The sequence below is a fragment of the Peromyscus maniculatus genome, chromosome 4, assembly GCF_049852395.1.
Source record: "Peromyscus maniculatus bairdii isolate BWxNUB_F1_BW_parent chromosome 4, HU_Pman_BW_mat_3.1, whole genome shotgun sequence".
Classification (NCBI taxonomy): Eukaryota; Metazoa; Chordata; class Mammalia; order Rodentia; family Cricetidae; genus Peromyscus; species Peromyscus maniculatus.
Genome location: NC_134855.1, coordinates 109,967,186 through 110,109,075, shown reverse-complemented (window position 1 = coordinate 110,109,075; position 141,890 = coordinate 109,967,186). Strand labels below are relative to the sequence as shown.

The 141,890-nt window shown below is 48.7% G+C and overlaps 4 protein-coding genes across 8 annotated transcripts in view; 2 read left to right on the top strand and 2 right to left on the bottom strand.

The window, feature by feature from the left end:
* Positions 1-626, top strand: part of Slc23a2 (solute carrier family 23 member 2) — a 98,492-nt gene extending 97,866 nt beyond the window's left edge. For all 3 annotated transcript variants that reach the window (XR_013050774.1, XM_076570686.1, XM_006983989.4), the window contains one exon: positions 1-626. This exon is cut by the window's left edge and continues 3,739 nt beyond it. The gene's annotated coding sequence lies outside the window, so the exon portion shown is untranslated.
* Positions 627-29,521: 28,895 nt separating this feature from the next.
* Rassf2 (Ras association domain family member 2) lies at positions 29,522-69,149 on the top strand. 2 transcript variants are annotated; one of them, XM_016002512.3, is made up of 11 exons: positions 29,522-29,705; positions 48,754-48,844; positions 51,602-51,677; positions 53,610-53,761; positions 55,964-56,052; positions 56,873-57,033; positions 58,458-58,559; positions 60,355-60,406; positions 61,023-61,144; positions 63,432-63,529; positions 65,206-69,149. In XM_016002512.3, the coding sequence occupies exons 2-11, from the start codon at positions 48,786-48,788 to the stop codon at positions 65,273-65,275; spliced, it is 981 nt and encodes a 326-aa protein (XP_015857998.1). In that variant the 5' UTR covers positions 29,522-29,705; positions 48,754-48,785; the 3' UTR covers positions 65,276-69,149. The 2 variants fall into 2 exon arrangements, with proteins under 2 accessions (XP_015857998.1, XP_006984052.1); XM_006983990.4 differs by having other exon boundaries at positions 29,528-29,764.
* Positions 69,150-102,341: 33,192 nt separating this feature from the next.
* Positions 102,342-110,522, bottom strand: Prnd (prion like protein doppel). Its single transcript, XM_016002516.3, has 4 exons — positions 110,150-110,522; positions 107,437-108,274; positions 104,812-105,386; positions 102,342-104,048 (listed from the first exon to the last, which is right to left on the bottom strand). The coding sequence occupies exon 3, from the start codon at positions 105,373-105,375 to the stop codon at positions 104,839-104,841; it is 537 nt and encodes a 178-aa protein (XP_015858002.1). The 5' UTR covers positions 105,376-105,386; positions 107,437-108,274; positions 110,150-110,522; the 3' UTR covers positions 102,342-104,048; positions 104,812-104,838.
* A 17,282-nt stretch (positions 110,523-127,804) lies between these two features.
* On the bottom strand, positions 127,805-141,630 carry Prnp (prion protein (Kanno blood group)). 2 transcript variants are annotated; one of them, XM_006983992.4, is made up of 3 exons: positions 141,516-141,630; positions 139,014-139,112; positions 127,805-129,835 (listed from the first exon to the last, which is right to left on the bottom strand). In XM_006983992.4, exon 3 carries the CDS (start codon positions 129,823-129,825, stop codon positions 129,061-129,063), a length of 765 nt encoding a protein of 254 aa, XP_006984054.1. In that variant the 5' UTR covers positions 129,826-129,835; positions 139,014-139,112; positions 141,516-141,630; the 3' UTR covers positions 127,805-129,060. The 2 variants fall into 2 exon arrangements, with proteins under 2 accessions (XP_006984054.1, XP_076426799.1); XM_076570684.1 differs by lacking the exon at positions 141,516-141,630 and adding an exon at positions 140,785-141,375.
* Positions 141,631-141,890: the final 260 nt, after the last annotated feature.

The window sequence follows — 141,890 nt, the reverse complement described above, 5'->3', positions numbered from 1 at the left end:
TCAGAACTCCAGTAGTGCAAGAAGGTCCCCTATGTGCCAGCATCCACTCTCACCCATGGAACCCGAAGCACAGTAGTGCTGGGGTCCCTTTTCAGCAGCCTCACGACCCCATCCTTCCAGGATGTTGACTGCCTTGTCACCTCTCAGACACCCAGCATTCTCAGGTTGCTGTATGTTTCCTGGTGTTTAGAACACTCATACCAACATTGCTGTCCGACTCCATCTGACAGTTCAGTGAACATCCTTTTCTGTCCGTTCCTAACAACTTATTTGACACATTAATAAGTTCCTGACTGTCCTTAAAACAGTAGAGATGCCTCTATTTTATTTGAGTTTTGTGACTGACTTTACCTATATATCTTTCTGGGATTTTGTTTGTTTTTAATTTTTATTTTGCATACTGAGGGTATTTGGGGTGGGGGTTGTTTTTTGAGATGTGTAATTCTTTTATGGAGTTTTTAAAAAGAATTTTCATATTGTTTTTCTAACATGGCTTCATTAAACGTTTAAGTATTTTAAAAATATGTAATATTTGGACCAGATGTTGTGAATAATAGTAGAGATAAAGCTATTTTATTCTGTATTTTTAAAACTGTTCCGTACGAATAAAAGCTCTCCTGGATGTAGTTCTGCTGTTGTGTGCCTCTTTCTTCAGCTGGAATTCAATTAAGAGCCACATGTTTTAAGATTCTTAAGGAACAGAACCAATGGGATGAAAAAAAAAACTGTGTGAATTTATTATATATAATAGTTCATATATATGAAATATATATGTGTGAATTTATTAAGTCAGCTTACATTAAAATAATAACAGCTGAATCACACCTGAGAGTCTGAGAACCAGACTCAGCTGCTCTGGGCTGGAGGCCGGGGGCCTCCGTAGTTAGAGTGCTGCTGTGGCTGCCTCTCACTGGCCAACAACCCAGCTGTTGCTCAGCCCGCAAGGGGGAGCCTCAGCAGTCCCAGTCTGGTACCATAGACCTGGAAGGATGCTGGTGCTTAGTCCGGGACGGAAGCCTGGAAACAGTGGTTTTGGTATCAGTGGAGGAATTGGCGGTAGCAGCAGGTGAATCTAGAGAAGACCCAGCCAAGCAAGCAAGAGGACAGCAACCTTCCTTCTTTGAAATCTTCATGCCCCCCTTTTTAAAAAATATGGGCTGTGTCGAGAAGGTCCAATCAGGGCAATGAAGACAGTTCTTCAGGTGAGGCCCCTGCTCAGGTGAATCTAATCTGTGATAAGGTGACATTAAAGCCCTAGTCCTGTCACCTAAACAGACCAGTAAGGAGGTAAGTTCAACAGCTTCCCAGGAGCCCATGTCAGCAAGTGGGTGGGGGTGGGGGGACCCTGAATCAGTGAGCGAGGCAGGAGCCTTGGGAGGATTTGGAGTGGCAGGCCTCAGGTGTCAGAGACAAGCAATCATGCTGGATTTGGTGGCAGTTTGGGGTGGATTTCAAGCCCATTATAAACAGTATCCACCCCAAGAGGTCACAGTGTGGATGGCAAAAAAGGCCAAGGTCAGCTACTTGTGTGGCCAGGCCCCATTCGGTAATGGTGTGCTAGGAAGGCCAAGGGTGGAAACTGAGGAGCTGGGGAGGGGACAGGGGTGGACACTGAGGAACTGGGGAGGGGACAAGAGTGGACATTGAGGAGCTAGGAAGGCCAAGGGTGGACATTGAGGAGCTAGGAAGGCCAAGGGTGGAAACTGAGGAGCTGGGGAGGGGACAGGGTGGACACTGAGGAGCTAGGAAGGCCAAGGGTGGAAACTGAGGAGCTGGGGAGGGGACAGGGTGGACACTGAGGAGCTAGGAAGGCCAAGGGTGGAAACTGAGGAGCTGGGGAGCGGACAGGGGTGGACACTGAGGAGCTGGGGAGCGGACAGGGGTGGACACTGAGGAACTGGGGAGGGGACAAGGGTGGACACTGAGGAGCTGGGGAGGCCAAGGGTGGACACTGAGGAGCTGGGGAGGGGACAGGGGTGGACACTGAGGAGCTGGGGAGGGGACAGGGGTGGACACTGAGGAGCTGGGGAGGGGACAGGGGTGGACACTGAGGAGCTGGGGAGGGGACAGGGGTGGACACTGAGGAGCTGGTATATTTTTCAAGTTGGAGCAAACAGAATGACCCAATCTCCATCCTTGATTCATCCCTGGCAGCTTAGGACATAGTGACATTATAGCTGCTCTGCAGGCCATACATTCTGCTGCTGCGATCATTCTCAGTGTCCAAGGAGTGATAGGAGGTTGTCCTCTGCCTCTGAGCACACACAGAATCCATAAAAACAATCTAGATGCTTCCAGAAAGAATTAGCTGGTCTAAAACCCAAGTAGCTAGGACCCAATGGACTTGAGTATTCTTGGTGAAGTCTCTCCACTTGCCCTCCCCATCCCTATCCTTATCCCATTCCCCCCCCACTCCCTTCCCCTTCCTTTCTTCCCTCCCTCACGTTTTAGAGATGTCTCTGTGCAATTCAGAGTGGTTTCGAACTTAAAATCCTTGGCTCCATCTCCCAAGTGTGAGGATGACAAGTGTGTACCGCTGTGTGGGGCAGGAAGAGATCTGAACTGAGCTACCAAAGGCTCACATTTAGATGCTTTAGAGAAGCACTCCCCCCCCCCCTTAAATACCAGTGTAGAGGTTTTATTTATTCCTTTAATGAGCATTGGTGTTTTGCCATTGGTGTCAGATCGCCTGGAGCTGGAATTACACAGTTGTGAGCTGCCATGTGGGAGCTGGGAATTGAACCCAGGTCTTCTGGAGGAGCAGTCAGTGCTCTTTACCACCAAGCCAAATCTCCGGCCCCTTGGATAAGTTCTTACACCCAAGAGAAACAACCTCAAGCACCGTGTATGATAACTGGGGTAGGTCAGCGATAAGCTCAGTGAGTCTCCCCATAGAAAGCAAACAGCCCAAAGGAGGGGAAAATGTCCACAGTGATACCAAATTAAGGTCACACGTATCATCGTGGTGGGGAAAAGAAAAGGCTGAGAGGAAGACACAAGCCTAAATGGACTAGTAGTTACAAATGACCCAAACTGCCAGGCAAACATCCCAGCACATGCTGCAAAGCACTGGTGTTCAGAAACAGGGCTGCGATTGTTGGAGGCCCCAGCGTTGTATTCTGAAACTGATAGTGTCTTAGCAATCAATATAAAGAAAAAAAATTAACCATCTTTGTTGAATCTAAAAACAACTGGGCTTATGTCTTAAATACATTCAATTTTGTTATTTTCTTTATAAAAGTCGGGCTGCGTAGGTTAGGCGATTGGAGGGGGATTGACCAAGTTTAAATGACGTCTACCATAGATACATTGAGAAGCTGCTTATGCTATGGTGCTGGTTTACAAAAGGATATGCAAAATTACAAGGAAAGAGTTGTGAAAATCACCCTGGGCAATTACCAACCATCTCATCAAAGCTGTCCCCAAAGGGAGAGACCGCCAGGGCCACACCTTTCCTCTGGCAGCTGAAGCATTTCTTGAGGGTTTCTTTTTGACTGCGTGTATTGGAGGTCTGAGCTTGGTTAGTGCCAGGATTTGCAGTAAGTTTGGTTGGTAATTTTTCTCCCAAGCTCATCTCACGAGCTGGATATCAACTTTGCTTTTCTATTCTGAGTAATACAGCAAAGCAATAGAAAGTATAAAATCACAACTATTTGGTAATATCACAGGTTAAGGGGAAAGCCCCCACGTGCCTTGCACATTACTAACAGAACTCCTTACACGTCCTCCAGTTGTACTTGACATTAAAATGACAGTTTGTAGCCAAAATCTTTCTCAGCCAAAGTCACAGGTCTTAGTGGTGCAGGCATGCAATTCCAACTATACAGCAGGCTGAATCAGGAGGATCAGAAGTTCAAAGCCAACCTGTGCTTCAGAGCCACTTGAAGGCCAGCCTAATAAGACCTTGTCCCAAAAACAAATAGTACAAAAAGGCCTGGGGATGCAGCTGTGTGATGGAGTGCTTGCCTAGGAGGCAGGCCCTGGGTTTAAAATCCCAAATATTGTACAGAAAACAACCCAAAGCTACCCTCATCTGCACTTGTTTCTGTGGGTGGCCATGTCAGAGGCGCAGCAAGAGACATTCTGGGGCCGAGGCTCCCACGGGACCTTGCCTACTGAGAGGTTCACCCATCAGAGCTTCGCTTCCTGGTGAATGGATCCCCTGGAGTCAGTTGCCACCTCCTTTCCTATGACATGGCTACCGGCTGTTCCTATATCAGTTACTTCTCATTACTATGAGAAAACATCTGGCCGGGCGGTGGTGGTGCACGCCTTTAATTCCAGCACTCGGGAGGCAGAGCCAGGCGGATCTCTGTGAGTTCGAGGCCAGCCTGGTCTACAGAGCGAGAGCCAAGACAGGTTCCAAAGCTACAGAGAAACCCTGTCTTGAAAAACTGAAAAGAGAGAGAGAGACAGAGAGAGAGAGAGAGAGAGAGAGAGAGAGAGAGAGAGAGAGAGAGAGAGAGAGAGAGAATCTGGTAGGAAGCCACATAGGGGCGTATTTTGGCTCAGGTTAGAAGGGATCCCTTCCACCATAACACCTCAAGGCCCACCCCAGTGACCCACTTCTCCAGCAAGACTGCATATCCTCAAAGGTTCCACGACTTTCCCAAACACGAGCCCACGGAGGGTGTTACACACTCAGAGCCCAACACCCCACCTTTGCCTATAACTGGCCTTGCTTAATGGTTGCAGTCTTCGAGAATATGCCGTCCTCGTGAGGGAATAAGCAGACTCAAACTAGAAGAATGACTCTGGTGGCTAGATTTGGTCATCAGTCCCAAGCTTGTCCAGAAGTATATAGTGACCACCCTTGTGTGCCCCTCACCACCACCACACACACATATTCCAAGATGGGCCTTGCCTTAATGTCTGAGGACATCTTCCTAGGCAGAGCAAGAAAGCTCTCCTATCAAAGCCCAAACTTCAGCCCCCACCTCCCAGGACAGCGAACCTCAAACTCCTGATTCGTTTTACCTATGAGGAAATGGTGAGAAAGATGCCTGTAGACTCTGAGCTCCAAGGCTAGACACCCAGAACGCCCTTTTCCCGGAGGATGGCCAGCTAGTGTCCCTGGATCCTTTTCCCTGTTCCTCCGTGGTCCTGGAGTTTCAGGATGCAAGGACTCCCCAGCCTTGCTTGTGGCTGTGGTATGTGTCCGAGCTCTGGACATGAAGTCGAAGGAAGCTTAGAGATGCAGCTTCTGGTCTTACCCCGATCTTTGTCTTTGCCCCATTGATGAGAAGCAGGGGTGGTAGCCAACCAGGGGAGCCCATCCAGAGGCCATCCCCAGAGAGACAGGACACAAAAGACCCTGGTCTGATGTTTCTCATGGTCTTGGCATGAAAGAGAAATCTTAGAAGCCTTAGCAGTAACTGTTAGAGCTGTTAAAGCTGTGCTCTAAATACAGGGAATTTCTGAATCAGGAAGCATCTACAAACTACACTGGCAGCTCCTAGGGTCTGAAAGAACAGTTGACCAGGTAGATGCTTTGCTCAGGTCAGCTTGCATGCTAGTTCACCACGTGCTTCACAGCAACACCTCGCTGCAGGAAAGATTTGAGGGCTTAAGACTGACTAGATTCAGGCCTGGAGAGGTGGCTCAGCTGCTCTCCCGGAGGACAGGGTTTGTTCCCAGCTCTCACATGGCAGCTCCTGATCATCTGTAACTCCAGTCCCAGGGGATCTGAAGCCCTCTTCTGGCCTCCTTGGGCACCAGGCAGGCATGTGGTGCACAGATAGACATGTAGGCAAAACATTCATACACATAAAAATAAATAAAATGTTTAAAAAAGATTGCTAGATTATGTTAGTCTTCAGTTCTTTTCCAGGTCTGGAGGCACACACAGGTATTTTTATAGAGCCATAATTGCTATATATGTGTTTTAAATGAATCAGGCAGGCAGAACTCATATCTGGGTATACCAGTCTAAAATGGTAGGGGCCATTTCTACTTCATCTGCATTTTCTAGACCAACCAAATCCTTTATCAAGTGGCCAGAACTGTGAGACAGACACCCAGAATTTGACCGGCACTTGGGCTATCTGTGGGATGTAACTACAACCTCCTCCCCAGGTGACACTCAGATGTCTGCACACATGGACGAGCCCCAGTGGGTCAGGTGGGGCCACTCTCAGTTCCAGATTCACCCAGAGGAACAAAGAGAGAGAAGGAAAGCTGCTATTTCAGGAGCTTTTCTTACTGGTGTCTTGAGACATTCCATGCCACACGTGCTGGCTGTGATGAATGCATCGGTATAAAGACACAAAGAGTGAAAAATATCCCACTGTACCAGGCAGGGACCCACTGCTTCCACCTGGTGTGCCCTTTGACAGTGATCACAGAATATGTTCAGAAATACGCAAGGGTTATGCTTGTGAACATGTATCCAGCAACTTGCCCTTTCTCTCATTATGGTATAGCACAGGCACCTCTCCAATGGGAAGTTAAAGACATTTGTGTGTGTGTTGAGGCACAGTGCAAACAAGATGCTACTGACGTTAACTTGATTTGCTGGGGTTTGTTTGGCTTTGTTTTAATTTATTTATTTTATGTGCATGGGTACATAGCCTGCATGTCTCTGTCTGTGTACCATATGCATGCCTCCTGCCCATAGGCCAAAAGAGGGGGTGTTGGATCCCCTGGAACTGGCGTTATAGACAGTTGTGAGCTGTCATATGGGTTCTAGGAATTGGACCTGGGTCCTTTGGAAGAGCAGCCAGTGCTCTTAAGCATTGAACCATCTCTCCAGGCCCTTGTTTTGTTTTGAAACAGGGTCACGTGTAGCCCAGGCTGGCCTGGAACTTGATATGTAGCAATTTCCGCTCACTCTGCCTCCACCTCCCTAGAAGTAGGTTCCAGGTGTGTTGCCCTCATCCAAGTTGTACCGATTTCTTCTCAATGCAGCGTTTCCGCCACATTTTCTCTGTGTGCTTCCCTGCTTCTCTCTCTCTCTCTCTCTCTCTCTCTCTCTCTCTCTCTCTCTCTCTCTCTCTCTCTCTCTCTCTCCCCCTCTCCCTCTCCCTCTCCCTCTCCCTCTCTCTGCCCTGAGTTCTGATTGCCAAGTAATTTATGTTAACAACCTTCTTTGTATCATTCATACATTTCTCCACGTTCCTATAACTAGTAGACATCTTGCTAGCTCTGCGTCTTGTCTACACACACATACACTGTGCTCATACAGCCACTCATGACTGGTCACTTTTTACAGGGAGTTTTATGCACACTTCTGCATCTCACATGATCTTTTCAGCAATGTCTTGTGGAAACCCTACAGTGGAGTTGGTATCACTTAAATTCACTTTTTTCATGGTGGTTTTACAATATTCTTTGCTATGGATTCACTGTTCTTTATTCAAAGTTGTGTGATATTTGTATTTGGTCTTCGGTCATAACAGAAAACCACAATAAACACTGTTGAAAAGAGATTTAAACAAGTGCTGAAATACATTCCCAGGAATGGGGCTGCTGGGCTGACAAGTATGGGGATTTTAAATTTTAAGTTATGTTGCTAGACTGCTTTTTTTTTTTTTTTTTTTTTCCCTTAAAGTAAAGTTTTAATCTGTTGCCCTCGAATTCACTATGTAGCTAGGCTGTCTTTGAACTCTCTATGTAGCCAGGCTGGCCTCGAACTTGCAGCAATTCTCCTGTCTCTCCATCCCCAGTCCCAGGATCACAGGTGTGTACCACCATGCCTGGCTTCTAATCTACATCTTGACACAGAAATAAAATGACAAAGAAATAAACTATTCCCTGTCAAGTTGATGGGATGTGGGATGGATCATATTGATTGTCACCTTGACTGGGATTAAAGACTTGTGACATACACCCAGCTCCCTTCTGATGCCTGCCTGTGGATACAATGTGACCAGCTGCCTCTGGCTCTTGCCACCACGGCCCTCATCATGATGGGCTGTACCCCGGAACTCTGGGCCAAAACAAATCCTTCCTTCTTTCCTCTGCATTCACCAGATTTTACTACATCAGAGAGACCAGTGACTAACACAGTAACCTCAGTTAAACCCAACCTACGGGGCCTTGAACTGCGTCACAGGTTTACGAAAAAGCCTGGGAAGGGTGACCGAGAAACCTGCTCCCTCCCCTGAGTGTGGACTTTGGTCTATAATGAAACTTTGCCCTCCTTCCTTACTTCATCTCTGAACTTTCCGTCCTAGGGCAGCAAGAACCTGGAACCCCTGAGTGCAGGTGAGAACGACCCCCACCCCCACCCCCTTCACTAGCTTTGCTCTCACTTTCGCTCTGTGACTCTTACAGCTGAATTACAAACTCACGTGACACTTGACCGGCCCGCTTTCCTGCTGGGTGGGCATAAAAGCTCCAGCACTGGGTAGGTGCCTCGCACGCATGTAAGTAGCAAGGAAAAATGTTTGTAGAAGCAGGGCCTGGGAGCCCTGGCCTGCAGTCCTAGCTACTCCAGAGGCTGAGGCAGGAGGATAGAAAACTCAAGGCCTGCCCGGGGCAGCTTGGTGAAACCCTGTCTCAGAATAAATAATAACAATAGAAGAGATTGGGGAGAGCTCCTCTTAGCACTCTTGCCTAGCGTGTGCCAGGCCCTCCCTGCCTTCCCAGCTCTTCTCTCTCTCTCTCTCTCTCTCTCTCTCTCTCTCTCTCTCTCTCTCTCTCTCTCTCTCTCTCTCTCTCTCCCTCCCTCCCTCTCTCTCTGCCCTGAGTTCTGATTGCCAAGTAATTTATGTTAACAACCTTCTTTGTATCATTCATACATTTCTTTCCAGCACTGCAGAAAATGTTTGTGGAGATGCAGAGACAAAAAGACGGACCACAGGTGGATAGAAAGGCTCAGCAGGTGAAGGCGTTTGCTACCAAACCTAGTAATTCGAGATTGATCTTCAGATCCCACGTGGTAGGAGGAGAGAATTAACTCCTGTAAGCTGTTCTCTGACCTCCACATGCATGACCTGTCACCACCCCCAAGTAAGTAAGTAAATAAATAAATAAATAAATAATAAATAAATAAATAAATAAATAAATAAATAAATGTCATGGGCAGGGAGAGAGAGATTGAACGGTTGCTTTGGGTTATGGTGATGGTTGTTGTGAATTTAAGATCTTAGAAAAACAAAAATAAAAAAAGGCTGCATCTATATTAAACATCCTACAAGGCCAATTGACTGTATGTGGAGAGCTGGGACATTTTGGATCCAGATCCAAATTTTCTTGCACTGTCTTAGCCCCTAAATAGCCTGTTATTGTGTGTGGTGTAGCATCCTTGTGACTATTAGGTCATTCCTTTTGGTATATACTGATTCCTAGCTTTCACTAACCCACAGGGCTAAGAACGTCATCAGATAACGTCTAAGGCCTACCTATAGCAGGGGTGTCCAGGTTTTGCTCCCACCCTCCTGTCTGAGTTTGCTCTCTTCTGTGCTGTGATAAATGCCAGGACAAAAAGCAACCTGGGGAGGAAAGGGTTTACTTTACATACAGTCCATCATCAAGAGGAGTCAGGGCTTTTAACCACTGAGCAATCCTCTCTCCAGTCTCCTCCACTCATATATTTCCCCCAGCGTTTTGTTTGTTTGTTTGTGTTTTTTGTTTTGTTTTGTTTTTCCCAAGACAGGGTTTCTCTGTGTAGTTTGGTGCCTGTCCTGGATCTCACTCTGTAGCCCAGGCTGACCTCAAACTCACAGAGATCCACCTGGCTCTGCCTCCTGAGTTCTAGGATTAAAGGCGTGCGCCACCACTGCCCGGCTCCACCAGCGTTTTTTTTTTATACTATCTTTTATTTTATGAGAGATCTCTTAGATACTGTATATATTTAAGTTACTCTGTATTTCAATCCCCCCCCCCCCAGTTATGAATCTATTGCTATTTCTTGCCAAGAAATAACCAACAAAGTAAATAAGTTTCTGGAAAATGTTTGCAAGAGAGAGAGTTAAATACTCTTGATCCATAGAGTTATTTTTTTTTTTTAAGATTTATTTATTTAATATGTATACAGCATGTTTGACTGCAGGCCAGAAGAGGGCACCAGATCTCATTGCAGATGGTTGTAAGCCACCATGTGGTTGCTGGGAATTGAACTCAGAACCTCTGAAGAGCAGTCAGTGCTCTTAACCTCTAAGCCATCTCTCCAGCCTCCATATAATTCTTTTAAGCACTCACATAGCTAATGATGCTGCTGTGTCCACAGCAAGTGAGGTTCCTATTTTAGTAAAGACCATATGTCCACCCCCCAGGTTGGATGGGGACATACATGTCAAACAATCACCTCAAGGCACCTAAAATATATCGGTGTGGTGATATTGTGTTCCCCAAAATATCGTGTACCTTAATAAACTTATCTGGGTCAGAGAACAGAAAAGCCACTAGTTAGGCAGTGATAGCACACACCTTTAATCCTAGCATTCCAGAGATAGAAATCCCTCTGGATCTCTGTGAGTTCAAAGCCACATTAGAAAAAGCCAAGCATAGTGACACACGCCTTTAATCCCAGAAAGCCAGCCTTTAATCCCAGAGAGTGGTGGTAGAAAGCAGAAAGATATATAAGGCGTGAGGACCAGAAACTAGCAGCATTTGGCTGGTTAAGCATTTGGCTGGTTAAGCATTCAGGCTTTTAAGCAGCAGTTCAGGTGAGAGCCATTGGGATGAAGACACAGAAGCTTCCAGCTGAGGAATTGGCAAGGTGAGATAGCTGTGGCTTGTTCTGTCTCTCTGATCTACCAGCATTGACCCCAATAACTGGCCTTATGTTTGATTTTATTAATAAGAACTTTTAAGATTCCTGCTACATATCGGTGTTGAATTAAGGAAAAGAAATTGAAAAGCACTTCCCCTTAGTGTCATTGAACCAACAGCAAGCCCAGATTCGAATTCTCTATTCTCTATATCTCCTGTCATTTCCGTCTGTCTGTTTGTTGTGTGAGTCTGCATCTGGGCCTGCCTGAATGCTGTCTTGTGACTCAATCCCTGTGTCTGTGTCTGTCTGTTCTATGTGTGTGTGTCCCTAACAAAGGGCTTTTGCTCTGTAGCTTTTGAACATCACAGAAAGCATCATAGGAAAGGAATGAGGGATTAAGCCATGGACTCTAACTGATCCAGATAACAAGCACACACTGTCAAGCAATATCTATATATTGTCTTCAATATTCATGGCAGATATTCATTTTGTAAGGTTACTTTCAACCTATTTGCTGTTTCCAGCATTTATTACCATAACATACACACACATGCACATGCATGCATTACTCTGGGGTCAAGGGCATGTTAGAGTACATAACTTAAAATTTCAGCTACGCCTTAGTTTAGGTTGTAAAAGTTGATCACATGGGAAATCCAAGGCAAGTAAGGTTATTGTCACATTATTCTCTTAAAGGCAGGTTGAACAAATAGGCTGAGCACACAGTAAGATAGCAGTCTTACTTCTTTTTTTAAAAGATTGATTTATTTATTATATATACAGTATTCGGCCTGCATATATCCCTGCAGGCCAGAAGAGGGCACCAGATCTCATTACGGATGGTTGTGAACCACCATGTGGTCGCTGGGAATTGAGCTCAGGACCTCTGGAAGAGCAGTCAGTGCTCTTAACCCCTGAGCCATCTCTCCAGCCCGCAGTCTTATTTCTTAAGTGACCTGACAGTATATTATTAACTCTGGCTGTGAGGCCAGTCTCTTAGAGTGTAAGAGATACTTGTGTATTCCACAAATATTGCACTCTCACTTAGGTAGTCTAGAATTTCATTCTTGATTTTTATTATTTATTCATTTAAAAAATATTGTATGGTCTGGAGAGATGGTTCAGGGGTTAAGAGTGCTTACTGCTCTCCCAGTGGTCCTGAGTTCAATTTCCAGCAACCACATGGTGGCTCACAACCATCTGTAATGAGATCTGGTGCCCTCTTCTGGCCTGCAGGGATACATATAGGCAGAACACTGTATATATAATAAATAAATACATCTTTAAAAAATATACTGTAGTTTTGTTTCATGTATACAAGTATTTTGTGCATATATGTATGTGTGCCATATGTGTGCCTGGTGCCTAGAAGAGGGAGTCAGATCTGCTGGAACGGGAATTACAGGTGGTTGTGAGCTGCCCTGTGTGTCTGGAAATTGAACCTTGGTCCTCTGCAAGAGCATCCAGTGTTCTTAACTGCTGAGCCATCTCTCTAGTCCCTATATTCAGCACTTTAATTAATAGCAGTTGTTAATATTTGATTAGATGTTCTTTCAGCACTAAATGTTTTTATTGTATGGTTTTGCGTTTTAAGTTATTGTAGTGAATTAAGTTACCTATGATAGTTTCTGGTTTTAAACCAGATTTTTTTTTTCTTGAGACAGGATTTCTATGTGTAGCCCTGGCTGTCTTGGAACTCACTTTATAGACCAGGCTGGCCTTGAACACACAGAAAGCCTGCCTCTGCCTCCTGAGTGCTGGGGTTAAAGCTGTGTGCCACCACCACCTGGCTCAAACCAGATTTTTATCACTAAAGTACAGCAAACACATCAGTGTCCTGGTCTTAGGGCATGGCTGTGTCTATTTGCTAACACTCATTAAGGACTTCTACAGTTGTGTTCCTAAATGCAGCTGTCTATAATCTTCCGGTTTCACTTTCTGTATTCAATGTGAGCATTCAAATTAGTGCAGCTTCAAAAACCCATTAGGAAGCTTTTAATTACTTACCTATGATCTAAAATCAGTATCAATCATTATGGTTTCTGCAGAGGGGATTCCCCAGGCCCCAGAGGCCCATGCTGGAATGTTAACTGGCTTGCTCTTGTGCAGGTTTTGTGCAGGCGGCCAGAGCTGCTCTTCATTCATGAGTGCAGTGGTCTTTGCCGCGTCCAGAAGACATTACTTAGCTACAGTCCTTCTTGACATCTGCCTCTTACAATCTCTCCACCCACTCTTCTTTAATGTTCTCTGAAGCCTTAAGGCTCAGCCTTGTGCCTAAACACTCCATGGCTACTCTCTGTCTGCACTTTGGTGGTGAATCTCTTATTATCTATTAACCACTGTCTGCTGCACAAAAACAGTTCTCTGATGAGGACTGAGAGCTGCACTAATCTATGGGTACAGAGATATGTATTTCGAAGGCAGTTCGATGCTATGTCATGTCGCAAAAGAATAGTGGCCGATTCACCACTGGGGCCCATGAGCTCCCCAGACATGGGCTCTTTGACAGACCTCCAGTGCCAGGCTCGAGCTTCCTCCTGTGAAGTTGGTCTTAAATCCAACCAGAAGTGGTTGGTTACTCCCCTGTAATATTCCCAGTGCTTTAATGATTCAAGCATTAAAGGATTTAAGTATGTAGATCTGTTCGTGAAAAATAGAAGGCAAATACACTTATTATGTAAAAGAGTGAGTGAAAGGGAATGGAAGCGAAGCCCTACGCTACCATTCCTCAGAAGCACTGGGAGGCTGATCTATGAGCCTTCGTTATGGTAAACACAACCAGAATCTGAGAACGTGCTCAACTTACGATACACTCAGTCCTCCGCTTCCTACTCCGTGGGAGCTCCTACTGCATCAACCAAAGTAAGCTACACATTTCCCAGAATTCTCTTCCCTACACACACTCGGGTCCGGGTTGGCCATGAGAGAAATGTGTGCATGTTCTAGAGAGAAGCGTAAGATGGCAGCCGCTGCAGTTCTGTTTGGGAGATGGGCGGCCGCATCCTAACCTGCAGCACAGCGTTGTCGGTGTGCAGCCAGGCTGCAGCTCACCCTCCTCCCCCGGGTCTGTGCAGCTCACCCTCCTCCCCCGGGGTCTGTGCAGCTCACCCTCCTCCCCCGGGGTCTGTGCAGCTCACCCTCCTCCCCCTGGATCTGTGCAGCTCACCCTCCTCCCCCTGGATCTGTGCAGCTCACCCTCCTCCCCCTGGGTCTGTGCAGCTCACCCTTGCTCCCCCAGATCTGTGCAGCTCACCCTCCTCCCCTGGAGTCTGTGCAGCTCACCCTCCTCCCCCTGGGTCTGTGCAGCTCACCCTCCTCCCCCGGGTCTGTGCAGCTCACCCTCCTCCCCCAGATCTGTGCAGCTCACCCTCCTCCCCCTGGGGTCTGTGCAGCTCACCCTCCTCCCCCGAGTCTGTGCAGCTCACCCTCCTCCCCCTGGGTCTGTGCAGCTCACCCTCCTCCCCCTGGGTCTGTGCAGCTCACCCTCCTCCCCCGGGTCTGTGCAGCTCACCCTCCTCCCCCGGGTCTGTGCAGCTCACCCTCCTCCCCCTGGGTCTGTGCAGCTCACCCTCCTCCCCCTGGGGTCTGTGCAGCTCACCCTCCTCCCCCGGGTCTGTGCAGCTCACCCTCCTCCCCCTGGGTCTGTGCAGCTCACCCTCCTCCCCCTGGGGTCTGTGCAGCTCACCCTCCTCCCCCGGGTCTGTGCAGCTCACCCTCCTCCCCCGGGGTCTGTGCAGCTCACCCTCCTCCCCCGGGGTCTGTGCAGCTCACCCTCCTCCCCCGGGTCTATGTAGCTCCGAGATCTGGGCTCTGCTGTCTTCTGCAGGTCACCCCTTGATGTGTGGGAAGAAGAAACGGGTGCCCGTGTCTCCTGAGGTGTCTCCCTGGGTTCAAGTTTGCCCTTACTTTCCTCTCTTTGGGTCCAAACGTGTAGCTCTAGCTGCCCTGATTTACTGCTGCACGCAGAGGCAGCAGCCTTCCGTCCAGAGTTCTTCCTCAATTCCCTGCAGGTTTCCTGAGCTCTCATTGGTCTTCTTAAGATGTTCCCTGGGGGCTGGGGATACGGCTTAGCTGATGAAGTACTTGGCACACAAGCATAAAGACCTGAGTTTGGATCCCCAGTACCCATATGAAGAGCTGGGCGCTGCAGCACATACCTGAAATCCCAATGCTGGAGAAGCACCCTGGGACTTGATGGCTAGGCAGTCTAGCTGAAGCAATGAGCTCCAGGTTTGGAGAGAGACCTTACCTCAAAAAACTAGATTGAAAGTGAATGAAGCGTATGCCCAGGTGCACGGCTGTGTATCTATGTGTGTGTATACATATGTGTATACACATATGTAGGTATGTGTATCTAGACACACACATCTATCCACATCATATAACTTGTATGCACGCAAAGGATGCTACCACACCAGCTTCTGCTTCAAGTAAATTCAAAGAGCATCCCATTTATTATGAAGGCAATCCCACACTCCTCACCACGACCCACAACACAAGAGTGATCTGACTTCCTCCTCCTCCTCCTTCCCCTGTGTCTTCCTCTGACCCTCTTCCTGCACACCTGGATCCTAGCTTATCGTTCCTGAAGAACATGGCCAACAGATTGGATAGTGGCAATTGCATTTTCTGTGCAGAGTCCCTTATCTGCTTTAGAAGCCTCTGTCCCTGGCAACGGGGGCCTGGGGAGGAATTGGTTAAGCTTGTTGGAAGGGCTGGACAGCTCAGGCCTGTTCTCAATCAGGGCACAGTAGGAAGGCTTGGGGAGGTCTCCATAACGAAGCGATTAGGTCCAGGAGGTTGAGCGTGGGAGAGAACACGCTGATAGTTCATCTCTGTACTGAGGAGGGTGGAGGGCCAGGACAAGGAGGAAAGCAAGCAAGGTCTCACAGCGCTGAAACCTTGAGAGCTGGCGTTCACCACTGCAGGGAGCAGGCCCGTTCTGGCAGAGGGTCAGCATCCCAGGGCCGGCTGGAAGGGGCCCATGGACTATCCTGCTGGCTGCGCTGTCCTGTCCGCCCCTGTTTGGCTTCTTCCCAAGGTTTCTTGGCCCACAAAGCATGCCTTTCCTCCAGGCAACTCCCCCCAGCTGGCTCCTCTCTATAACCCCACAAGAGAGGGAGGTGGTGTTGTCGGCTCCCTGGCCAGCCCGTAGTCTGAAGCACATTTACACACAGAGAAAGACATTCGGGGTTGCTGAAACGCCACGGGAAACAGGCAGCTCAGCTCAGCTCGGGTTCCGACTCCTGGCCGTGTAAGTGAAACATAAAACATCTCTCGTTCCCACCCTTTGCTCCGGGCACACAGGGCCACACGCTGCTTTCCCAATGAGCTAGCATCTTCATGGCTTTGAACTTGCTACTCTTGCCCCAGCCTAGAATGTTTCTCCCCATCTCAGGAACTCCTGCCAACCCTTATGCCTGGAACCAGATGTTAGCAGTTCCACAAGGTTGCCCCTTATACACCTTGTTGTTCTTCTAGACACTTCCATGTCGTACCTGACACTAAAATCATAGAGATCATCATCTTCAACCTGAGGAATACCTGTTCATCTTATGATAGATACTTCAACAGAAGCTGAAGCCTGGTTTTGGGTTTTTTTGTTTCTTGTTTGTTTGTGAGAGAGTCCCACGTAGTTAGGCTGGCCTTTAACTTACTATGTAGCTGAGGCTGATTTTGAACTCCCGATCTTCAGCCTCAGCCTTATAAGTGCTGGGATTTTAGGCATATGCCCAACCTGGTTCTGAGTTCATCACAATGCCCAGGGGATGGCTGCTACCTGTCCACAGACTAATCAGGAAAGAGTTAAAACATTTATGTTGCTCTATTACTTGAATTTCCACGCTAAATATTCTGGTGTGCTGCACACAAAGCTTAAAAATCACCATTTGTTCTCTCCTTTGAAACCCCGTGCAGCTAGTAACCAAAACCATGGCGATGGAATTCGGGTAAACCTGGCCATTTAAGTTAGTTCTGTAGTGCATCTGTTTGCTACACACCAAGGTCCCATCTCTGTTTTAATGGCGGTGGTGAGCTTACGTCACATTTTGGCCATGGGGGGAGAAGGAGCTTCTGGTCTTGAGTGAATGGCATGCTTATTCTAGACACAGCATCCTTCCCCCACAGTCCCTACCAGGATGTCTAAGTTTCCATGTGATCTCCAGAATGGCTCAGATATCATCTTTCTGTGATTCTCTCATCCAGATTGTAGGATACTTGTGGGTTCCCCGGCTTTCTCTTCTAGGCTTATCTATGGAGTAAGTATGCCTGCCCCTCAAGAACTTCCTGAAGCTTCAGAGGCTGTCTGGTTCTACCATGACTGAGGATGCCCAAGGAAGCTCCACGCTACAGGAGAAGTCTTGCCATTGAAATCCTCACTGGACTAAATATGAGGATCTTATTGTCCACAGGCCCCCTTCTGAAACGACCCTCGAGAGAAGGTTGCTGGTTGCCTTCTTAGGATCCTCAGGATCCCAGCATGCTTCACTCCACGGTGCAATGACCAAACCAGTTTGCTTCCACTTCCTCTCTCTCTTTTTTCTCCTCTTCAAGTACTTGTGGTTGGCTGTTGCTATTACTCATCCTGTCGCTTTGTTTCCCTGTAAGGACAGCGTGAGAGCCGCATATGAGATGAATCGTTGTCCGAGGCATCTTAGCACAGCTCTGTTTCTGTTTTCCTCTCATCCAGCACAGCTCCGTTGAAGCCCTTAGCCACAGAGAAGTGCTGCTGCCCTGGCTGAAGCTCCCTAGCCATCTCTTGTGTTCCCTTAAACCCAATGCTAGCTCTAGGGGCGGGGCCAGTCTCTCTACATAGACCTTTATACTCCCTTCTTATGCCAAATGCCTCCTTGGCATTTTGGCTCGCCGGTAACATCCATGCTTGGTTCTGGTAACTATAAATCTAAGCGCTGTTTAACGGAAGTTCAGCCGCGCTCACTGTGGGCACTGGCTGGCTCCTTCATCTCCTTAGCCAGCTCGGCCTTTGAGTGTTGTTTTCCTGCCCCAAGGCATCATGGGAGCTGTGAAGGAACAGGAGAATCACACTGTTCTCCGCTATCTCACCAGGCTGACTTTAACAACTGGACATGTTGACCTCTGTCCTGGGCAACCAAAGAATTTTTGTTCCTAAAGTAGTGTAACAGAACAGGGCCGGCTGCTTTGAGTTGACCCGATCCTTCAACAGCTCAGTCACCTCTTGTTTCTTGAGGATGTAAGGGGAAAATTCAAAAGGACCAAGGTCACTGTCCTCATTTGCTATAGTTTGGATCTGTAGTGTATCCCAAGGGCCACCATGTTAAAGACACTACTGGGAGGCGGTGGAATGTTACAGGGGTGAGGTCACCGGGGAGGAAGCTAGGTCATGGTCGCTGGGCCCTCAAGAGGAATGGTGCCCTCCATGTTCCTCTTGTTCCTGGTGATTTGTGGCTATCATGGTGTGAACAGCCTGTTCCTCCGTGCGCTCCCTGCCGTGAGGAGCTACCTGACCACAAACTCAACGCCAAGGGGCCAAGTGGATCCTCTGAAGCTGCAGCCAGGAAAGCTTCTTATAACCCGCTTGTCTCCCGTGGCTGTCACCGGGACCGAAACCGACAGATATCATGCCTCCGGCAGCGTATGCTATGCGAGAAACTGAGCAGAAACCCCACATCTGCTTCCTCAGGACAGAGTATGTAACTTCAATCACGAAAGCAACCTTTGCCTTAGGAAAGTTCTGACTTGCTGTTGGATGCCAGGGATGCGTTTGCTGGGTTTCCTTTCCTGTGTTTTGATCCTCCCTCTTGTCTTTGGGGGCCATGTTGTTCTTGGTGGCCACATTCAGTGTCCTGAGCCTGTTGCTCACAGTCGGTGCTCTGAGGCTCGCTGCTCATGGGCCTCACTGGACCGTCACTGAGGCTTCGTTCTTTCATCGACTCCTTAAAGGTTCTGTTTCTCCCCACACTTCCCCCTGAATGCTGGCAGCTTACAGCTCCCCTCTTTCCCTGTATTTATACATACACGGTATCTCGTTGTTTATATGTTCTGTGTACATGTAACTTTTATTTGAATTATTGGCTATGGTGGGTTTTTTTTGTTATATTATTTAATTAATAAAAAAAATCTTTGGTCACCATTTTTTCCACTCAAGACCAAGTTATTTCCTTTCTTTCTTTCCGTTTTTGTTTTTGTTTTTTGTTTTTGAGACAGGGTTTCTCTGTATAGCTCTGGCTGTCCTAGAACTCACTTTATAGACCAGACTGGCCTGGAGTTCACAGAGGTCTGACTGCCTCTGCCTCCTGAGTGCTGGGATTAAAGGCGTGCACCATCGCCTGGCTGACCAAGTTATTCTCAAGTGCTAGCAAGAGGTCTCTCAATGGTGTGTAGGGAAGAGCTGAATAATGAGGTGTGTGTGTATGTGTGGGGTGTGTGTGTATATGGTGTGTATGGTGTGGGTGTGGGTGTGTGTGCATGTGGTATGTATGGCGTGTGTGAGGTGGTGTGTGTGTGTATAAGGTGTGTGTATGTGGTGTGTATGGTATGTATGTGGGGTGGGGGTGGTATGTGTGTGGGGTATGTGTGTGTGGGTATGTGGGGTGTGTGTGTGTGGAGTGTGTGTGGGGGTATGGGTTGTGTTGTGGGATGTGTGTATATGTGGTATGTATGGTGTGTGTGTGTGTGTGTGTGTGTGTGGAGTGTGTGTGTGTGTGTGTGTGGAGTGTGGGTGTGGGTGTGTGTATGGGGTGTATAGGGGTGTGTGAGGCGTGTAGGGGTGTGTGGTGTGTGTGTGTATGTGGTGTGTATTGTGTGTGTGGTGTGTGTGTGTATTTGTGGAGTATGTGTGGTGTATATGTGCATATGGTGTGTGGTGTGTGTGTGTATGTGTGGGGAGTATACGCATGTAGAAGGGGGCATGTGTGTGGTAGGTGGGATGTTTGGGCTTTTCTCCATCAAATATAGACTGTAGAACACTGGTCCCCACTTATCTCCCACCCCCCATCCTATGGCTTTGTCCTCTGTTATTACAGTTCTTAAAATCAGCACTCATCTCTCGGCCTCTTCATTGTAGTATATGGGGCTCAAAAGAGCTCTTTCCTGTAGCCAAAATGCTCAAGTGCGTATGTCACCTGCTAATTCTTCAGCGCCTTGTCTCAACAGGAATACACACTCACTGTTTTGTTACACGCCTTAATGATATTACCTCTTGAGTGCTGAGGACAATTCTGGCATGACAGGTGTCAATTACATGCTTGTTGAGTGAATCAGCAAGTGTCAGAGGCTTCCACATCAGAGTCAAACTTCAAATCGGGTGAGAGCTTGGAGGGAAAGACGTGGGAGCGGGCGCTTCTGCCAACCTCACAGCGTGGCCTAGGATAGCTGTGCATTGTTCTTTCACCCAGGCCCTAAGACCAAGGTTGGGGAGGCTGCAAGGATGGGATAAACCTGACTCTACCCAACGCCGGGACATATGCCACCCTCAGCCTCAGCCTCAGCTCAGGTTCATCACCTGGTTTCAGGTGTCGGTCGAAGGAAGCTAGAGTCTAGGTGAGGGTCAGCGGGCATCACCTCTCTGCTGGGCCGGGCTGCTCCGGAGGAAGAAAGCAGATGTGCCGAGAGACCATTCTCCTGCCTGGGATCTTGAAGGAGACACTTACCCCCTTGGGGCAGGAATAGACTTTGTGAGGACTGAAGGTGCTCCTGCTTGTAGCACTTAGAGGTCTGAATGGCCACTGTACACATGCTGTGCGACCCACATATCGCCTTCATAAACACTCACTTATTCCACTCTGTGAGTGTTCCTCACTGCCAAATGCATTTCTTCCCTTGTTACATGTGTGCTGAGTACCCCCCGACAGGCAGGTGGATGAGGACTAGGAAGGCAGATAGTGCTTGTTCTCAGCATGGCGGGATGCTCCCTCAATATGGTAGATGCATCTGGGAATGGTGTGTAGGGCCACTGAGGAAGCAGGGCCAACGGTGGTGCTAGTGTTGTGGAATATTATTTTTACATTTGTCTATGCTGTGGAATATTAGTTTAATGAGGCAAAGAGGTGTTGCATAACCTTTTATGTTGCATTTGTTTAACTCTATGAAGCTGTGTTACTTTCTTTGCCTGCCTAAAACACCTGGCTGGTCTAATAAAGAGCTGAACAGCCAATACTAGGCAGGAGAAAGGACAGGTGGGGCTGGCAGGCAGAGAGAATAAATAGGAGGAGAGGTCTGGGAAGAGAAGATAGAGGAGCAAGGGGGAAGGAGAGGAGAACTCCAGGAGCCAGCCACCCAGCTACACAGCTAGCCACAGAGTAAGAAGTAAAGAAAAGTATAAAGAATAGAGAAAGGTAAAAGCCCAGAGGCAAAAGGCAGATGGGATCATTTAAGCTAAGAAAAGCTGGCTAGAAATAAGGCAAGCTAAGGCTGGGCATTCATAAGAAAGAATAAGACTCTGTGTGTTTACTTGGGAGCTGGGTGGCGGGTCCTCAACAAGCAAAGAGTAAAGACTGAAAAACAACCAACAACACACTAGTGATGAAGAAAGGTGGTAGGAGTACTCCCCACGGAGGGTGGCACTTGAGCCAGGTTTGGAAGGCTAAGAAGTCCCTGTGTGTGTCACTGTAGGAGATGGGAGGTGGCTCAACAGTTGAGAGCATGACTGCTCTTCCAGAGGACCCAGGTTCAATTCCCAGCACTCACATGGCAGCTCACAACTATCTGTAACTCCAATTTCAGGGGATCCAATGTCTTCTTTCAGCTTCCATGGCCACTAGGCATGCATATGGTACACAGAGACACATTCAGGCAAAGTACTCATACATAAAATAAATAAAAATTAGTAAAACTTTAAAGAAACATATGTATAAAAATGGCTTAGGTTGTGTGTTTGATGTCAGAGGCCAAAGAACAGGAGGCACTTATGGGGGTTACGCCACCAGGCAAAGCCTTCCCAGATCACTGTTGACAATGCCGTGGAAGAGAGCGGTAAGGGAGTCATACAAGAAGACAGCTCCTGGGAAGACCTGTGGAATACGAGAAAGCATGACTCCAGGAACCCACCATCCAGGATCTCTCAAGGATGGTCAGGGCACCAGGCCAGTAGAAAGGGGACCTGGAACCTGGCCACAAACCTGGGTAGAAAGGGCGAACAGGTGAGAGTTCAGCCAGCCCCATGCACACTCAGCTACTCGTAGGCCAGGCACGGTAGTACAGACCTGTAATCCCAGCACTCAGGAGGATCAGGAATTTAAGACCAACCTCAGCTACACAGCAACCTAGAGGCCAGCCTATGCTACCTGAGACCCTGTTTCAAAAAAACCTAAACAGAAAACAAACTTGCCAGAGATTCAAAATTATTTTCCCTTCTGCTTACCCCTCATCCTCGTGGGAACACTGGCCTATCTCATGTCTAGGGTTCCACCCACCCTGCTGGTCACACTGATGGGCTCCTCGAGTCTCAGTGAGCTGACCGTGGATACAGGATCTCTAATCCTATAGATACTGGGGTGAAGGTTACTATTACTTATAAACTGGAGCAGAGTGGAGAGAAGACAGGGTAAGAAGCAGGGCGGAAGTGAGGGAGGGCCAGGGAGGCAGCATCCTGTAAGAGAGAGTCCTCTGGACCTGTTTCATGTCCTTCACTCAAGAGACCCTGGCTCTTGGAAATCACTCTTCACTTGGGCTGGCTCACACACCGTTTGCTTTTATAAGCAAATAGAAAGATGACTTGATTTCTCCAAGTCTCTAAGTTCCCACAATCATTATTGTACATGCTGCTCCTTAGCATGGCTCTTGGCTTTATAACACTAGCATTTCCTGTCTTCCACCTGCCTGATGTAGTGGCCTGCACACTGCTGGTGTCTTACCAATACACTTTGGTACAATTGTGAGTGCTCCTTCCATGTGTATGGACTACACCAAAGAATACTGTTCCAAGTAGAAGAGAAACTTTAGTGGGATGTAACCTTGGGTCAAGAAAATTTGAAGTGATTCCCAGAAAAATTCTATGGAGTATTCTCTCTGCTTCGAGACAGTTTGGGTAATGTGTGCATAATAAGCATGTTGTTTAGCAGGGTGACTTGTGAGTTTAGTCTTGAGGCTTACTCCCAAATACTTCCTGTGAAAAGAGACATATTTTGGGGGCATGAGCAATTCCAGGTGATCTACCCATGATCCTTTGCCTTCTTTGCTCCTTACCAGATCCGTTTGTGTTTCAAGTGAGACGGGAATGTCTGGTTAAGAAGAGTCTGCTGTGTGGGGATGTGCAGGAGCTCTGAGCTCCTCTGCTCTTGCATCTCCAAGGACGATGCCAGATACCGTGCCGCATAAATATTTTAGACACCTGTGGATGAAGTGGACTCTTAATTAAGATAGCCCTTCCCCGTGAAAGCCACACTGGAAGAGTTCACTGACAAAATCTTTACTTCTCAGATTTCTCTGGGTCTCTCCAGCTCATGAGAACAAATGGGGTCATGGTAACAGCTGTTAATCTAAATTTGGCCAGCTCATTCAGACTTGAGCCGTGTGAAAACGCCACTGTGTCACGTGGGTGGGGTTCTGGGGGCACAGCGAAGGTTGGGTGGGAGAATCCCGGGTCCCTTGGACAAGTTCATCAACAAATCCGGGGATCTGAACTTGGGCCCTGTGCTTACAACAGTCAACACTTTACACGGGGAACCATCTCCCTGGCCCCCGGGTTGGCATCTCACCCCAGTTCCTGTTTGCTATAACAGAGTACCCGAGACTGGATAATTTGTAAACAAAAAAGATTTCCTTGTCTCATAGTTTGAGGTCCAGTGGCTACACCCAGTTGACCAAAAGTGGCAGGATAAGCAGGTCATTCCGAGAAATGATTGAGGCTGACCTCTGTCTTAGTTACTTTTCATCACTGTGACCCAAATACCTGGCCCAAGCAGCCTTAGGGAGGAGCCATCTGAGGCAAGAAAACATGGCAGTGACGGTGTGTGACAAAGGAAATTCTGTGGTTCCTCTAAGACAGGAAGCGGATAGAAAAGCAGACAAGGTCCTTGTAACCTTCAAAAGCACTCCCTCAATGGCCTACTTCCTGTAGCTAGTCCCTACCTTAAAACTTCCTCAAAATAGTTTCCTCAGCTGGAGACCAAAGGTTCAAAATAGGAGTCCACATGAGGCACTTTAAATCACTAACCCCTGCTTTTTAAGAGGCTTGTGAAGTTCAGGCCCACTGAGGACAAGAACTCAGCCATGAAAGACAGGAGTCTATTTGGGAGGGCCTCCTGGAAGAATGGCAGCTAGCTTCAGAGCTTGTCTGGGGGGAGGTCACTGTACAGTCCACCTTCCTCTTCTTGGGAACATCAAGCCGGATGGTGGCCTGTTGTCCCTTCAGTGTTACTCAGCAGTGAGTCCACAAAGTAAGGCTATGGGGCTCAGACCATTCACCTCCTTCTGTCAACTAAGGCTCTGCTTCTGGGCCTAACTTGTTTTGTTCTTTTCTTAGCATGAGAATAATCTCCCAGAGAGCCCTTTTCATCTCTCAAACAGATTTCCAGCCAGCTTCCTCTGCCAGAGTTCCAGGCGTGTCCAGATGTGGTTGGGTCCTCAGGGTAGACCTTGTTTGACTTCCTTATTTCTCTGTACCTCATTGTATCTCCTTATAGATTTTATTTCCAGTATAAAGGGGTGGAGGTGGTGGTGGTGGTGGTGGTGGTGATGGTGGAGGTACTGGTGGTGATGGTGATGGTGGAGGTGGTGGTGGTGATGGTGGAGGTGATGGTGGAGGTGGTGGTGGTAGTGGTGGTGGTGGTGGTGGTGGTGGTGGTGGAGGTGGTGATGGTGGTGGAGGTGGTGGTGGTGGTGGAGGTGGTGGTGGTGGTGGTGGTGGAGGTGGTGGTGGTGGTGGAGGTGGTGGTGGTGGAGGTGGTGGAGGTGGTGGTGGTGGTGAAGGTGGTGGTGATGATGGTGATGGTGGAGGTGGTGAATGCAGTTATGCAGTCATTTACATAATCCTTTTGGTCTCTGTTGGTTAAAATCCTCTTGGAGTTCTCTTTTCATTTCCAGCTGTCTTCAAGGGGGTCCTGGGGAGAGTATGTCTTCCTTTCTTTTGTGGAAGCGTGCAGACATAAAGGCACCAGAATGTCCCTATCCCCTCAAGACTCCCAGAGGTCCTGCTTTGACAGATATCTTGAAAGCAGATACCAAGGAATGGAAGATCCAACCCTGATGGGTTAGTTGACATTTGCTGCTTATGTCTATGGCTGTGGAACTCATGGTCTGGGTACCCCACACCTCTTCAGGGCTCAGTATCACTGACTATCTCTTGGTCACCAAGAGACCATCCTGCCTTCCTGCCAGCCCCAACCAGTCTCTAAAGCCCACTTGCCCCTCTCTGGGTGAGGTCTTAAAGCAGATGATGTGTGTGTTCTGTATCACATCTTCTGGGTCCTTCGGGCACAGTGACTTGTCCTGTTAGTGTGACAGGGAAACATGGCCCACACTGGTGCCTCTGCTCAGGTAAAGTGAGACCTCTGGCTATGTCTTGAAATCGAGTTTCAGAAGGAGTCAGAGGAAGCAAAGTCAGTGAGTTTTTAAGACAGGAGAGAATGTGCTTGGAATTCACACAGGTGTTTGGAGAGAAGTGTGTCCTTAGGCGCTCCGCAGTGGCCGTATGTGTGATTCTATGACTTAGGTGGCAAAGCTCTGAAGATATGATTTACAATAAGGTTAAAGATTAAGAAAAGCAGAGGGGCATAGGGGCGCATGCCTTTAATCCCAGCACTTGGGAGGCAGAGGCAGGAGGATCTCTGGGAGTTCCAGCCTGGTCTACAGAGTGAGTTCCAGGACAGCTAGGGCTATACAGAGAAACCCTGTCTCAAAAGGAAAAAAAAAAAAATCACCTGACTGAGATTCCAGGTGGTCTTAGGAGGTGTGCTGTTTAGACTTGGGCATGAGAGAGCGGTGCAGACCGAGATGATGACTCAAGCCGCAAGCGCTCCGGCTCTCACTTGAAATGTCCTCAGGAAGGAAACCCAGGCTCTGGAGGCCGTTTTGCTTTTATTAATGGTGCTGAGAGTTTCCGACTCCCTGCCAGATCCCAAGGGAAGGTGCTTTGTCCCCCTCCCGGGTCCTCTTAGTTTCCCACCTCTCTATCCTGCCCCTGTCACAGAGACGGCAGCCTCCAGCTCCCTGCTTTTCTCTCTCAGATGTTCCCTTGAGGCCAACGAAGGCCACACAGGTCAGGAGGTCTGAGGAGGTAAGCTAGGCTGGAAGCAATACTCAAATGGTCAGCTTTCCAGAAACCGCCCAGTCCCCGGCCTCCGAGTGGACAGCTCCGAGGAGTATTCACCCTGAGGACTTGAGCCCTCGAAGCCCACAGCAATCGTAACTTGTCTATTCATGCACCCCCGGCAGCTCCTCTCCTGTCAATACTCCCACTGTCCAATCCTCATCCTTGCTTTCTGGGTCCTAAGTAAGTGACCTGCACCCAGGTCTAACCTGCACCTCACAATCTACCTTTGCTCCAACTTTGGCACGTCTGCGGTACCCTGGGATTTATGGTGACCCCAGGAAGCTAAACCCAGGCCCTCCCCCGCGTAATCTTGGGGAGCATGTCCTCCTATCTCCCGGCACACCAACTCTCCAGATGCTAGAGCGAGAGCTATAGGACACTGGAAAAACGATTTTCTTTCTGTGGGTGTTCTACATCTCTGCCTGGGTTTTGCTAATGACATCAGAGGGCCTCCTCACCCGCTATGGAAGCCACCAGCCCTGTGCCATCCTGCTGTGGAGGCTTCTGAAAGTCACATGTAGCTATTGAGTTGGCTTATGTTCTCTTTCTTTCTTTCTTTTTTCTATTTTCTTTTCTTTTTGGAGACAGAGTCTCACACTGTAGCCTTGACCGGCTTGGAACTCACTATGTGGAACAGGCTGCCCTTGAACACAGATCGCCCTGCCTCTGCTGGGGTTAAAGGTGTGCATCCGCCACAGCTGACTGGCTCACATTCTTAAGGAACTGAATTCTTATTTACTCAAAACTCATATATTAAAATTTAGATATTGTTTCTCAGTGCAGTTGCTAGGTATGTTGTAAGTATATTTGACCTACTTAGGTATGTGAGCTACTTTTCCAACTAGAAATTTTAGAAAATGTAACTACAGATTGAGAATTTTTTCTTCTTTTATTCTTTGAGATTATAAAGTTACATCATCTCCTCCTTCCCTTTTCTCCATACTAACCCTCCCATATAATTTCTTACTCTCTTTCAAATTCATGACCTCTTTTTTATTAATTCTTGTATATGTATATATGTATATATATATGTATACATATACATATATATATATATATATATATATATATATTCCTAAATACATACATCCAAATGAGAATTTTTGTTTGTTTGTTTGAGACAGGATTTATCTGTGCAGCCCTGGCTGTCCTGGAACTCACTTTGTAGACCAGGCTGGTCTCGAACTCACAGAGATCTGTCTGCCTCTGCCTCCCGAGTGCTGAAATTAAAGGCCTGTGCCACCACCACCCAGCGAGAAATTTTTAATGAAAATTTAGCATCTAAATTATGATGTACTGAAGTGTAAACATACTCATTTTATCCTTACTATAAAAATCAAATGTAAAATATTTCATGAATAATTTCTTTATGTGTCTATGACTTATTTATTTATATTGTGTATTTATGGCTATTAGAAATTTTAAACTCATACCATGGCTTTTGTGAGGAACCCAGGGCCTTAACCATGATAGGCACATGATTTCCTTCTGAGTTACATCCCTAGTATTTGGTTCCTTCCTTCCTTCCTTCCTTCCTTCCTTCCTTCCTTCCTTCCTTCCTTCCTTCCTTCCTTCCTCCCTTCCTCCCTCCCTCCCTCCTCTCTCTCTCTCTCTCTCTCTCTCTCTCTCTCTCTCTCTCTCTCTCTCTCTCTTGTTTTTTGTTTTTTTGAGACAGAGTTTCTCTGTGAAACAGTCCTGGTTGTCCTGGAACTCACTCTGTAGACCAGGCTAGCCTCAGACTCACAGAGATCCTCCTGCCTCTGCCTCCCGAGTGCTGGGATTAAAGGCGAGGGCCACCACTGCCCAGTTTAGTACCATTTTTATTGGGCAGTTTCTTTTAGACAATGTTCCTCTGCTGCTTTCACAGGCAGTAAACCTCCCGTCTTAGCATGTGAAAATCTGCAATGTTGAAAGGTAAAATCCAATGCATGTTTCCTATTGAGAAATAGTACCTCCAGCCCAGATGCAACACTTCTGTCTTCTATGGAAGGATGAGGAACCATTCTTCTCTCCTGTGGCTTCAATACGGGAAAAGACCATTAGAACGGGGTTTCCAGTGACTTAGAAAAAGCTGAGGTGCTTTTTAAAGGTCTCGCTATGCAGCACAGGATGATCTCAAATTCATAGTCCTGTCTCAGCCTCCCAAGCACTGGGATTATAGGTGTGTGCCACCAGGCCTGGCAGATTTGGATTTAAATAGGGCCGAGGATCAGTATTTCTGGTATTAGGAGTGTACCCCTAACTGGTGGGAAGCCCAATGATTGGTTATAAGATGGCTACTCGACTCAGTGGGGTTCTAGCACTGCCTTGCAATCGTCTTGAAGAGCAAAGCCAGAGCCCTACTGTTAGGAGTCATGGGTACCCTTTGTCCCGTTTCTGAGGTCATGGAAGGCCAGGTTAGAAGAGAAGAAGAGCCCTCGGAGAAGGCTTCCTGGAGATTTACTCAGTTCTCGCAGCAGTTCTAACCCAAGAAACGCCTATATCCTCAGGGTACATTCCTCTTGGGGTCCTGACACCTGCAAAGGAAAGCACTTACCTAATACACAGTAATGGCTCCAGGGAGAGAAATTAGTGGAGCAGGTTTGTGTTCATAGCTCAAGGGGAAGGAACTAGATGCATTTATCCATTTTTTTTTTTTTTCACAGTAGAAAAGCTGATCAGTAGCCTTCTTGTTCAGTATAGTGGGCCGTTTCCAGCACCACCCCACAGCTGCGCTTTGGGTTCAGCAAATTTGTGGCTGGCCTGGGAAAGGATCGCCGTTTATAACATTGTTTCTATGGGAGACACATTCCAAGATCCAAACAATGAGTTTAGCAGAGAATATCTGGCTTCCAGGCTTCCAGGATGCGCTAGTCGGCACTTGGGGATTTGGCTACCCTTTCTTTAACTGCGAGGTTATCTTCACCTTCCCCTTCGGTTTGGGGACCCACTGCAAGGTTGAGGATGTATAGAATTTTGGTGAGAGGTCACAGAATCCGCAGCTGGGTGCTTCCTCCTATGCACTAGGTTCCCCCGAGGTCTAAAGATGGAGAAGAGGAGGAGGCGGGGGATGGACAAAGAAACTTGACTTCCTTCACATTGCTGTCACGTCTGCCGGCCTGCGAAGTCGAAGGGGGCCCACTTAGCCCTTTAGCCGCTCAAACCCTTTTGGTGACGAGCCCGGGTGTTAGAAAAGAAACACCACCCCACCCCACCAACTGCACAACCTCTGCTAGGAAATCTGCATTCTCTAGGCGGCCTGCTCCCTGGAACTGACTGTCACTGTGCCAGGCGAGCCTAAGGGTCTGGGCCAAATCTCCATGCCGCTTGGAGAGGGCCGGCGCAGTGGGGTGAGAGGAGCCACCTTATCCTCTTCACTCACGCCCTCCGCCCCCTCCTCATTCACTCCAGCCGGTCCGGTGGAAAGGCGGGCAGCCCGCGCGAGCTGGAGTGGAGGGAGGGGGGCGCTGGGGGGCGCGGCAACGAGAAGCCACAGCATTGTCTGTCTTGCTGGGAGGGGAGAAGCCCCGCCCCCTAGAGGGGAGGGAGAGGAGGGAAGAAAGGCGAGAGAAGAGGGGTGGGTAGAGGAGAGCTGCAAGGGTGACGAGTGGGTTGGTCAAGGATCGGCAGATAAAGGCAGAGCTTGGGGAGGCGGGGCGGAGGGACCAGGAGGGCGGGGCGCCCGCCCCCAGCCGCGCTGTCGCCGCCCAGCCCGGCCCGAGCGAGCGGGTCTCGCGGATCGCTGGCCAAGCACGCTGGAACACCCCCTATCCCCGCAGCGGCGCCCCCACTTTCCAACCCCTGCGGCGCGCGCGCGGATGCAGCTGGCCCGGGACGCAGGCAAGACACCAGGCGTGGGGCGCGAGGAGCCGGGTATTGGCGCGGGATGCGGACGCAAGGTGCGGGCGCCGGGGGTCCTGTCTCCCCCTACCCAGCCCAAAGTTTTCCCACATAGGCCCTTGGTCGGCCCGGCCCGGCCACTGAGCCTCTCCTGTCCCGGCTCGCCAACCCTCCCCGGAGCCACAAGGTGGTCCTAGGCATGCGGTCTGTCCCAGGAGCAGAGCAGACGGGCGCCCCAGCCCACTCGCTTTCCCCGGGTAGAAAGTTGTGGCTTGGAGTTCATCCTGCCCCTCTGACCCCTTGAGGTCTTTTCTGGGGTCGACACCAAGTGCAGTGGCAGGAGAGTGCCCCCTTCCCGGAGCAGGGTGTCCCGAACTCCCTGTTGAAGTGGAGCTGGACAGCAGGTGCAGGCCTGGGTAGCTTAGGGGAGGGTCGGACTGTAATGCGCCCCCTGGCTCCTAGGGCGAGGGCCGTGTGGTCGGCCGGGACCGGTCGGGACCAGCCCGGTCCGCCTTGGCCTTCAGAGTTTCAAAGCGCGCAGTGCTTAGGCTCACTTCCCGCTCCCGGGTTTCATGTCCCCTCCAGAGCTGGTGCCTGAGGTCGCTGGAGGCCGAGCTAGGCAGGTGCTTTCAAAAGGCGGCCTCGCCACTTGTGCATCTAGAGTGCTTACTCTGCACCCAGCTCTACCCCGAGAGCGTCCTAGAGACAGCAGAGTGGGGGTGTCCTGACAGACACGGATCTGGACCGGCCACAGCACCCCTGTGCTTCAGTGGCAAGCTCAGAGCCAGGCTTCATTACGCTGCGCGCGCTTTAGTCCCAAACGTCTGGAAACCAGGGGATTAGAGCCACTTTTCCCTGAGGGCAGAGGCCAGGGTTATGGTAAGCAAGCACCCTCCAAGGGGAGGATTCCTACGTGAGGAAGCGGTGGACAAATGACAACTAGTGAGAGCAGTCTCTGTTCTGCGGTATTGGTCCTGGGGCGGTGGGAGAAAAGAATTCGAATCACGGTTCTTATAGCACAGCTGCCAGATGCAGCCAGGGGACCCTTTCTGAAGAGCGTGTGAACGAGGAATCTGAGGTTGATTTGTCATACTTTCGATCCACATTTATTAAGCGGAAACTTTTCCTACAGGTGGTCTGAGGGTTAATCCTCCGTGGCTAAGCTATACTGAGTTTGAGAAGAGTGCCCCCCTTCTCTTCCTTGTTCCCTTCCTTTCTTCTTTTCCGTCCTAGGGGACTGACTGTGGTGTCTTCCCGAGCGGTGCCCATTTGAGCTCAGAGGCCTAGAGTGGGGCTGTTGAGTGTGGACAGTTTTCTCCTTTGGACAAAAGCCTGACTGATGCTTGGGACCTGCTGCAGTCTAACGGGTCTCCGGAAGGCAGAGGGGAGCATCAAACGATGGCTGAGCTTGGAGAGATGGCCTTAGTCTGCAAAGAAACCTGTTTCTGGCGCTAGTACAAGTGTGTGGTCTGCCTGGCCACCTGGGGGTATGGACCGGTAGTATTTGAGATTGCCTGTGCAATGGTGGGAAGTCGTGGGAAGCCACACCCATCCCCTCGTTAACAAATAGAAGCGTGCTGCAGGAACACAACAAAATATGGGGTTCAAACACAAATGTGGAGAAGTAGCCTCGCAAAATCCAACTGGAAGACTAGGGTATCCGAGATCCCCATGCCAGCACCTGTGGGGTGGCCCCGGGTGGCCAGGGCATGCTCTCTCTGTACTTGCCCCTGTGGTTTCTGCTGCCAGCATCATCCCCACTTTGCCCAGGGCGATGTCGCTGAGCCCCTGACCTCGGAAGCACACCTCTCTCCATCTCAGTGTGGCTTCTCTTTAGAGGTGCCCGCTGTGACTCTATTTTGTGGTATTTTGGGGGGAGGGCAGCGGATGCCACACCTTGTTTTCCGTTTTCTTCCTCACTCTGATGTTTGGGTCGGTCTGCAGCATCTCAGAGGCCCGCTGGTTTCACTTTGGCTTCTTTCCTGGTGCCTCAGAGTCAGGCTCCTTGTCTGGTTCTGTGCACAAGTTCCTTAGGAATGGCTAAGGATCCCGGCTAGAGATGCCCAGGGGGTACTTTGGCATCTCTCCGCTACTTCTCATTCGGGCTGGACTCTGGGACTTGCCAGGAGGAGACCCTCTGTCCAATCACAAAAGAACCTCAGCTGACTGCTGCTTTTAGTCCTCTTTGGGATTCTTAGGCAGGAAGTGTCCTCCCAGCCTGGGAGGAGATGGAGGTGGATCGTGCAGAGCGAGGCTGCCAGAGTCCTAAGGAGAGGCAGAGAGGGAAGAGAGTGGGTTGTCCTAAGAACAGCTTTAGGGCCTGCCCAAGTCTCCTTTCCTCTCCTCCAGTGAAAACCTGGGCTTGTCCTGTGCTTGGAACTGAAAATGTCCTGTCTCTGATCTCCAGTCTCAGCTGCGGAGAGCTGCCCCAGCTGTGTGTATGATGCCAAGGCAGCAAGCAGTCCTTCATGCTGTTTCCTGATGCCCTTCACAGTGCACTCCATTTATTTACCCCAGTGACAGACACACTCACATATCAACACCTCCCTGACTCCTCAAAGTTTTTATTTTAGTTGTTTGGTTTTTGTTTTAATTTGTTTCTCTGTGTAGCACTGGCTGTCCTGGAAACTCACTGTGCAGACCAGGGTGGCCTTGAATTCCCAGAGATCCTCCTGCCTCTGCCTCATAAATGTGGGGACTAAAAGCTAAAATCACATGCCATTACTGCCCAGCTAACTCCCAGAAGAATTTTTTTTTTTTTTTTTTTGGTTTTTCGAGACAGGGTTTCTCTGTGTAGCTTTGCGCCTTTCCTGGAACTCACTTGGTAGCCCAGGCTGGCCTCGAACTCACAGAGATCCACCTGGCTCTGCCTCCCGAGTGCTGGGATTAAAGGCGTGCGCCACCACCGCCCGGCACCAGAAGAATTTTTTAAAGACCTTAAGGCAAAGTAAGCTCACCCCTGTGACTTAAGCCTGTGACTGCCAGTTTGTGTATCCTTAGGGGACATGGCTGTGGGGGGGAGTAGCAGATGGAGCATGGGTACAGTAAACATGGACATGCTTAGACTCCACAGAGTGGGTCACTGCTGATCATCTCTGGATGAAGACACCAGAGCCTATAAGCACAACTTGATGCAGTTTCTTGGGTTAGTAGGCTGTGTGGACTCCTGCTCAAGGCAACTGTGGCTGAACCAGAGAGTGAAGGACATTTTTCTAATGATTTCCAAGTCCCCCCTTCCCCACTGAACGGCTGACAGAAAGATACTGCGTGTTCTCTTTGGCTGTGTCAACCCAAAGTGTTGGGCGAAGTATTCCATCCCTGTGTGGTTTTACCAGTGGTTGGCACTCAGGTGTGTTGGTTAGTTAACTGCTCCTTGCTTTAGGTATATAATGCTTTTACTTCCTAGCTGGAGGATGTGGATCATGTCGTAGATCTGGTCAGTGTAGCTAGAGTTTTCCTGCCTTGCCCACAGTCAGGACAAATCTCTGTCACCCGCCAGTCCCACAGCCGCTCAGACCCAACCAAGTAAACACAGAGACTTATATTGCTTACAAACTGTATGGCCGTGGCAGGCTTCTTGCTAACTGTGCTTATAGCTTAAATTAGTCCATTTCCATAAATCTATACCTTGCCACGTGGCTGGTGGCTTACTGGCGTCTTCACATGCTGCTGGTCATGGCGGTGGCTTGCAGTGTCTCTCTGCCTCAGCCTTCCACTTCCCAGAATTCTCCTTCTGTGTCCTGGGCTTCTACCAGTGACCGATGGGAGGGGATTTGTAAGTACACCCCAGTCCCCGCACTCTGATGGGATTACTTTGGGACGTGTCCTGTGCTATCTCTAAAGTTCCTTCCTGGGACACTTTTCCAACTGCTCCCAGGAATAACTCTTTCTCTTTTTTCTTTCTTTTGAAGACTTTTTATTCTCTGAGTATAGGTGAATTCCTGCATTGTATGTGTGTGCGCCATGTGAGTGCTTAGTGTCCGAAGAGATCAGCTAGGGGCATTGGATTTCCTGGAACTGGAGCTACACATGGTTGTGAACTGCCGTGTAGGGGGTAGGAATTGAACCTGGCCCAAACAGCAGCCAGTGCTCTTAACCACTGAGCCATCCATCACTGTGTCCCCTTTCTTGTCTCATATACCCATCCTCCTTACACTTGAACTTGAATTCTTGTCTCTGCTTCTGGGGGAACTCCACCTAAAATAGACTTTAGAATTTAGTTTAAAATTCATAAGACGGAAATTCTGATAGCTATCCCCTGGTGATATTCTGAAGACAATGAACTGTCACCTGCCTTCAGAGAAGGGCCTGGCACACCCCAAGCTTCAGGAAAACGTTTCCTGGTTCTTTGATGAATACGAAGGAGGCTGTGATGGGCCTGAGAGTGTGTACAATGGTGGAACACGAGGGATTAGGTTCAGAGAGAGAAGCTGTTAGGTGTGAAAATGGAGGCCAGCATCTCGGGGGTGCACAGCTAGGTTGTGATCAGTGATACACCATAGCATTGTAATGGCTAGCTCTCGGAAGCAGGGTGTGGGGAAGCCCTGCTTTGGGGTGCTCGCCGGTTTCTGTAGTGTAAATATTCCTGTTATGGCTGGTTCTTAGCTATCAGCATGGCATCATTGGACACTGAGTTGGCAAGACATGAGTTGTGTGACCCCTTTGGCCACAGCTGAGCTGGGATATACCAGTCATCTCACTTTCAATTGTACGCACTGAGACGGGGAGGATTATGACTGTCCTGGGTGTCCAAAATTTGCTCTGACTTGGTTGAATCACCGTGAGAGACAGTTCTGGGGCCCTAAGTTGGTCATTGAGACATTTACACGGAGTCTTTCTGGGCCTTTCTTCCACATCTCAAAGGCAAGGGATTAGGTGGTTCCCTTCTAGCCCTGGGTTTCCTTAGGAAGGGTCCATTGCATTTTAAGGAGAGGTTTAAACATTTACTCAAAACTGAAATCTTGAACAACAGAAAGCTTTTCCAAAAGCATGTGTCCATCCTCACAGGTGTGCATCCCTGGGCACCCTCAAGAGGTGCTAGGGCCTCCTGCTGGATAAGAAGTTCAGTGGACATTGACCCAGGATAACCCCGCCTGCCCTTCATGGCCCACGAAATATGTGAGGCCAGGGAAGGCCTGGGAGGGGAGGTTAGGACGGCTTCTGTGGAAAGGACAGTCTAACTTCCTGAACACTATGCAGTTTCTTAGGAACCCAAGAAGAGTTGAAGAAAGAGCCATGTGGAGAGCAGAGTTTTTGTAAGACAGTTTTTCACATCCTTGGAGTGGCTCACTCTCTCTGCTTGGACAGCCTTCCTGATGGAGCCCCTGACTGAGCACTCGACTAAGGCTATAATTGGACAAGTGCTTGGGGACATCCCTTGAGTCATTGTTTACAATGCCTACAATCCCGAGTTAGTTAATTATGGTATGGAATATCATGTGGCTTCCAAACTAAAGGTTACGGATGTGCATCTGTAAACATGGACAGATACTATATATTTCTCAGAAAGAAGCTACCAGGCAGGGTACTACTTTTGTGAAACATGCCATCCATTCAGATTTGTGTCTGCAAGGATGGACGGCAATGTGCCGATGGCAGGTCTCTCTATGTGGCCGAACTTTGGGAGAATTTGCTTTCCAATCTTCTTTTTTCCAGATGGAATAACTTTGCATTTTTAATGCCCCATTGAAAACCATAAAAATTATCCCTTGGATGGTTTTTATGTGTACAATTCAGTGTCAGCAAATCCATTTGTAATCTTGTAGGCCATTTGCCACTCTAAACAGGTACTGTAGAAACCTTCAATAGTCATTCCCTTCCCACTCTCCTCAGTGCCTGGTTACCGCTGTTCTACATGCTGTCTTTATGAATTTAATTTGCCTGTTCTAGGTAGACCCTGTATAAGCGGGATCTTCTGATATTTGTCCCCTTGTGATTATTATTCCATATTAAGCTTTCTGCTTATCTACATTTTAAAAAAATACAAGCAAAATATGCATATTATTTATATAATAGTAAGGAAAGCCCCGGGAGAGAGGTGTGGTATTTGGTGTTTGTGGTTCATTGCATGCAGGGCCACAGGGCCCTGGCCGTTCTCCCTGACCTGGGACAGGTGTCATGCTCCACCTCTATCTCAGCCTAGAAGGACAGAAGTAGATGGTTGGAGCTGAGGTGTACAGCTCTTGGTTGGGAGCTGGAGATAGCTGGGTTTGATGGTTGTGAGCTGCTGTACCTCAGGCCCTTGCAGTCTTACCCCAGGATTATCTGTGTGGGTGGTGAGTTGGGAAAGCGGGTCAGTAGATGTCTTCTCGTGAGTGAGATTCAGTGATGGGGTTGTTGAGACCAACTTCATTAAATATGGACTCTCAACTTTTCTATGTTAAGCATCTTTTGTGTGTCCCAAACCCTGTGGCTGACCTGGACTTGCTGACTGCCTCTCATGGTGACCATGAGTATGCCTGCTGATGCTTTGATTACAAGGTCTGGGCCACAAGGGGGACTTTAGTTGGTGGGGTCCATGAAGCTTCAGGTATTCTGAGGGATTAAGTAATAGCTGCAGATAATAGGTACCCTGTTTATGAAGTTCTATGCAGGATCACCTTGACCAGGGGGACATTTAGGGTGAGAGTCACTCTGCTGCGCCAAGTGAAGGGACAGCTGTGGTATAGGGGCAGTTCCAGGAAACATGTGTGTACTTTGAACTGGAATTGAGGTGAAGGTGGTCAGGAGGCTGTGGTGCCGAGGACTGGGAAGCCTCGGGTACTCCAGGGTCACCGAATGGGTCAGGATGCTTTTCTAGGAGGAAAGCCTTAAGATCCTTGCTAAGGGAGGTCCTGTTGGGCCCATGAGCCTTCACTGCATTGATCAAAGGTAGGTCTGGGAAGCCTCTTGGGAAGTCTCTGGACCTGGTTCTGCCTTTCCATCTGCCTGGTGGGAAGCTGCTTTTACATCCCAGGCACTTAGGGAACTGTGAAGCTGATTCTATAGAGGTAGCCGTTGAGGACCCAGAAGAGGCTCTGTTTCTCATGGTGCTGATTTTCCTTGTAGGGCTAGCCAGCTGATAACAGGGCAAGCAGAGCAGGTGTGACTATGATGCTGTGGAGGATTTCCCTTGGAATGCAATGGAAACCCCAGATGTGAAGTTTCTTCCGGTGCTGGGAGATCGGCTGTATGATGCTGAATTTTCCTGTGTTCATGGTCGGTCCTTATGTTTGTGAAGAGGTGGGTTAGATATTCTGCTGTGGCTGGCTGCCTGGAGGCTCTTCCCTTAGTCCAGGGAACCTGTGGGCTCTGGGAACAAAGGGAGTCAGCCATCCTGGCTTTTGACTTTCAACCCTGACCCCAGGTAAAAAGTAGAGGAAAACCCCAAGTTTCGCGTATACAAAGTTCAGATTCTCAGCTTCTAGCACCAAAAAAGGAAGCCGTGTAGGGTTCCCTTTCAGGAAGGGGATGTGAAGTCAGAGGTGAGTTTCAGTGTGGCCAGTGACTTGGAAACCACGCTGTAAACAGGACGTGTGGTCCTCACAGAAACCTATCATGGGAGGAAACCAGAGGCAGCCCTCTCCTACCTGCTCGGGTCAGTTGGCGGGTCTGCTGAGCTGGGGGCCAGCTCCATGGGCAGGAAGGACCAAAGACTGGGCCAGAAGGAAGTTCAGTTGACCTTCTAGGGAAGACTTTTAAATTACCCTATAAAATAGCCTTTGCTTTTGAGAAATGCAGGTCAGGAGTGTTTCCTCTGAGGCACTCAACTGGGGTCAATGTCGTCTCCCCAGTAGCCCCGAACCACTTTGAGACAAACCAATCCCAGGAAATTTCTATCACGGTTGAGTTTTAGTTCATGGGGGGGTGGGATGGGGGGTGGGAGGAGTGGGGTGGGAGGGGTGGGGGGGCTGAAATACGCACACTGTGCACTGTGACAGGCCCCGCTGCATGTCGACAGAGGGACTGCCCCATGGGCTTGTGATGAAGCTCTTCCCTCCAGGGTCTGTATGTACTGGGGGGTGAGGACCAGCAGCCTAAGACTCTGCTCTCCTTGAGCCAGTCTGGATTCTCTCATCTACCTCGTCTACAGTGGGTGACACAGTTTCTAAGGAGAGTCCAGAGTGGTCTTGCCCATACGCGGGGAGGGGGGCTGCTGAACAGAGAGGCCATGATGCATGGGGCCTTGTTTGCTTTCCTCACCCAGGGCTCAAACCCTGGATCACACCCTTTTCGTCCAATCATGTTTCAGTACAGCTGTGATGCTTCAGGCATCTCTGTGTAGGGAGGTCTCCACACTCAAAGGGATTGAGAGCACTACTGTGCCTTGCACCAGACCTCACACTGGGCTCCTCACCTACAGCCTCTGTGATAGGCCTCTTCACAGTCAGCCTGCCAGGATAAGCCCTTCCCTGAGTTCTGCGAGCTGCCTGCCTAGCAAATCAGCCAAACCGGAGGAGGGGTTGTGGGATCCTGATGGGTAGCTGCCCAGTTGGCCAGAAGCACGGGTTCTGGGTCTTGTGACTGGTATATGAAGAGAGGGCATGGTCTAGGGCATTGAGTCCCCAACCTGTGAGAGCCAGTGCTGCCTCCAAGATAGCCAGTGTCAGGACTTAACTGGACTAGGGGACACTAGATGTCCAGAACAGATTGCCACTTGCTGGTGGGAGAAATCCCACTATCTCAGGGCTTCTGTGTTGAATGGGGTGTGGCAAGGAAAAACACTGACGTGTTACCCTGGACCCCCCATAAACACACACCCATACATACACACCACGCTCAGCTCTCTCACCCTCATTTCACATCCCATAACACTCTACACACTCACACTGCCGTGCCTATCTTTACACACACCCTCTCTTACACACCTATACCCGTACCTTCATATCCACTCACACACGGCCTTTTCTGACAGAGTTTTTACTTCCTTCCTGGTCTTTTTTTTTTTAGTATGCACCACGGCTGTTGTTTCCTCATAAGAGATGAAGGGCCTCTTGAGTTTTCCTTCCATAAACATCCATTGAGAAGGCCAAGAAGCCTTCGGATGCCCGAGGGATGTCCCTCTATAAACAGCCTGCTGTTCTTCTGGCCAGGCTGATTGTCTAGGTGTCTCAGGGTGGCTCCAGTCACTCGCTTGGCCAGCCCCTGCTGGTGTGGAGCAGGAAGCAGGTGTTTGGGGGCCTCAGCTTCACTTCCTGAGATCTCCTGCAGTAGCTGTGCTGGGGGAATTCAGACCTGATTGTGCGGGCAGGGCCTGAGTCAGAGGCCCAGGTGGTGTGGAAGGAGCTGGCCTCTGCAGCCCCAACTGCTAGGGGAATCCCAGCCCAGCGCCCTGGGGTGGCTCAGTTCTGCGTCTGCCCAGGGGCCCATGGGAGTGAGGTGGCCTGGATAGGAGCTGTGCCTTTGCTAGTAGTGGAGGCTTCTTTCTGAGGGCAGGGGTGCGAGTGAGGGACTGAATGTGGGGCCTGTGATGGAGAAAAGTAGTTTATTCTCTTGACAGTTGCTATGGTTGAGGGTCGGTGGCTGTGACTGCCAGGCCCACGGTCCTGGACAAGGGTCTTTATGCTCTGCCCTGGGCCTGGCTCTTACGGGTCTGCCTCTCCTACAGCCTGTTTGCTGGACCACTCCCTTCCATCTTCCCTTATCCCAACACTCCCAACCTCTGCTGGCTGGTGCCAGACCCAGCCTCTACTGTCTCACTTGCTGAGACCGTCTCAGCCAGGCACTGCACCAGGAACACTGGGCTCCGTGTGACCTTTCATTTCTTCTCTGATGCTTCTTTTGTGGTGTGCGGGGTTAACGCATTTTCCTCCTAGTCAGAATCTCGCCTTCTCGCCCACCTCCCCCATTTGCGCACCCCCCCCCCCAATGCGGTCCTTGGTGACTAACTCCTCTGCTTTCCCCCTTTAATCTCTCTCTCGTAGCATTCACAATGCTTCCGATGCTCTCCTCCTCAGGACCGGATGTGGTCGGAAGATGTACTGTACTTCCCAATGTGCTCCCACCTCAGGGTCTAATCATGACTGCCGAGGTCTCAAGGCTCTCTCCTAATGAAGTGCAGTCTGGAATGTTTAAAGAGTAAAGCTTTGTGTGGGATGCTTTTACCACTGCTCAGCTCCAGCCCTCCCTGTGGTGCCGTGCGCTGCCAGGGAACTCAGGTGCCAAGGATGGAGGTCAGCTGAGGAAGGTGGAGAGTAAGCAAGTCTCAGAAAGGACACGGCCTGGCCAGGACGTGGGCCCCGCATCGGTCAAGGCGTTTAGGCGAAGGCGAAGTGTTGAAAACCTGAATTTGCTCGTGCAAAGTTGTGAAGCGCTGTGTGGAAGGAATCCCTTGTCATCTGTAGATCTTGGCAGGGCCTCAGCCCGCAGCTCAAGTCTCCTTCCTTGAGTGGTGCAAGACGGCTGGGGCTTCCTGTTTGCCATCCGCCCTTCTTCCTGCCTTGTGTGAGGGTGCTGAAGTACAGACGGTCTGGCATGGTCCCCTCTCTGCTCCAGCTCCTCCATAAAGCCTTTATTCTCTTGGGTGACCTGACTGACTAGTTAGTCTTTAGCTCTGTGGTCTGAAGCACTGTGCGGTTGCTCTCAGGGAGGGCCGGCGGGGACAGGGGGTACACAGGAGGGGTAAAGACCAGCCCCCAAAGGGGAAGCTGGGGCCTCTAGCAAGCATTTCCTTTGCATCAGGCCGGAGCCTGGGGCAGATTTCCTCCCTTCTGGTTTGCAAGAAGAGGTGTTTGCACCAGCTCTGGGCCTCCACATCACAATCTCTAGAGATGTTCTGTCGTCTTCTTTCTCTCTGGAAGCACAAGTCACAGGGAGGGATGCTAAATACCAGCTCAGTTCTCTTTCAGACAGTCCTACTCCTTCCTGTTTGAAATACATTTGGTGTTGTCCTGGGTCTACACAGCTCTTTGTCAGATTTCACAGAGGCCCTTCCCCGGATCTATGCTGGTCTGACCTGGAGAGGCTCCCAAAGACGCTGCTAATCATCAGTTTTCGTTGTGGCCTGGACATCATGGTTTTTGGAAATAATCCCTTCACTGTCCTGTTCCCTGATCCATGGGTGCTGGGCACTGAGTGCTACCTTACCCTGTCCCCTCATGGTAGCTGAGGTGGGGATAGGGTGGGGCCTGGTTCCTGCCACACATCCAGGAAGACAGGTTAGGAAAGGAAAAGAGCAACAGCCACCAACGGGACTCTCCATCTGCCTCCCTGTGGGCTGTCCCACCGGGGTCCTGCCTTTCTGTCCTGTATCTGCTTTTCTTCTCCTGGGTCTTTCCAGTGGACAAATAGGAGAGACAGTCTCGGGGCCGAGACAGAACCATAGTGGACTTCTGGGCTCCCTGACCGCAGGGAGTAAGGGCGCCAGCATTGGAAGGAAACAGGACTCAGAAGAGAAGGATCTCGCTGTCTTTGGAGGGAGCTGTGACCTTTCTCAGCTCCGGGGGTTTCTTGAGGCCTGGCCTCTGCCCTTCTCATGGGAAGCTGGGCCTGTGAGTTTCTCAGGCCTGAGCAGCCCCTCACTGATTCTGTGGAGCCTGGTGAGAGAGGCTGGAAATGCCTGTGCGCGAGCCTTGAGGAAGGGAAGAGGGAAGCTTCTTGGAAGGTCAACGATAATGTCATCGCTGGCGGGTCTGTCCCCAACCTCCCACCTGGCTGCTCAGAGCACCAGGCCTGCCTTGGGGGAACAGCTGTTTTACCACAGCCAAGCCAGGAATATTTAATTCCAGACATGGATTGGTGTCATAACCAGAGTTTTAGGGCAAAAACCTGGCTCTGCAGCCATGACTGGCTGGGCTCGGTCACCATCCCACCACGCCACTTAAAGAGAAGACCAGTAATGGCAAAAGTCTGCATCATCAAGCAGTCTGTTGTGAGGTTGACCACTGTCTGGGTTCTGGTCCTTGTGGTGGTCATGACTTGAGGGGTTCAGAGTGGTTGCTTTAGGATACATCTCCTACGGATGGCTGTCACCCTCCCAGGGTGGCCCATCCGGTGAGGCTTTTGCTATTCCTAGAATCCACAGTGACTGCAGGTTTCGGACAGCGATTTGTTTCTGTGCCTTCAGCCTTGAAGAGGGGTGGGCTAGGTGGTCAGACACTCCTTGAGTGGCTAGCAGGCTCGTGCAGAGTCTAGAGTGAGTTTGACCCAAAGTCAAGCACAATGAAGGCAGAAACGCCAGCTTTTATACAGTATCTAGTTACTGATCTCAAACAAGGAGTGCGTGCCTTTTAGACAAAGCTGTTTCTAAAAGTGCCTGTTGGGGTGTGGTGGATATTGCTGGTACCATCCAACCCCTTTTAATATTGCATGCTGAGGGTATTACCCACGTATGTCTTAGCTTGTCCCTATCCTGAGACTGGCTCATGCATGGGATGCCTGGGAGGTCGCTCTTCCTCCCTGGAGGGGGCGGGGCTTTGGGCTAGTGATAGCACTGATGTCCCTGGACAATTCCGTGCTGTTCTTCACACTCCAGGGCCCCTGTGGGAGCAGGCAACTGCTTGCCTCCAAGGGAATCGGCATCATCCCTTAGCTTCCTCCCCTGCCAGCCCAGTCACACGTTTCTCTGGAAGAAACCCCAAGGGAATCCATCCCTCACCCTGAGAACAAGTTCTCCTTCACGGCTGCAGTTGAGTCCAGGCTCTCCGTTGCAGGGGTGATCATTCCTGGGAACCTGGGCAAGGGAGGGCTCAGGATGGGAGCAGCTGGCCTAAGAGGGTGAAGAAGGCCCCACCAGGTTGTATCATAGCTGTTAAGTACGTAAGGAAGGGCAAGCTGAGGGTGAGGGCCTGTTCCTCCAGCACTGTCCTGGCCAGAGGTGGCTGGGTTAGCTCAGAAGGTGAGGGAAATTTGGATTAGGATTTAGAGAACACAGGAGCTTGCCTGGGTCCGAGTTGAAGATGAAAAGCAGACCCAGAAGCTTCTCTGTGGTTGAGCTGTGATCATGGTGAATGACCAAAGAAATATCTTTTGGAGGGACATTCTCTTGGGTTTAGGGAGGGAAGGTGTGGTGTGACCTTGATGTATTTTTAAAGCAAGCAGGCAAGAGGTCATGATTGTTCTCCATTTGGGACAAACTAGGCCCCTCTGACAACTGGGTGGCATGATAGGGGAGTTTGATAGTGCTAAGGAGAATCCAGAACAGTCTGCTAATATATGAAACCAGTACCAGAGGGAAATCTGACTGGTTGGTAGTCTCACGGTGAGTTCAGTGTGGGGCCTGGGCGGCCTGTGTCCAACTGTAGTCACATTTCCAAATATCTTAGCAGACATGCTCTGTATTTAGGGGACATTCAGTCTTCACCTTAGTTTCTGACTTAGAAGTCCTGTGTGGTGATATCCCTGTTCACAGAGGGTTAGTAGAGGCAAAGGTTTAGACTGCCAAGGAGCAGCTCCATATTAGTAATTGTTTGAGTGAATTCTGTTCTCTCTCTCTCCCTCCCTCTTCCCCCCACCTCTCTCTTTCTCTCCAGGGCTTCTCTATGAAGTCCTGGCTGACCTGAACTCTCTACATAGACCAGGCTGGCCTTGAACTCACAGAGATCTTCCTGCCTCTGCCTCCCATGTGCCAGGATTAAAGGCGTGTGCCTCTGCACCCTGATTGCCCTTTCTTTCTTGTCCCTTCTCCTTCCCTCTTTTTCTCTTTTCTTCTCTCTCTTTTTCCCTCTCTTCCATCTTTTCTCACTGTGGAAAGTCAGAGGGAGTTTCTGCCCTGTACCTAGGATGTGATGCGCCTAGCTGATGTGACCTCTGTCTTTCTTCTTGTCTTTCCTACAAAGACATGGCAACCCCCAGTTTGGTCCCAAGGCATTGTGGGACATGATGCTTGTAAATGATTCCTCCAAGGCATTTGGAGTACAGCAACCTACAAATTCTAGATAATAACAGGGAAGACAGGAGCTGCCATGTCCCTCTTTCAAAGGCCTAGAAACTGTGGGTAACCCTTGGAGGAAGTCTCCAATGGAACCCACATTTCAACTCTACCAGCCATCTTCCTTTGGCCCTCCTCCTCCTGTCAGGAACTTAACTCTAAACTTCATTCCACTGTTACGATGCCTCTGGGGCTTGCCCTGCAGTGTCTGTGTCTGTGTGTGTGTGTGTGTGTGTGTGTGTGTGTGTGTGTGTGTGTGTGTGTGTGTGAACTTAGCTTTATCTTTCCAGCTGATTGGGAGTAGTTGGGGATCTGGAGAGATGGTTGGAAACTCTGTGGAGAGAGATGCAGATCCCGGAAACATGGTAAGGAGACGCTGGGTCCTGCAACAGCATGGTAACCTGCAGGAGTATTCTCTTTACACTCCACGAAGTGTAAAAACAAGAAAAAGAAATGTGAGGAGGAGAAGGCGGGCCAGAGGAAACAGGGTGGCCTAGCGTGAGTCTGAAGGGCGGACTTCTTACCCAGAGAGAACAGCAGACCATTTCTGGCTGTGCCGTGGTGAGCTTGCCATGTAGCCAGAAAGAGTGTGAGGCCCTGGAGAGTCTCTACAATTGGGGCTGCCAGGTGACTTGATTCTGTTAATCTGGCAGGTAAAAATGGTCACAAGAGGGGTGGAAGATTTTTCAAAGATTTATTAATAACTTGAATTGATAAAGTCCCTCGTCTGTCGTATGCATTGGGAATATTACCCCCTATTGCCTTTTGACTTCCTATGGGGTTAAATTTTTTTTTTTTTTCCAAACGGAAGTTGAAAACCTTGATAGTTTTTTTTTTTTTTTAATTATTATGTTTCTGGATTTTGAGTCTTGACTGAGAAAGGTTTTTTTTCCTCCTCATATCTAGTTTAACACACACATATCATTCGTTCACCATTTTATGATTTTAATATTTAAATTCCTGTGCATGTATAATCTTTCGGTGGAAGGCATAAGAGAGAATTCATTTCCCATCTCCACCTCTTCCCTCTCCAAAGGCCAGCCAGCCCTCTAGTGACACTTTTGGCTACTGTGTCTTTCTCTGTTATTTAAAGATGCTGCTCACATTCTGTGTTTCCAGATCTATTTGGGTCTAATTCTGGATGTGTATTGTTTGGTTGATCTGCCTATTTTGCCTCTAGTATCAAGTAGATTTTAATAACTACATGGAAACCTTCTATTCTCTAATTGGTATTCCCAGTAGGTTTAAGAGGATGTGGTATCAAAAGGGAACTGTCTGAAGAGCAGGGTAGATTGCTTTCAGATGCAAAACAAAATTACTAAATTATAGGTTATGATGGAGGCAATGAACAAAGAGAGCTTTATAGAAGATACACTTGGTGAGTTAGAGACCAGCTAAATAATTCCAAAGAAAATAAGGGATGGAAATTATGGGTGAAAATAGTATGAAGCTTGGAAGATGGATGAATTGATGGATGGATGGATGGATGGGGGGATGGATGGATGGATGGGAGGATGGATAGATAGATAGATAGATAGATAGATAGATAGATAGATGATAGATAGAGAAGGATGATAGGTAGAGACAGATAGGAGGATAGGAGGGTGGGTGGGGAGATGATGGGTGGTTGGGGGGATGAATAGATCAGAGGATGGATGAATGGTACTGGATAGAGGGGATAAGCATTTTCAGAAGAACCAATAATGGAAAGAAGAGCAGAATTGGGCAAAGAAAAGAATAAAATATTACTTCCTCTGTGTTTGAGGTGAGAAAAGAGCTGGTGACCAGTCTCATTCTTTACCATTAATCTGATTGTCACTGGAACCTGCCTATAGAGTGACTCTGACCGAGGTCCCCTACGACTCCCATGTAGCTCCAGTCAGGCTCCAAGTGTCTGTCTGTTCCCTGGACTTCACCACCAGCTCCTGGCTCCACTATCACCCTGTTAGACACCCTGTTCTAAAGGCTTTCAGAACACCACATCTCTTGTTTCCCCTCTGTCCTCAAGGGGCTCCTCTCCCTCTGCCCACTCTCTTGGCTGGGCTCCCTGGAAGCTTGCCCTAACCCTCTCCATTCTCGTGATGTTATCTGTTCTAACTCAGAGGCTCACACTCCCCTCTTGTACAAAGGGTGTGTGTTGTTGGTTGTTTTTTACTCTTTGGCTCTTTGGGGAGCCCACCGCCCAGCTCCCAGATGAATCACCTGGAGTCTCACTCTTTCTTATGAACACCTGGCCTTAGCTTGGCTTGTTTCTTGCCAGCTTTTCTTAACTTAAATTATCCCATCTATCTTTTGTCTTCGTGCTTTTACCTTTCTCTATTTCTGTATACCTTTTCCTTCCTTCTTACGCCCCCCCCCCCCCAGTATCAGAGCTTTATTTAGGAGGAAGGGCAGAGGACAAAAGAACCAGGCCTGAAGGGAAGCATGTGCAGAGAGCAGAGAGAGGGAAAGAGAGATAGTTTGGACAGGAGAGAGAACAGAGAAGGTCCTTTTCCTTCCTTCTTATTCCGTGTCTGGTTCTGTGGCTGGGTGGCTGCCCCACCCCTCTCCACCCCCACCCCCACCCCTGCATCCTCCTCTCCTTTTCTCACTCCTCCATCTCTTCCCAGATTTCTCCCCCCATTTATTCTCTCTTTCTGCCAGCCCCGCCCATTCTTTCTCCTGCCTCGCTATTAGCCATTCAGCTCTTTATTAGACCCATCGGTGTTTTAGGCAGGCAAAGTAACACAGCTTCACAGAGTTAAACAAATGCAACATAAAAGAATGTAACACATCTTTGCCTCACTAAACAAATGTTCCACAGCATAAACAAATGTAACACATCTTTAACTAATATTCCACAACAGGTGTGTTCCTGCCTGGACACATCTACCCTGTACTGATGTCATCACCCTCTTGCCAATGACACCTGGGGTGAGTGTGTGTGTGTGTGTGTGTGTGTGTGTGTGTGTGTGTGTGTGTGTGTGTCACTGAATCCAGTTGGCCCCCAGGACCCAACCTAAACTCAGATGTGTCCTTCCTGTGGGCCACCACGGTCTTGCCCTCCCTTGACAGAACTCTTTACTCCTCCGTCTCTCCAACCTGCACACTGAGGGCGGGGAAACTGTTTGCTTTGCACAGCTAGGCACACAGTGAATGAATGCTAATGGAATGTGGAAACCTGCAAGCGCAAAGGAAGAGGACTTTTGGGGTATTTGCTAGATAAGAGTAACGACCACTTAAAAAGGAAAGGAAAGCTTTTTAAACAGTCTGCCTGACCTGTTGCTTTCTCTTCTTTCTGCACTGTGCATACTTACTTGTTTTTATAGTCAGATTATGCTGGGTTTTTGGGAAAACACAAATATTTAGAACTCAGACCCCATTGTGTCCTAAGGGTCCCACTGTTGGGTACACAGATGGGCTATGCCTCTCACTCAGGCTGAGGAAGCCTTTTATTCATTTCCCATAGTTGCTGGAGCAAATCACCCAGACCTGGGGCCTTAAAACAACACAGATTTATTGTCTGACAGGTCTGCAGGTCAGAAGTTTGGCTCACTTCTCTTGGAGTCAAAGTCAAGGTATGATCAGGGCAGGCCCCTTCTGTTCCCACGAAACAGTGAATTCAGTTTAATGATAGACATGCTGAAGTGTGTCAGGGAAGGTGCCTGGTGCCTGTGGTGCCTCAGAAATAACAGGGTTGTTGGTAACTGTCAGGAAGGCAGAATAGGCACCTGCCAGAGCAAGTATGTATGGTAAAGTGGTGAGGACGGGCTGGCCACCAGCCAAGTCTTACCTGCTGTCATTTTTACTTTTTAATGTTTTTTTCCTTTTGTTTTCTTTTTTTGACATTTATCTATTTTTATTTGATGTGTAGACGTATATTACCTACATGTGTATCTGGGCACTGAGTGTGTGCAGTATCCACAGAGGCCAGAAGAGGGTATCGGATCCCCTGGGACTGGGGTTATATTCAGTTGTGAGCTTCTATGTGGGTGCTGGAAATCCAATCTGGATCCTCTGGAAGAGAGTCAATGCTCTTAACTACTGAGACATCTCTCTAGCCCTGGGAATTCTCTTAATAAAATATTTGGAGAGGGGGGAGGCCAGTGGTGTCACTACTGAGAGAAAGCAGCCTTTTACTCATTTACAGGGGGCACTGAGTAATATCTAGAGACTCGGCTCTTCTTTTGTGCACATAATCTCACTGTAGTCTACGCTTGTCCAGAACTTGCCGCGTAGTCTGGGCTGGCCTCAAACTCATGACCCTTCTTGCTTTGGGCCACCGTACTCAGTGTTAGACACCTTTGTGATAGTCATGCCTGGGGCTGTGCTACTGGTTTTGAGCAGAAAGAGGAGCAGGGAGACTGGCAAGCATCTTCCGGGGCAGAGGGCAGACCCACAACAGAACACAGTCCAGCTGCACATGTCAGTGGGTGAAGGCTAGACCCACAACAGCTGCACATGTCAGGGGGTGAAGGCTAGACCCACAACAGAGCACAGTCCAGCTGCACATGTCAGTGGGTGAAGGCTAGACCCACAACAGCTGCACATGTCAGGGGGTGAAGGCTAGACCCACAACAGCTGCACATGTCAGGGGGTGAAGGCTAGACCCACAACAGAGCACAGTCCAGCTGCACGTGTCAGTGGGTGAAGGCCGAGAAGCCCTGGCATATTATGTAGCAGATTTGAATATATGCTTTCATATACGTGGGCTGTGTAGACATATGCATATGTTACTGTGACATGAAATTAAAGAATGAGACCGTTTCCTAATTCATTACTTGTTTTCCCAAGTAATGAACTGCCTTCACACTCTGCACTCCAGTGGCACTCACGGAGCTGTGCTGTACTGCTTTATTTGGCTTTATTTGGACATTTCAGGTGGTTTCCTGTCCTAGGTCAACTTCAGTAGACTTTGGGATGTCCCTGCCAGATGAGACTCTGTTCCATGTGGCAGATGTCCTTTCAGAGAGAAGACTCATTGGCCATCCTTGGGACCAACTTTGTTTTCCTTATTTTCCTTGGCTGGGGCGGAGGTCATGCTCTTTCTTTCCTGTGGGTGTTTTTTTTAGGGCGTGAGGCCAGCGGGAGGCAGTATGGCATCTCATCAGCTCTGGCTGTGGATCTGGGGGAAGGAGAGCCATTCCAGCTGATTTTGTCTCCTTCTGTCTCCACCAGGGTCACAACCTGGCTCTAAACCCTAGTTTCTCCTTTCGATTACAGGCCTCTTCTTCTGATGAAAAGAGAAGGGAAAGATGGACTACACTCACCAAACTGCCCTAGTCCCGTGCGGACAAGACAAATACATGTCCAAGTAAGATGTCTTGTCGTATTGCTCGGCCATTGCTGGGACTCCGCGGGTAGACAGAGGCCACTGGGAGAGGAGTTTCACTTGTGGGAGCAGCTGAGACGCTCAACGTGGACTAGGGAGATCAGCGGCAAGATAACCAGCAGCCGTAGATGAAAACATGCCTCAGGGAACCTAGCCTGACCAGTAAAGGGGTGGTAGGACACAGCACCTTTGGGAACTCAAACGAGGCTTCCGGAAAGAGGAGTTGGCTGACGGCTGCTTGCTGGGCTCTGAATGTGTGTTACCCCACCCTACCCCACCCCACCCCATCCCTCCATTTCCCTCCGAAGTCTAAAGCCTATGGTGATGGATTGGGATGTGGGCTTCTGTAGGGGTGGAACCCTTATCTCTGAAGTAGTGAACGAACGGCCTTAGAAAAGCCGGGGGGTGTTGGCTTATCCTTCTGCCACGTGAGGAAGCAGGGAGGAACCAGCCTTTGCTGAATGCTGAATCAGCTGTAGCCTCCTCCTGGACTCCTCAGCCTTAGCTGAGAAGTGAAATCCTATTGTTTTCAGGCCCCTCAGTCTATAGCCTTCTGTCACAGCTCCCATAAATGGACACAAACACGGCTCACGGCTCCTCCTGGGCTGTTGCCTACGGAAAGACCAGGCTGCCATAGTGTGCCATGGACTGCCATGGCTCTGACTAAAAGAGGCACAGGTACCCTCTGAATAAAAGAGGCAGGGTCGGTGGGGCGTGGTGAAATGCACCTTTAATCCCAGCAGCTTGGAAGGTGGAGGATTGCCAGTTCAAAGCTAGCCTGGGCTGTGGTGAGTTCAAAGCCAGTCAGGGTAACTTAGTAAAATCTTACCCCAAAATCAAAAAGAAGGAGCTGGGGGTGTAGCTCTGGCTACACTTGCCTAGCACCCCCAAGACCCAGTTCATTCATACTATGAGGAAGGAAAAAGGAGAAGGGACTGGTCCATGGCTTTCTGTACGTTAATGTCTCTGGAACAGGCTTTGTTGCTAAAACGACAGAGGTTGAGGAGACATTGATTCCAGTCTCCTTGAGATTGAATCCAGGGCCTCATAGATGAGAGGCAAACCCTCCACACTAAGCTGTGCCTTCAGTAGGGACTTTACCTCTTGGATACTTCCCATCTTTAAAAATTATTTAGCTCATCTGAGATGAAATTGTTTTAGACAATACACTTAGTCACATAGTGATGCCTGTTGTATGAGATCCAGAACATTCTCGAATCTTCACCAAAGGGTTTCCCTGGGGACTTCTAGTGAGCAGGAATTTTGAATAGCACAGTGAGCCTTTGATTGGGGTTTTGTGGAGTCACATTTTTCTCTAACTCAGTCCAGCTTGTGCGGAATGACTCCTTCACTGAGGTTTGACTTGCCTGAGTTTCAAGGGCTCTCCAGTGGGTTTGACTTCCACTGGGGCCCACACTCTCTCCATTGAGGTCATAATCTTCCTATTGGCCTGCTGGGTTTAGAAGGGCTGAGCTCTGCCACCTCTTCCCTGGGAAGCAGGCAGACACACAAGATGGGCAGCCTCCCAAGCTGGTACATGTATCAAGAGTAGATCGCCAGGGTCCCGAAGGCTCCTCTGGCCCATCTCTATTTACTGCTCCCCAACAGGTCTGGCTTCTTACACTGAACGTAAGACACACGAGATTCATCAGTGTAGTGTGTATATCCATTGCTGGGTTACTCCATTGTGACATAACTCCCTTTATTCATCTAGTCTGTTGGTAGGCATTTGCCAACCCTAACAGGGCTTTGTCAATGAAGGCCAGTGTCGGGGACAAACACCTCCCCACCCCTTGCAAGCCTCTTGGCCTGCAGTGGGACGATCCGTAAGAGGGGTGAAGAATGAAACTCAGGACGGTGCCGTCTCTGCAGACACTGGGTCAAGCCCTCCAGGGACTGACCTCATGGCTTACTTTCCTTACACATTTAAACATAGTAGAACTTGTAACCTCTGACCTTTACAATAAGAATGGATTCTATTGGCTGATAAACAGAACTCAGGGCTAGGGCCTAGAGAAGGATTTGTGATGAGCATAAGGATAGATTTTTATCGGTGGAGGATGCCAAGTACATGGGGCCCCTTTCATAAAGATGTGATCTATTTACTGTAGGAAAATGGTCTAAACAATGCTTAGGATATTGAGAGGATTCAGGTGGAGGCTGCCTCCTAATAGAATAGCAAAGAATCACCAGGCTGATTGACCACTTTTTACTCTGGCATTCCAGGTGACTAGGCATCTTCCATTTCCTTCCATTGAAGAAAACAGGCTTTTGTGATTGACAGTCTTGGTTTCTCCAGTGCTTTAAGCTGAGCCTCCAAGTCATCCCTATCAACTCCCTAAAAGGGCTAGAAGTCTCAGAGCTTTGTGAAAGCCGATAGCGGTCACCCTGTCCTCACTCACAGCAGAAAGAGAGAAGAAAGGCCAAAGAGAGGCAGGGGAAGTCCTGCTGGCATGGAAGGGCATTTGTCTGAGTCTGTGACTGATAGCTGTTTGTCTGTGGGCTGGGGCCCAATGCTGGAGATGCTGGTCTTTGTCTACAGGCTGCCATGATGTTCCCAGGCTGCTTCCTAATGTTGATCTTGACCCTGATCATGTGTGTGTGTGTGTGTGTGCGTGCGTGTGTGCACACCCATGTGTTCATATTCTCAAAGGACTGCTGAGGCCGGTTGGGGGGTGAGCAAGAGAGGGAATGATTGCCCTGTGATGGCTTCAGCTGGCCATGTAATTCTCCCCCAAGGAATGAACTTCTCCTACATCTGAAGACCTACAACTTGTACTATGAAGGCCAGAACCTGCAACTCCGACACCGAGAGGTAAGGTGCCCCACAGGAGGCCTGGAGGCGCCTGCCCTGGTAGGGCCCAGTCTCTTTCTTGTCCCTTCTGCTATAGCAAATGACCCTAGGATTTGGGATGTCAGTGGGTCTCCTTCTCTTTATTCATCCTGTATCTGTTTCTGTAAACTATAAAGACGCTTGTTAGAATAATTTCAGTTGTTCTTGGCTAACTGGAACACATTTTCAAGGGATCAGCCCCTGGTGATTTAGTTCATAGGAAGAGAGAGCAAGTGGTGAATGTCAGTTGCTAAGGCAAGCTGTTGGGGCATAGAATACAAGGTACTGTGGCCCTTCCCTGTCCCGTAAAGCACTTCACTTAGAGTCCTCTTGCCGGTCAAATCCCACCCTGCTACTAAGCAAAGTAAAGGAGCGATGCCAGTCCTGGCCGGCCGGAAACCATATAAACAGCCCCGCCTACATAAAGCCTTCCTCCTTAAGAGCACCAAATGCCCTGACACTGTTACATTCCTCGCCCATCTTGTTTAGTCTCACCCTCCCCGTGAGGATGATCCTTTGGCCCAAGTCGGCTGATCACTAAACAGATGTTTGTGGCCCCTGTTCTGGCACTCATGAGAGCTTGGGTTCAGAAGGGAGGAAAAAAGCCTGACCCTGCTTCTGTCCTTGCATTGCTTTGTGCAGCCGTGACTGCACAGCCTGGCAGACAACTTAAAAAGAGAGAGGTTGAATTTGCGCTCACGGTTTCAGTGGTTACTTGGCTTCATGGTCCAAGTAGAACATGCTGGTGGTGGGAGCATGTGGCCGGAGAATGTCTTCACCTCATGGCAGATAGGAAGTAGAGACATGTGGGAAGTTACTAGAGAGCAGATATAACCTTCGGTGACCCACTTCCTCCACTTAGACGCTCCTTCCTAAGGTGTCCACCAGCAAGGAGCCAAGGGTTTGGCCCATAGCCTGTGGGAACATCTTGTAATCAAACCAGAAAGACCCTGTAGCTGCTCTCCAAGATCTCACAGCCTGAATAGGATTGGAGGGCTGCGTTTGGGGAGGTCTTACATTGAACATCTTGTTAGTCAACAACCTTTTGGTATAACTTAGAAATTCCGGAAGGATTTATTCACCTCTTGGGAAGTGTTGCGGTGTGTTAGATTATGACAAGCACAAGGGAGTTTCGCTTTAAAAAAAATAATCAGATCAGCACGGCAGCTGGCAGACACTTGACACCTTTTAAGGCAACGGTTCTGCTCCAGGAGCGTGTTCTGTAAGTAAACTTGGGGCAGGCTTTGAGTCTCCATCACCCAAAGTCAGGTCGGATTGCTAAACACAGGAAAACAGCCAGCTCAAGGGTTTTCTTCTTGCTTCTAATTAGTAAGGCCAGTCTCTGTTACTTTAAGGGCCTGACCCTCTCTCCTTCTCTCCTTCTTTCCATTTTTGGTTTTTTTCATCTCTCCCTCCCTCCCTCCCTCCCTCCCTCCCTCCCTCCCTCCCTCCCTCCCTCCCTCCCTCCCTCTTCCTCCCTCCCTCCAAACATGTCTTTTTTAGTTAGGTGCTCATTCTGTAGCTCATACTGGCAAGGAGCTGATAGCAATCCTTCTGCCTCAGCTTCCTGAGCACTGGTACCCGAGGTATGAGCTATTACACCTGGCCATTGTATTCTGACTTCCTTAAAGTCATCAGGATAAGACCCTACAAAGGTTTGATGCATTGCGCATCTGGATCTCAAGCAAAGAAACAGGATTTGGGGAGCTTGTTGCTGGGGAATCTCCCAACATGCTGCCGAGAGCCTTCCCTCAGCTCAGCTCCTTCCCAGAAACCTTTGTGCTTCTGACCTTTGAGGTCAGCAGCAGGGAGCTAGAGACTTCACCAAAGAGCGAGCCTCAGAGCTAGGATTGGCACACCACGGGCATCCCGTGGGTCCACTCTGGGCTCAGCACCCTGGGGGCTTCATGATAGGAAGAAGACGAGTTCATCGTGGAGGGGCTGCTGAATATCTCCTGGGGGCTGCGCAGACCCATTCGGCTCCAGATGCAGGATGACCACGAACGCATCCGTCCCCCTCCGTCCTCTTCCTCATGGCACTCTGGCTGTAACCTGGGCGCACAGGGGTGAGTGAGGGGAGATGAGTTTGAGGGTGTCTGGGGCTCCTGGTCCAGATCCTAGAACCCCCACTGCTACCTGCCATGGTTTTGGAAGGGGGAGGTAGAGGCCTCTGACATGACTCCACAGGCACAGAGTGAGGAGGTTCTGAGTCAGCAAGGGGAGTGGGGGGCACTGAGGAGTGGGGGGCACTGAGGAGTGGGGGGCAGGGGGTCCTCCCTCAAAGGTTCCTCTTTTTTTTTTTTTTTTTTGATTTTTCGAGACAAGGTTTCTCTGTGTAGTTTTGGTACCTGTCCTGGATCTTACTCTGTAGACCAGGCTGGCCTCGAACTCACAGAGATCCGCCTGGCTCTGCCTCCCAAGTGCTGGGATTAAAGGCGTGCGCCACCACTGCCCAGCTTTTTTTTTTTTTTTTTTGTGAAAGGTTCTTTCTTGTTAGTGGCTCACTGATCCAAGTTTGCAGGCTTCTGACAGGGCGCCAGCCCGCACACATCCTCCCGGCTGGAATGGGCCTGCTCCAGGGACATCTAGGATTTGAACCTGCTGATCAAAGCTCTCTCAATCTTAGTGGAACCTAATGAAAGCACAGGAATGTTCCGTCTGAGCCAACCATGTGAGGTCAGCCAGGGGTCTCCGGTACACCTGGAACAGGTCATGGCACACAGGCAGCGTTCTAGGAGGCCTCCCATTGGTCCTCACTGCAAGTCCCGTGCAGACCGCGTCCGGTCTCCCACCTTCGGTGGCCAGACGAACAGCTGGTTGCCAGCACCCGGCAGATCTTTTGTTCTCTCTGGGACTTCAGTTTTAGGATCAAGTCACTAGCCTTGTTCCCCTTGAAACTTGCTGAGGTGGGTGGCGTTCGGGCCAGAGCCTGGGTGGAGTGGGTGGGTTGGCTGCTCAGCTAAAACCACAGTGACGTGCTTTCTGCTTGAAAGGGGGAACTGAGCCCTCCCTCTCTGCTGGCTGCCTGGAACAATGTGACATTCCACAGCCAAGTGTATCATTCTCCTTAGTTGAGAAATATCTGCAGAACAGCCAAACCCTCCAATCAACCTTGGCTCTTCCCAAGAGAACGGAAGGAGGGAGGTTGTTGCCCCGCCCACTGGGCATGGGGAAGCCTGGGCAGGGCTTTTGGGCTTGTTCTCAGCACTTTTACTGTGCCTCTGGGCCAGACCCTCCGTGCCCGGCACTGACCTCTAGACTGTTACATTCTGTTCTTCAATAAGAGGAGTTTAAAAATCCCGTTTTTCCCCATGCCCTGGGCTGCAGCTGCCCAGGGGTCCTTCAGTAGGCACTCTTGTTTTTTCTCCACTCCCCATGATAACAAGCTGGTTCTTGAAGCCTGTAAATATTTTAAGGGCTTTCAGAAGCATGTCCCAGATGCCAGCACAATGTATATGTTGCCTACAGGACTGTGTGTGGGGTGCCAAGGCCAGTTTCTGCTCTGGACCCCAGAGAGAGGGGTGCCACCTGGGCCAAGCGCCTGCCAATCTCTGGAGGCTGCGGACTGAGGCTTGCTTGGCGGCCTTAGAAATTCCTGCAGCTTTCCAGCTTTCTTTTTCTTCCCTTGATGCCATCCTCCCAGGAACACAGGCTTTAGAAAGCCCCACTCACCTCACCTCGGTCCTTCTTGTCAAACAGGGCTCTCTCCCTTCAGAGCGAACCCCCTGTTGGTTTCGGGTATGTTTTTCTGAGCTGCCTCCACTTCTCTTTGGGGCCCCCAGTCAAACCTGGCTCTCAGCTCAGGTGACCTGTTGTGGTCCCTTCTCCGGCTCGCAGCCCTGAGAGCATTGCTCGCTCCCGAGGGTAGATAGTTCCTGAGATATTCTTCCAAAGAAAGAAAGAAAGAAACCCAGCCTGGAATCGTGTCCTGAGAAAATGAGCTGTAGACCCCACACGTTGCTTTGAGACTCGGTGCAGGCCACACACAGGCTTTGTTCTGGGTCTGATGATGGATTGGGAGCTCGTGCTGGTGCAGGTGGAGATGGCCACCTTTCTCCCGAGTTCCCCGCCTCCATCCAGCATTAGAATGTGCCAGCCCCCTGGATGCTCACTCAGGGCAGCCTGCCGGCCTCCTGTCTGACCGATGGGTGCTAGTGCCCTCCTGCATGGCGTGGGCACAAGCTTGCTCCCATTGCAGGAAGGGGGCCGTGAAATTGGGACGTGACCTCTCAGGGGCTAAACGAGTCTGTCCTGTTTGCTACCTTCAGCTCCACCCTGAAGCCCCTCACCATGCCCACCGTTCAGATCTCAGAAGTGGATGCACCTGCTGAGAGCAGCGAGACACTCAGCCCCACGGGTATGTGAACAGAGAGGAGCCTCCAGCTAGAGGCCATTTGAGTGACAACGCCATGCTTCAACCTGTGACTTGGTGTAAATATATCAAACCCACATGGACCAGTATCTTTTTTTTTTTTAAGTTGAAAGAATTTTAAATCTCTCACCTCCTCCCCTTTAGTTTCCCTCCCTTAAAGCAACCTGCAGCATCCTTCCTGATGGAACAGGCAAATATGTGCAAATTCACACAAATCCAGGCAGACGGCCTGCTGCCGCCACTTGGAGTGGGCATGGCTCCTTCTCATCCTATCTCGGGACAAGTGACAGCTTTTGTCAGAAGCCCCATTCCCCCAGACCCCTCACCAATAGCAGCCACCATTTGACTTCCTGTCTCTGTGACTTTGTCTGCTCTGAGCGCCTCGCGTGAGTTGACTCACAAAGCACACACCCTTTCATGACTGGCTAATTTCAACCCAGCCGTCAAGGTCCTTCCATGCTGTGCCCCGTGGCAGCTTGGTCGCAGCATCCTGCACGCCCTTAGGTCATGCTTAGCCTGAGTCAGGCACTGTTCTCGGCCCTGTTCTATGTGTTAACTTACACCCTCACTGTGATTCCACAAGCAGAGACTCTTGTTGCCCCTTCAGAAAACCGAGGCACGAGAGGCCAGGGAAGCAGGGCGGGGAGAGAGCTGAGCCCGGAGAGCCTGCTCTGAGGCCTGAGCTGGGAACCTATGCACTGCTAACTCCTCAGTAAACTGCGTGTTGTGAATCCTCCGGCAGGCAATCATTTCATAAAGGGAATCGGGTTCAAGCAAACAGTTCACGTCTCCTCTTCCTCCTCAGACTCGAGGGGCCTGAAGCCTGTGCAGGAGGACACCCCACAGTTGATGCGCACGCGCAGCGATGTTGGGGTGCGTCGTCGGGGCAATGTGAGGACATCCAGTGACCAGCGGCGCATCCGACGCCATCGTTTCTCCATCAACGGCCATTTCTACAACCACAAGGTAGAGGAGAAACCTCGGGGACATCACTACTTTCTGGGCATCTGCTGCTTCAGTGCTTATGGCCATGTGGTCGTGGGTGGGGGCGGCGGGCGCGGGACCCAGGAAGCCAAGAAATTTTGGTTTAGTCTAAAGGCTGTGAGTGTGATGGAGGCTTTTGCTGGCTCCTTGAGAGATTCAGGACTTCTGGGTGAGGAATAGTCCCCACTAGGTGTGGGAGATCTCAGTAACCTATGAAGCAGACGCAGCTTTCAGAGTTCCATGAGGACGTCTCATGGACCCTTCCCTTGCCTTGGCAGGTCAATCTGTGTAGTTAATTCCTGCTCCCACCCCTGGCCTCCCCCAGCACCCAGCACGCTGTGCTTTTCCTCCTAGTGTGAGAAACAGTGATCTTCACTACATAATGAGAGGACTAGAGACCCCGTAGTGAAAGTACAAGAGTGCAAAAGTACAAAAAAGTGCATTTCATGACTTTGCAAAGTCAGTAGCATCCTAGAGAAAAGGTAGGCAGGCTGGAGGGCCGTTTGGTACAAAACAAGGGTTTTTATATTCCTAATCACATTTAACCAGTCTTTAAGTTCCCAATTGGCTGAGTTCGTTAGAGAGGTACAATTCCCCGTCCTATTGGCTCAGGATGCAAACCTTTCTAATTTCTAGCCTGGGACTTGAATTTCCCTCCTTTTCTGCCCCATGGGCTCAGTTGGGTAGCAGACTGCCTGTAGCTTTTCAACTGCTAGGATGGACCGAGAGTGTTCGACTAAGTAAGCACTGGTACCAGCAGGAGAAGACGAGGGCTGGGTGCTGGTACCGCCTGCCTCTCTGTGATTCTCCGACAAGCTATGAATGTACCCCCTGAAAATGGGCTGTAATGATTTGTTCTTCTCTGCTGCCACCTGACCCCCTGAGCTGATGACTGTTTTTGAGCAAGGCTACAGGTCTCAGTTCAGCCCAGTGTACTGCCATCTCGGGGACCCCAAGCCAGCTAACCCTCCCTTTCTTTCCCCTGCTTAAATCCCACCAGAAGAAGCAAGTGCGTGGTAGGAGGGTGGTCGGAGACTATCTCATGCCCAAGTGCATGGTGGGAGGCTGGCCGGAGACCACCTCATGCCCAAGTGCATGGTGGGAGGCTGGGCGGAGACCACCTCATGCCCAAGTGCATGGTGGGAAGGAAGGGTCTCTGTGAATATTTTGCTTATCTGGTCTCACCTCTAACCCTGCTCTTTGGAGCTCAATTTCCCAGGTGAGCATAGTCTGAGCTGGGGAAACTCTAAGGGCCACTTTGTCCACGTTCATGCCTGATGCTGGCCAGAGTGTCTGGGGCTCTCCTCAAGTACATTTCCAGTTCTGTCGCTGGGCCCCTCACTCACTGGTTTGATACTCAGGCCTTGTCCCCACTCCTCCCCTAAGCCAGACCCCTCTGTTGACAGACATCGGTTTTCACACCAGCCTATGGCTCTGTCACCAACGTCCGCATCAACAGTACCATGACAACCCCCCAGGTCCTGAAGCTTTTGCTCAACAAGTTTAAGGCAAGTTCTCTCGGTGGGCTGTGGGCCTCAGGGCTGTCAGGGTGGGGGCGGGGGTGGGGTGGGGGGCGAGGGCAGGGGTGGGGGCAGGGGCGGGAGCTGCTTGCTGAGTTCTCCCAGGATTCTCCAACCCCAGATCCATTGTCTAGGGAATGGTGCCACCCACAGTGAGCAGATCCCCCGCCTCGATTAACATCAGGATAGTTCCCACAGACCTGCAGACTCTAGCCATCCCTCTTTGAGGCTCATTTTCCAGTGATTCTAGATTATGTCAAGATGACAATTAAAACACCAAGTATTGCTTATTTACTTGTAGCGCAAAGCCTAATTGCTCGTAATAATAAAAACCTGGAGGCAGATATGGGGTAAATGCTGAAAGACAAAGGAGCAAGCCACGGCCACCTCTTACCTCGTCAGCTCCTCAGCCTGAAAAAGGGGTTGAGCTCCTGTCTCCTGCCTTATATTCCTCTCTCCATCCAGTCATATCACTTCCTGTCTCCACCTCCCTAGTACTGGGATTAAAGGCACGAGCTTCCCGTGTTCTGAGGATTAAAGATGTGAGCCTCCACCACTTGGCTCTGTTTCTCTTTTAGATTTGTGTAACCCGGGTTGGCCTTGAACTCCTGATCTTCCTGCTTCCTCCTTCCAAGTGCTGGGATTAAAGGTGTGTGCCACCACTACCTGGCCTCTAAGGTTAACTAGTGGCTAGCTCTGCCCTCTGATCTCCAGGAAAGCTTGCTTTGTTAGAGCACAAACAAAATATCACCACATTTACTTGTTTGTTTGTTTGTTTGAGAAGAGACTTCACTATATTGCCCAGATTGGCCTAAAGAGAGCCTATGGCTTTAGCCTCCTGACTGGCTGGGACAATATGTATGAGCCCAGCTAGTATTCTTTTTCTTTTTTTTCCCCCCCCCAATGATTTTATTTTTATCTATATGGTTAGGTCTTTTTTGTGTTGCTAGGACCCAAATCCAAGTCCTCACACTGAGCGACAAACACCCTCAGCCCTTGTATTCCTGTGTTCTTAATTGTTTATTTATTATCTGTGTATGCTTGTGCCATGGTGTGTGTGTTTGGGGGGCGTGTGCCACGATGCGTCTGCAGAAGTCAGGCGACAGCTCTGTGGAGTCCATTCTCCCCACTTCCACTTTTTATAGTCTCCAGGGATCAAGCTGGGGTTGTCAGGCTTACGTGGCGAGCGCCCTTGCCCATTAGCTGTCTGACTGACTAGAGTTTTCTTTCTCATGGAACCAGTGCAACCTAGGACACTAGGCTCTGAGTTTGGGTCCCCTGGCACCACCTGCCAGGTGGCTGAGTGGGGCAAGTTGCCTCACCCTTTCTGTGCCCCGGCTTTCTTATTTGTAGGAGGGTGGTGCCCACGTGTGATGGGATGCCATGGTATGAGATGAGCGAACACACGTTAAAAGTGTGTTAACTAAACCAGTCCAAAAGCTTGAAGTCTAAAATGCACCAACCTCAGAACCTGTGTGAGCAATGACGTGACTCAGTCGTCATCTCGGGTCTCAGGTTTTTGTAGAGGGAAGTTAAACTGGTAAAACTCCTGCCCAAATCCCCACACCTGAAACATGTCTTCTCCCGAACATCGCGGGCGAAGGATGCTCCGATGCTATTATCTGGCGTGATTGACAGTTCCCTGCCTGTTGCGTGTCCTCCTGGGTTGTAAATAAAAGGCCCTGACTTTGCAGAAGCCCAGAGTCTGGTTTGGAGAGTGGACACAGAGGGAACGGCTCAAGGCTGGGATGTTTCACTGAATTGTTTTTTGTTCTCGATTCAGATTGAGAATTCGGCAGAGGAGTTTGCTCTGTACGTGGTCCATACTAGCGGTGGTGAGTCTGAAGAGCACAGTACACTTCAGATCCTTCAATTAACTCAAAATAGCAAGCTCAAAACAAAAGCCTCTATTCCATGGGTGATGTTTCCTAAAATTCTAAATGCTGTTTGTCTCCAAGCCTGGTGGGCGGTAATACTAAATCCCTAAACTTAACTGCCTATTAGAAAATGAACTGGATTTTCTCTAGAGACAGATGCCCAGTTCCTCCTGAGTGGCATCTTCCAGAGGGTCTGAGGCATGGTAGTGTATGGTGGGGGTGGGGAGCAGGGGGACTAGTATGTATTATATGGGGGGGGTTAGTGTGTGGGGGGAGCTAGTGTATATGGGGGAGCAAGTGTGTATGGGGGAGCTAGTGGGGGGAGGCTGGTGTGTGTGTGGGAGCTAGTGTGTATATGTATGGGGGGCTGGTGTGGGGGGAGCTAGTGTGTGTGGGGGGTATTATGTGTATGGAGAAGGCTACTTTTAACAACAGATGGTGAGTAGTTCATCCCAACACAGTCTGACTTGTGTGGCCGCATCTCCTAAGTTGCCTGTCCCCTTTGGAGCCCTGAACTGGCCACCATTCCTGGTAAGAAAGGTCTTGCATTCAACCTTGATGGTGTTGTTTTCAGAGAAGCAGAAGCTGAAGAACTCCGACTACCCCCTGATCGCCCGCATCCTCCAGGGCCCGTGTGAACAGGTCTCCAAAGTCTTCCTGATGGAGAAGGACCAGGTGGAGGAGGTCACCTATGATGTGAGTCCCTTGTGGTTGGTGGTCTGCCCTCAACAGCAGGGGTGGGGGTGGGGCGAGGAGACTTACTGGTTACAGCATGATCTTTTTTCTTATTTTACATTTACATTTTTTATTTTATTTTCCAACCACAGATTTCCCCCTCTCGTCCCTCTTCCCATTCCCCCCCCAGGACCCCCCCCCCCAAACCTGCCCATTCCCTCCTCCAAAAGGGTAAGGCCTCCCATGGGGAGTCAGCAGAGCTTGGTACATTCAGTTGAGGCAGGTCCAAGCCCTCTCCACTGCATCAAGGGTGAGCAAGGCGTCCCGCCATTGGTAATGGGCTCCAGAAAGCCAGCTCAGCAGCATGACTTTTAACCAGAGCTCCGGCTCCTGAGGCTGCCCTGCTTTGATATCGGGTTCTTTTGATAGCCTCGGAGGGTGGGCCCTGTGGGGATTGTTAGAGGATTGCATTTCTTGAGCCTCCCCAGGGTGCTGGAGTTCTGAGAGCTGGGAAGCATGCTCCCAACACCAAGGACTCAGCAGGGAATTTCTTTTCTCGGGTGTTAGTTGATACAGTAACAGGCACCCCCAAATCCAAGTACCTTATCACCTTGACCGTTTTCCTCACGATTCTGCAGCCCTGGGCTAGGCTCTGGGGTGTGAGTTTGTATCTTATTCAGACCCCCCTGAAGGGCAGCGGCTCCCTGGGCTCTCCTCCCCACAGGTAGGTGATGAGGAGCATAAGAAACTAGGACGGGGGCTGGGGAGATGGCTCCGTGGGTAAAGAGCTGCGCATGTGTGAGGAGCTGAGTTCGAATCCCCAGGCCCCACGCATATCTAGTTGTGGCAGCAGGTGCTCTACAGTGAGGTGGGAGGTGGAGGCAGGAGACTCCCCAGGGGTCTCCTCACCTCTTGGGTCTCCTAGCTTGTCACAGACAGTGGCAAACAACGAAGAGACTGTCTCAGACAAGGTGAGAGATGAGGTTTTCCTCTGACCTGCACACCATGTGCGTGCCGGCCCTTTACTTGAACACCTGTGCTCACACACGTGCACTTGTGTGCACGTTTACACACACAGTTTTGAAATTTTCAAAAGAAAAAAACTCGTTCAAACCATGGAAACTCATTTGAAGCTCCCGCTGAGATTGAGAGTGTGCCAAGTCTACAAGAATTCCAGTGCCCCCCCCCCCCCAAAGCGACCCGGGCAAGTTCAGCACTTGTCGGGTGGAGGAATACCTGGAGGAGAGTTGAGAGAGCAGGGCAGGGTTGGTTTTGGTTGGTTGGTTGGGTTTGGTTGTTGTGTTTTGGGTTTTGTTTGTTTGTTTGGTTTTGGTTTTTTCAAGACAGGGTTTCTCTGTGTAGCCCTGGCTGTCCTGGAACTCGCTCTGTAGACTAGGCTGGGTTCAAACTCAGAGATCTGCCTGCCTCTGCCTCCCCAGTGCTGGGATTAAAGGCAAGCACCACCACCACCCAGCTATTTTGTTGTTGTTGTTGTTGTTGTTTGTTTGGCTGGGGAGGGAAAACTGTTCCTTTGACTCTCTGGAGCCAGTCAGTTGCCTGAAGCAAGTGCCTGTTTGGATACCCAGAGACTGGAGACTGAATCTGGGCTGTGATGACGCCTCATACCCTCTGGGGAGAACAAAGCAGTTCACTTAGGTCTTCTTTGGGCTTTGATTTGTTGCAGTCTGGGGATGGAATTTAGAGCCTACCTCCACCCTGCCAGCCCCAGGAGGGAAGAGAGCCCATCCCCACCCCACCCCCACCCCAGCCACACTCCCAGCCCTCCACCCCCACCCCCACCCCACCCCCAGCCACACTCCCAGCCCTAGGAGGGAATAGAGCTCATCCGCACCCCCACCTTCACCCCCCCACCCTCACCCCCACCCCCAGCTACACTCCCAGCCCTCCACCCCCACCCCAGCCACACTCCCAGCCCTCCATCCCCACCCCCAGCTACACTCCCATCCCAAGGAGGGAATAGAGCCCATCCCCATCCCCATCCCCACCCCACCCCCGCCCCCAGCCACGTTCCCAGCCCTAGGAGCTCTTTCTCTGAGTCAGTATATGAAAGGAAAGTACTTTTCTGTTTGAAGTCACCGGAGTTGTGGCTCACAATAATGAAATGGAAACTGAGAAGTGCCAAGATGGAATCATGTAGATGCAGGCTTCTTCGAGCAGACTTGACCAGCCTGGGGGTAGAAGGAGGAAATCCTGGCTTAGTGGGGAAATAGAGTTCTGAAGACTTTGTGCCTAGAGGAAAGCGACGGCAAAACTTTTCATAACAACAGGATTTGATCCCCCTCCCCAGGTGGCCCAGTACATAAAGTTTGAGATGCCGGTCCTTAAAAGCTTCATTCAGAAACTCCAGGAGGAAGAGGACCGGGAGGTGGAGAAGCTGATGCGCAGGTGAGCACAGCGTTGGGGGGAGCCTGGGTTTCAGGTCCCCCGGCCCCCCCCCCCCCCCCCGCCTCCCCCGTTAGCTGCCTTGTGGGGACTGGTGCCCGCGGGCTGCCCACTGACAGACCAGACCTCAGACAGGGACATGAGCGCCGGGTTCTGTTTCCCACTTTTCTGTCAGCTGCTTATTGGGTATGAGATCGCTACTATCCTTTCCTTTTATGAAAGAACTCTGGGAAAGAATGCGTTGCCTTCAAATCTCTTTGGAATCTGGATTTAGAAAAGGGAGGTCCCTTTCTCTTGGGTCTTACTCTATTGTCTGTTTCTGTAACCAAACACTCAGGGCTGGGTAATTTAAAAAGAAAAGAGATGTATTTAGCTCACAGTTCTGGTGTGAGGTTTACAGGACACACACGGCCCACATCTGCTTGGCTTTGGTGAGGGACTTATGGCAGATGGTGTGGTAATGATAACCACACATGAGACAGGAAGCTAGAGAGGGACTTGGGGTGAGCTTTTTATAAGAACTTGTTATTTGAAGAACTAACTGGAGTCCTGTGAGACTATGTTAATTCGACTCTTACCCAACATCACCATGTGGAGACCAGGCTCGGGAGGAGGCACGGTCAGACAATGGCGTGGTGCTGTCACAGCAGGGTGACGAGGCTCCCAGAAGGAAGTTGGCATTCCCTCAGATGAGGCTCAGAGTCTGAGGTTATTTGAGGACAAAGTCTGGAGGTCATTTGAGGGTCCACACAGGTTCTGCATGTCCCAAAGGGGTGCAGGCAAAGAATGCTAAGACACAGATACTCTGGGAACCTTAGGAGCAGAGACGGCCTGAGCTGCCCACTCTAAAATCCTTCCCATCCTTTTTCCCTTTGGTTGTGTTCTTCTGGAAATTTCATTTGGCTTGAAGAGTTCAGCAAACTTCTTTCTGGGAGGAATCGATGATTTCATTTTAGTCACAGAGTAGACTGCCTTTTTGTGGATATAATAGAAGGTCGTTAATCTGGTGTTGGAGGATAAAGCCAAATATTTATTTCCTGTTTTCACTAATGACATTTTATTGAACACTTACTGTGTCCTAGACTTTAACATAGCTTTTGCTGTATAGTACAAACTCCAAGCATGAGGAGTAGGCCCCCTGGGCCCTGTACCATGATGCCCACTCCTGGGGTGCCCTAGCTTAGGAACATTGTGGGAAACTGAAGTCACCCACCAGCCATGAAGCTGTGTGTTCAGTAGTTGTTGACGGCCTCTTCTGCAAGAGCAGGCACTGGTGTAGGCAGTCCCGTCTGAGGTTACCATTTTGATAGGCTCCCCTAAAAAGTGAAACACTGGTAATTTTGTGTGGTCCAGCCTTGAGTAAGGTCCATGAGATACCCTGCATATGGAGTACTGTGCACAGTGCCTCCAGCATAGTAAGCACTCAGTGGGCCCTGGCTCTGTCGCTGTTGGTATCTTCGTGTTCCTAGCCACCATTTGCCGCACTTTGTAACCATAGTAAAAGAGACTAATTTGGAATTGACCTCTTTCCCAGGCATTCTAGTGTGAAGTGGGTGTAAGTGGTCAGTGATGAGAGCTCAGAGGCAGGGTGGTTGGGCTCTGGTGTTGCTTGGGTGGTGGGGGAGGCACAAGAGGTGGAGTGTAGACTGCCATCTACTTCAAGCTGCTCTTGTTCCCAGGTACACTGTGCTCCGGCTAATGATTCGGCAGAGGCTGGAGGAGATAGCAGAGACGCCCGAGACTATCTGAGCCACAAGGAACAAGGGAAATCCAGACACCCCAGGGGCGGCTGCTGACCTGAAAAGACCCATGGGAAGCTAGGCACTGTCCTTCCACACGAACCTCTGCAGCGCCCCCCAAAAGCCAGCATGGATCCCTGGAGTAGGACGCAGAAGCTGCAGACAGCTCCCGATCTCTGGATCCCTGCTCTCCTTCCTTTCATGCTCAAGAGCTTTCATTCCTAGGAGGACCCGCAGTGTGTGTTCACATACCTGAGTATTTGTGTGTGTGTGTGCTCACATACCTGAGTGTGTGTTTGTGCTCACATACCTGGGTGTATGTGTGTACACACACGTGTATGTGTATGTGTACTTATTATGTCCATATGCCTCTCTGATGTCTTCACATGCAATTAAATTCCAAGCAGCCAGCACGGGTGCCATGAGGCCGGCAGACATGCTGCTCCTGGGCAGGAAGAGTAGAGGAATAGCTAAGGCTTTTTTTTTTGCCTCTTCGAGTGCCAACAGCAGTCACCCGTATCTGCCATGTTTGAAATGGAGGATTCCGCAGGCTCACCATTTGGAATGTCTGAAGGTTTGTAGCAGAGATTCCCCCCATTTGCCAGGAAGGATGGGTGACGGTGAGACCCTTGGGATTTGGTGAAGTGACAGCGCCATGCCCTTGGGGCAAGTCCAGGGAATCGGAAAAGTGAGTTTTTGCACTGGAAAGGTTGTCGTTGGAGATAGCACCATGAATGTCCTCTGCTGTGTGGACACCTGGGAAAAATGGCTTCTGCCTCTGTTCTTGGCATTTGGATGCTTCTGGGTGTTTCTGCTCTCTCAGTGGCCACTCCAGTTCTTGGGGTCCTCCTTGGCTTGAAGAAACAACTTCTGAAACAAAAGTGTCCGGAGTGCATACAACTCTGACCTGCTCATGTGTCAGGGCTGGGTGTGTACTGAGATAAATGGCATCCAGAAGTTTCTAAGCACCGGGTGGGAATGGGGGGAGGCTGAAGGGAAGGAGAGAGGCCACCTGCTGAAATGACAGGGGCCTTCAAGCCCGGCACACCACCACATCAGTGAGAATTGTCCCCGCACGGAGTTGGGGCTTTGCGTTGGAAGCTAACTCGTCATTCCTTCTGGCCTCCGCACACTTGCAAGCTCCTTCACCTTATACATGGAGATGGACTCCGAGAATGAAGACGCGTCCTGTTGTTGAATCAACAGAGGGATCAAGGAAGTTCTCTGGGGAGTCCCATGAAGTGTGGACAGAGAGGACAGTGCTCACTTAGCCTCTGAGCAGCCATGCTGCTGATTTTTAAACATCAGCCTCATTGGCAGAATGGGCAGGAGGGATGGCCCTGTGCACCCTCCATTAGCGACACTGTCAGGGAGCGAGCTGGCCGCTTGTGTGGCTTGTGCCATTTGAGGTGGGACAGACAGATGCTAGGAGCTCGGTGCTGGTCTATGAAATGCAACCAAGCAAGATGAGCAGCGTGTAACGCAGGCATCTCTGAGCCTCACTGCCACAAAGTGCCCTTCCCTATCTGCCCTCAAGAAAGCTCTAGAAGCGGAGCAGTTGAGGGGCCGAGGGCCCCTGACCAGAGTGCCTTTTAAGGAAGGTGGACCTCTGCAACAGACCCATTGCTGTGTAAGTGTGTTGCTGTTCTCCACCCTCCTTAGAAGGTCTCACTGGGCTTTCAAATGATGGCTTGTGGCCGGCCGTTTTGCTGGATGTCGCTTAGCAACCTAGCTCCTCTGCCGGGGTAGCACCATCCATCCTATGGGCAGTGTGATGGAGACCCAGAGCGCCTTAGTCTCAGTCATACACTCCAGTGGACATGAGCAAAGCACAAAATTAGGGGCAGGGGAAGCAGCTTCCCCTATAATCAGAAGCTTCGGTGGACTTCAGTAAAACATAGAACTCTGCAGGGAGCTGGGGTCCTTTATTACAGATGAAGAGCAGCTTTGCAGACATGAATATTTGAGAAAATGATTTGGATAATTTCCCTTGCAGTTATTTTTATCTTGAATCTTCAGAGCCTATACTGCCCCATACTTCTCCTTTGGGAGCTAGGGGGCTTTCCACAGAGCACTGACTCTTACTGGAAAAGGATTTCTGGTTTATAAAGGTTCTTTGTGATCCTGTTAATTTGTGACTGTTGGAGAGTGTTGGGTTGCCAGGTTCTCCAAGAAGGTGCTGCCAAGGTGATGACTTTTAAAGTGTGGGGTTCAGAAAGAAAGTTGGGGTACATATCCACTAACCCATCTTGGCCCATCCCCTAGAATCATTTCTCACATCCATATAGCTGATCAAGAATTTTAGGAACTTGGCTGGGGATGTGGCTGGGTGGTAGAGCACTTACTTAGCATGTGAGAAGCCAACCTCCGTCTCTAGTACCACAAGAAAAAAGCAGCTGGGTATGGCCCCGTGGTAGAGGGATTAGTGTGTTAGGACCTGGTTTCCGACTCCAGCACCAAGCGCCACCCCACCCCATGAACTTTGGAAACCTTTAAAATAGCCGCAGCTAAACAGACCTCTACGGTGGCGACTGGATTTTCTCACCGGTGCCACTTGGCTTCGAGGCCTTGAACCTCAAGACTGATTCGTGTAGGTTTATGTAATTGTGTGCAATGAACCTGAAATCCTGTGGAATAAAAGACCGATGCATGGGGGCGGGGGGAGTTAATCCAACTTGTGAAAAGTGATTTGGCCTCCTCTGCACTCCTTTTTCCCCTGAAAAGGCTTATGTTACAAGGCGGTCACGTGAAGAGGACACCCGACTCCGTCTGAGTGGGGTGGGGAAGTCATGCACAGGCTCACGTTCTCGGCGACCACACTGGTGGGAAGGTGACGGCTCATAGCAGGTGCGGGTGTTCGTTGGAAAGGGGCCTAAAGCACACACACCACCAGCCTGCCTGGGCTGCTGGTGAAGGGCACACTGCTAACACTGGACAGACAGCAGCCCAGGCTGGGGAGAGAGCCTCAAGAGGACGTAGAGCCCAAGCCAAGATGTTGGTCTGAGTCACGATGTTCTGAGAAGAAATATTTGCACCCTTCTCCTTTCCTAACTATTTCTAGAAACTTCCAGATAAAGACATTTTATCATTTTATCTGTGGCATATGATCATCTTCCAAAATCTGTTGTCCATGCAAAAACAGCTTGGCAGGGATTATGTTTTGTGGGGTTATTTGGTGTCAGGAGGGTAGACGGAGAATCTGGCCGAACGGCAAGCACACTCAAGAAATACCAGCTCTTAGAAAATGACAGGAACAGTAAAACCTCAAAACAAAACCCATAGTTTATTTGAAGCTTTGTAACATGGAGAACTTGGGGATCAGGGATACATTTCCAAGCAAGAAATATGGCCGGTGACCAAAGGAGCCGTAGTGTCCCACAGCAGAAGGCCGCACTGAACTCACTCCCACGGGCTGCCTGCTTTGAAGTTTTCACTTGGGTTGTTTTCTGTCAAGTCTGGCTTCGGCCAGATGGGAGGGCATCGGAGAGAGGAGACCCCGGGTGACATCCCTTCCTTCAGACATAATTGAAAGTGTTCACCAAGTCTTGGGGTACAGCTCCCTCCCCTCCTCCTGCTCCCATTACACTGAGCACTGAGGTGCTTAACTGAACTTTTGGAAAAGCCTCAATCTCCAGGCTGCTGGCTTTTGGGGTTCCTTCTAGTATTCCTTCAGGTTTCCTCTTAGTTGTGTGGAGTCTTTTTTTCTTTGTCATAACTCGCCTATTAGGAATGAATGGTACACGACTTGGTTCAACCGTGGGTTCTGAACTAATAAACAGATGTTCGTAGGGCCTCAGTGGTTTTGTAACCTTTTATTGAAGACAAAATTTTTTTTTAATGCACCTGACTTAGACCTTATTTAAATAAAGCCGTTTTAGAAGAAAGTCCCTGTGGATTCCGTCTGTAGGTCTTAGGAGGGGAATTCTGCATCTAGAGGTCCTGTTGTAAGGTGGAGGGTGTGTCTTGGGAGGGGAACTCTGCATCTGGAGGTTGGTTATAAAGTGAAAGCTCACTTCAGCTCCTAAGCCAAGTTCCTACCCCCGGGTTTTGTGGTTTGAATGTGCCCAGACTTAGCTGTAATGTTTTAGTTCATTTGGGGTTGCTATAACAAAATAGCAGAGAACTAGAAGCTTATGAAAACTCATAGCTCATATTCTGGAGCCTATAAGGTCTACAAGCATGGCGTCAGCGCCTTTGTGATGTATGATGAGATCAGATAGCAAGACAGAGAAAACATGATAGAGCTCCGTTTTACAGGTTTGTTCTGTTTTGTCGGTGTTGGGAGTTGAACTCAGCCTTGTGCATGCTAAGTACAAAATCGTTCCTACAATAGCCCACAATCCTACACACCGTGAGCAGATTATTCCGTTCACCAGGGCAGAGTTCTGATGACCCATCACCTCACAGCAGTTCTGCCACTGGGGACAAAGTGAATTTGGGGAACACATTCAAACCACTGACTGTTTTGGATCAGAAGAAAACCATGTGTATTCTTCTGTGAGTCTAGTTGAGGTCACTGGACACCGAGTGTGGTAGAAGAGCCGGGACCTGCCGCATAGTGGGGCTGGATTTCACCCTGAGGGCATCCCGGCTCATTAGGATCCTGAATGAACCTGTTCTGCAAACCAGGCCGTGGGGACCGACCCTGCTTCATTGGAAGCACCCACTGAGTGGTCTCCAGGAGCATGGTCTCAGACTGCCACCTGAGTTCCACTCTGGTGAAGCTCTGAGTGCACCATGGCTGGAGGCAGTTGTCCACTTGGCTAGGCCATAGTCCAAGATGTTTGAGCAAATGCTAGATGTTGTTGTGAGTTTTTTCTTTTGTTGGTTGGTTTTTGTCTTTTAGGTGAATTTAACATTTAAATCAGTAGACTTGGAGTAGATTACCCTCCACAATGAGGATGGGCCTCATCAAAGCAAATGGAATCCTTAAAAAAAAAAAGACTAAGTCTCCAAGGAAGAAGTAGTTCTGCTTTCAACCTGTCCTGTACTTCCAACTTGAACTGTAACTTCAGCTGCATAAGCAAGTGCCTTAACACATCTCTTCTCCGTGTGTGTGTGTGTGTGTGTGTGTGATACAGTCAGATCGCTCTATCTGCAGTTCCGTGTCATTGGATTCAACCAACTGTGGGTTGAAAGTAGGCGTTTATTTATTTATTTATTTTTAATTCCACGAGTTTGTCATGTGCTCTACGGCATCTGAGTGAACGCAGCGGTCGTGGGCGTGGCCGGCCACAGTGCCTGTGTTTCCCAGTTCCTCGGTCCTGCTCCAGCCAGCGCTCATTTCAACACTGGTTGGCTTGTGTCCTGTTCCACTAATTCCTTGTGAGTTCACACACACACACACACACACACACACACACACACACACACACACGCACACACTTTGTTCTGTCTCTATAGAGACTCCTGACTAATGCAGAGGGGAAGGATGCTTGGTTGGTTTATAAAGCTTGAACATGTGATCCGCAGTTGTCTTCCTGGGGAAACCTGGTCAGGAAGGATCAGAATTACCATATTTGTTCTCTAGAACAAGAAAACAACCAAGAAAGGATTTTAATGATGTTTCCTCAAAATGCAGCAGATTTTTATGCTGCATGTCACAGGGGTGTTGGTGACATAGAGAAGAGACAAGTAGTTGGTTTGGGGTCTCACAAAGATCCAGGCACACAGTAGGTCTCATAAAAGTCAGTGTCTAGATCATCCAGCAAATATCAGCAACCTGCAAGGGAACCGGCGGCTCTTGCTGTGCTTTGTGGAAATGGGTTTGATCTGGTGTCGTGCTGTCCGTCTCACATGCTGGGTAGTTCCTACCCAGTGCAGTTCTGAGTTCAAGACTCTACTGGTAGATCCGAGATGCACCTCCGTAAGTTACTGGGATGCTTAAGGATAAGCAAACGCTACTCAAAACTGAACTTGGGTCAAATCGCCATCGCTACTTTCCCTTCAAAGTGACCCAAAACCAAAACGATCTCCCTCCAAAACCATCAGCACTGATGATTCAAAAACACATGTGATTTACATATACACTCACTCTATATAAGTGACACATTACTAATACATATTTATAAATTGTGTTATATTTACAAGTTTTAAAACTGTAGGCACATTGGTAGGAACCACATGGGAAATGAGCAGCTAAGCTTATCATCCTAGTCATCACTGAATGGACACAACTTTTATCAATTATACCTCAATAAAACTGGTTTGCTATACGGTATGAAATGGTTGCTACAGTAGCATTGATTAACACATCCATCATCATGCAGTTGCCACATTGAATGTTTTGGGGGCGGGGTTGTAATGTAAGGACACTTTGGTTCTACTTTCCCAGCGAATTTCAAGTAAACAATGCAGTATTAACAACCACACTCCACAATTAACAACCACAGTTAACACCATGTTGAATTCTAGAATTGACGAATCTTTTTAAATATATCAATTAATTAATTTTATGTGTATGGGCATTTTATCTGCATCTCTATATAAGCACCCTGTGCATGCCTGGTGCCTTCAGAGGTCAGTAAGGAGCGTTGGGTCCCCTGGAGGTGGAGTTACAGACGGTTGTGAGCTGCCATGTGTGTCCTGGGAATCTAACCCACGACCTCTGGAAGAGCAGCCAGTGCTCTTAGCCACTGAGTTGATCTTCTAAATGATAGCTTCTATCCTGACCTTTTGGATGGGACACTAAAAGCCACATGCAACAGAAGCAAACACCTGGAACGCTGTGTGACTACATGGAGCTGAAAAGCTTCCCCACAGAAAAATGAAAAGACACCCACGGGATGAGTGGAGACTTTTGCAAAACACGTATCTGACAAGAGGTCAGTGTCCCGAGTGTCACTCCACAACTCTTGACCCTGAATGTCCCCTGATAGTTACTAAAGCCCCTCTGAGTTGCCATGGTTCCCCCAACCCACACCTGCATAACCGTCTGGGGTCAGCAGTACCAAGGCAGAGCACCCCGGTCTTCTGGAAGGGTAACTGAAGCCAAGATTGGGGCAGAAGGAACAGGACAGCGTGGGTGTGCCCAATTAATGGAAGGTGATTATGTCTCAGAGATGTCTGGGGTTTAATTTGGGGAAGAAACTGTTGAGAACTCCCACACATACCCAATAACTGTCTGGTACATTCAAAAGCTTTGATCCAAAATGATCCTGGGTAAAGATCTAAAGATGAGGACTATATGTGAGAAACATAATTTTGGTTAAAGTTCCATAATCAGATTTTGGCAATCACACAAATTGACACCAAAATTACATAGTTTGGCCCAAAGCTCTTGAACAAAACAAACCAGAAGTAACAACATCTAGGACCCAGTAAAAGAAACCAGAAAGTATAGGCTGAGTCTAATTGTCTAGAGATGAAGCAAAGGAAACATTAAATGAATTTTCAAAGTTGCTAAAACAATGGGAATGTATAAAATATATTGTATTTCTAGGTACAGAATCTAATATAAGAGGAGAAAATAAAATTGAAAAATGGAAAAATAGACTTTGTCCACAGATTAGAAACGTAGCAGGCTCCCCAAATTTATCTCTAGACTCAGGTAACCTCAGTATCCCAAGGAAGTAAGACCTCCTCTCCCTTGCATTGCTTTTCATCGGGGTGTCTGTCACGGCAGCAGGAAGGAAACCAGAGCAGTTCCCATGGAAAGTGAGAAAAGAGCATGCTCAGTACACATGCAGGCAGATATGTAAACGTCCATGAAAACAATGACCGTGAAAACAAAAGCATAGTGGTGGAGTTATGTTTTCTTTAGGTTTCTATTATGTGAGCTTTTACATAAAATTTCGTGTTTACTAAGTCCAAAGATGTGGATCTCTCTCTCTCTCTCTCTCTCTCTCTCTCTCTCTCTCTCTCTCTCTCTCTCTCTCTCTCTCTCTCTCTCTCTCACACACACACACACACACACACACACACACACACACTATTTTAAAAAAATTAAAGAGAACGAGGCGCAGAAGTAATGTTCCACTGACTGACCAAGCCCTCTTGTGGGGGAATTCTGGCTATTGTGGATCTTGCACATAGACCACTCCATGCTCCCCCATCCCACACAGGCACCAGAGACCTGGGCTACGAGTTCAAGAACCGGGTGAGAGTTGAGAGATAGTGGCAGTGATGATTATTTCTGGACTGACTCAGACAATTATCAGATAGAATTAATAATTGCCTCAGATGCTTTTTCTGGTGCCTGCTCAGAGTATATACACTAAACCAATAACACATGACATGAAAATTACCCAGCTGACTGATCTTAAAATGCCCACAGAATTCCCCACCCTCAAAACCTCAAGGATCCTGAAAAATCCACGTAAATCCTCATGTTAGTGTTTTCGAGCTTCAGTGAGTAACAGAATCAACAGGAACTTGCCCCTTAGCCTGCTGGGCCACAGCAGTTCCTCATTCTGCAGAGGGGTGGGTGGAGATTTGCATCTCTCTCTTGGAGTTCTCACGAGATGGTGGTGTTTAGGTCAGCATACTCTTGTGATACTCTGTATGAATCTGAGGCACACATTGCCATCACCTGGGCAGTTTCTAAAAATGCCGATGGCTATAGTACATATAAGAGATTCAGATTCTATTTGGGGGTGTGTGTGGCTCCTAAGGCTGGTCTTCTTTTGTTTTTAAAAGCACACGCATGTGTGTGTGTGTATTCTGTATGCGGTTTGTGTGCAGTGTATGAGTGTGTCTGTGTATATGATGTAGGTTCGTGTGTGTGTGAGTGTGTGTGTGTGTGTGTTCTGTATGCGGTTTGTGTGCAGTGTATAAGTGTGTCTGTGTATATGATGTAGGTTCATGTGTGTGTGTGTGTGTGTGTGTGTATTCTGTATGCGGTTTGTGTGCAGTGTATGAGTGTGTCTGTATATGATGTAGGTTTGTGTGTGTGTGTGTGTATTCTGTATGCGGTTTGTGTGCAGTGTATGAGTGTGTCTGTATATGATGTAGGTTTGTGTGTGTGTGTGTGTGTGTGTGTGTGTGTGTGTGTATTCTGTATGCGGTTTGTGTGCAGTGTATGAGTGTGTCTGTATATGATGTAGGTTTGTGTGTGTGTGTGTGTGTGTGTGTGTGTGTGTGTGTGTATTCTGTATGCGGTTTGTGTGCAGTGTATGAGTGTGTCTGTGTATATGATGTAGGTTCGTGTGTGTGTGTGTGTGTGTGTGTGTGTGTGTGTGTGCAGATGCATGACTATTCCCATATCAAAGGAAGATGTTCAGGGTCCTTGCAGCAGGCTTTCTAATACAATTCCTCATACAATTTCTGATCTAATTCCTGTCAAGCTTTACTCTTGCCTGTATGCCTATATGCACTAAGCTTGAGAACCACGTCACCAAACAATCCTATAAGCTTCCAAATCCAAATCCAGACAGCCCTAAGCAATAATGCATCATCCCATGCAAAACACTGAGACATGATATACGAAAACAACACTAAGCTGTAGACTCCTATTATTCAACCCTACATGACCCCAAAGAATCCTAAAAGATCCTAGATGACCCCTAGTGGCCAAAACTCTTAGACAGAAACAGGGAAAGGAGGAAGGAAGAAAGGAAGGAAGGAAGGAAGGGAGAAGAAAGGAAAGAAGGAAGAGAAGAAAGAAAGAAAGGAAGGAAGGAAGGAAGGAAGGAAGGAAGGAAGGAAGGAAGGAAGGAAGGAAGGAAGGAAGGAAGGAAGGAAGGAAGGAGAAAGAAAGAATCTAAATTCTCTAGCCAACTCCACGTAAATGTCCCAGCCCCAGGGGTCCTGTTGCTTCCCACCTTCTGGACGGTCACTGTGCTGCTCTCTGACTTTGCTGCCCCTCAAACATGCCAAACACCCCTGCTTTCAGGATTGGAAAGCCACTCCCTCTTTCTGGAACTATCTTTCCCAGCTCATCACAAGCTTGTCTCCTTTCTGATGGAGCACAACTCTGGCTGGTGATATTCCTGGACTGAGCTTAGCCATCAGCCTCAGTTACTGTCCGCTTTCATTTTCTTCAAAGCAGTTCACTGCCTGAATTTGTTGATGTGTTCACTTTCTGCTAAAAATATAGACTCCATGAGGACGACCCAAATACCTTGAGTGGTACCTGGCCTTTGTCAGGCACTGTGATATATGTGTAAGGAATGAATTTCCAGATATATCTTAAGCACAAAGACCTTGAAACTTCAAGCTTCAGTATTAACAAGGCCAGCATCCTAATCCAAATTCTCCAGCAACCTTAATCCCTTCTAAAATGATCTTAGCTGGAAAGATGGCTCAGCAGTTAAGAACTCTTGCAGAAGACCCAGGTTCGATTCCCAGCTCCCACATAGTGGCTCACAATCATCTGCAACTCCAGTTCCAGAGGCTCTGATAATTTTTGCTGACCTCCACAGGCACCAGGCATGCATGTGGTGTGCAGACAAGCATGCAGGAAAAACACCCACACAAGATACCCACAAAATCTTACTAAAACTTTTTAAAAAATGACCTTAGATCATCTCAAACTATCCAGTGTGCCATAATCACTCCAAATAATCTTAAATCCTTTATGACACTGAACTACCCCAAGTGAACCCCAAGACTTAAACAATCTTAAAGATTCTGAAGAGGTGTAAATCACAAAAAAAAAAAAAAAAAAAAAACAAGCAGGAAAATGAAAAAGGAAGGAGGGAGGGTCAAATCCTTCCAAGGACAGACCCCCTAGTGACCTGACTTCCTCCAACAAGGCCCCAATCCTTGAAGTTTCTACCACTTTCCAACAGGACGGACTGGCAGCCAAACCTTGTACAGATGACCTTTGGGCAACAGGTAAGATCCAACCCATAACACTGCTCTAGCACAGAGCTTTAATACCTTGGATATGAAAAACAAATCTTGACTGATCATGTTAAAATGTTGACTGAGATCCATCACATCTGGTGAGGGCCTTGAGATCTGTGCTACCAAGCTTCCGGTGGCTAGGAGCTGGTGGGCCACAGAACACATGTTAACAGCAAGCCTGGAAGCTCAATATACCTGAGTGATGCTAAGACATTCCTAAGAAAACTAAAACCTGAACTACAAGATCCCAGACAACTCAAAAAAGTCTGAGGTTTCTGGGATGATCTTCAAATCTTTCAGTTCAAAATTATTCCACATGACCCTAAAACTACCGGGAATAGCCTTGAACCCTAAGGATCCTATAGACTCTTTTAGATCTTATCCTACACCTGCCCATAAAGTTTCAGGTTTATGTGAATGACTCTAAAGTCCAATAGTTAAAAAAAAAAAAAAAAAAAAACCCAAAGGCCCAAGAGATCTTAAATGCACCTAAAATTATCACACCACCCAGAACTGTAATTGTTTAAAAATTACCCCTCAACCTCAAATGACTCTAAGCAGCTTCAATGAAGCCAGAGTCTCAACTGTTATGATTTGGTTCCTAAACACATTCCAAAGGCCCCCACACTAAAGGGTTGTGGCACTATTTGGCGGGGGAGGGGGGAGGCGGGGCAAGTAGGTCAATATCTGCTTGATGCAGATGTTGAGACCCAGGATACCACATGATGAGTTCTGATGTTCTGCCTCATTCCAGGCCTCAGAGCAGGAGAACCAACCAGCCATAGATTGGGCCCTCTGAAACCAGGAACTCAAATAACAACTTCATCATTTTAGGTTGTTTATCTCAGGGATGTTGCCATAGTGACTGGCAAGCAATTTTCCAGTCTCAAGGATGCTAAAGCTAACAACTTCAAAGACTTGGACATTAATGACTCAAGAATCCTCAGCTCCAACATGAAATGGAGTAGCCATCTTGACAACGGCCTGTCATCACTTCCTATGACTGAACACATTCATGCCTTCAAGCAAAGCTCTGATTATATTCTTTGACTTTAATTGTGCTTAGGGATCTATTGCCCCTGAAGACCCTGAATTCCCAATGATGGTGGATTAATGTATGATTGACCTCAACTTCCCCCTGCCCCAATACCAACAAATTTAAGGCCTAATTAACCATGAACTAATTACTAAACTAAATTCCATAAGCCCACATACACCCTGCTGAGAGCCCTAACCTACATTGCCTTCTTAATGACAGATTGCCCTCATAAAGAATTCTGATGACATAAGAGCCACAGAGATGCTCAAGGCCGTCCCAGCTCCAAAGCTCGACTCTGATCCCAAGGCAGTCTAGTGAGCTTAAAGTTAACTCTAAACTTTATCCAACACTTAAAGTAGCATGGGATAGTCCAAGCCTGATGCCCCTGATGAAGACGGTCATACTCCACTTTAATACTCCTTCCCCTAAGCAGGGCTGTGGGTGTGGACCGGGTCTGCAGCATGGGTACAGCTGCTTAAAGTAGTAGTTTATCCGAGGTAAATAATTCAACTCTTCTGCACGTCTGTAAACTTACTTTAGCATCATTTCTTCATCTCAGAATTTCTTGGATGTCCTAAAATAATACCCACCTCCACTCCAGGTGATATTCCAAATCCTTTTTCCCCCCCCTCAAGACAGGGTTTCTCTAAGTAGTCCCAGGTGTCCTGGAACTCATTCTGTAGACCAGGCTGGCCTCAAAAGCAGAGATCTGCCTGCTTCTGTCTTCAAGCACTAGAATAAAAGGCGTGTATCATCACGTCTGGTTTGACACTACACATATTTATTTAGGGTCCTCCTAAATAATTCTGGATATTTGGTCCCTCTTCGTCTCACTTGCAAGGCCAGTCTCCCTATAGGATTCACAGGTCCCAGGGCTTGGACCTGATAGCTTTAGGGATGTTTTCCAGCTCACTGTGCTCTGGAAAACACAGAGTTGTTTGGGAAAGGTGAGGTTAGACATACAGAATGCCCTTGGTCAGCTGGCCCTTGTTCAGTGGACAAGAAAATGCACAACACGGGCAGGTCGGACCATAAACATCCTGGTGCGCACTGTAGTCCCAGCTCCTGGCTTCCCTTCTCAGGCAGCTCTCTCTTCCATTGTCAGCACACAATGCTGGGGCATTCCCCACGCAGCTGGGAAAGCTTGGGTTCTTCCCCCCACCCCGGAATTTGACATAAGGAACAATTAAGGTCCTGGGTATGGACACAAAAAAGGACCTTTACAGCATTGTCACCTCTGCAAAGACACGTGTCCCGGAGGAGGAGCCAGGCAGTGACTTAGAAGGCCGGCTTGCTCTTTGCAAGCATGAAGGACATGTCACAGTCACCCGTTTGCTTGTTCTCAACTAAGTGACTTGGTCCAGTCCGCCTCACCTCCCATGAGGTCCTTTCCAGTCCCGGGTTGGCTCTCCTGCCTGGAGGGGCCCAGCCATTGGTGCTTGTGGTTGCCTTCGAGCTCAGAGCCTGCAGGTAACTGCTAGACAGACTACTGACAGGTATTTCCTGAAGCCCTGGCTTCACCTTGTTCTGTGGGGGCCAAGCCAGTGTCTGGGCTCCGGCTCACCAGGCCTCCTTAGCCCATTCTGTGGAGCCCTAAGAGCAGAGTACAGGCCAGTAGCCTGACAGTGGCCTTCCTTCTCATGGATCGCAGCCGAGTCTCTTTTCTCCTGACTCACTTTGTAGCAGTACTGCTGGCAGTCTTTGGGAGCATGCGCTGCTGTCTACTTGCTGAGCAGCCCAGACCTTGGGGTGCTTCCAGTGAGCCTGGCGCTTCCTTACCTTCCTGGCTTCTGTCTGGTCCCGCTCATGTTTCCTAACTGTGGCTAAGGTACTGCTTGGTACCCAGGTGCCCATCTACTTTCCAGACCTCTCCTATTTCTGGACCCTTTACGGCTGCTTCCTTGCCCTTCTTTAATCTGCCTGGCTGTGGTCCCAGGACTGATCAGATTAGGAGTCTCTCTACCTTCCCTTCATCTCAACCCCCAGTGGCTTCCAGTTGTACCCAAGATGAATTTAGAACTCCTACATAGTCTTCAAGATCTCATCCTGGCCCCCAGCTGATCCTTGACACATCTTGCACACCTGTGATCTTGCTCCTCCATCTACCCACACCCCCACGGCAGGAGGAGATAGCAGATCTTGGCATGACCAACTAATTCCACTTCGTTCTCACTTCCCAGGACTCAGCCCATCTTGACAGCCCAGTTAATGCCTCCCGTCCCCAGGAACTCTTCTCACTGGGTGTACCGCGATCGTGGCAAGTACCTGTAATCCCAGCACCCGGGCGGGATGTGAGGTCGGAGGATAGCGAGACCAGGCTACATAGTGCGTTTGAAGCTAGCCCAAGACGCACTGTGAGGCTATTCCAGACAATCAGAACAACCAAACACCCCCATGCAGTCAGCATTGCAGCCCAACCCAGCCCTTTCTCAGGCATCCTTCACACATTGCTCCTCCATCCATGCAGCTGTAGAACTTCGCTTATTATCCATTCCTTTCTCTGTAGAAAGAGAATCCATCCCGGAAAACAGAGCTTTCTCTATTTTGTTCACTGCTGTATTCCCTCTGTTCACCTTTCTTATCTATGCTGAAGGAGTGAGTGGTTTTCCCAATGGAATGAGCTCACATGGCCACTGATTTCTGGATGAACTCACCCAAGGATCTGCGGGCTTAGAAACAGGCTTCTCTTGGTGGGATGGAATTCAAGTACACACATGCCTTGGTGGGGGGACCTCTCCCTGTGGCTCCTGGGTAAGAGTTTATCAGAGTTCTTTCTTCTGTTTCCCGTCACTCCATCATGCCTGTGCCACCCAGCCAGTTCCACTGGACCATCGCGAGGCTTTAGTGAGTGTCACAGCGCTCTATGGTGGCGTCACAATGCTCCGTGTGAACTCACAATGTGAACTGTGTTACCACACTGCTGCATTTCTGCCACCACGACATCTCACCCTGACAGCTCGAAGCTGAATGGTGACATCACGGCGTTCTATTGTGCCATTCAATGCTCCATTGTGATGTCATAATGTGGCCTTGTGTTATCACATTGCCCCTGTGTGCCATCACCATGCTGCACGTTAACATGACTGTGAACCAGTGTGCCACTGTGACATCCCAACGCAAGGGTCCCATCACAATACTGTATTGTGACGTCATTGTGCTAAGTTGTGACATCTTGGAGCACCTCCCTCTTTCTTATTCCCTTTGGGATTTTGGGTGATGGATGGATGTGTGAGGCAGTGTATGTGTCTTACGGACATCCTTCACATCAATTTCTGACCATGAAGGACCTCCCAACTGATGTTCTTCCAGCATTCACCAGGGAAGTCTAAAGAACTCATCTCCAGAGGGCACCTGTGGAGGCAGGGTACTACAGCGCCTCCTGGCCCTACTTCCTATCCTGGTGGCTCTGGGAGAGTTTCATGGTCATTGTCTATCCCGAGAAGGATTTGGAGCTAAGGAAAGATTAGCCTCTCTTTCAACCTGGTTAGATCTGATGGCTTATGAAAATGAAAAAAAAGAGAGAGACAAAGAAAGAAAGAAAGAAAGAAAGAAAGAAAGAAAGAAAGAAAGAAAAAGGAAGGAAGAAGGAAGGAAAGAAAGAAAGGAAGGAAGGAAGGAAGAAAGAAAGAAAGAAAGAAAGAAAGAAAAAAAGAAAGAAAAAAAGGAAGAAAAAAAGGAAGAAAAAAAAGAGAGAGAAAGAGAACTCCTTGGAAGGCATCTTTCCAGCAGTCTATCACCTGTGAAAGCAGCTGGAGTTGGGCGGTGTTAGGACGCCCCCTGGTGGTGATGATATACCATAACAGCTATTCCTCAGCTCTAGCAGGGCAGGCCAAGTTGGGTGGGAAGAGAGATGTGGGGTGTGTGTGTGTGTGTGTGTGTGTGTGTGTGTGTGTGTGTGTTAGTATTTTTTTTTTTTTTTTTTTTGGTTTTTCGAGACAGGGTTTCTCTGTGTAGCTTTGCGCCTTTTCCTGGAACTCACTTGGTAGCCCAGGCTGGCCTCGAACTCACAGAGATCCGCCTGCCTCTGCCTCCCGAGTGCTGGGATTAAAGGCGTGCGCCACCACCGCCCGGCTGTGTGTTAGTATTTTTATTTTTATTTTTTGTTCCCCATCTGAGACAAGATTTCTCCGTGTATCCCTGGTTGTCTGGGAACTCACTCTGTAGACCAGGAACTCACTCTGTAGACCAGGCTGACCTCAAACTTAAAGAGATTCATCTACCTCTGCCTCTGAGTGCTGGGATTAAAGGTGTGCACCACCACCACCTGGCACCCTAGTACTTCTGATTGTAGCCCAGGTTAGCCACATTTTCTACCTCGATGCCCTTACTTGGTTTGTACATTTGTTCCATAGCGCCTTGCATAAGATAAGAGGAAAGATGTGATCGCTTCCTACCTTGGAGCTATGCTTTCCCAAACTTAGTGGTTTTGGACACAGTTTGTATCCATTTCTGGTGCATTTTGCACTTTGGTATTTTCCCTTCCTTCCTTCCTTATTAATTTCCTTCCTCCCTCCCTTCCTTCCTCCCTCCCTTCCTTCCTCCCTCCCTCTTTTCCTCCCTCCCTCCCTTTCTCCCTCCCTCCCTTCCTAAAGTTGAGACAAGGGCCAGGTGGTCATAGTGCACACCTTTAATCCTAGCACTTAGGAGGCAGAGATAGGCAGATAGATCTCTGTGAGTTTGAGGCCAGCCTGGTCTACAGAGTGAGTTTCAGGACAGCCAAGGCTACACAGAGAAACCCTGTCTCAAAAAACCAATGACTGAATAAATAAGTGAATACATTTGAGACAAGGCTTCACTATGTCACTTTGGATGACCTGGAACTCACCATGGAGACCAGGCATCTGCCTCTGCCTCCTGAGTGCTGGGGTTAAGTGTGTGCATCACCCCCCCACCCCCCCCACCCCCGCCCAGCTCTTTTGATGTTTCCTGAGCCAGAATTCTCAGGTTGAAAATCTTTATTCCCTTCATTGTGAGTCTATGCCATCCACCTCCATTTCTTCATCAGCCTAATGGGTATAGCATTTGTTCTCATCCTGTGGGGGCTGCGTAGAGACACTTAGTGTTGGCCTCCTCCACTGGAAGCGACTACCCCTGTTGCTATTGGTTTTACTTAGACTAAAATCCTCACAAAACTCTGGAAAGACGCCAGAGTTATTGAAAAGCCGGGCTGAGGGGACAGCTCATTGGCCAGGCAGGCATGAGGACCTGAGGTCGATCACCGAAACCCGTGTGAAAAAAGGCTGGGCCTGGCGGTAAATGCTTGCGATCCCAGTGCCAGGGAGGCAGAGGCGGGCAGAGCTCTGTGGCACATTGGCCAGTCAGTTGAGCCTGGTTGGTGAGGTCCAGGCCAGTGAGAGATCCTATCTCACACAGGAGAGAGAGTGGTGCCTGAAGGAAGACATTGGAGGTTGACCTCTGACCTCCACGTGCTCATAGTAGCATATGTGAGCTAGCACGTGCATGCACACACACACACACACACACACACACACACACACGCGCGCACACGCACACGCACACGCACACACACACGCACACACACATGCACACACGCACACACTAAAAACACAAGTTAATAAGACCTGTTATTTATGAGTAAGCATCAGTACCTATGAGGGATGCTTTCGGAGTGGGTGTTTGTTTTCGAGATGGCTGGGGACAAATGGTCCTCAGCAGGGGCTCTGTCTTGTCCACCTCTAACTTCCTTAACCACCCCTTGGTTTTGAGAACCTCAGTATTCTTCTGTGTGGGGACACCAAAACACAGAATTTCCCCCTCTTGAAAGGACGTGGATGAGATAGGATCTGGGCTCATCTTGACAGATTCATATGACCCTACCCATGGGGCCTGACCTCCAAACACTCTTTCAGAGGAGCTGGGAGTGCTGAGGTGCATGGAGACTCACGGGGGGATGGGCGCCTCCACGCTCGTCTCTCAAGGTTTTAGACACATATGGAAAATCCCCTCCTCTGAACTCAGTCCCTGTCTTCTCAGTCAGTGCCTAGTTGGGCAGTGATGTCACCTCTAGTCTATTCCCAGGCAAAGGCTTGTGTTCAGAGTCATCACCCTGCACAGGACAGGAGCTGCTGGGCCAGCTGCAGCTTCTCCCCGGGGGCTCCGACTTTCCTCTCTCTCTCTTTGTTCGGTGGGTTTCCTTTCTGGCTAGCCCCTGATCTTACCAATATCAGGAAGCAGTGACAAAGGCTGGAGCCAGGGTGTCCTTCAGCTGGCCCCCACAGTGCCTTGGTGTGCTGGAGACTTGAGAACAATGGCGTTTGAGAAAGTCTGCCTTCTGTTTCCTCAGGACGGACACCTTCATCTTCACCTCCTGTTTGGACTGAAGCGGTTTCGCTCGGTTCTCTGGCAGAGACGCCCACTGGAATTCTTGCCTGGAGGAATGAGGCTTCCCAGTACCAAGGTATAGGATAAGCACAGGAGAAGGACTCTGCTAAGAATCCGGGAGACAGGCTGTGAACTTGAATTTCCCTGTGTGATTTTCTTCAAAACAAAAGGACAGAGGGCAAGGCCGGCCAAGCCTTGCTTTTCCTCTATGTATCTGTAGACAGCTTTCTAAGATCCCCTATCCATGCGCTCTGTCAGATCTCCTCAGCACTCTAGTCCCACCCGGGGACCACAGCAGAAGCCTCTGCCTGTCTCTGTCTCTGCCTGTCTCTGTCTCTGCCTGTCTCTGTCTCTGCTCTGTCTGGAGTGTGAAGCAGCCCAGAACCACTTTACCTTGTAGCAGGCTTGCTGGTGGGTAAGGCTCCCTTGCTCCTGGCTGGGCAAAGCCTGAGGTGTGTTCCGCATTCTCTCAAGGGTCTTCCTGCAGCATGATGTCCCCTCCTCCTGGTGCTCCCGCACGGAGCATTTGCATTTGAACTCTGCCTCAGGCTTGGCGGTGGGGCAGACCCCAGCTTGTATCCTCGCTGTTGGTAAGCTTGGGTTTTGAATGTAGTGATAAAGGACAGAAGATGATTCTATTCATGACAAGAATGGATTGAACAACGTGGAGAGTTCCTCTAAGACTGAGCAAAGAATAAAGTCATGTGTGGTCCCAACAGACAGTATTTGGAGGGACTCCTGGGAGTCCCAGCCACGTTTTTTATTCAGATCCGGGCATGACCTATGACAGAGGTCAGAAGTCATCTCAGCCTGCTCTTCAGCTAGCCTGCCAGGTCTCACTCAACCAGCAGGGCCTCCATGATGGAGAAGGAGCCCAGAGTTTTCCCTGAGAGGCTGCCTCAGATAGAGAGGGCCAACAAGTAGGAGGACCAGGCACACTACCATGACAGAGAGCATCCTTTGCATCTGGCATCTCCAAACCTTTGGGCAGGGCTCCCGCCATCCTCACTCTCCTGCTTTGGGTGGGGGGAGGGCAGGCACACAGGCAGAGGTGTCTCCTCCCCCTCTCCACCTCCACACCCTTGATGGGAGATTCCAGCAGCTCTTCCAGACTTCCTGGTGAGGAGTAGAAAGCAATAAAGTTTATTAAAAAGAGAACAAGCAGCAAGCAAAATGGCCCCACAAGGAAAGGTGCTTGCCACCAATCCTGAAGATCTGAGTTCGAATCTTCAGAACCTGCAATATGAGAGGAACGAACGACTCCCTCAGGTCTCCCTCAAGTTGAGTTCTTATCTCCACATGCATGCTGTGTCATGTGCATACTGCACACACACACACACACACACACACACACACACACACACACACACACACACAAGCATATACACACACACAATAAATAAGTAAATAAATGAATGTAAATTTTTTTTTTTTCCAAGACAAGTTTTCTCTGGGTAACAGCTCTGGCTGTCCTGGATCTCATTCTGTAGACCAGGCTGGCCTCGAACTCATAGAGACCCACCTGCCTCTGCCTCCCAAGTGCTGGGATTAAAGGTGTATGCCACCACCACCTGGCTAGAATGTAAAAGACTTTTAAAAGGAGGAAACAAAATGTGATAGAAGCATAAAAAAGAACAAAAGAGTGCGTGTGGGTTTGAAGCCTGTGTTCCTGCTGATGGTCAGTGGTGCCTGGATCACCGAGCCTCAGGCTCCCCTCTTCTGTAAGATGGGCTGTTTTTACTAGGGTCCACCTGGTGGGTTGTTGTGTGAATGAAGCAAACTCCTCTTGCCTCGTAGAAGAAACCCTGGCACATAGTATTCACTCAATAAACCTGGCAGCTCTCTTTGCCATTTTCAAAGCAGTAACATCTGCGTTGTTAAATATTTTGTTTTCATTTGTCACATTAAAGTTTTTATAAAATTGTTACTCTCTCTCTCTTAGCAAAGTTTTTATAAAAAGTGTTTCTCTAGAGAGAGACAAACAGACGGACAGACAGACAGATAGTATCTCTTTTGCTCTTCTGTTGGTTGCCACTGTGCTGTGTCACCAGGCTAGCTGGCTTTTGAGCTCCCAGGGGTACCACTGTCCCACTTCCATCTCATGTAGAGATACTGGGAACAAGGACACACACTACCATGCCGGATGTTTAGATGTGTTCTGGGTATTTGAACCCAGGTCCTCATGTTTGCATGGTAACTGTTTTACCCACTGAGCCATCTCCTCAGACCATCGGTCTTTAAGCAAGCCAAGTGCATGGAAAGTGGATTGGGGGGGGGGGAAGAGATAAACCTTGAGCAAAACACAGGCTTCCATTTCTCTGGTCCTTGTGCTCCCTTGTGGACAAGGTGGTCACCTCTCACCCCAGCCAGAGTTCACACTAGCATGAGGCAGTGTGGCTTGGTGCTTTGGGGCCTGCTTGAGGCTGGCCTTGCCCTCAGCAGCTACAATAGCACTCCTGGACAGGACACACCCATCTTGGAGGAGGCTTGCAGGACCTGCTGCGACCTTCTTGCTTTTGCCACTGCCTCACAATTTTGGTTGCTAATTTAAAAGTCATTGGACAGATGATGGGTGCCTTGGCCTTGGCTCTTCATCCTTCCCTCTTTATACAATCTGGAGCTGAAGGGCACTGGGGGTGTGGGGGGTGGCCATTCCTGACAGAGGAGGAAGTGGTCCAGCATGCACACGATTTGTTTAGGGGTGACTCCCTGTAAAGGGCCTCTTCTCTGTCCCTATGCCACCCTGTTCCCTGTCTCCAGCAGACCTCAGCTGTTGACCTCTGTGTCCCATGACTAGGTCACCAGGACCAAGAATGGCTCCTCTGAATCTCAGTCCTGGCTGCTTGAGTGTGGACAGGTGAGATACCTGATGGGCCCCTGGCTCTCAGGCCTAGACAGAGAAAGCAAATGAGGTCTTCCCGGGCTTCCCTTCCCCAGTCCTGCCTCCAGGCAGCCACCTCTCCTACTGCTGCTTTAATGAATCTCCTTTCCAGGTCTTGAAACAAAGCCTCCTGCCAAGGGCCACGACATAGTACAGCAGGTAGCAATTAATATTCAAGATGCCAACCCACTAGGTGAATAATTCTCTGATGGGAAACTTTGTTAAGCATGGCTGTGGGGCCACAGACCCCAGAATATCGTTTGCTTCTGTCTGTAACTTCACATGCGCTATTGCAATTTCCCCCTCATTGGTTATGGGAAATCCCCCACTGCCTGTATTGTAGTGTGTTTATCTCATGAATGCAGCCCCATCTATTGGGATCTTTTTTTTTTTTTTTTTTTTGGTTTTTCGAGACAGGGTTTCTCTGTGTAGTTTTGCGCCTTTCCTGGAGCTCACTTGGTAGCCCAGGCTGGCCTCGAACTCACAGAGATCCGCCTGGCTCTGCCTCCCGAGTGCTGGGATTAAAGGCGTGCGCCACCAACGCCCGGCCTATTGGGATCTTTATCTGTGAAGAGGACTCCTCCTTAAGCTGTATTGTCCATTTGATATCAATAATGTTAGCTTACACAGAGTTTTGATGAATAGTTGAATACAAAGTAATGCTACACAAGTCAGGAATTATAAATCCCTGACAGCTGTTTTATATCATAACTCAGGCTGACATAGGAAAATAGTTGTATCTCCTCAGCTCTAAGACAGCTTTTATACTGCTTTTTAGCTGAGTTAAAGCTTCAAAGTAACTTTGGATTAGACCAGGTGTCTTGATAATGATTTTTTAGATAAACATTCCCTGTCTTAGTTCACAAGGACATACTGAGCTATCTGGCTAGGTTGCAAATACAAAAAGCCCAATTATAGCTAGCTGGCAAGTGATTAAGTCCTTCTACCCATTCCTGACCTCAATTTGTGAAAATGTATTCTGACTATCCAAGACTACAGAAAATAACTTGACTCTGTAGCCCCAAATACGGGCTGTAGGTGTTCTTAGATAATTAGAAGCTACACCCAGGACAAAAATATATACATGTATTATAAGATTTAAAATACTTTTAGTGTCCCTATGCCTTGGAGAGTGCCAAAATGAGCTCATATTAAGAGAATTAAGGTAAATTTGAGTTCCAACCAAAGCATTTACCACACAGCTCTCTGTAACTCCCAGTCCAAGAAAAACTGACATTTTTATGATTGTTAATCACAAAATGTTAGTTTAAAATGTTACTACACTTAGAAATATAGAATGTATGCACAATTTCTTTATTTTTCTTAGACTCCTCGATAGTTATAAAGCTAAACTCTTTTTAATCCTTCATAAGATTATCTCTTTAGTTAGATAACATAAAGACGGATTATTTCTCTAAAGCTTCAGTGGCACTTTACAGCCCCACTAATTAAGAAGTTGAGATTTATCATGTGTATGTTGTCAGGACGACTCTGCTTCTTATCATTTACTTAGGAAATGAAATGTGGCCCACATATGTAACTTTTATATTGCCTGAAGGATGCTGTTGGGTATATATAGCTATAAAGAACAAAGAGATGAGAAAAGCCAACGTGAGAAAATAAAGACAAGTAACCAGCTAGAGTACATATGAGTTTTTTCCCTATCCCCTAAAAATCCCTCAGATAGAAAAAAATTGTTTTAGTTTCATGATGCTGTGGCTTTCTCTTAGAGCCCTGCTGCGGTCTGGGGCTGGTTCCCTGGGACTGCAATAGCCTCCCCTTCCCATGAAGACTCCATTTTGTTTTCTCTGATACAATGTCCTGCTCCCTTCTAACGCTCTGCTACCCCAAGGCTGGACCAGGTCAGTATGCACATGTTTTCAGGTCAGTATGCATGCATCTTCAGGTCAGTATGCACATGTTTTCAGGTCAGTATGCATGCATCTTCAGGTCAGTATGCATGCATCTTCAGGTCAGTATGCATGCATCTTCAGGTCAATATGCACATGTCTTCAGGTCAGTATGCACATGTCTTCAGGTCAGTATGCATGCATCTTCAGGTCAATATGCACATGTCTTCAGGTCAGTATGCATGCATCCTCAGGTCAGTATGCATGTGTCTACAGGTTAGTATGCATGCATCTTCAGGTCGGTATGCATGCATCTTCAGGTCAGTATGCATGTGTCTACAGGTCAGTATGCATGCATCTTCAGGTCAGTATGCACATGTCTTCAGGTCGGTATGCATGTGTCTTAAAGAGAGAAGGTCAGCTAGCTGCTACTCAACCTCTCTGAGCTAGCAGGTTTTCACCCCAGCCTTTGACTCCTGAGTCTTATTGATAAATAGAACATAGGGATTTAATTAAAAGCTATATTTGGCAGCAGCGACAGAGCCGGTGCCTGGGGGACAGAATTTCCTCCAGGCCTCGGCCTGAGCAGCCAGGCTGCTGTCAGAGAAGCAGGCCAGTAACTTCGGAGCCACAACTACTGTCTGAAGCAGCAGTAGATTAAAGTGCAGCCTCTGTGCCAACAGAAAAACAACATCACCGCAGCAATCCCTCTCCCCTGGGTCTTTGGGCAGCTTCTATGTTGTGGCTATTGTGGATAAGTGACTCTGAACTTTTCAGTGTGTCTTTTGTAGCCCTGGTACCTGTATATGAGTATGACTCAGCTCTCTTACTCATTGTATTGGTATCAGCATTTTTCTGTGTAGTGTAGCATTCACTGCAGATTTGTGTTCCAGTGAGACTGAGTGCCTTCCTGTGTGTTCACTGGCCATTGGACATCTACCTACCACTGTTTATTTTCTTCTTGTTTGTTTTTGAGGCGGGGGTTTCTCTGAGTTGCGGGGGCTGGCTGGCATCTAGTTCCTCCTACCTCAGCTTCTTGAGTCTTAAGGATTACAGGTTCAAATCTCCCCCTCACCTTTTATTTATATTTTCTTTTACACTATGGCAAAAATTATGCCTTCATCTATCTCAAATTTTCTTAAACGTTCACCCTCATTGACTTATATTTAATTGCACAAGGATCGGATGAATACACTGTCATCCTTCCTCACACACAGCCTGCACACTCACCCCAGTTATGGAAGCTCTGTGCACTGTCTGGGCAGCAATCTGCCATCTCTCTGTTTCTGCAAACATCTCTGTATCTTCTGTGGTTGCTTTGCTAAGATGTATTTTTACTATTTTAAATCATGTATATATGTTTATCACTGTATAGGTGTGTGAACATGAGTTCAGGTGCCAGTGGAGGCTGGAGGCATGAGATCCTCTGGGAGCTGGAGTTACAGGTGACTGGGGGACGCCTGATATGAATGCTGGGAACAGAACTTGGATCTTCTGCAAGAGGAGTAAGAGCCCTTAACCACTGAGCCATTTCTCCAGCACCTCCCCCACTCCCAATGCTTGTGTGTGTGTGTGTGTGTGTGTGTGTGTGTGTGTGTGTGTGTGTGTGTGTGTTTTAAGGATTCTTTTTTTGTTGTTGTTGCTTAGGATGATTTTATATTTACAGGAAAATCAAGGCGACAGTACAGAGTTCCCGTACACCCACCCAGGCCCCCCACATTGGTTGTGTTTTTAACCTGTTATATCTTCTCAGGCTCCCCTGGGCTGTTGACATTTCCCTTGTGGATGGCTTGAGAGTTTGAAGAGTTTTGCAACTGTCTCTTTGATTGTCTGATGCTTTCTGGTGCTGAGACAAGGAGTGACAGGGAAAGCTAGTATTCTCCACGTCAGGAGAACATTCGAGAACCTTAGTGGGATTCATGGCTGCTGCTATTGACCTTGACCACTTGCTGAGATCCTGTTGACTGTCCCTGCCCTCTGTCTTCAGCTTGCTCCACACTTCCTAAGTGGTGGCATATGCTGCCCCTCCCCCGGGATGGAGAGGCATTTGCATAACTTGTTTGAAATCCCTCTGCCTGGGAGATTTCTTTCTCCTTCCCCTTTGCTCATATCACTAGGGGCTCGCACACTGTGGGAGGGGCTTTAACTCAGCACTGCTTCCCTTTGTGGCTCAGGTTGTTCTGGCTTTGGTCATTGGTCACTGGGGACTTTTTCCATAGCCTCTGTGTTTCTTTGACATAGACCTGTGAGTATGGGTGTGCTAGCTTTCTGTTAATGTAGCAACAACAACAACAACAACAACAACACACTGAAATAATTGATTTATAAGACAGAGTTCATTTTGTCTCTCAGTCCTTGAAGGTCAGCCCCACTGCTCTTGGGCCTGTGTGAATCAGGGGTGGGGACACAGGGCCTAGGACATCCTGTTGTTCCCCTGTGTCATGGAGATCCTGCAGCTTTGGGTCTGCAGGACTGGGCACCAAGCTTTTAACACATGGGGCTTTGGGGACATCCGAGATCCAAGCTGTCACGAGGCATTTGTCTGTGTCTATTTGTTCATGATACTTCTTTTTATTTTCTGGCCCTGTATGATGCTCCAGGCATTGTGAGACCAAAACAGGAAAAATATACCTTGCAGGTTACGAGATGTTTGCTGGGTTTTTTTTTTTTTTTTTTTGAGACAGGGTTTCTCTGTGTAGCTTTGCGCCTTTCCTGGATCTCACTCTGTAGACCAGGCTGGCCTCGAACTCACAAAGATCCGCCAGGCTCTGCCTCCCAAGTGCTGGGATTAAAGGCGTGCACCACCACCGCCCAGCCTTTTTTTTTTTTTTAGATGTTTGCTGTTAAGAACAAGTTCCTGTTTGTCCCCCATGTTGACCTATCTGTTCCAGATATGCTTGATCACATGTATGTAAATAGAGTTTCTCTGTTCCAACCCATTCCACAGCCATTTCTAAATAATCACTCAGAGGCTTATATTAATTATAAATGTTTGGCCGATGGTTCAGGCTTATTACTAACTAGCTCTTGTAGCATAAATTAACTCATTTATACTAATCTATGTATCGCCATATGGCCATGGCATTACCAGTCTGCTGGCATCTTGCTTCTTGGGTGGCTGACTTGCATCTCTCTTGACTCTGCCCTTCTTTCTCCCTCTATTCAGTTAGACTTTCCTGCCTAGCTTTATTCTGCCTGGCTGTAGGCCAAAATCAGCTTTATTTATCAATGAATGAGAGCAACATATATTCACAGCATACAGAAAGACCATCCCACAACACATGTAAGCAGTAGGTATGTGGTCAGGAAATATGTCAGCATGTACACCTGCTCCTGATTGGGTGTAGGTGGGAGGTATACAGGCAGGAAGTATATCAGGATATATGCTTACCCCTGATTGGACCTGATGGGGAATTCAGTGACCCTGTGGTTTTGCCTTTTTAAACGTCTACAAGCCATGACTCACAGCCATTTTCTGGGAATCCAGAGATGAACCTGGTCAGAAAGTTCATCAACCTGGACAGTATTTAATTAAAACTTGCTTCAAATTTGGCTTTGAATTATGGTAATGGTCTTATTTTCAACCAGTGGGATTAGCAGCATCTTGTGCCTTGTATATTCTGCCTGTTAGAAAAACTGCCATTTCTCTAAGGGTTCTTGGGATTGGAAACCAGGTGGAATCCAGTGATGGCATTCCTTTTAGGCCTTCTTAGCTGATGGAGCAAGGACATGTATGTGTATGTACTGATGGCATGTACACAGATACACACAGGTTTCCATGTGTAACGTTCTGTAGCTGTGTTAGGCTAGCCCAGTTAGGATGTCTCCGTCACCACTCAATTTCCACACGGATCATTGGAGACTCCTCTTGCTCTGTAAATCCCCACTACAGCAGTGAGAAAATGACCCACCATCCACTTAATTAATCACACATTTCCACTCGGTTTGTGTCAGGCTGTTATACTAGGCCTTCGTGGGAACAACTTCATGGGCAAAGTACTAATGCATACGATAGAGAAGACCTTGATGGCTGAGCAAGGATGGGGCCAACCTCCAAGTTGGTCTGTGGAGAGCCCAAACTGAACTCCAGGTAAGCCTGGAAGTCTAATAAAGACCGTGGCCACTTAGAGACCAGATCTCCCCAGGAGGTGCCCTGCACCAGGTTTACCCATTTCATTTCCTTAAAAGTACGGGCTGGGGGTTTGCCTTCACTCCCTGGCTTTAGATTTGTGACCAGTGGGTATAAAAGACTGCTTGGCAAGCGTGTGCCTTGGCTCCTCAAGACCAACAACTTTTGTTTGTGTCAAGAAGGAAGTGTTCATACAAGCAAGGCATGGTGGTATACATCTGCAGTTCCAATACTTGGGAAGCTGAAGTAGGATGGCCACAGGTTTAAGGTCAGCCTGGGCTACACAGTGAGACTGTGTCTCAACCCCCTAATCTCCACTCTGCCTGGTCCCAACAAGAAGAAAAGAAATTCATACTCATTCCTGGACAGAAATGTTTCTTTGTGACCTAATACTGCATGAAGTATAGGTGTGTGTGTGTGTGTGTGTGTGTGTGTGTGTGTGTGTGTAGAGATTGCTCAGGGGTTAAGAGCACTGGCTGCTCTTCCAGAGGATCTGGGTTCAATTCCCAGTACCCAAATGACAGCTCACAACTGTCTGTAACTCCAGTTCCAGGGGACCTGACAACATCACACAGATATACCTGCAGGCAAAACACCTAAAAATAATAAATAAATCTTTAAAAAGTAATAAAGTATAGGGTAGGGAAAGGGCTTGGAGGACCTGGGCAGTGTGTCGTAAGGCACATACTGGGTTTTGGTGAGCCTGGAGAGCCAGGCAGGCTTTAGGTTATATCCTGTACTTACTGAAGGAATTATGGCCTGTGCATAGTGGATCCCTGAAAGGATTCTGAATAGATGCGAGATCAATTTATTCTGTTTTCCTTGCAGACTCTTACATGTTTATAGCTTGAGTTGTCTCTGATGAAAGGATGTTCTCATAAATATTCATGTTTCTTTTCAACAATTGTGTACTTTTTAGGGTGAAGTTAAGCTCTGGAGTAATCGGAGTTTTGTGTGAGTAAGAAGGGAAAGAAATTTATACCAGACAACATTGAGCTACTTATAAAAATGTTGCTATGGCAACGACATACATACCAGAGTCTCCTAAGTGGTGGTGGGAGTAACAGGAAGGAAGAAATGTGGCTTCCACAGTACATCTGCTCGCTGACTCATCCATCCATCCATTCATTCACAGGCCTGATGTGCTTTGCTCTGTGTCATGTGCAGTGTGACATGAAAGGAGCCAGGATTCTAGTCCTTGTACTCAAGGACCCACTGTCTGCCTGAGAGAGGCAATAAAGCCATCGGCTAGGACAGGGCAGCACAACCTCCTGGTAAATGTAAGGACTCTGTGACATCAGAGATGAGCTTGGCTGGTTTTGAAGCAGGTGGGGAGCAGTGGGGGAGAGTTCTAGGTGTGGGGTCTGGCCAGTCCACATGCATAGACTTGGGCAGGAAGCTGGTAGGACGGGGGCACATGTCTCCATGGCAGAGAACCTGTGCTGGTTCAGGGATTGATTGCATGGGGAAGGGCTTCCTGGCTGACCTGTGCCCACCAGCAAGCCCTCACACCCTGGTACGTCCCGTTTCTTGTCTCAAGGTGCATCTCATAGACCTAAGCTGTGGCTTGGGAAAGGGGGAGCCTGGGGTGCAGCTGTCTCTTCTTCCGCATGAACATTCTCAGGGTGAGCCAAGAAGCAGATCTTTCTATAATTAGAAGTTGGAACTACTCGAATCACATGTATGATGCATGTTAAGAATAAAATCTTCTAAAAAAAAAAAAAAAAGCAATTGCCCTAGATTTCAAGTTAAGTACTGTGTCAGATGTGGGCTGAGCTATGGTGCATATTTTCAGTTAAAAAACAAATCCCTAAAACATGTTGATCACCTGGTGTGATTGTTAATATTGATTATTAATGTGACAGGATGTAGACCCATCTAGGAGGCAAGCCTTTGGGCATACCTGTGAGGAATGATCTAGATTAGGTTAGTCAAGGTGAGAGGACCCACCTTAACTGTGTGGGTAGCCCCAGTCAGTGTGTTGGAGTCTTGGACTAAATAAAAGGAGAAAGTGAGCTGTCTTCATTACTTTTCTATTGCTGTGGTAAGACACTATGACCACAGCAACTTATAAAGAAGGTGTTTAATTTGGACTTACAGTTTCAGGGGGTTAAAGTCCATGATGGCAGAGAAAAGGCGTGGTGGCAGGTACAGCTGAGAGCTCACTTCTTGATCTGCAGATAGGAGGCAGAGAGAGAATGGTGTGACACACCTCCTCTAACAAGGCCACACCTTCTAATCCTTCCCAAACAGTTCTACTGACTGGGAACCAAGTGTCCAAACATATGGACCTATGGGGGCCATTGTCGTTTAAACTGTCATAGGAATAGAGCACCACATTCATCTCTATGCTTCCCAACTAAAGATACAATGTGGCCCTGACTCAGGCTCCTGCTGCCCACGCCATCCTTTTTATGATGGTCTGTGCCTGCTAATTGTGAGCCCAAATGAGCCTTTCCTTTTTTATTCTCTTTGTCAGGCATTTTTGTTGCAGCAACCAAAAGAGTAACTAAGGACCAACCACAATCTGGCTCTCACCACTCAAGAGAGAGCAGCTGACCCTTCTCCCTCAGCTCTTAAGAGGTCACAAAGCAGACAAGACCGTGCCCTAGGATTTGTTAGCCTGAAGCTGTTGTGCGCTCATCTCAAGACCCCCCAAACAAGACCACCACAGAGCCGATATCCGATGCAAAACACACAGGGATTTATTGATAGCAAGCAAGCCCGGGCTTGGTCCGTGTCCAACACTCCGACAACAGCGGTGGAGGACAGCCCCGAGCTCTCAGGGTGAGGAGTTTTTAAAGGGAAAAACTGCAAGCAGGGTGGTACAAGCCTTTGCGTCATATGATTGGGTGAGTGTGTGTAATTTTGAATTTACTGGTTGGGGGGGTTATAGTTACCATTTTTGGGCAGGCCTGGACAAGTCCCAGGCTTTGTCCTTGAGCTGCCATGGAGGCTGGCTGGCCTAGCACGTACTGACTGTGGGGGCTGCTCAGTGGCCCAGGCTCTGTCCTTGAGCTGCCATGGAGGCTGGCTGGCCTTGCACGTTCACATTGACCCATGCACGTAGCTCTAAATTGGTGAGGGGTCCCAGACAGTAAACAACTGGCTGAACCTTGAGCAGTCAGAGTACATGCAGAAAGGGAGCTACTGCAAGGACTATGTCTTTTGTTCATGGCCCTCCCAGAAACTGCTTGCTCAAGCCTCAGGAAACTGAAATTGAGGCCTGATCTCTGAGAGAAGACTGAGCAGCCTGTTATGGCATCTGCTTGGTCCTTTCAAAGCCATTGGCTGAACGGAGCAAATTCCCACAACAACTGGTATTCCAGAACTTCAAAGGTTGGTTAACCTGCTCACCAGACTTGGCATTGTGGAATCACCTATCCTTTGTCAAAATCCCTGAAATAGAAACATGGTAAGAACTGATAGACTGCCAGAAAGGTCAAGGGTCAGGTGGGTCATTTCCTCAGAGGTTAAAGTCTTTGCCATTTATTTGCACCTGTGACTCCAGCTCTCATCATTAGGTGATGAGACCTGTGTGGTCTGAGGTTCTCTGGGCCCAGGCTCACAATGGGCTGTGGAAGGAAGGTTCCTGGGAACTGTCCTCAATCAGCGTTTGAAAGATGAGAGATGCTGGTGGGTGGATGACCCTGAGGCAGGTGTCCTTCACAGCCCCCAGAGGCCCTCAGCTGTGCACACTGTGAACTTGCAAGCACTTCAGGTACTGAAAGCCTTCCCTGAACTTCCCTGGTGTATTGACCCACGGCATGGCAGGGGACCTACTGTGGGGGACTCCAGTACAGGGCGGCGAGCGGAGGGAAGAAAAAGGGAGACCTCTTTAGACCAGAATAAGCTTGTTTACCTTCTAACTTAAGACCCTACACTTTTATCTTGACACAGTGGCAGAACCCTCAGTTCTGAGGCAACCTCTTGCTTGCCTTTCTCGAGGGCTTCCAGAGAGGGTGATGCCACACTCGCTGTGTGGACAAAGAAGCTGAAGTTCAGAGTTGGCTGCCCTCGTAGCTCAGGGATGGAGGACTGGCCCAGTGTGTGCAAGGGCTTGGGTTCCTCCCCAGCACCACAAAACAAAGAGGTTACATAATTTAATCAAAGACCACCCATGTAAGAGCAGAAAGGTGGAAAAAATTTCAGCATGTGTGCATCTGCAGAACCACTAAGCAGATGAAAACGCAGAAATCTCATCCTCAGGGATGTCGTTCATCTTTTTAAATAGCCATTTTGCTCCATTCTGCCCTGTGCTGCCATGGGTTGGTTTTGTCTGTTCTCGAACCCCGTGAAAACCAGAGTCATGCGATGTGTATTTTTTGAGTGTTGTCTCTGCTCAGTGATAAACTCTGAGATTTGTGCACATGGTTCTCATCAGTTGGAAGAGTTTCACTCTTTTCTGTCACTGAGTAGCTCTGTTGGAGTCACTATACGGTGAGAATCCACTCCCTACTACTGGACATTTATGTTTTATTCAGGTTTCAGCTGTTGCAGAAGGCTGCTGTGAACAGTTCTCTTAGATACATGCTTAGGACTGGGATTGCTCAGACCTGTGGTGGTATTGTGTTCCCCAAAATATTGTGAACCCTAATAAACTTATCTGGGGTCAGAGAACAGCTACAATATTAAACATGAGGATAGGCAGTGGTAGCACACGCCTTTAATCCTAGCATTCCAGAGGCAGAAATTCATGTGTTCAAGGATGTAGCCAAGCATGGTGACTCACGCCTTTAATCCCAGAAAGCGAGCCTTTAATCCCAGGGAGTGATGGCAGAAAGCAGAAAGATATATAAGGCGTGAGGACCAGGAACTAGAAGCTTTTAGCTGGTTAAGCTTCAGGCTTTCGAGCAGCAGTTCAGCTGAGAGCCATTGGGATGAGGACACAGAAGCTTCCAGTCTGAGGAAACAAGACCAGCTGAGAAGTTGGCCAGGTGAGGTTAGCTGTGGCCTGTTCTGTCTCTCTGACCTTCCAGCATTCACCCCAATAACTGGCCACAGGTTTGATTTTATTAATAAGACTCTTTAAGATTCCTGCTACACAGACCACATGTTTTAACTATTAGAAATTGCCAAGGAGGTTCTCAAGGTGGTTGGGAGTGAGTTTTTAATGTGTTTCATTCTAATTCAGCCTCAGTCTCACCCCTCAAACATCATTCTGTAGGAAGGTCTTCCCTGACCTCCAGACGGTGGAAGCCTTTTATTTATTACCCCAAACCCCTGTACTTGTTAAAGGCCCTTACCACACATGGAACTAAAGATTCCGGGTCACTGTTCCAGCTATTGGCCTGCTGAAGATGCTGTGCAGCAGACCCCTCGCTGTGTGTCCGGGGCCAGGCCAGCTCATAGAAAAAGCCCAGTCAGCCCTATTCCCAAGAGTTGGGTGGGGCCAGTGGTGGGTAGCTTGGCTGGGTTCATTTTGGTCTGTAAGGGAGGCTCGCTGTGTCCTGCTATCTGCTGTCTGGTCCATTTCTCAGCATTCTCCAGTCCGTCTACGCTGGACTCACACCAGCAGTGCAGGGTGTACAGAACGTGTTCTTCCTTTCTGGCCCTTCAGGCCCCTGGGCATGTTCTCTTCTGTAGGAGAACCTGTCCTCGTGGCCCCATTCTTTCCTCTTGGACTGTGCCCAAGTCTTATCTCTGATGACTCGAGGGCCGGCTAAAAGCCCCCATCTTGAGCTCCCATAGTCACACGCCAGACTCTTTAAGCCCCTGCTGTTCCTCCCTCCCTGTGGGACATGGGCTTAAGATCGTTGGGGATTTCCCTGTAGCAGCCCCTTTCAGCAAAGATGAGGTGGAAAACACAGGCCATCCCTGCTAGGTCTTGAATAGATACTCCCTGGACAGGCATTCTGAAAATCCCTGTCCAGTGGGGCTGGGAGACCCTGAGATGCAAAAGCCTATTGGGGCTGCCTGGCTGGTGCACGAGGCCTGAGCAGGGGCCTGGAGCTGGAGGAACCCTGGGCTCCGGCACCCGCTTAGCAGGAGAAATAGACAATGGAGGAGCAGGACAGAAGCATGATCCCAGTGGAACCCCCCAAACTCAATGTGTTCCACATTCAGCTGCCTTGTCTCTGCTGTGTGCTGCAGCCAACGCCCACAGTGCCTGGAGTCATCTCCAGAAATACAAGCCTAGCCACGGCCTCCGCTTTCCTAAGGCCTGCCTTGCTTCTCCCTTACCAACATCCTCACCGAGTAAGGGGTCCACAGAGCAGCTGCTGAAGCCTTCAAGGCTTCCTAGAAAATCTTGGGCCCTGCTTCCCCATGCCTCTCCTCTCCCCTCTGACACTGAGCTATACCTGAGGACGTTTGGGCTTAGCTAGAACTTTCTCAGGTCTCCATCAGGCCGGGAAGACAGGAAGCTGGTGGTAGAGAGTCACTCATAGTGACCTCACAACAGCCCGGTTGGCCGCTGGGCATGTAAGAGAAAGTCCACAGTCACTGCTAAATTGTCCTCAGCTCCAACAGTGGCCTGTGCCACATCTCTTCTCTGCTCAGCGCTTCCTAGGCCCACCTAGTCCTGGGTCTCCAGCTGGCTGAGGGGGCAGGCTTTCATCCATCCAGCTGAGCTGCTGTGAGCTCTGACTTGGGAAGGCTATAGAAACTGTTTATGGAGTTTAACTAATATGTGTAAAGGTTATACGTTAAACTGACATTGGAAATTGTGTGGGAGCTGGTCAGACTGGCTCTCGAGCTTTACACATATTAGTTCCCTCACACTCTACATTTAGTATGTCAAGCTAGTGCCTCGAAGTTGGCCATGTCACCATTTACACTGTAGAAAGTGACAAATAGTATATCTTCACCCTCCAAATGGTATACTAACACACCTCTGGTTATCCACGGGTACATATGTGGGGATGGTGTCTCTGTCCTCCACTACTGTGGTCTAGTACATCACAGGAGCTCCAGATGTGGGCAGAATTTATGGATATGAAAATGGGATGAAGACGAGGTGAGCTTGTGGAACCCCAGGGTGAGGCAAAAGTGGACGTCGTCTGAAACACGGATCCTAAGTGAGGAGTTGTGCTGGGTGCCCATCTGATCTAAGTAAAATCCATCTGCCAAGGCAGAGGGCCAATGGCCTTGAAATTTGGACATGGGGGCCCTCCAGAAAAATGATGGTAGTCAAAGCCTGCCCCGGTGGGGGCCCAACAGCTGGATTTCTGGGAGCATTTGTCTACACCGGCCAGTCTCTTCTCAGCTAAGAGGATTGAAACTACAGACAACACCAAATTCAACCAGGGGTACTTCTTTGATTCTGGCCAGAAACCGAAGAAACTCAGAAAACATCACTAACGCAGAAGTAGGGGGTGGGAGAGGCCTCCAGGCTTTGGTCATCCTAAGTGGGCCAAAGGCTAAGGAAAATCCACTAACCCTTTGCCTTTTGTTCAAAGGAAGGCAGAGGGGAGAACATGGTTGTTCTTGTTGTTTAATTTTGATTTAGTTTTATTTTATGTGTATGGGTGTTTTGCCTGTGTGTATGTTTGGGAACAACGTGTGCGTGCGTGCGTGCGTGCGTGCGTGCGTGCGTGCGTGCGTGCGTGCGTGCGTGCGTGCGTGTGTGTGTGTGTGTGTGTGTGTGTGTGTGTGTGTGGTGGTACCTGTGGAGTCCAGAAGACAGCATTAGATCTGTGGAGCTGGAGTCAGTCAGTTGGGAGCCGCCATGTGGTTGCTGGGAATGGAACCCAGATCCTCTGGAGGACAGCCAGTGCTCTTAACTGCTGTGACATCTCTTCAGACTCCAAAGACATATTTTGGCTTATTCAAGCTTCCTTGTTCCCCCCTCATTTTTTTTCTTTCTCTTTCTCTCTCTTTTGTTCTTTGGGTTGAACCCAGGGCCTCATGGATGCTGGGCAAATGCTCTACCATTAAGTTACACCCCATTCCTTTTTGTTTTTGAGTGTGAGGTAGCACAGAATGAGAAAGAAAAAAAAAAGAGCCAGCTAAAAATGTAGGAAGCTTAAATATAGGCTTGGAAATTCCAGACCCACACACTGATGCGCCCTTCCCTATCTATTCTCTGCTTTGGACTTGAGACCCTTCTCTGAGGTGCTGAACCGGACCGCAGGGGTTGTGTGTGCGTGGCTGGGGCTGACACCCTCCTCTGGTAAGTCCTAGTACTCACTTCATTTCTAATGAACATGAGTGGGGGAACTTCTTCCTTGGACACCCATGGGTGCGTTCTCCACTGCCCATCACCATTCCCCGACACTGTCTTTCTCCCTCCCTCCAGGGAGGCCAGCTGTGGTAATTAATACCTCCGGCCCTGACCTGCTTGTTTCCGGCTTCCTCTTGTTCCTGTCTGTCCCCTGATAATTTCCTTCCACAGCTTTCTGGTCGAGTCATCTGGAGTTAAAACAATCTGCATTGTTTAAGAAGGCTACACTTCCACAAAAGGGTTAGCACCAAAATAGAATCTGGGAATCCCCTGGTGGTCGGTCCAGCAGAGACCAGTGCACAGGGAAGGTTTCTTGGGGAGGTGGTGATGATTGAGGACTGGGAGATGCCAACCAGGAAGGTCTTTACGGGTGAGGGGTGGTCAGCTCATGTGGCTTATCCTGGTCTGAAGCTTCTAACACAGTATCGGAGAAACCAATTCTTCCAGCCATCTCTGGGCTCAATGCTTGTTATATGACAGCTTTGGGGCTTTGGGGTCCACAGGGTGGGATCTTGAGCATTCTTGGTGCCTATTTCTGCTCAGAGGTGACACTTCCACTGAGCCTCCAAGCCTAAGTAATGATTCCTACTTGCTAAGGGACCAGCTGAGTGTGTTTCCTTGGGGCCTTCTTTGGACAGTTTAGGATGGGCTTAGAGATGACTCCAAGCACAGTAGCTTACCCCCACTGTTCCAGGAAGTCCTGATTTACTCCCATTGACAAGGTCCTGAATTCCCAGTGGTAGGCTGGTCTGATCCTTTGCCTTCTACAAGAAATGTGGGTGCCCAGTTGAAGTGGATCTCTGCCCTGTGCTTGGCTGACTCATAGCCTCGGGGCAGGAAGGACAAGCATGTGGCTGCTGCCCGGCTAGGCTTGCCAACAGGTTCACTGTCCAAAAGACCTGTGTCTAAGCTTCTGGTGGGGACTGGTCACAACGGCACATCAGTGGAGATCTTGATTGTTCTGGCAAGTGTGTTCTGTTACAAGGCTGTCTGCTTTTGGGCATCACATGAGGTCTTCTGTTAGTGTTTCAGAACAGACCCTGCTAGTATGGGAATACCCAGGCACCTTAGGGCACCCTTGTCTAGCTTTACACAGTAATGGAGGGAAAATGCTGGGTAGAGGTGTGGGTGTGTCCGTACTGCAAGTGAAGCAGCCCTTGAGGTTCCCGATACAATGTGCCACCACCTAAGCCAGTTACTGAGAGTTTGGGGCAGGGAGGATCATGACCACTGCCAGTGGCACATCTCACGAAGCCCAGAGGAGGAGATTCTGCAGGCTGGCAGCTGCCTCCTGGGCTGTGTCAGGTACAGGGGCTTGAGAGGGATGCTGATTGGTTTTTTGCCTAAGCTGAGAGGGGAGGGTGGCTACTGTGGCCGAGCTCCATCCTGTTCTATTGAGCCTTGCACTCTGGAGCATCCTCATTGGGATGCAGGACTGGCATGGGCAACTTTACTGAGTCTGTCTAAAGGGCAGGGTCAAACTGAACCCCAGGAGTCCCCTCTTGCCCACAGACACTGCTGTTTTGAGTGGAAGGCCCACAGTCTCACTGCCAAATTTTGAGGTTTCTCTTCCTCGTGTTTTGAGCCAAGGACCAGGTCTGGAGTAGAGAGTGGTTTTGTGCTGTCTGAATGGTCCTCCAGGTCCTCAGGGAGCTTTCGTGTGTCCTCTGCTGAGGACAGCGGATACAGACACAGTGTTGGAAGGAGCATCAGCTTCACACACTGCAAAGGGATCATTCTCAGGCTGTGACAGAGGGCATGACCAGCTGTGTCCCCACACAACAGGAGATGCAAGTAGATTTTGAGTTATAGACCTGCTTTGTTGCAGGGGTTTTGTGGGAGTGAATCTTTTCTAGAGAAATAAAACCACCAGGCACCGTGGCTCTCTCTATAAGGGAGTTTATTGTTTGCCAGATAAGAACAATCTGGAGGTCTATCAAGAAGGAAATTATTATGTCAGTCCCAGCACATCTGTGCTGTGGAATATTTCGCAGTCATCTAGAAGGACATGTTAACTAGTTAGATAGTGATCCAGAGAGTTTAATGGCATTCTATTAAGTCAGGAAGGCAAACTTCAGAGAAACAAGTATTATACACTCGATCACAGCGTTTTAAAGATTGTAATGGAGCAAAATAAAAATCCTTGTCTTTATATTTAAATACATACAGTAAAGGGGTGCAGGTCTCAAACCAGGGTAGAAGGAGGGAGATGGGGCTGGAGAAACAAGAAAACAAAAGTCATTAAAAAATGGACAGAAAGCATTAAATGAAGTTAAGTAAAGTTTTAAGGTATCCAGCGCTCTGTATTAGGATTGCAAATTTCTACGTTTGCATTTGCAAGTGAGTGAATGAGAGGGGAGTCAGGAGAAATGGGAAGGCGTTGACATAATTGGATGTGAAAGTGTGGCCACTTTTCACTCTGCTCCAGCTTGCCTAAGCACCAACACGACACACACACACATGCTAACTTGGTAACGCTCCGAAGGGATAAGAAAGCAATGGCTGGTGAAATTGTTCATGTTATCAAGTCACTACTAGAATAATCTAGAAGTGCCATTTGGGGCCCTGTTCTTAATGGTCAGCCAGTAAACTCTTGGCCAAGTCAAAGCCAGACTCGAATATCCTCATTCTGATCTGTAAGAGCAAGGACGTCTCAGCTAAAAATTTAACAGGCAAACTTTGCAGCCAAATCCCACATGAACATTCATTTGCTGTCACAGTTAGGTTCACTGGGTGGGACAAGCAGTGGTATGAGAGAACACAGTAATCATGGTGCATGGACTATGTCCAGTCTGAGCATTTTCACATCAGAATGAAGTTGGTAACCAACAGCTTTGTGCGCCCACCCTAGTAATTAAGCCTTGAGCAGGGAGCTGAAACACCAACGTCACCATCTAAGAACCATCTTTCTTTACTACCTGCTATTTAAAATGGCATGCAAAGAAGAGACTGTGGTCCGGGGCTTCTCCTTGTTCTCTGGTTTAGGAGTAGCAGACGTCGGGAGTCGAGGAGTCTGGGGTTGGCGCCAGAGTGCAGCAGCAGGCTGGTTTCTCTGCGCTGTCTGACCAGTGTCGAAAGGTCCCGTGGTAGGCTGTGTGTCCTTGGGCTGCCCGCCTCAAGGCCCTTTACCATGTGAAGCCTCCCAGAGATGTCCTTGAGAAGAACTGAAGCAGTGGGAACTCAGCACATGAGGTACTATTATCAGCTCTCATGTCCCGAAATGCTGCAGATGAATCCTTTGACAATAACGTTCCCACTAAGCCCCCACAGATGCTCCTTGCAAAAGAGAATATACCCTCAGCAACTCCTGGAGGCCCCCAAAAGGGGAGGAGGGCCTGTGGAAGGATCTTCAAAGGTTAGATTTTTTAAAAATTTAAATAATAGTCATATATATATTGCAGAGAGCTCTGTACAAAGCAAGCATGTTTGAAGATGCTCACAGGATACCCAAGAACACACACACAGGACCAGGGGACATCAGAGGTAAACAAGAATCTGGGCTTGGTTGCATGTCTGTAATCCCAGCATTCAGGAGGCAGAGGCCAGAAGATCCTGAGTTTGACGCCAACTTGGGCTACATAGATTCCCATCTAGAAAAACAAAACAAAGAAAGAAAGAAAAAAGAAAGATGCAAACGTGTCATTTACCAGGGGTTTCTTAACCCTGCAGGTCATTGCAGGCAGGGACCAGAGCAGCAAACACCAATCCCTGTGGAGTAGTATCTAGCCCTACAAATGCATCTCACCCTGAAGTTGCTCTCTGGGGGTGAGTGGCAAATTCCCCTGCAATCTGACTTCTGACCCTTCGTCTCGTGTAGTGTCTACTTCAGTTTAACTTCTTTGTAATATTTCAGTCTCACTGTCAGGTGTCAAGTGCATAGCTGTTGCCCAGGGATCCCCACTTATTTCAGGGTGGGACTTCCTCTCCACACACAGGAGGCCTGGACTGGGACCTGAGTCCTGAAGGGATCATGAGGCAGCTCCAGGCTACACAGAGCAGAAAACCTGAGGGGAGACAGGGCAGGGGAACCCCAGCTCTGCTGCATCCTGTCTGTACTGGAGGATGACTTCAGCAATGTAAACCCCAGTTTCCTGGCTACGACCACGAGCTGGGGAATCAGATGCAGTGCACGGCACAGTTTCTGTGTTCTTTCGCTGGTTTATCACCTGGTGTAAAAGTGGGAGCAAGCCGGCTCCCACGGGGGTGGGGCACGGGGACAGTGAAACACCTTATTAAACACATGCGGGGAGGGGAGTACTTGGGAGGGACTTTTGAAGTGCCATGAGTCATCACACATTGGGGCTAGAGAGAGGGAACTGGGGTACCTCGGCCCACCTTTGCCCATTGGCTTACCTCTGTGGCTGCCAGCCTCGTTGCTGTTTATTTTACAAAGAACCAAATGAAACCCAGCAGGCAGACCATTGCTGGCTGGTCCACAGTGACCCGCAGTGCCGCTCCCCTCTCCAGCCAGAAATCGCAGCGCTTGGTGGAGCAGATCTCTTTGATCAGCCGCCAGAGGATTCGCTGGTGGAGCTTACTATCCTGCTTCTCCCGGGAGAACTCAGCCTGGTTGGCCGCCTGGGTGGCGTTGATGCAGCTGGTCACCAGCATCTCCTTGGTCACGTTGGCGTCAGAGCAGCCTTCATAGTAGATCCCATCTGGGAACTGCCAGTAGTTGGCCGCGTAGTACCTGTTGCCCTCTGCTCCGAAGTCGATGTCCAACTTTCGCCCTTGCTTGATGAAGGCTCCCGGGCGGTTCTCAGCCACGCGGGCTTCGGTGATCTGGCCGCTGCTGGGCAGAGCCTTCCGGTTCCACTTGAACCTGTGCTTTATGCCCCTCGCCTTGACTGTGGAGAAGTGGCTGACAAGCAGCATGCAGAAGATGGCCAGTCCCCATGTGCCCAGGCGGTTCGTCATGGTGTGAGAATCTGCAAGGGAAAGGCTGGGCCGTCACCCTCCCCACAGGCCTCCGTCTCCCACCCTCCAAGAGGTGACAGATTTTAGAGGAAGCCTCAGCTCATAATGATGTCTCAAGCACAGGCTGCCCAGGGCCAACTTCGCTGGCAGCTTTCTGTTTTGCCCAGGGATTTCTCCACTTGGTCTGATCTTTGCTGTTTGGGGCAGATGAGAAGATTAGAAAGCTGTTGACCATGCATAGGAAAACAGATGCACAATGAAGGCAGCTTTTCCTTGTGTTGCCCAGGTCTTTCAAGGCAACGACCCCTGGGAGGCAAGAGTTGGAACCAAAGGGCCCGATCAGGGCTGTCTTTTCAGTATCCTCACTTTCTGTTGCCCTGAGGTGGCACTGTTCCATTATGGTCCCCTTTCTGCTCTAAGACATGGCTGCTGATTCTAAAGAGATCAGTGAGAGGAGGATGGACATGCAGCCAGGGGCCCCCGCCTCCTCCATCACCATCAAAATGTGCTGTTGGCAACTTCTCCAATCTCACCCAGGGGACAATGTGCCCTCTACTCATCCTAATAGCTTCTAGTCACACACTTATTAAGTGTTAGCCACTACGTCAAGCCCTTCTGTGATATCTAACTTTCACAAGGAGAAAGTACTTTATCCAGTTTTTATAAGAAGTTGCTCTGGGATTCAGAGATACCAAGTAATTTGCCCAAAGCTGCACTGGAATAGGTGGCCAGTTTGAATTCAGCGTTGATTCTGAGAGCACACACCACTAACTGCCCCAATGCCTGTGAGGAAGTCAGGGGCAGGTGCTGCTGATGGTTTGTGTTGCTGGGGACACGATGGCCCCTAAACCAAACAGAAATCAGGGCTGGTGAGGGATTTCAAGAGACATTAGAGCAGAGGTTCTCAATCTGTGGGTCCAGACCCCCTTGGGGGCTCACATTTCAGATAAACTGTGTCTCACTTATTTACATTACATTTCACAACAGTAGCAACATTACAGTTGTGAAGTAGCAACAAAATAATTGTATGGTTGGGGGGTCACCACAACACGAGGAACCGTATTAAAGGGTCCCAGCGTTAAGCAGGTTGAGAACCACTGCATTAGAGGAAAGGGATGTTAGTTAGCAAGACTTGGGAGACTGCCAAGATTATCCCAGGGTCCAAAGAGCTGCTGATCTCGGGGACTTTCCCTCGTCCCTGTCATCTCCAGCTGTATCAGCTGTGACGTCTTGCTCCTGAAGTTAGTTACTGTGGAAATCCACCCTGAATGCCAGCACCAGAGTACTCCAGCACCAATCCCTTTGTCAATCCTGACCAGGGACATAGATTCCTACAGCACAATGGGGCGGGACTGTCACCTAGATGAAGATTGACTGCGGGTCCCTGGAGCACCACAGCAAGCATGCCTCCCCCGCTCTCTGCAGCATCCCTAGACAGGCCCGATGCTCCTGTTAGGCTGTGTAACTCTGGGGGTAACACTGATGCTTATTTTACAAACAAAAACAAAAGAAGACCCAAGCTCATCCCAGCCTACGAGCATACCCTGTCACTTCTGGAGGACGCAGAGGGGCTTCACTGCCCCATCCCCGTGGGCACTGCCGGTCTCAGCCCTTGGTTGGCTAAAGTACCCAGCCTCTAGCACCTCCCACCCCAATCACAACGAACTCAAACCATCTTTTCCCCAAAGAGGACCAAGTATGAAGTAAATATTTATTGATCTTCCGATAGGGGCTGCACCCCCATGTTATCAGACCACATCGTGGTAGGAGAAATCTTTAAGAGTAATATCATGGAAGAATTCTAAGAGTGAGTCAAATATTTTTAAAAAATATTTTTAAAATATTTTTAAAAGCACAGATTTCTTGAGAAAGGACTTAGCTTTCACAGATAAGGGCTTAAAAGCAAATTCCCGCCAGTTAGCCCTGAAGCAGCGTTTCCCAGTAGCATCAGAATGCAGGGGCCGCTAGGCATGAGGTGCTCATAGCTTCCCTGCCTGGGATCCCGAGGCAGGAAGGGAAGTCACAAGCCACCGCTGGGTCTGGGAAAACCCTGCCACATACCTCAGTTCTCTGCTACTGTGACCTCTGGAGCCTGGAGACCGGCACTGCTCCGGAACACTTTCTCCAGGCCACCACTCAGCTATATAGGCGCTGCTGGGGGGAGGGGGCCTCTCTACCGCCCTCCAAACAGGGCAGCCCTTCCCTCCGCGGCAGGACCAATCAAGGGCTCCCGGGTCACTCCTCCATCCTGGAAGACTGGAGCTTCTCGTTACTCTTCACTGATGAAACCACGTGAAGATCTTGAAGTTAAGAAGGACCTGAGAACAATACTCAGAACTACAGCTTGGGCGTCTTCCATTGCCCGCATTCAAGGCGACTTAAGGAAGCCTTGCTGGACACATCTGTTGTCCTGCCCCTTAAGACAAGCCTCTAGTGGCCGGGGGGACCTTTTTCAAGCAGCCTCTAAGGGAAGAAGCAATTAAGAAGGACTGGCATTTGCCTGCATTCTCATGCCCTGTAACTGGAGTCCATCAAGGTGGAGGAGTTGCTAGGCTTCTCCTGGTTAGATGGACAAGCAGGACTGAGTGAGCAGAGAGACAGACTTGAGGACTTCGCAGGACTTTGGGCTGTTTGGGGTCCCTAGGGATACTTAAGGGTCAAGGTTAGCCCCAAGGCCAATAGATTCCAGACCTGTGAGAACTGGGGAGGTAGAGCTAGATGGAGCAGAAAGCAACAGTGCACAGATGATGACTGAAAGTCTATTTCCTGGGGGCCTTTACTACCTGAGAGGCTCAGGCACAGTGAGGGGTTAAATCATGCCTCCAGCCCACGGCGGGAGGCTCACAGGTAGGGGTGACTGTCCCAAGGCCTTAAACACTGGAACTTTCCGGAGTGCTCACTACAGAAAAGCAAAATTGACAGCGAGTTCTGTAGGTAAGGATAGGTAAGGTTGCCTGTAAACAGTGCAGTCTTCAGTGTCATCCCACTGCTGTTCACTGCGTCTGCAGTTCTGGGCGCCTTTGCAAACTAAATTAAGCTGTCTTCCCTGTAATAACCAGCAGATGGCGCCAGAAGAGCGTGCAAAGAGTTCTGCCTGGCGGTGACTTTAGGCTGTCGCAGCAGAACGACTGTAGCTGGATTGAGGATTTCCAGCTGCGCCCCCCCCCCTTACCTTTGTTTGACTTTAAAAAATTGTTTCATTTCTTCTTTTAAAAAATGTTTGCATTTCTTTGTAGACTTACCAACTCTGTGCACGTGAACACACACGACACACACACACACACACACACACACACACACACACACACACACACACACCCCGCAGTAATCCTTGTGTAGATTATTTGCAAAATACAGAGAAACAAAAAACAAACAGGCTGGTGGTGGTGGTGCAGGCCTTTAATCCCAACACTAGGGAGGCAGAGGCAGGAGGATCTCTGTGTGTTTGAGGACAGCCTGGGTTACAGGGTGAGAGATCCAGGACAGGCTTGAAAGATACACAGAGAAACCCTGTCTCGAAAAACCAACAAAGAAAAAACAAGCAAACAAACAAAAAACCCACTTCTAATATTTTACTACCCAAAGACATCTATCACTGAAAATTTGTTGGTTATATACATACGTAAGGACATAATTAGGGTTTGCTGCAGAAGGACCCAGAATCTTCTAGTCTTACCGAAACTCTGTACTAGCTGGGTCACAGGCTTGCACAGCTCCAAGGCCACTTAGCCTGGCAGCAGTGGAGCCTGGAGCCTCACCCCTCCACACAGAGTCTGTGTACTGTCCCCGCCGCCGCTGCCCACCCCCTCGGCTCTCCATTCCTTTTCTGAGCAGGGCTTTGGCCGAGTAGGAGGCAACATCCAAATGAAGAGACTGCAGATTCCTCTTGATAGTGAACAAAGGGCTGTTCTCAAAGACACCCAGAAGTGTGGAGGACAGAACATGCTGGAGAAGAAGGAGGAGTCTGCAAGCAGCCAACAAGACAGGGAAAGTGTGCGAGGCAGCTGCTGGAGCCGCACAGCCAGCCCTGCCTCACAGACGGCCGTCCGTCCAGCTCTAAAGGGTGGGAAACAAGTGAGAAAGAGGGAGGCGTCTTTCCCGAAGCAGAGAGACCAGGGCCTCAGGTCTCCCCACCCTGACAGTGATGGGCAGGCTACCAGGGTGTAATGGGCCACCCCTGGGGTGTGGGTGTTCGGGACCCCCGGGACTATGGCACATGTCTTGTCAATACACAAATACCAGCCACTTAAGTGTGTTGAAAAGAAGTGACAGGGAAGAGGGGAAACTCCAGTGTGCACAATGGGTCTTCATTCGATAAATTCCTCATTTTGATTAGATCTTGGATTAGTTGAGAACACTTAGTAAAGACAGTGACCATCAAGGCACAATCTGTGATGTCAAATAAACTCTACTTCAAAAGGTTTCTGTGTAAGAAGATCATTCCCGCATACGTGCCAAGGAATGGGTTAGCCAAGTTCCATCACTAATGCAGCCAGGAAGGAAGGGAGGGAGGGAGGGAGGGAGGGAGGGAGGAAGGAAGGAAGGAAAGAAGGAAGGAAAAGAGAGAGGCAGGAGGGAGGGAATGAGGGAGGGAGGGAAGGAGAGAGAGAGATCCTAGTCTCCAAGATGAGGGGGGACTTTAAGAGATCATGAAGGAAGAGTCCCCGCCAGTGAAGTTAGTGCCCTTGTAGAGAGCCTGAGAAGCCCCTCATTGCTTTCGCCAAGGGAAACAAGCAAGAGACAGTTGACTACAAACCAGGGAGCAGGCACTTACCTGCTGTCACCTTCACTGAGAACTTTTTTGTTGTGCTTAATTTCGATGGTCAAATTGATTGGCTTGAGAAACACTCAAGGGGTTGGTGAAGTCACCTCTGGGGTGTCTGAGAGTGTTTCCGATGCTGCTCAGATCCCGAGGGCTCTGACCTACTGACTGGACTCAGCCTTTGGTGGACTCACGTTATAGCGGGAGGTGGGATGATACAAGGCAGGCCTGGTTGGAAGAAGAGTCCTGGAGAGCTCCACCTTGCCTTGGCCACTTCCTGCTTGGCCCCCTTCTCTCTTCCTGTCTCTTCCTGTGAGGTGAGGATGGAGCTGTGGTACAGCAAATCCTCCAAACTGTCACATCCCCGCCCGGGAAGAGAGAGGGAAGCTGGTGAAGACCTGGGAACTGATCAAAACTTACAAGTCTCAGAAAGCTGAAACCTAAAGGAGCTACCAGCATCACCCCCCACCCCCCCAACGAGATGCAACTGGTAGGGGACACGTTACCTGCCACCAGCTTTCACCGTGCAGGGAACTCCAGGGACGCAGCTGCCCCAGCTGTCACCTGTGTCTGGATGGGCTTCAGGGTGATGCAGCCGCCTTTCAGCCAGTCACGTATGCTCCTTACTCACCAGTAAACTCACTGGTGCACTGAGCTGGGCTTGAGTGGAGCTGCTTCTTGAGTCTATCATCAGTGACCTCTCTGTTGTGAACAGACATTCACTTGTGCCTCCTTGGGAAAAGTCACATAACACAATTGGCACATGAACAGGGACGACAGAACCAAAGACGAGTAGAGAAGCGGCTTCGAGAAGCTCAGAAGGGGTCGGAGCATGCCTAAACCCCAGATTTTCTCATCCGGAGAGTGGCGGGGAGTTTGGTTGCCCCCTGGCCTTGCCCAGGCAGACCCCAGCAGACAGGCTTCCCCGGTGAGTGCTGATGTGCCCCGATGCACATAGCAACTGATAAGCTCATGCGTCTCCAAGGCTACAGGGACTGGTTGCCAGGTCAGATAAGAAGTCCTTATGAGCACTGGATTTATATGGGTTGGACTTCCTATATGACTTCATAAAGTTCCTTCTGGCTCCTGTTACCCCTGAGTATGCAGATGAAGCACCCTCGATGTTCTTGCCCCAGTGACATACACCACATGAATCCTACCGCCATTCTTCCTAGGGTGTAAATGTCCCTGGTCTGTTCCAGTCTCCCCGGTGTTCTTACTGGCAGTCCTTTGGGATCCCCTTTGGTCCCACCCATGCTAGACCTCCCTGGGTCGAGCTAGTGCTCATTAGGCTGACCATGCCAGACAGATGAAGCCGGGTTCGGATGAAGCGGGCCTCAAGCCAGGCAGCCCTGTATTGGGAAGGAGTAGCTGCATGGCCCTTGCATTGGGGAGGGGTGGCTGCATGGCCCTGCATTGGGGAGGGCTGGCTGCATGGCCCCTGCACTGGGGAGGGCTGGTCGCATGGCCCCTGCACTGGGGAGGGGTGGCTGCATGGCCCCTGCACTGGGGAGGGGTGGCTGCATGGCCCCTGCACTGGGGAGGGCTGGCTGCATGGCCCCTGCACTGGGGAGGGCTGGCTGCATGGCCCCTGCACTGGGGAGGGCTGGCTGCATGGCCCCTGCACTGGGGAGGGCTGGCTGCATGGCCCCTGCACTGGGGAGGGCTGGCTGCATGGCCCCTGCACTGGGGAGGGCTGGCTGCATGGCCCCTGCACTGGGGAGGGCTGGCTGCATGGCCCCTGCACTGGGGCGGAACAACTGCACGGTCCTGCTTTGTGTGCTGACATACACAGCCAAGGCCAATCTGTATGAGATGGAGCACCAAGGAGCAGGCAGTCCCCCAAGGCTCTTTGCCCATGTGGTGTGAGATAATGCACCTCCTTGAGGTGGCGGTAGTCGAATGCTCCTTGAGACGAGTGATAGGACATGCAACCAATTCTAAGCTGTCAGAGAATGGGTGCCCTTGTGGGGAGTCTTAGTGACTTAGCTACCATGTGACTATGGGGGTGCCCCTCGAGCCTCCGGGGAACCAGAGAATATATTGTAACCCCTATAGTATCACATATGGGACTGAAAGCAGACTGTGGCATCAGGTACATGGTTTGTGTTGTGGGTAATGAGACATGTAAACAAGTCTGAGCTGTTTTCCCAGAAAGAACTCGCCTGTGTAAGGGGGGAAGGTTTACAATGGGGAAAAGATGGACGTGCCTACACACTCACCTCCAATTTGTCAAGGAAAGTAGAAGTGGGGAGATGGAGACGCTGACTTCCTGTTTCTCATAGCGAGCAGGGTGCAACAAGAGAATACGAATTAGATCTATGCTAAAGAGCCCTTCCTGGGGTCCAAAACTTGGAGCCTGGGGGGAAGAGTTGATAACAAGGAGGAAAAGAACAAGGTGAAGACAATAAAAGATACCCTTTGTGAGTGACCTTTTATACAAAGGAAGGGAATATCCATGGTCCAGCATGTAGGTGGAACCTTAATAATGACCCTGTACCAAACAGTGTGTAATCAGGGAATGCTCAGTGTCCAAACTGCTTGGGCTGGAAGGGCTTTTAAACAAGTTCTGAAAGCATCACAGCCTGGTCTGTGAGGCCAAGGGATGTGGGGCCCTGAGCTGGGCTGAGCTCTACTGATACCGTCAACAGGGAGGAGACAGCCAACAGCCAGCCCCGCTGTAGCAGCAGGAGCAAGGAACGAGAAGTCAGGTGGCTCATGCAAGGTGACTGATGTGGAGAGCTGGAAAGGGTGCTGGCTTCCGTCCATGCTGCCGTACCCAAGATTGTCCTTTAGACAAAACAGCTGACAGACATGATGAGCTCGTGCTGTATTGGACATTTGCTAGCAGTGTTTTCTTGGTATCCCCTTAGCTGCCCAAGATCACTGGAATGGATGACAGTGGGCCCTTAGAGATCTTGTCCATCCTCCGTAAGAAGATTACACTGTATAATGCGAGATGTTTTATGTCTTACAGATTTTTTTCTTCTGATTTTTTGAGCTAAGGTCTCATCACGTAGCTTTGGCTGGCCTGGAACTCACTGTGTAGGCCAGGTTGGCCTGCCTCCTGAGTGCTGGCATTAAAGGCATGCCACCACAACTGGCAGTCTTACAGATTTTGAAAAGCATCTGAAAGGACAGTAAAAAAAAAAAAAAAAGGAGCTGACGAGTTTAAATGAAGACTCGTGTGAGTGGGAAGGGAGATTCTTAGGAGTTGTTGGCCAGGGAGGCTCTCAAGCTCTCATAAATTATAATAGCTGTTGCCACTGTGGTTGGCTGCATGCCAGAACTAGATGGTAAGCACCTATTGCTAAAGGCATTGTACACTTTGGATTGTACACATTGTACACTTTGGATATGGGGAAATCAAGATGGGGGTGGACTGAAAGTTCCCTCCATGCTGGCTGGCTTTGATAGCGCCAGAAAGTCCCATGTGGGCTGCTGGGGGAGAACTGTCACCAACTGTCTTCCTTGGCTATATTGACTTTAGGTCTACAATGACCACACGCCAAGCAAGATTGCTCATTGGTACAACAGCTGTCAGGGTGTAACCAACTGCTTTCCAGTTGGATTTTAAGGCCCAGCCCACAAGAAGGGTCATACAGCTGCCTTAGTCAGCCACACTCCTGTAGGCAAACCCTCTAACAGCCTCTGAAAATTCACTGGTCACTAAGTAGACTTGAGTGGAATACTTTCTTTAGTCTGTCATTGTGGCCTTTTGGGGGTGAATAGCTATTTGTTCACACCTCCTTAGGAAAAATCACACAACAGTGGTCAATAAAGACTTCATGGATGGCATCCTCTCAAACTGTGAGGAAAATAAACCCTCCTCCCTCCTCTGTGCCAGGTGTTTGGTCACAGTGACGATAAAGTGACTAACACATTCCCACCCACAAAGACTCCGGTACTTCGTCTTAGAAGCACTGTGATATGCAGCCAGGAGTACTAAAGGCTGCTACTCATCTCATGTAGGAAGGAGCAGGTGCTTGGGAGGTAGACTTTGATTCTAGGGAAAAGAGTGGAGACTTAGAAAGCAGAACCAGAGTGGGCATTGTGTTTTAAGGCAACCTCTGGGCTGTCCAGACATGAATGGACCAGGAAAGGGTGGAGACTCCTAGCTGAGAGTTGGAAGGTTAGAGGAGGGGCAGACAATGCCATGCTCCTCCATCAGTTTAGAATTCCTTGTCCTGTGTTTCTCATTGTCTCTGAGAATTTTGAAAGCCTGATTGAGACTGGCCTTGAACTTGAGATTCTCTTGACTCAGACCTCTTGAGTGATGGGCTGACAACTTGATCTGTAGTTTGTGTTGAATAAAATAAGGACATGACTGCCCCCAGGTATGGTTGAGGAGAAGGTTTTTATTGTAGATACGAGGGAGAGAACAGCCAGAGGCATTTGGAAGACTGAACATGGCCAGCAGGATAGACTGGGCCATAGCGGGCAGGGAGAGGGAGGCAGAGAGGAAGAAAAGAGAGGAAGTCAAGCGAGTGGACCAGGAAAAGGAGAAGAACCAAGAGAATGAGAACAAAGAGCCCAAGGGAACTTGTGGCAAAAACGGCTGGGTTATATAGGAAAGAGAAGCTGGGGGAAGCGGAGTTAGGGGCTGGAGAGGTTTAGGGCTGGGGCAGGGTGAGAAGTGCCGAGGGAACCAGGACTCTGTAACAGGTACTCGTGATGCTGAGGGAGTCTCATGGCCACCATCATCATCCTGGGTGGTCATTACTCTCTGGAAGGTCTTCAGGTGCTGGCCATGAGCTCTGCCTACAGCCACCCCAGTTATCACTTTAGAGGAGGGTATTTGCCTTTGCTCCCTCCTGGGAAGAACCCTCTGCCTTACACAGACACTGCTGTGCCTTCTGGGCATCTCTGGGAGGCCACAGTTGACAATGACAGTTCCCACATCCACGTAGAAGTGTCACAAGTTCTATCTTCAGGACTGCCACAATGAAGGCTTATCAAATACTGTTGGGCACATACATTTGGGAGGGCAGAGTTCCATGTACACCCTTCCCCTGAAATAGTATAAAGCATTGTAAGTTTGCAATGGCTGCTTTGAATGCACAGGCATGTGTTAACATGTTCATTGTTGACCTACCAGAATCACTAATGAAGTATTTTGGGCTGGAAAAGCAACTGGCAAAGAATAAGAGAGGTTGGTGCCAGCGATTGGATCTGTGATAACCTTTGGTCTCAAATCAAAGCTCTCTATGCTGGTTAGCTTTGGTGGAGAAAGCAATTACCAAGCTGCAGAGCTGGACAGAAAAATGCCAAGGCGGTCACTGCTTGGGACTAGATCTGGCAAGAAATAGAAATTAGGGACTCAATATTTCAAGTGCTCTTACTAAAGTATAACATACACAAATACAAAATTTAGTCATTTTTTTTTTTTAACAAACTGTATCCCTCTAAGTATGCAGAATATTATTCCTAGCACTCAGGTCCTCAATGGTACCTAATGTCTTGACTTCTAATGTCAGGCTAGACTTCCCTGTCTTTTGTATGGAATATAGATGAAATCACATGGTAGGCTCTCCTTTATGGCTGGCTTCTTTTGCTCGACATCATGTGTGTGAGATTCACCAACATTGTTATCTTAGAGACATGAACTTTGGATTCTCATTGTTGGTATTTAGTTATATACACAGACCACAATCTACTTGTCTGTTCCTCTTCTGTGAATGAATCTATTGCTAATGAAAATTCTTCTGTAAGGTCTCTTGGTAAACAGAGTTTCCATTTCTGTTGGGCAAATACTCAGGAGTGGAATTCTGGCCACTGGTGCGGCACCTGGTGTACCCTTAAGGCGACACCCACTTCCAACATGGACGGCCTCAATGTAAAGGATTGTCTAAATCCTCATTTCACTCTAACTGCCGCATGAGAAGATGTCAGATTTTGCATCTGGATATGAACCACCAGTCAGTGGAAGTGACAAGCAGATGTGAGGGTACACATGGGGAGGAGCACCAGGATGAAAGTCACTGCAGGAAAGGCCACATTATCCCAGACACAACTCAAGATGGGGCGGCACATTCCCGAGAGATTCAGCAAGGCCCAGAGGAGAGGGAGCAGGTGAGGATGAGTGAGGAGGATTGCATCGTGGGCTTCTGAGAAGCTGAGCCCCAAGGGAAGCCTCCTCTTGCAATACCTGGCATTCACATAGCCCAGGCTTGCCAAACATCTTAAGTGTGATAAGGGTACGCCTTCGCTCACCTGCATAATTTCCTTGTGAGGTAGAGAAGCAACATCTGGACAGAATGAGAAGTCGGGAGGGGGAAAACATCAAGTTTCCACCAGGTGGAAGGAAGGTGAGGAGATAGTCACTACGAGGGTCACTAAGAATGAGTGGAGGAGGTGGTGTTGGACTTGTGAGGTTCCTGAAGCAACCTCCACAGCCCCAGAGCTCACACCATCCATGCCTTCATGGTCCAGAGCTTGACCTCAGAAAAACATTAGCTGGACTCTGAATGAAATTTGGTCCATGCACATTCAAGAACCTGTTTCTACTTTCTTCATGACCCTGCTTTCAGCTGTGAAGCCTCCAAGGGGTCATTATTCGGTTTAGTAAGCTGGTATATGGAGAAAGGGTCTTCAGACTGGATGGTGAGAAAAGACCAGTGCTTGTGGTCTTCCCTTTCATTGAGTTCTCTGGTCCATGAGTCCACAATGGGCCAGGGGAGATGCCACACAGCAAAGAGGGCCTTGAGGCTTGGGAATCTTCCAAGTGGTTTCCTTCTACATTGAAGCTGGGGCCTTGGAAAGGTGAGCTTTATTATGAAGCTGAATGGATGGCTCCAGCATGTAAGGACACATCCCTTGCCTGAGTGGCGATGGTGAACAGGGTGGTAGGTATGACCACAGGGTGGGCTTTGTATTGTGAAGGCAGAGGACCTTGCCAGCTTTCCACAGCTCCCACTGAATTACAGCCAACACTCACTGCTTCATGTTAACTCGTAATTAGTCCAGCTTTATGCCAGGACTGTTTGCCACATTATCTGTGTGGGAGGAACACTATCTGGCTTAGAGTTTTTGCATCTTCACAGACATCAGCCAAACTAAATTAATTTGGTTGAACATGAAACTTTTCACTTGGTGCCAGACATCGTGGTGCAGGGATTGAGCTATATACAGAATGGAAACGTTTACATTTATCCTTCAGTGGGCACAAGCAGGTGGCACCCTTGGCAATCCTAAAGTGAACACTGAGCAGTGACTTCTATCTGTGCAAGGGCACAGAGTATACCAGATAGCAGTATCTTCGGTAGAGACCTGGGAGAGATCCCAGAAAGCCCACACAGTTCTGAGAATGTCTTAGGACTTGCACAAAATGACAGGCACACTACTCAGATGCTTACAAAGAGATGGTGTCAACTGAATCGTGTCCTCACAGAACATATAGGTTGAGATTCTAACTCCTAGTACCTCAGAATGTGACTGTAATTGGAGACTGGGTTCGTAAAGAGAGATTAAGTGGTTAGGATGAGGTCATATGTATGAGCCATAATCCAAACACAGCCCAAGTCCTTATAAGGAGAGACGACTATGACACAGACATGCACAGAGGGAAGCCTTCTGCAGGGAGAAGGTGACCTCTGTACCAGATTCCTGAGCACCACTGTAAACTAATGACAAAGGGTTTCCATAGTACACTTCTGGGAGAACTTATATTTGGGGCAAGTGATAGATGGGTGTTCCTGGATGTCAGCTTTTTACATTGGAGACCATGGTGAGGACCTGATAAGGCCATACCTGACAAGAGCAAGGCACAGAGACTAGACAGGACCCTTGAAGGCAGTGGGCCTGGATTATATGTGCTCTGAGGGGATTGGAAGTAATAATTGCTAATGTCCCCTCTACAGGAGCAATGTCTGTTCACTGTAAAAACAAAACAAAACAAGCAAACAAACAAAAAAACCAGAGCTCTCCTGAGAAACAGAGATTCACTATGAGGAACTGGGTCATGTAATGATGGAGGCTTAGAAGTCCCGTGATCTGTTCTCTGCTAGCTGAAGAAATAGAAATCACCCTCTAGCAGTAACTGAAAGATTGGTATCAGATCAGGACACCCCAAGACCAGGTTCTCAGCACAAAGGAGATTTATCTGTCCCAGAGGGACAGAGGGCAGAGAGTAAGAGACAAAGACATGAGATAAGGATGAGGGAGGGAGGGAAGGGAACAGGGGGAGGCAGGAGTATATATGTCCTGGAGGACAAAGGACCGCCTCTGGCTAGAGAGGAGACAGATGTGGCTCATAGAAAAATGGCAGTTTATAAAGGCAAAGGGGGAAACCCCCTGTTAGGATGAGGTGTTTAATTTTAATTGCACATGTTAATTAGGTGAGCCAAAGGGGGCTTTTGATTGCGGGACTTCAATACTTTGAAAGCTGGACCTTGGTAGTCAGCCTCGGGAGGAGGAAGTGGCCAATAAGGGAATAGACACTGATGGCCAGCTTTAGGAATGTGATCTAACAGCTTTTAGCAAGGCCGAGGGGATGGGAGAGACGGGCAAGACCTGCCAGAGCCATGCCCATGCTCGAGCTGCCAGAGTCCCTTCATTAACCAACGCTGATAACATCATTTCTAGTACTTTCCCTGTGTATTTCATTTCTGTCTTCTAAAAAAATACATATACATCTATATATGTGTATTTACAGATTTGTACTTTGATTTTTTATAACATAATACACAAATTTAAAAAGTTAAAAATTAAAAAAATAACTTAAAAAGTATAAAAACTATATAATGTATATTATATTACATACAGTTCCCTTTTTTGTAGAGCTTTTCTTTTAGACTCAAAAGCAATACTAAGAAGATAGGGGCTGGGCGGTGGTGGCGCATGCCTTTAATCTCAGCACTCGGGAGGCAGAGCCAGGCGGATCTCTGTGAGTTCAAGGCCAGCCTGGGCTACCAAGTGAGCTCCAGGAAAGGCGCAAAGCTACACAGAGAAACCCTGTCTCGAAAAACCAAAAAAAAAAAAAGAAGAAGAAGATAGGGTAAGAAATTAATATAAACACAAGTTCTACCTCAGCCCTTTTTATCCAAGACATTTCACCAAATGGACTCATGGAGAGACCCCCTGGTCAGTAGAGGATCTATCAACAACATCTCTGGTCTGGACTCCTGTTTCATCTTCGGCCACCTCTCCTCTTGCCCTTTGGTGGACTCAGAACAAAACCAGTCAACACTGACTGTTTCATCAAATCTTGACCATTGAGTCCCTCCACGGCAGTCTGAGTCTCTTTGTGTGTTCAACCTCAACTAGAGGATTCCCTTTCAAGTATCCTGTGTGCCAGTCCAAGTTAACATGGATGTTTTTTTATTTCCCTAGATCTTGTGCCTTTGTCATGGACATCTTCTTCAGTGGCTTCTTTGTGGACTCCAATGACAAAGAGAATCCAACCTTCAGCAGGGTGTTGTGGTCCAGGTTCATTGCCATCCTCCTGACACTATCATAATCCTCCCATGTCCGTGCTCAGGACCCCTCTTTGGAGCCAAAGCCGTGGCCTGTAGCTAGGGTTTTCCTGCCTGGCCCACAGTCAGGACAAATCTCTGTCACCCGCCAGTCCCACAGCCGCTCAGACCCAACCAAGTAAACACATAGTGCTTACAAACTGTATGGCCATGGCAGGCTTCTTGCTAACTGTTCTTATATCTTAAATTAATCCATTTCTATAAATCTATACCTTGCCACATGGCTCGTGGCTTATGGGCATCTTCACATGCTGCTTGTCATGGTGGTGGCTGGCAGTGTCTCCCTCCTTAGCCTTCCACTTCCCAGAATTCTCTCAGTTCTCCTCTCTGTTAGTCCCGCCTATACTTCCTGTCTGGCCACTGGCCAATCAGTGTTTTATTTATTGACCAATCAGAGCAATTTGACATACAGACCATCCCACAGCAGTGGCTCTACTATTTCTTCGCTTTTTCTTTTAGTTTGTGGAGTTACTTAAGTAGCAAGTGTTTTTTGAAGCAGCTTTTAGTTGCTGTGAAACATTCTATCACATGTGTAGATTGTACAGGTGTTTTAAAACTTAAATTGTGCTTTACTGTAATGTTAAAATCAAATTGGCTCTGAAGGTCAGAGTTCAAGCGCTATCAGATTCTCTAGTGGGACCAAGTATGCTCTGGCCATCTGATCAATGGGATCCTAACAATCTGAGACACGTTGTCATGGTTTATACACTACACAAGACTCACATGTTGGAGGCTTGGTCCCTCTCTAGTGGATGCCATCATTGAGAGATGCCTGGGTCATGCCAACACCAACCGCATCAATGGGCTAATCCATTACTAAGTTCACACTGAATGGGCTCTTAGGAGGTAGGGCTTCCTTGGAGAAGGCAGGACCCTGGGGAGGCCTTTGGAGGGGTATCTTATTCCTGGCCCCTTCCTGTCTGTCTGTCTCTCTTTGCTTTCTGACCATGAGGTGAGCAGCCTGCCCCACAACATCCTTCCCACCATAATCTTTGCCATGGGACACCCACGACGACGACGACGACGGTGCCAAGTGACCGTGAACAGAAACTTCAGAAACCGAGTCAAACCAAACTTTTCCTCCATCAAACTGTCACCTGGTATTGTGACAGCGATGGAAAGTGTAACTAACTAACGTGGATACTCTAAGAAACTTCTGTAGCGCCGGCCACCTTCTAGAGGGTCACCAAGAAAGTCCCTGGGCAGGTGGGAAGTGACTGTCTAGGGTGGTTGAATTGGCTGGACGTTACCAGTGTGAAAATCTACAAATTTCTAGGTATGAAAGGTGCCTTGAGTGGACATGACACAACCAGTTCATCCTAAGGGAAAACTTCAAATTATTTTCATGGTTTGGGGCATTTGTAAGAAGTAATGTCGTTACTGTAAAAATCCTTCACTTTCTTTCCCATGGACAGGGACAGGGTTGCCTGTGGTATTAGCAGGGCTGAGAGGAAGAATTTAAAGGGAGGCTCCCAGCCTGTGCTCATCCCTCCTCTCTCTACCGTAATGCGCCTTGTGTAAGGGTCTGGAGTTCACAGATGTGGACACTCGGACACGCGAGGCTCACAGACCCAAGCTTTCTTTCAATCTCCTCGTTCCTTACAGCCGCACTTCAGCTATCTATAGGACACAGTCAAATATTCACATGGTGCAATCCACCCAGGAGAGAACAAACAGACGAGAGGCTGATGTGAGAGGTGGATATAAGAGGCCTGACCTTTGATTTCCAACATCCTTGGTACCTGGATATGGTTTTGGAAAAAGACAATGAGATAGGAGGAGAGGCTTGCAGGGGACTCTTTAAGCACTCAGTGTGTGACAACTTGGATCTGAGCACTTTGCTTTGGAGAAACCAGTGTCTCAGAAGAAGTGTGACCCGGGGCCGTGTGGGACAGCAATGGACCTCTGAGGTCTAATTCCCTACCCTATTGGGTTGTCAAAGTATCATGAGATGTTGGACCCAGAAGCAGCAGCTTGAAGAATCAGTCCTGGGCTCATGGGAAAAAGGGCAGAGGCCTCTTTCTGTTGAATGTTGACTTTGAGGCAGCCACCCCCGAAAGTCTCTGCCATAATTCTAAAGAAAATGACTATTTATTTCACATATAGCTCTTGAACCCCTCAGGCCTATATCCATCTTAGGGAACCCATGTGGCCCCAAATGCCACCTTCCTTGGTCCCTTGCAGGAACTGTGGGCAACCTACACAGAGCAAGCGAGTCTTCCAAAGGGTCAAGAAGACTGTGTGTGGTCTCGGGGTTAACAGACTGCAGAAGTGAGTGAAGTCTTAGAGAGCCTGCAGGGAAGTTAGAGACCAAAATGCCGCCATCTTAGAAACAAGGCCTAAGTGTTACTAGAGTTTTCCGCCTTGCCCACAGTCAGGACAAATCTCTGTCACCTGCCAGTCCCACAGCCGCTCAGACCCAACCAAGTAAACACAGAGACTTATTTTGCTTACAAACTGCATGGCCGTGGCAGGCTTCCTGCTAACTGTCCTTATCTTGCTAACTGTGCTTTTATCTTAAATTGATCCATTTCCATAAATCTATACCTTGCCACGTGGCTGGTGGCCCACCGGCATCTTCACATGCTGCTGGTCATGGCGGCGGCTGGCAGCGTCTCCTTCTGCCTTCCTGTCCTTTTATTTCTCCTCTCTGTTAGTCCTGCCTACACTTCCTGCCCAGCCACGACCAATCAGGTTTTATTTATTGACCAATCAAAGCAACTTGACATACAGACCATCCCCCAATACAGCCAAGTGCAGACCATCTCAGACACCTGCACTCAGGCCCATGGTCCTAATCATCCTCTATGCGGACCTGCTGGGTAACGCCACAAGGAACCCAAGAAGGGCTCCCACAGGACATACATTAACATCCCACAGCACCTAAGCTTTCTCCATTTTAGGTATAGGCCTTGAGTTACTGGAACCAGTCAACCCAGATTCCAGAAATTAGAAAATGCTAAGTACAGAGTCACAAGCTATTCATTGGGTGATGACTGTTTAACCAAGGAACGTTCCAACCCTGGTTTCCAGGGTAACTGATCACAGAAATGTCCCCATCTGATGGCAGCCAATGAGAAATGGTAATGGGCAACCACCCCCTTAGAAGTAAGATTAAGCCATGATTTCTAGAAAGTCCCTAGAAGTGAGCCAATCAGATTTGTACCCATACTAGCACCCCTAAATGATGTAACCTTGTGGTTTTTGCCTTTAAAACCTGAGCTTGCAGAGGGGCGGGCACCTCCTCCAGCCTCTACTGTGTTGGAAGGCTTGACAAGGTCCCTGCCGCAGGGCTTGAACTGCTTCAATAAACCTTGCTTTTGCATTCCTGCATGCTCGTCTTTGGTGGTCTATCTCTCGAGGTCTCGGTCTGGGCACAACAATGTCAGCTCTCAAATAAGCTACAAGCTTCACTGCCAGTAGGGTATTCCTGTTGACCAGGAGAGACTCCTTAGAAATAAGAGAAGGTAGCCGGATGTGCTGAGGTAGGCAGATTTCCACCAGTTAGAGGCCCGCCAGGGTTATATGAGATCCTGTTGGAAGCCACATACATCCACAAACAAAACAAAGAAACAAAAAACAAACAAAAACAAAAAAACAAAAACAAACAAACAAAACCAAGAGAAGGCAAAGACACCTCTGCCATGTCCTGAGCCCTCTATGATTCCACCAAATGCCTGTCCACGGCTAGAGGAGAATGAATGACTCCAACCTCCGCCTCCTTGTTTTTCAGCTGCTGGTCTTGCAGACTCCACAGACTCTGGACTGCAGAGCCCACCACCTGCCTACAGTCGTCTCAGGGCCTGTATTTAATTATCCTTGAGTGACTGAGGCACATGTGTGAGAAGCTCATCGTTAGGATGGCTCCCATCCTGATTTAGCTAAGCATCTCACTAATGGTGGACCTCAGGACTGGGGCTGAACTTCAAGGCTTTCACACAGAGGGACTCAGCCATCCCTTCCCCCACTTCTGTCATTTGCCCAGTTCTTTCCTTCTAAGAGTATTTCCAGACAGATATCTGGTCTCGGGCGTTGTATGTCAGAGCTGGGCAGCCTTCCCTTCCTTGATCTTCCAGAGAGGAGTAGATTTCTCTGCAGAACATCTGCATCAGCAACAACTTACCACCTGGGACTTTGTTAAAAATGTAAATTTCCAGGCCCCACCCCATTCTCAGAAATCAGCAACCCTCTGGGTGGGACCCTATCACTCTGTGTAATGAGTCTTCTAAGAGTTGCAGATTCAGCTGCCAGTGTGGGAACTCCTAAGGTCTTGTGCTAGAGCGGCCTAAGAGTCCAGCACAGCATCATCTAGGAACTGGTTCTAACAGGAGTTGGGGCTGGCAGATTCATGCGTACATTCAAGTCAAGGAGCTCTGCTCCAGGTCAAGAGGCAGCCAGGAAAACATGTGGGCTAGGCTGTAGTTTCCCTGGCGAATGTGGGTAGGACTCATAGGTGAAGGCAAAGGATGGAAATAGATTAGTGTAGCCAGATCCCAGTGTGGGGTAGAGTTCTGCAGAACCAGAGAGGTCACCTGGCTTAGGTGGAAATGAATCACAAAATGTTTGGGTCAGCTGGCCAAAGGTCCGGAAAAGCTGGGGTTCTGGATTAAGGCTCCTACTGGAGCAGACAGCAGTATAGAGCTATTTCCCTCCAGAGGCAGAGGACACTTTTAAGTCCTTAAAGGAGAAGAGGGTCGAGGGGGAGGATAAAGGCAGCATCCGGCAGTTCTCTAGAAGAACCGTCTGTAGGGGAGAGACGGGGTAGACCTAGGGTATTTACTTAAGTCTTTTTTTTTTTTTTTTTAAACTCTATCTCTCTGTCTCTCTGTGGGTGGGTGTGTACGTTTGGGTGCATGTAGAGGCTTGCCGTCAATCTTGGGTGTCATTTTTTTTTCACACATGAGGTATTTAATATTTATTATATTCTCCTCTGTTAAGCATTTTAATATTGACATTTTAAAAACACGTTGACAAGACAGCAAACGTTGGGGGTGTATCATCTACCCTTGAACTTCTACTCAGAAGGCTGACACACGAGGACCATGAGTTCAAATGTATCCCAGACTAACTGCTACCACTGGGTGTCATTCTTTAGGAGCTATCCACTTTTGTGATGTTCTCTCATTGACCTGGAACTTCCTGAGTAGGCTACGCTGGCTAGCCAGCAAGTCTAACCCCCAGCACTGTTACAAGTGAACGCCATCGTGCCTGGCTTTGTTTGTTTGTTTGTTTGTTTGTTTGTTTTGTTTTGGTTTGTTTTGGTTTGGTTTGGTTTTTCGAGACAGGGTTTCTCTGTGTAGTTTTGGTGCCTGTCCTGGATCTCGCTCTGTAGACCAGGCTGGCCTCGAACTCACAGAGATCTGCCTGGCTCTGCCTCCCAAGGGCTGGGATTAAAGGCATGCGCCACCACTGCCCGCCTATGCCTGGCTTTTTAATGCGTGTTCTGGGCACTGAACTCAGTCCGTCTTCATATTTGCACAGCAAATACTGTCTGAGTTGTCTCCCCAGCGATACTTTTCAGATAAAAATTCTTTATGCAGAACCGGAGTCAGAGCCTGTGAAAGGCGGGATCAGGTGGTGACCCCAGTTGCTCACTCTGGCCTCGTCTTATTGTTTAGCAGGCCAGCCGAGAAATTGTGATTGTCAGATAATGGAGTTTATTTCTAAGTAAGTAGAAAAATGCCCCAAAGGTCGGGTGGAAATGGTTGTGCGGACTTCTGTTACGATTTGACTCGGAGGTGCATTTTCAGCTAAGTCGTGCTGTTGAGACTTTGTGTTGTTTTTAGTTTTGTGAAGGATGTCTCAAGGTGCTATCCTTTCATCTGAGGTACAAGATTGACTGATTACTGCAGGCGATGGGTATCAGTTTCGGGTTTCACTGATGCATTTTACAAACAGGCATGTACTCTGTCCAAGGTAACAAGTGCACCAGTATGATAAGACCTGTTCTGGTCCATGGTGCCTCCTTATGCTGTTGACTATCAGCGTTGAAACACACCCACAAATTCCCCGCCCCACCTACACCTCCTGTGGACTCCTCCCTGACCTCAAGTTAAAGGCACTTGCTGAAGTCTTTGTCTCTAGGCTTCTCTCCTGCTTGGTGGAGTCGCTCCCAGAGAGCTCTCCTATATGGCCTGTGACTGTCATGAGTGCCTTAATTCCTCAGGCCTCTTGGAGTGGGATTTCCCTCAGCAGGGCTGGGTGATCCTCAAAGGCCGGCTGGTGGCACTGTCACAGCGGGGGCACCTGTGGGGGGCACCTGTGGGAGGGGATCGCTGTGGTTTCCATCAAGGCTTCTCATGATTTCTTGCCTTTCTACGGGACAGCTGCTCAGGGAAATTCCCACCAGGTGAGCAAGCATATGGCTGGCTGGGTGCCTTCCCTTACAATGGACACCTTTACAGGGTCAATTGCCAAGTGTGGCCTTTGGGGCCAAAAGGTTGAACCTGAAATTGCAGAGCCTGAGTTATGGGGGTTTTAAATGGGCTTTGGAGCTTAAGTTTCATTTTAATCAAGAGAATCTATTTCTAAGCTGTGCGTGGTGATGCACTTTTAATCCCAGCACTTAGGAGGCAGAGGTAGGCAGATCTCTGTGAGAAAAAGAAAATCTGTTTCTAAACCAGGCATGGGAGTTCACCATTGTAATCCCAACTCTTGGGAGAGACTCAGACAGGAAGACTGCCAGGGACGGCATAAGATGGCTGACATGCAGCCAGCAGAGACTGGAGAAAAGGGGACCCGAGATTGTGGACCATCAACCCTCCGTGTGTTCCCATCCAGATCTTCTGCTTAGCATGCCTCTAGAGGGCCAAGGCAGAAATGCCTACGTGACCCAAGGTCATGCTTTGTGGTGTGCACATGTCATGTCCTCCTCCATATAAATACTTCTTGTAACGCTAGTCTTTTTCTTCTATCTGATCTTCATGTTCTGTGTTCCTAGATCAATGGTGATTTCTGTGATGCAGGAAAGGAGTGAAGTAAATTTCACAGGAAATTATACAGAGGTGATCACCCAGGCTTGGGTTAAGGCAGTTACGTAGTTCATGGGAAAGAACCTGCAGCCTGAGGAAGCTTATTAGGCTTGGATAAACTGTACCGAATGTGTGGTCAACTATAGCACATGGTATGATGTGTATCAACACACTGCACTTAAATTGGCCATGATGAATAATTCAGCTTCTGAGGATATTCCAAGGGCATTGTGTAAAACTTGAGACCCTAGGGTATTGGCTGAAGACTGTGGATGGAGTAACATACAGATGGGATGACAAACTAAAAGTGTGGGAACCTAGAATAGGAGAATAGTGGCCTCCACCAAGAAAGGGAGATGGCAACTTTAATTCGACTTTTTTATTCCTCCTGAAGGAGTGTGGAGTTAACGTGACAATTGATGGAGTGATTGATTGCTACAAGCTTTATTGGGTTCCTAGATTAAAAGAAGCTGCCAGAAAAGGTGAGCTTCCTTTCAGAGAAACTCTGAAAATTAGATTAAGTCTTCCTTGGAATTGTTGGATATGGAAGGACAGAAGTTGCTGACTTTCAGGGACAGATTTCTTGTCTGAGGTCATTGTGGCCCACCAAACAAATGGAGAGGGAGGGAGGGAGAGGAGGAGGAGGAAGAGAGAAACTGAATCTGAATTCAGGACAGAAAAACACTTCCACTGGGGCTGGAGCAGTGGCTCAGTGGTTAAGACCCCTGGCTGTTCTTGCAGAGGACCTGGGTTTAAGTCCCAGAGCCCACATAGTGGCTCACAGACATCTGTAACTTCAGTTTCAGGGGTCTGACCCCTCTTTTGACTTGAGGGCAGTGCATGTGTACAGAGACATACATGCAGGAGGGAGGGAAGGAGGGAGGAAGGAGAGGAAGGAAGAGGGAGGGAGGAAGGAGGGAGGGGAGACGGGTGGGCCGGCAGGCAAGAAGAAAACTTCCTTTACAGCATGACCTTACCTCCAACTCCCCATCCCCCACCCCCACCCCCAGGAGCGCCTTTGTGGCTCAGCAGGGCTGAGTCCATTGAGTCACATAAGGGAAAAATAAAAAGGCAGTGGAAATAAACTAGTCCATGACCAGAGGTAAGAACCGAGGCTGTCAGAGGCAGGTATGTGAGATTAGCCATCCCTCCCTGCTTTGGATGAGCCCCAAGCCACCCTAGCAACAAGCCCAGGACCAGAAGCACAGAACAGAGACGAACCCTGCAGGGCGCTCATCATAGCTCCTATTTAATGTCAGTCGGATAGCAAACATTTATAAACTTTTTATATGACAAAACAAGTACATGCAAAGTTACAAATATAGAAAATGTGAAGTCCATGCAGATCTCAAAGACCAGCGAGGGGTCCACTTTGGATTCATAGACGGAACTGAGTGCATGTTGAGCCTAAGGGCCACACAATAAGCATTTAGTACCGGACGAAAGGGTCAGTGTGTTACATACTTCGGATGCATCAGAACAGAAGGCCCAAGCTTGTGGTTATACTTCATATATTCTACACAGAACACCTGCGGTGCAGGCCGATGCTATTGCAGAGTGGTGTACGTCTGCGCAGGGAAATATGGAGTAATTTAAGGAACAAAGTTTGCTTTACTTAAACAACGCTAACAGAATTTCTCTTTCCACTTTGAATGGCGCCTATTTCTCTCATCTGCAACCTAAGAGAATGTTTAGATTGTCTCTTTGTTGTCCGATTCAAATACAAGTATAGAAACAAAGGGGATGACCTAATTCTGGCTTTTGACAATTATGAGACAGAAATGAAGAAATGCTGTGTCTTGACTTTGCGTCCTAACCCTCTCCCCCTTCACAGGAGGCCCACGCTTTCACAGTGTGGGATCTCCTCAGAGTCAAAATCTCCTGGTTCAATCCAAACAAGGTTAAAAAGTCATTCTAGTTCCTAGGAAATGAACAAAGGTTTGCTTTCAAGGTTAGTAGGGTAATTTTTTTTTTCTGTTGCTTTAATCAGGTAGAGTTTATGTTAGTAAAGAAAGAATGCCACATATGGATGCTTTACATATCCCGGATGGGAGGATGTTTCTTAGGGCACCATGCCCAAACAATGACTTCTTTGGTTGTAGAACCCTTTGCCTATTTTAACAGTTACGTGTGTCTGTCACTGTGTACTCTGGGTAGAAGTCAGAGGGTCACATCAGTATTTACTCACTAGACCAAGGTAAAGCCCCGACTAGGCAGCGGTTACTTGCTGTTATATTCTTATTGGCCTGGCGTTAGCACTGGCCCACAACGGACTCAGTCAAAAGACCCTGGAGTGAATAGCATCTGGTCTACTGTACATTTCCCAGGGCCCACCAGTGCCAAGGGCATTAGCCTATGGGGGACAAAGAGAGAAGCAAGAATGAGACACCACCTCAATTAAAAGAGCTACAGGTGGGTAACCCCTCCCCCAGCCTAGACCACAAGAACGAGAGAGTACGAGGAGCGGGAAAGCCCCCCCTCATCCCACTATCAGGAAGATGAGGAAGGAGAGGAGGAGGATGACAGGGGGCGAGGAGAAGAGCACCGCGCTGGATCTCCTCCCGTCATAGTAGGCCTGGGACTCCTTCTGATACTGGGTGACACACATCTGCTCCACCACGCGCTCCATCATCTTGACGTCGGTCTCCGTGAAGTTCTCCCCCTTGGTGGTGGTGGTGACTGTGTGCTGCTTGATGGTGATATTGACGCAATCGTGCACGAAGTTGTTCTGATTGTTGTACTGATCCACGGGCCGATAGTACACTTGGTTAGGGTAACGGTTCATGTTTTCGCGGTAGTAGCGGTCCTCCCAGTCATTGCCAAAATGGATCATGGGCCTGCTCATGGCGCTCCCCAGCATGTAGCCACCAAGGCCCCCCACCACTGCCCCAGCCGCAGCAGCGCCTGCCACATGCTTCATGTTGGTTTTTGGCTTGCTGGGCTTGTTCCACTGATTGTGGGTGCCGCCTCCTTGACCCCAGCCACCACCATGGGGCTGCCCCCAGCCACCACCATGAGGTTGTCCCCAGCCACCACCATGGGGCTGCCCCCAGCCACCACCATGGGGCTGCCCCCAGGTGCCGCCACCCTGAGGTGGGTAACGGTTGCCCCCAGGGCTGCCCTGCCCAGGGTATCGGCTTCCACCGGTGTTCCAGCCTCCAGGCTTTGGCCGCTTCTTGCAGAGGCCAACATCAGTCCACGTAGCCACAAAGAGTGCGAGCAGCCAGTAGCCAAGGTTTGCCATGATGGCTGATCTGCAAAATGAAGAACAAGGCATCATTGTCCTGCACTCAGGCTGAAGCTACTTGACATCTGTTACAGAACAAATGTGTGATAGTCATGGCATCAACTGCCGCCCCCGCCTCCCCCCCCCCCCGGGGGGGGGGCGTTTCCTTGACAGCATTTAGGAGAAAAATGACCGTAAACCAAAGATACACAACTCATACTCATTCTTGTAGGACAAATGTCTCTATTCCCTGGAAACAAGAATTACCCCCCTCCAATTGGTAAATTAGATCTGGTCTGGGGGGAAAGCACTGCATGGTGGGGCGGGGCGTGGGGCGTGGGGCGTGGGGCGTGCCTATGACCCCAGCAGTTGGGAGAAGAGGCTGAAACAGAGGACTGTGAGTTCTAGACAAGTCTGGGCTTTGTAGCCCATGTCTCAAAAACCAAACCCAGAGTCCCTTGTCTGTTGCCCTTTTCTCTGGGCTACGGCAGCGTCTGGCACAGAGCGGGCCATAACAGACAGCTGTCGAGTGAAGGAATTAACATCCTCTGAGCATACTGAAGCCAAGAATCTCCTCTAAGGAATTCTCAACCCAAGTTTATTAGAGACAGGAAACATCTAGGAGTTAGCAGGCTCGCTTGAGAATTCCTCATTCTCTCCACAGACAAGAGAGACAGATGGGCTGGGCTGCCAAGAGTGGGAAAACATCGAGCTGAGTTTCCAAGTGCAGCGGTGGGATCCAAGAACAGGGGCCGAAGAACAAGAGATTACCAAACTGCATTGCCACATCCTAGGCCAAACCACACGCCCTGAAATGCCACTAAGCCATAAAATGGTAAAAGGCCACGCACAGTCACACTCTGGTGAGTCCTGCCTCCACCACTGACATTCCTGTTACACTGAAAAAATTAGAAAGTTAGTTTTCAATTAAATTGCACAATGTATATGAGAAAAGCCAGTAAACAATGAGCTAACATTCTGTTCATATTTCTAGTAAAATTATTGAAATGGAGTCATAAGTAAATCAAAATACAGTTAGAAAATACAAGTCAGATTTAAGGGCTGAGGCCATACCAACTGGGATTTCAGGAAGTTTCTTCTAGTGAGGGTTAGAGGGCAGGACACACTCCCTCCCACACCTCCAGTCCCCGTCTTTCAGTTGCTCCCTGGTCTGTCCCATTTTCTCACGGCCCAGTCCTTGGCCTCATGCTGCTCGTGTTTCAGGGAACCTAACTTGGGACTGTGCCCTCATTTTAGGCCTCAGTCTATCCTGGACTTGGTGATAAGCCTTATAATCCCGGGACATGGCTGAGCCAGGATGACTGAAAGTTCAGTATAACAGTAGGGGAAGGCGCTCAGTGACAGAGAACTTGCTTGGCATGTTCGAGGCCTGGGTTCAATCCCCAGCACCCCAATCAATCATTCACCAACCAACCAACCAACCAACCAACCAACCAACCAACCTCTCAGTCTAAAGGGCTTTTATGTACAGCACTTCATTTATGCTGCTGAGACAAGCCTAGCTATAAGTTCTTGAACTTCCCCTTTGTCACAGCACACATAAAATTCTACTAGCCACTCTTTTCAGTTCTCTTTACACTGAATCCTAAGCCCTTCAGCTTTCCACATCTTTCAGCACTACTACTATCTTAGGTGACGCCTCCATCACAGCTCATGTGAGTCCTTCCACAGCTGTCCATCTAGAATCTTGCCTGTCCCCCGACCCTGCCCTGCCCCAGCTCCTATCCTGTGTTTTCCTTGTAACATGTGGTCACATTGTACTGGTTCCCCAAGAGGCGTTCTTCTCTATCCAGTTTAAAATACAAAGTCCTGGCCACGTTGGCTGGGAAACACGGGACGTGCCCCCCCCCCCCCGCCCCCCCAGCCTACTCAAACCTGTTAGAAACAAAGAATACCCTCAGAGTTACACAAAGAAACATGTGCACAAAGCAACTTCTTTTTGAAAGAAGGGTATGCCAGAACCAAAATGGAGCCCCAGCAAGCACATGGCAGCCAGAAGTTGGCTTGGCTTTTATTCGAAGGCAGGTGGTGATTGTGTCTTTTCCTCGTTGGCTGGGGTCCCACCTCACAGTCTTTTCAGACGGGCTAGTTTTAAAAGAATCAGCACAAAGGGAATGAAAGAACGGGAGAAAGGTCGGCTGTCAGAGGCCATCAAGGTCTGGGAACGTGGCATCTGTAGGGGGCTGTGTGTAAACAAAGGCTTCACCGGGTAGGGGAGATGCAAAGATCTGTAAAGATGTTTTACAGGGTGTGCGGGGTGACTTACAGAATCTTGGCTCGCTGTCTTTGATAGGAAGCGAACATTCCCCATAAACCCCCAAAGTGGGTCCCGCCTCTGGGCCTTTGCACTTGCTGCTTCCTTGGCCTAGGTAGCCCCTCCCCCAACCACTCACGTGGCTCTCAGATGGTGGGGGAGAGGCTCCTCATACCATGTGGTGTAGCACCCCTTTTCCTGTCTGCTTCTTCTGCTTCATTTCTTTCCAGAGTAAACAATACACGTGACACACTAGCTCTTGTGGACCTATTGTCCATTTTCTCCACCAGGGGCCGGTTCCTCCAGGGCAGAGTCTTGGGTCTGTTTACAGCAATGGCCCCAGACACAGTGCCTGATCCATAAACATGCACAGTCAATGCTGAAGGGATGGCTACAAAGACATCTTTACTGAAACGGAACTAACAAGCCGCTAGGAGTAAGTAAGTATTTGCAATGGATGCCTTTCCTCCCAGGGCCAGCTAACAACCGCACTGAACTAACCAAACATTTACTTCGTAGGCCAGCCACTGCGGCAGGCTCGGGCTGGCTGAAGAGACAGTATTCTATGATACAGAAGGGTGGGAGCCAGAGGAGGCTGCTGGGAATCCTGCCGATGCTTCTTTAAGGCTGTGTGGGAGCCAGGCGGGGTGCGGCTCAGCGGAAGGGCATTTGCCTACACATGCCCTAGTATCTGTCTACAGCGCTGCAAAGAAAAGGTGCAGTTCTGTGATCTGGGGAGACACGGGTGTGGGAAATGACACCACACAGCCATAAGGACATGGGGGGGGGGCGGATGCAGAAGGGGGGACAGAAGGGGGACAGCGTTAGAGAGAGAGGGTGGGGTTAAAGGGACACTGGCAGATCTGAGGACACCTGAGCCTGGAGCTGTAGAGTACAGTGGAAAGACAGGCGGGGGTCAGGTAACAGGGCCATCCACACAAACCTCAGGGACAGGTTACACCCGCCATTCTTGGTCTAACGTTACCACGTCTGTCTCCTTTAGTCTCACGACTACCTGCTCTATGGAGACAACAATAGGGAGTGCCCTTGCAGCCTGCCCTCCTGTCTGGATGCTGGTTCTATGGCAGCCCTAACGATTCGGCCTGTGAAAGGCCTGACCTGGCTCTGGAGGCATCACGAGCCACTGAAGAGTTTGGGTTCTTTTTCGGAAAGAACATTCATGAGGCAGGGACTGTGTGTACACGCGTGCATGTCTAGGCGTGTATGTGAACACAGAGCAGGGAGGCTGAGTCTTAGGCCACTGAGGTAAGGCAGCTGAGGTGGGAGGAGAGCCACGCGAGTCCGTGGGCAGCCTCTGGGGGGCGTGCAGTGGCAGATGTAACTGAAAGAGCCATGTGGGACCCCCGCTTCTGGACTAAGCAGCCACATGGACAGGACGTGGAATGGGCGTCCAATCTAGGGGGAGGTGGGGAAAGGGGTTGTTTCTGGCTACACTATTGTCAACCAACACGTGGGCCAAGAGCTCCAAGTGTCCAGGGATGAGGAACCACCCCCAAGCCGTGACATCAGCCTGGGAGCTGTCCCCTAGACACCTAACACGACATCACAGCCACGGGCACCCGGGCCCGCCAGTACTGAAACTGACATTGGATGATGCTGGAGAATTGTAAAACATATCAAGACAGGATCATTTCAAAATCAATTGAGAGCAAGAAAAGCAACATTTAAAATCATGAAATTCGTTTACAGAATCATTTCTAAAGAGGGCCTCAAACCTTACACAAGACCTAGGCGAGCCTAGATATTGAATTCTAAGCCCTCATTCTACAACTAGGGCCACCCAAGTGAGCAGTTCCTGGGCTGTGGATGTGGCGAGTGGCAGAGCATTTGCCTGGCTTCCAGCTCCAGCACTATAAAAGATTGTTGGTTCACTAGGTTGCTGGGAATAGAGATTAGGTTTCCGAGTCCATGGCTGGTTGTAAAGTCATCTGAGATATTTTAGTAAGTACTTAATAAAGGTCATAAACTATTTTTCACTAAGAAGAACACTCCCAGAACAATAGCAATAGAAGTTTCCTTAACTTGATAAACATTACAATAAAACCAGGAAACATAATGATCTTTGAAAACATTCAAGATCAGAAGCAGATTAAAAAAAGGGTGGGGGGAGGAAGAAAGAAAAAAAGAAACAAAAAACAAACTTCCATTGTTCTCAAGGTGCTGCCAATGTCCTGTGTAAAGAGGAAGAAATAGCAGGAACCACGAGGAAAGGGCAAACTGACATCATTTGCAATTAACCAGCTCCCAACAGAAAATACAGAAGAAGTAGATAAGGCTAGGGTGTTCCACACCTTTAGTTACAGCACTCGGGAGGCAGAGGCAGGAGGATCTCTCTGAGTTCGAGGCCAGCCTGGTCTACAAACTGAGTTCCAGGGCAGCCAGGGCTACACAGAGAAACCCTGTCTCAGAAACCAAACCAAACCAAACCAAGCCCAAACAAACAAAAATTTAGCAAGGTTGCAGGTTACAGGATGAATAGAAAGAAGGAAGATTTTATTTGGCGTTAATTTTCAACGGGTAGGAGTCTATCACTAGGGGGCGGGGTGGGGAGCGTGGCTCAAGGCAGGAAGGAATGGTACTACAGCAGCAGCTGAGCGCTCACATCTTGATCCCCAAGCAGGAGGTGGGGGGGAGGGAGGGAGGGAGGAAGGGAAGAATGGAAGGAGGAGAGAATTTGAAATGGCAAGAGTCTTTTGAAATCACACAGCAGTGACATATTTTCTCCAGCAAGGCCACACTTCGTAATCCTTCCCAAATAGCCATCAACTTGGGATCAGACACTCAAACGCCTAAGACTTATGGGAACATTTCATTCAAATCACCACAGTGAGTATACAGAAACCAACATAATTTCTATACCAGATATAATGAACTAGGAAAAAAAGATATCCACATAGCAAGCAAACTATAAAACATCTAGAAATGACAAAACTAAACAAAAGAGGGTTTTTTTGTTGTTGTTGTTTGTTTGTTTTTTGTCTTTTGGTTTTTGTTTTTTTGGCAGAAAATTCTAAACTTTAATTCTAGGTTGATTTTCTGAAGAGCTTAATAAACTCACATGGAAAAAAAGATGTGTCTATTAATTACAAAGCCAACCTTAAAAGAAGAACTGAGGGGAGAATGTGGCACACCAGACTTAAATCATACCACTAAAAACATACCATAAAGCCATTAAAATTCAGAAACAGACCAACAGTCTAAAGTTCAAATATGGACGCATGCATACATTCTGTAACAAGGACTTGATATACCAATGGGTACCACAAACCAATAAGGAAGAAAGCTTTGACGTTTCTGAGAAACGGAAGAAAAATAAAAATGGATCCCTAATCCCGTGTGCAAAAGTAGACTCTAGATAGGACCAAAGACCTAAACATGAGTGAGGCAGAGAGTGCCCTGCCAGAATCCAGCTCTCAGGAACCTAGATAACACTGCTGAGTTTCAGCCAGTCCGATGGAGTGAGACCCAGCTCTAAAAGGTGGAACAATAAACAGGCCATTGAAGTGATTAGTAGTCCAAAATACAAATGGTCAACAGACATCTGAAAAAAGGTTCACTATCACTGGTTGTCAGAGAAATGGGATAAAGAAAATGGGACTTCATTCAGCATAATGAAAAGCAAAATCATGCCATTTGGAGGACAATGGATGCAACCAGGGATTAACATTTTAAGTCAATTAAGTCAGGCAAATGTTGCGTGTTTTCTCTCACATATAATTCCTAGATTTGACACAGATACATAAAACAGTGTCTGTCTGTCTGTCTGACATGAAAGGATGAGTGAACCTATCTAGGGGACTAATGAGAGGCAGGAGGAAGAGAAAAGGGAAGGTAGGAGGCATGGTTTGAGTATATTATATATTTGTATGAAAATGTCCTTATATAACTCAATTCTACGTACAGTAACTATGTTAATTCAAAAGCTTCTGTATGCCCTACTACCGCCCTTATTGTGTATGCCATGGTATATGCATGTGTGCATGCAGGTGAGCATGCATGTGTGTGCATGTGGATGTGGAGGTCTGAAATGACTGCTGGGTGTCTTCCTTTATTGTTTTCCATATTATTATTATTTTCCTGATGGGGTAGGGCTCTCGCTGCACCGGAAGTTTACTAACTCAGCCAAGCTGGCCGGCCTGTGAGCTCTTGAGAGTCATTTGTCTCTGTCTTCTGGTGATGGGTTAGAAGACTGTGCAGCTGTGTATCAACAAACAAACAAACAAACAAACAAACAAAACCACCCTTAAACATGGCGGCTGTAGGCTGGACATGAGAAAGGGAAAATAGCCTCAGAAAGAGAAAGCTTTAGATCAGTGGTTCTCAACCTTCCTAATGCTGTGACCCTTTAATACCTCATGTCATAGTGAGCCTCAACCATCAAATTATTTTCATTGCTACTTTAGAACTCTATCTTTGCTAGTGTTATGAATCATAATGTAAATATCCGATGTACAGGATGGTCTTAGGTGACCCCTGTGAAGGGGCCATTTGACCTTCAAATGAGTTGTGACCTACAGGTTGAGAACTGCTGGTTTAGAGGGACAGTAACTATTTATTTTGTGAATTAGAAATCTTTGTGAAATAGGCACCCTTTCCATTAACATATAAATTACCACAATGAATCTATTCAACGAATCTTTATTGAGTAACTAGTATATGCATTTTAAAAAGTAGAGCTAGGTGTGGTGGCATATGCCTGTAATCCTAGTACAAGAAAAAATTTTCACTAATGTGTGTGATGAAAACAACATCTATGCCGTTCTTAGATTGTTCTGGGACCTTACAGAGTTGTGATTTCCTCTGTGAAAACTATGGAAAATCACCTAGAAAGGCCTTTGGCCAGGGGCTGGGTGGGGGGTAAGGATAAGTGGGCTCACTAGAATGGCAGTCTTTGAAATCTGCAGCATCTAAAGACATGGTGGGGCGGGGGCTGGAGAGATGGTTCAGTGGTTAAGAGCACTAGCTCCTCTTCCAGAGGACCCAGGTTCAATTCCCAGCAAGGCAGCTCACAACTGTCTGTAACTCCAGTTCCAGGGGATCTGACACCTTCATAATAAATGCACGTAAAATAAATTTAAATAAATTATCTTAAAAAAGACAACAGTGGGGTAAACATTCCATTCACAATGACATTAAGAAACTCAAAATTATCAAGGATTCATCCTCAAAATAAACAGCAGACTTACTGAGAGAAGCTATACAGTTTTGCTGAGATATTAAAAAAAAAGACTAGAAAAAGCAAAAAGACATGTATTAATGGAATTTAGAAATCAATATAAAAGAGATTCCAATTACATTAAAATAACTCAGAGTCATCATTCTTATCTAAATTCAGAGGACTTTAAGAAGCATGATGCCGTGACACATAAAAAGGATGCAGGGTATGGTGTTCCACCAACATAATCCCAGCGGCTGCAAGGTAGATGCAGAGGGGTCAGGAACTCAAGACCAGCTCTGCTCACACAGGGAGTCAGAGGCCAGGCTGGGCTACGTGAGTGGGGCAGGCTCAGTCTTCTCTGCCTGCCTGTCTAAAAAGGACTGGATGAAGGATGTAGCTCAAGGCTGGAGAACTTGCCTGGTACATGTAAGACTCTGAATATGGTCCCCAGCACTGAAAAAAAACAAAACAAAATAAAATAAAAAGCCCTAAAAAATGAAGAAATGATCGTGTGGGAGGAGAATTCAGAGCACACTGGCCGGCCATGTCTTAGAATGCAAAACTGCACACACATACACACAGACACAATACGCACACACACAGAGACACACACAGAGGCACACACATACACACAGACACTACACACACACACACACACACACACACACACACACACACCAGTGCTCCACTCCTCCTCCATCCCGGGGGAAATTTCCCATTTCTCTTGTGCTCAGTAGAATTGATTCATTTCTCATCATTAAAGGAACCGGATCAAGCTATGTAAGATGACAGAAAACATTTTAGTGGTTTTAACTGGTATCTTAAGGCCCATCTCTGGATCAAGGGTAAAGGGTCTCTAAGCTTGCTCATCATCAGAACTACTTGAAGAACTTTTGAAAAAAAAAAAATCAGAAATCCTCCCAGGACAGTCTGGAAGTGTTGAATGATGGAATCTGAGAGGTTGGAAAAAGCCTACCACGAAGGCCGCCCTCCTTCCCTTGCTAAGCTATGGAACCCCACATTTACACTTATTCTGCTTTCTGTTAAGAGGGTGCAGCTCCCTCGAAGCAACCACATGATACAGAGGTAGCAATGAGCAGAATATCCTCCAACCAAAAGGATTAGCTTAACACACGGGGACAGAAGCTCTCCTTGGCCTAAGAGCGAGTGCACACACTATCCACTTAGGTGTTATTGTGTAACACTGTAGCCATCTCTGCATTAGACAGGATGCATTTTAAAGTGTTTATTATGCAGTAGCTCACAGATCCCTTGAGAGGATGGAATGGGAAAGTAAAAATCATCATTCAGAAAACCCAGCTGGGTGTGGTGGCTGGTGCTTGGCTCTGAACTTCTAACAGGAGTGCAAGTTTGTATATAGGGAGTTTCAGGTCAGCCCAGGTATATGAAACCCTGCCTCAAAACAAGCAAAATCAAACCACCACCACCACAACAACAACAAACCAAGAACAAACAAAAGGAAAAACCTAAATTGAGATCTGGCACAGAAATGTCTATCTGTTATTATTATTTTTTAAATGCTTGCAGTTCCCTAGCCCAGCACAGTCCCAGAGAAAGCTGTGGCCTTTGTCCTCTGGAATCAAGCTGACTTTACAAGAGATCAGCGCACATCGAGGCGTAAGTCCCACATTACTAGGTAGCCTCTGGAGCAAGCCTGGTACTTAGTCTTCCATGGCCCCCACACCCCAGACAGACCTCCCCCGAGACCACCAAGATTCACAGGGCACTTACAATCTGCTGCGGTTCTCCTAACCTGGACCGGTACCACCAGGAAGGCAGAGTATTTCAGCTCAGTTGAAACTGTTCGGTTTTGAAATATATTCAGGAGTCCTTCAAAACACACACAAAAGGAAAATTAGAATTGATAAATAAATCTATGAATCGAAAGACAATCTAGTCTAATATACAAATTACCAAACCACTAATAAATACAGTTACATAAAATGGAGCAGTATTTGAAAATGGAAATATAAGCTCAGCTCGGCTCAAATACATTCCAAAATGTAAACATGGCATGGTCTATGTCATTTTAGAAACTAAAAAAAACTATACCTGGGCTCAATCCCTAGTATTTCAAGAAAAGAAGTCTGTGAACTGTCTCCCCCACCCCCACCTCCACCCCTAACAAGCAGAGGAAAGAGTCCCTCCACAAACATACAGTTAAGATCAGAGGCACTTTCCCAGCCCTTTCATTCCTGCTCTCCTGGGTTTTCACATGGAGTCCAGGAGAGGCTAGGTCTCCTAACCTATACTCTGACTCTCAGTTTCCCCAGTGACACACATGGATCCCAAATGAAGAGTGTTCAGGATCCCCAAGGTTCCTTTCACGAACCTGCCATAGCTTTCTTAGCGGCTCAGCCGTTAAACATTTAGATTGATTCTCAGTTGGTTCTAATTTTAAGTCACTGCTTGGCATATGGCTCCCATAGCCCTTTGTCCTATCACAGGTAAGTTGCCAGAAGGGTTTCTGGGTCACAGCTCACAACTAATAATACCTCACCAGATTGTTCCACTGCAGGGTACAGGGGCTCATGCCTGTAACCCAGCATTCTGGGAAGCACCAGGGAGGATTGCCACAAATGTGAGGCCTGCCTGGTCCACATTGCAAATTCCAGGCCAGCCAGGACTACATATTGAGAGCCTGTTATGAGCTGTTATGAACTCAGAAAGATGAAAACACTCCAAACTAACCAATGAACCAAACAAAAAAGCCCCCACTGACTTACAATACCCTGTTAAGTGTGAATGGGAAACAGAATAGTATACATTCAACATCAAGTTTTACACAAACCACTCATCTTTGCAATAAATGCCAGACACAGATAGCATTTTCTCCTAAGAATGAACCGAAGAGTCTGCAGAGCTAGCTCAGCACTTCAGAGCACTGGTTGCTCTTCCAGAGGACCTGGATTTGGTTCCAAGTTCTCACGTGGTACTGGGCTCACAACCATCCATAACTCCAGTTTCAGGGCATCCAACACCCTCTTCGGACCTCCACAGCACAGGCACATACATGCATATGTGGATACAAAACACCCATACACATAAAATAAATACTTAAGTCTTAAAAAAAATGAACAAAAGGAACCTCAGGGCTGAGCGGTGGTGGCGCACGCCTTTAATTCCAGCACTCGGGAGGCAGAGCCAGGCGGATCTCTGTGAGTTGGAGGTCAGCCTGGTCTACAGAGCGAGATCCAGGACAGGCACTAAAACCACACAGAGAAACCCTGTCTCAAAAGACCAAAAAAAAGGAACCTCAGGAAATGTCACGTCATAAAGTTGATCGTAATGCCATCTTTCTACCTGAATGGTGGTTTCAGGCAACCTCTCAGGGTTGCTGTTGACATTGTTTTTGTCTATTTAGTAGATGTAAACACAACAAACAAACTTGCTTTAATTTGCATCTTGTTCTGCATCTTATTCAGAAAAATGACTCATCATTTAGTCCCTGTTATAAATAATATGGAAAGCTTGTGCCAGATACAAATAAAACACAAATCACCTCTTAGCTTTCTGCTTCCTTCCCGTCTCTGAAGCTCTCAGGGGTGTGTGTGTGTGTGTGTGTGTGTGTGTGTGTGTGTGTGTGTAGGGAAAGTAGTTCATTGAATAGTTAATTTTTCCAGATGTCTGATATTTTAATCCAAAATTCTGGCTGTTTGTTATGTAATTAGATTTGCACAAGTCTTTAATTCCACACTACCAGGAGTTTCTCTTAATGAAATGGGGAATTCGGCACACGGGCAACTGCTATTAAACCACGATATTCAAAGTACAAGAAAATAAGACGGCCATGAAAACGCCGAGGTAGGACAGTGAAATCCCGCGGCAGGGCAGGGCACGGCGTTGGGTACGGGACTGAGAGATGCTAAGGACTGACGAGACCACGGTGGTGTAAAATTATGTTCGCTGTAGCTATTACAAAGGGAGAAGAAAACGGCAAACGACAGTCAAAAGATGCCACCCCACCCCTCAACCCCCATTCCCGAGCGATGCTGGGCAGTGAACCGGGCTCGGGAGGAAGGGCTGGCTCCGGGCCTCTCCTGGGGTTCTGTCCCTCCAGGGGACGCGCAGCAGCTGGCGCACGGTCACCACCCAGCCAGGCTCGGCCTCAGCCCCGCGGCCTCAGCGGCCCGAGAGCCGGAGCAAGCCGGGCTTGGCTCGGGGAAGGCCGAGGGCTCGCCGAGGCCTGGCTCCAGCACTCCTTTCCCAGGCCAAGCTTCAGAAGCCGCTTACCTGCCACCGACGCGCCCTGCGGACCCGGTCTGCTGCTCCGACGCCGCGGGGGAGCGGGGCGGGGCAGGGAGTCAGGAGGGGGGCGGGGCCGGAGGGGGCGGGGCGTGCCTGCTCACCAATGGCCGCGCCGCTTCTCCCTCGGGGGGGGGAAATGAGTCACCGCTCCGGACTGGCTTAAAGACTCGTATCTGTCTAAACCACCTCCAGGTGTCATCACTCCCTGACGTCGGTCACCGACTATAAAAATCATCTTTAATGGGAGACTGGTCCAGAACCCAGTTACATAATGGGGAAGGCGAGAGAATGAAAGGTTACCTAACGGAGCGAGAAAGCCATCGCTGGAACTTTAGTAGCAAGAAATTGCCAAAGAGGAAG

What these genes read in the sequence shown, in the direction of transcription:
- Rassf2 (XM_016002512.3), top strand. Translation starts at nt 48,786, where the DNA reads ATGGACTACACTCACCAAACTGCCCTAGTCCCGTGCGGACAAGACAAA. An exon ending in TGCAACTCCGACACCGAGAG is followed by an intron (nt 51,678 to 53,609) that starts GTAAGGTGCCCC and finishes GCTTCATGATAG; the next exon opens with GAAGAAGACGAGTTCATCGT. An exon ending in TGTAACCTGGGCGCACAGGG is followed by an intron (nt 53,762 to 55,963) that starts GTGAGTGAGGGG and finishes TGCTACCTTCAG; the next exon opens with CTCCACCCTGAAGCCCCTCA.
- Prnd (XM_016002516.3), bottom strand. Translation starts at nt 105,375, where the DNA reads ATGACGAACCGCCTGGGCACATGGGGACTGGCCATCTTCTGCATGCTG.
- Prnp (XM_006983992.4), bottom strand. Translation starts at nt 129,825, where the DNA reads ATGGCAAACCTTGGCTACTGGCTGCTCGCACTCTTTGTGGCTACGTGG.